Raw genomic sequence first — 121896 nt, forward strand, 5'->3', positions numbered from 1 at the left:
TAAAGCAAAGGACACGGTCAACAAGACAAAAGGACAACCTACAGAATGGGAAAAGATCTTCACTAACCCCACATCAGACAGAGGGCAAAATATACAAAGAACTCAAGAAATTGGTCATCAAAAGATCACATAATCCAATAAAAAAAATGGAGTACAGACCTAAACAGAGAACTCTCAACAGAGGACTAAAATGGCTGAAAGACACTTAAGGAAATGCCCAACATCCTTAGTCATCAGAGAAATGCAAATCAAAACAACTCTGAGATTCCATCTTACACCTGTAATGGCCAAGATCAAAAACACTGATGACAACTTATGCTGGAGAGGTTGTGGGGAAAAGGGAACACTTCTGCACTGCTGGCGGGAATGCAAGCTGGTACAGCCCCTTTGGATGTCAGTTTGGTGATTTCTCAGAAAATTAGGAAACAACCTTCCTCAAGACCCAGTAATACCACTTTTGGGTATATATCCAAAGGATGCTCAATCGTGCCACAAGGACATGTGCTCAACTATGTACATAGCAACTTTGTTTATCACAGCCAGAACCTGGAAACAACCTAAATGCCCCTCATTTGAAGAATGAATAAGGAAAATGTGGTACATTTACACAATGGAGTACTACACAGCAGAAAAAAAATAATGACATCTTGAATTTTGTAGGCAAATGGATGGAGCTAGAAAACATTATTTCGAGTGAGGTAACCCAGACATAGAAAGACAATTATCACACGTACTCACTCATAGGTGGTTTTTAAACATAAAGCAAAGAAAACCAGCCTACAAACCACAATCCTAGAGAACTTAGACAACAACGAGGACCCTAAGAGAGACTCACATAGATCTAATCTACATGGGAAGTAGAAAGTAGAAAAAGACAAGATCTCCTGAGTAAATTGGGAGCATGAGAACCTTGGGGAAGGGTTGAAGGGGAGGGGAGAGGCAGGGAGAGAAGCAGAGAAAAATGTAGAGCTCAATAAATATCAATAAAAAATGTATAACAAAAAGAAAAAAGAAAAAAAAACAAATCAATCAAACAAACAAAAAAACTAAAAAACACTTTTAAATCAGTTTCCAGTTCTGTTTCTCTTACCTGTGTTGATGTCTCTACAAAATGAGGTCGGCAGCCTGGGATGAAAAGCAGGCATGGCTCATGCTCTCACCCTCTTAGTTAGAACTAAAAAGGCAAGGGGGCAAAATCCAGGCCAGCCTCCTCCATGGATGAAGACATCCTGAGTCTCCGGGTGGTTGCGTGGCTTTTGAGAAGGATTTTGCTTTTAGTCCTGGTTCACTTAGAGGGATACAAAGCTTCCCACTTACAGATCACTAATGTTGACAGCCCAAAGAAGCTGGACCTAAATCTTTCACCAGGAGAACAAGAGCTCAGTCGAGTGCTGCTGTCCAAGGGAACATCTGCCGCCTGTCCATCTTCAGAGCTCGGAGACGAAGCTGGGTCATGAGCTGCACATCCTTAAATAAAGTAAGAAAATGAAGCCCACGTTTTTATTTGTGTTGCTTTTATTTTATGTGTATGGGTGCCCGCATGTATGAAGGTGTATCGTGCACTCGGTGGGCATGCCTGGTGTCCAGGGACATCAGAAGAGGGCGTTGGATTCCCTAGAACTGGTGATACAGAGGGTGGTAAGCTACAAAAGCCGGTGCTGGGAAGACAACACAGATTCTCCACCAGAAGCAGCATGTCCTCTTAAAGGCTGAACTACCACTCCAGCCTCAAACTTGTGGTTTTATTATAAACTTAGACAACACAATCATAGGACTGCCCCACCCCATACTAGGGATTGAGCCTAGGGCCTCTTGCATGCTAGCCAAGGGCTTTGCTGCCAAGCTAAATCCCCGCCAGCTGTGTGTTGAGCTCTTATTAGGAGACAGGCTTTCCCCCACTGGCCATCTTTACTTTTGTTTTGTTTTTGCTTTTGAGACAGGCTTCAAGCTGGCTGAAAGCAGAAGGTGGCCTGGCATGTCAGATTACCTGCATCTAACTCCTAAGTACCGAGCTTACAGGCGTATATACATCCCACTCAGTTTTATGTGATGCAGGAAGCGAAAGTTAGGATGCTTCAAATGCAAGACACGCCCTCTATCAACTGACTACATCCTCAGCTTCTGTCCGCCTCCAGTGGCACTGGAATTACAGGCCTGTGACAGCAGGACCGGCCCCCGTTTGCTGGTTTGTTTTAAGTTGTTAGGCAAGGACACCATTCCCACAGCCTCCCTGCGTCTACTCACCAGCCAGGTGGTCTGGGTGAAAGATTTGTCTCTCTGGCCTTCAGTAACAGCATCGACCTCCTAAAGTGGGTACAAGATTAAATACGCTATTATTTGTGGAAAAGCGATTTTGAACTGGAAAGAAAAAATAGCACCTTTGAAGTCATGGAGGTGCAGTTATGAGAACTGATAGCGTCGGGATGAGAAAAGTCCCCAGAGCTTGGTGGCTTGAAGGCTTGATTCCTAACCGCTTGTGCTGTTGAGAAGCGGTGGAGCCCAAGCTGGCGGACACATGGGCCTAGGAAAGCAGTCAGCGGGGTGTGCCTCTGAGGCCTGTATTTTGTCCGTCGCTCCTTCCTGTCTCATTCTATTGCTCTGGCTGCCATGAGCGGAGCAGTCTTGCTCCTTTACACCTTGTTCAACCATGATGTTTTCCGTCTTGCTTCAGGCCCAGAAGCAACGGAGCCAAAACGACCACAGCTGAAAAGTCTCCAATTGCCAGGCAGTGGTGGCGCACACCTTTAAAACCAGCACAGGCAGATCTCTGTGAGTTCAAGGCCAGTCTGGTCTACAGAGTGAGTTCCAGGACAGGCTCCAAAGCTACAGAGAAACCCTGTATTGAAAAACACACAAAGCCAGACAGTGGTGGCACATACATTTAATCCCAGCACTTGAAAAGCAGAGGCAGGAGGATCTCTGTGAGTTTGAGGCCAGGCTAGTCTACAAAAGCTAGTTCCAGGTCAGGCAACAAAGCTGCAAAGAAACCCTGTCTTGAAAAACAAACAAATCAACCCACTAAAAACCAAAAGCAATAATAAAATAGTCTCCAATTTTGCCTTTTTTCTGCTGATTTTCCTCAGTTTGTCCCAGCTTGGAAAACTCATTGATATAGTAACAATCGCCCACTAGATACAGAGAATGTACCAGACATTTGGTATATGGTCTCATGCATGTAGAAACATCATAATGCCTCCATCAATGATGAACTGCAGACACAGAGAGTTCTGGTAAGAAAATATAATGAGAGCTGAGCATGGTGGCCCAGGCCTGTAATTCCAGCATTCAAGGAGGCTAAGGCAAGAGGATTGCGAGTTCAAGACTAGCCGGATTTATGTAATTTCCTGGCCCTAAATAGATGAATAAACTCAGTATAATAGCGAAGCTCATGTTATTGGTAACACGTGAGACTTGGGAAGAAGGCTGACTTTTGACTCAGTTTTCGGACCTGTCTGTCTATGACTATTTGGTCTTCTTGCTTTAGGTCTGTGGGTACAGCACAGAGCAAAGCTGCCCATCTCATTTCAAGGACATAAAGGGAGAGTAAGGAGGGGCCCCGAGTCACCCAGTCACTCTCAAGGGCAAATCCACCCCCAAGGAATCCAAAGGCTTCCCACAAGGCCACTTCTCTTAAAGGTTCTGCCATTTACACTGCCATTCTGAGGCCCAAACCTTTAGCCACGTTCGGTGCGGGTGTTCAAAATACAAACTTCAGCCTAAGAAACCCTGGCCCTCCACCACGGGTAGCCATCCAGCTCAGCGCTCTTTGTATTACTCCCGACTTTGCGGGGACACGGGTGTCCACTGGCCCGCTGCACTGGCAACTGTGTGAGTGCATAGTGCTTTGTCATGATGGCAGACAACAGTCATCGGATTATGTCTTTACTGCACCATCTGCATTCCTGTCTCCCTTTTTAATGATTCATTGATTTATATTCATGCCTGGGTCTGTTTGCATGAATGTGTGTTCCACGTGCATGTAAGGTGCCTGAGGCGGCCAGAGGGTGTCCTCCCCTGGATTTGGAGTTGCAGGTAGTGAGCCATCTGATGTGGGTGCTAGGAACTGAACCCGAGTCCTCCCCACAAGAACTTTAAGTGCTCTTAACCGCTGAGCCATCTCTCTAGCCTCTCTGCTTTTCATAGCTACTTTAGAGCAGACTGTTTCTGCTTATGAAGTTAACTGTAAATAATTATGCCATGTGGGGCCATAGATTAATTTCACCTCAAGTTCTGCTGTTCATTGTGGCCCTAGGGGTAAGAGTCTATCATGCATACACACACATACAGACAGACAGATACATATACAACGTTTGTGAATTCCCCAAGATTCCTTCTGTTACTAGACGTCATAGAAACGTGGCTAGAACCACTACCTGGAGTTGACTGTAATCTTCTTGGGTGTGTGAAGGCTTGTTTTCTGCTCCAACACTGGATCTGTAGCTGAGAATGTTTGATACCTGCTAGAGCAGAACATCTACTCTACGGCTGGGATGGAAAATTCCATCTGGTCCGAAGTGAACTTTGAATCCAGCACTCCCTCACACGTGTTCTGTCTGAATGATCTAACCACCTTGGAAGTGAAATGCTGACATCACCTACTCTGTTTGTCCTGCATATTTCTATGATGCTTCTTCATGTCCTTCATTTGTTTCACATGGTTGGGCGCTCCAGTTTAGGCTCATACGGTTTGTAAGGGTTATATCACACTGATCAACTGGATCCTTATGGCTAGGTAATGACAAGCCTTTGTTGCTAGTAAGTTTTTTAATCTACAAGTTTCTATTTATATTTATTCTCTCTCTTTCTCTCTCTCTCTCTCTCTCTCTCTCTCTCTCTCTCTCTCTCTCTCTGTGTGTATGTGTTAGTGTGTCATGGCATGCATGTGAAGATCAAAGTACAACTTGCAGGAGTTGGTTCAATTTTGTTGCCAGGCTCGGCAGCAAGTGCCTTTATTCACACGACCACCTCACCAACCCTTTGATTTGAAGTTCATTTTATCTCATAGAAAGACAAACACTGGCCCCAGTCACTGAGCCGCCGCCGAGGACTCAGCTGCCTCCCCCTCGAGTCCCCTCGCTTCCCGACGCTCCGTCCCCCCCCCCCCCGCCCGCCTTCTCCCGCAGCCGCCTTCTGCAGGCCGTTTCCACCGAGGAAAAGGAATCGTATCGTATGTCCGCTATTCAGAACCTCCACTCTTTCGACCCCTTTGCTGATGCAAGTAAGGGTGATGACCTGCTTCCTGCTGGCACTGAGGATTATATCCATATAAGAATTCAACAGAGAAACGGCAGGAAGACCCTTACCACTGTCCAAGGGATCGCTGATGATTACGATAAAAAGAAACTAGTGAAGGCGTTTAAGAAGAAATTTGCCTGCAATGGTACTGTAATTGAGCATCCAGAATATGGAGAAGTAATTCAGCTACAGGGTGACCAGCGCAAGAACATATGCCAGTTCCTAATAGAGATTGGACTGGCTAAGGACGATCAGCTGAAGGTTCATGGGTTTTAAGTGCTTGTGACTCTGAAGCTTAAGTGAGGATTTCTTGCAATGAGTAGAATTTCCCTCCTGTCCCTTGTCACAAGTTTAAAAACCTCACAGCTTGTATAATGTAACCATTTGGGGTCCGCTTTTAACTTGGACTAGTGTAACTCCTTCATGCAATAAACTGAAAAGAGCCATGCTGTCTAGTCTGGACGTCCCTCATTTAAACAGGTCAAGCAGTAGCCCCGGCAGTGAGTGTCCAGCCTGAAACAAAGCAATAACTATGTTTCAGCCAAGCCCAGAGCCCCAAGTTCATAGGCCATGTCTGCCCAGAAGCTCCTTGGCTCTCCCGCTACAGAATCCCCTGCCCTAGGAGAATGTCACCACTTGAGCAGCCCAGGTGAACAAGAGAATGGGTAACACCACAGTAGCTGTGCCACTAGAGGGAGTCTCTAGCAAGAGCCCCTGTGTCCAGCCAAGTAGGCTGAATTTAGAAATGGCCATCTTTCCCCAGGTGTCATGGGCATGTGGCTTGCCACCAGGGTAATGTTTTTAGCCAGGCATATCACAAGGGATGTTGGAAGAACTGAAGGGTGGGGCCAGCCTCATATCAATTAAACTTATGACAAGGGAACAAATACCAAACTGATGCCATCGGTCATGTGGCTAGCTGTATGTTTCAACTCAATGGTAGAGCTACGCAGTGCCATGTGAAGGAACAAACTGGTTTTTTTGGTTTTCTTTTCCCTTACAGTTTTAATGTTATGTAATGTATTTAAACCCTTATTTAAATAAAACTTGTTTTCAGAAAAAAAAAAAAAAAAAAAAAAGACAACCACCTATCTTCTCTTTTAAAACTGGAGCATCAGGCCAAGTGGTGGTGGTGCATGCCTTTAATCCCAGCGCTCAGGAAGCAGAGGCGGGCAGATCTCTGTGCGTTCGAGGCCAGCCTGTCTACAAGAGCTAGTTCCAGGACAGGCTCCAAAGCCACAGAGAAACCCTGTCTCGAAAAACAAAAACAAAACAAAACAAAACAAAAAACTGGAGCATCTTTTGTCTTTCACATTCTTATTTATATGGTGCACATGTGCCAAAGTGTACATGCAGATGTCAAGTGACAGCTTCAGGAGTTGGTTGTCTCCTTTGTCCGTGGGCTCCTTGGGAGCAATCTCAGATCATTGGGGCTGGCAACAGTTACCTTTACCTCCTGAGCCATTTTGGTGACCTCTATCCTTCACTTTCAATCTACTGCATGTTCTTTTTTTTTTTTTTTTTTTTTTTTGAGACAGGGTTCCTCCGTCCTGGAACTAGCTCTTGTAGACCAGGCAGGCCTCGAACTCACAAAGATCCGCCTGCCTCTGCCTCCCGAGTGCTGCATGTTCTTAACACCAAACTGGGTCTTTTGTATACAGTATATATAGTTGGAGTTTGTGGCCCATTATAAAATTCTTTAAATCTAATCTCCCCCCAATGTGTGTGTGTGTGTGTGTGTGAGAGAGAGAGAGAGAGAGAGAGAGAGAGAGAGAGAGAGAGAGAGAGAGACTACTGTTACACTCTCAAATCTTCCTTTGAGATGGGGTCTCTGGGTCTTCAGCCAGGCAGGTAGACAGCAAACCACAGCAATTCTTTTGTGTCTACACCCCATAGTACTGGGGATATAGGCAGGCATGCACACACACACACTATGGAATTTTATATGGATGCTTGCATCAGAACTCAGGTCCTGACATATGCTTAGCAAGTTCTCTTACCCTTTGAGCCATTTCCCCTGCCCATCCCATCCAATTTCAAACTTCAACTGTTTTTCATAATTTATTTATTTTTATTTATATGCATTGGTGTTTTGCTTGTGTGTATGTCTGTGTGAGGGTGTCGGGTCCCCTAGAACTGGAGTTATAGACAATTATGAGCTGCCATGTGGATGCTGGGAATCGAACCCGGGTTCTCTGGAAGAGCAGCCAGTGCTCTTACCCACTGAGCCATCTCTCCAGCCCCCATACTGCAACTATTTAACACATGATGCTTTTGGCTATTTTTTTTTTTTTTTTGGTTTTTCAAGACAGGGTTTCTCTGTAGCTTTGGAGCCTGTCCTGGAACTCCCTTTGTAGACCAGGCTGGCCTCGAACTCACAGAGATCCGCCTGCCTCTGCCTCCCGAGTGCTGGGATTAAAGGTGTGCGCCACCACCGCCCGGCCCTTGGCTAATTTTTATGGTACCTACCTTTACATGTGAGTATAGCTTTACATATCTGTTTGCATTCCCTTTTCCATAAAACATTTTTCTATTTCCTCGGTCCCCTCTAAAATCAATAAGGAAGCGTATTGATATGACTGTCAGGGTTTAGATAAGGAGAGGGTTGGGGTTCAGCCCCCAGCAGGTGGTTCTCTAGTGGGTAGTCAGGAGGCAGGGCCCAACTGATACAAGTAGTTCACTGGGGGCAGATTCTTGGGTACCTTGTCCTGGGCACCTTGCTATCCCTTTCTTCCTGTTGTCCTCTGAGGTGTGAAGAAGCTTCTCCACCACATGCTCCCACAGCCACTTTGCACAGGCACATGGGACCAAGCAGCCATAGACTGAACCCTTGACCATGAGACAAAAGGAATCTTTCTACCTGTTTAGCTGTTTACGCTAGGGATTCTGTCGAAGAATTGTGAAAGCAAACTCATTCAGTTGTATCTCTGACAGAACAGGAGTATGGAAATTAGGGTTCTGTCTCATTGAGAGGTTACGATGCCAATTATTAGCTAGCCTGAGCACTGGACACCAGGGCATGATGCTCCTATTTTATCTGCACAGCAGCTACACTGTAAAGCTTGTGCCACTGTCATTCCCAGTGTGTGTGTGTGTGTGTGTCATCTACATATGTTTTTGTTGTTGCGTTTTTGTTTTTCTAAGACAGACCCTCTGTAGCTCAAGTTGATCTTAAATCTGCTGGGTATAGAGGAATGACCTTGAACTTCTGATCCTCTTGCCTCTATCTTCTTTGTACTGGGATTATAGGCCTGCACCACCACCCCTGGTTTGATGCAGGGTTGGGTATCAACCCCTAGTATAGGGCCTATGGGTTTACCCCTGCTCCTGGGGTTCATTTTGAGGACAGTTTCTGGCCAGCCGGCATTTCCTGTTTGTTCCTGTACTCCCTCTGCCCTGCCTGGTGATTAGCTATAGGGCATTGTTGACTCCACCTTGTGCATGGTATTTCCCACCTGCCTGGGGGGTATTCCATTGTGCAGCAGCTAGGTATTTAAGGTTTTTCCTAAATTTGAATAAACGGCATTTGGTTAATCTCCTTTCGAATGACCCAGGTCTCTTTTTTTTTTTTTTTTTTTTTTGGATTTTTCGAGACAGGGTTTCTCTGTGGTTTTGGAGCCTGTCCTGGAACTAGCTCTTGTAGACCAGGCTGGTCTCAAACTCACAGAGATCCGCCTGTCTCTGCCTCCCGAGTGCTGGGATTAAAGGCGTGCGCCACCACCGCCCGGCCGACCCAGGTCTCTTGTGTGTTCTTTCCATCTCCAGGCCCTTGCCTGGCTTGCATACCGTACGGTGGTGTGGGAATTGTACCAAGAGTAACGCAGGTGTAGGCGTTACAGTTGGAGATACTCCTGGGATCAAGCATTACAGTCGGAGGCCCCAGCGAGATCAGGAAGTAGGGGACCCCTGAGAGATCGCCCTCAGATGCTGGCCAGCATGTAAAAACTTGATTGGTGAGGGTGAATTGAAAATGGGTGCAAGTAATTCTGTTCCAGTGTTAACGGGCCGATTAACAGGCCAATTGTTAGTTCTCTTAGAGAAACAAGGCACCAGTATTAAAACTGAGACAGCACAAGAGATCATTAAGACAGTTTTATAGTTTAGTCTCTGGTTGGGGGCTTTAATATTTCTGATTGGGAGCAGCTAAAGGCTGACCTTCAAAAAGCATTGAAAGCGAGAGGGCGAGGAGAATTTCCCATAGCGATATTTTCTCTATGGCGCTTAGTCAGAGATGCTCTTCTCAGTGATGACGTAAGAGTGAAAGAGCAATTAGAGGATTTGAACAGAACCCTTGAGGAGATTCAGGATGTAGAATCTGTGAGCTCTATGAAGAGCTTTGAGGAGGGAGAAGTTAAACGTACTAAAAGGAATATAGAAGAGGAAGAAGAAATTTTAGAAAAGGAGATTGCACTGATAAAAAAGAAGTTAGGAAAAGAAGAAAGGAAGGGAGCAAACAGAGATGTCTCCACGAGACCTCCACTGCAAAATCCATTCCTTGCCACTTCAAATCCTTGTTCTGTTGCTTCCGCTCCTATAGACTGAAATCTGAGAGATCCAAAATAGGCTAAATAATCTAAGTAGAGAAAGGCAAACTTATCCTGTTGTGGAAGTTATTGATCCGCAAGGACAGAGGATCAGGCAGCATAACCCCCTGGCCTTTAAGGACATTAAGCAACTAAAAGAAGCAGTTACGGCCTCTGGAGCTCATACCCCCTTCACTGTGGCTTTAATGGAATCCTTTACGGAACTCAACCTTACACCAGTGACTGGATGCAGCTTTGCAGGGCTTGTCTTTCGGGAGATTATTTGTTATGAAGAGGCAAAATGCAGGAAGATTGCAAAAAATACTACACTGCCTAACACCACTGTGGGTTTCCTCCAGCATAACCTTGACATGTTAACTGGTGCAGGACAGTATGCTGGCTTAGCAGCACAGATTGCTTATGGCGCTGCTGTTTATGTTCAGATAGCTGCTGCAGCCGTTAAAGCGTGGAAAGCTTTACCTAATAAAGGAGCAGGAGAACAACTGTCTAAGGTTCTTCAAGGATCCTCACAACCTTCTTTCGAGTTTGTTGACCACCAGTTACAGCTGGGAAGTCACATTTTGGGGGATGTGGACTCAGCTATGCCTGTCATAAAGCAATTGGCCTATGAAAATGCTAACAAATACAGTCAAGAGGCTATATGCCCCCATAGAAATAGTTTAAATGACTTTATCGGGTTATGCAGGGACATTGATGGCACTTATGTCATGGGCCAGGTAATTGTTTCTGCCCTTAGCCAGAGACAAAGGCAAGCTCAAGTCAATGTCGCCACTTGGCAAGTTCTCTTAGCTATTGACCCGGAGAATCTTTCAGTGCAAATCTGGCTGAACTCAGTGATGGGTGAGCCAATGACGGGAAAGGTTTTTGGGGGGCTGCCCCAACCTAAGACAGGACGTATGTTTTGACCTGGATACTTTCCCATGACAGGTAAGAGGTATTGCCTGATGTCCAATCCCACCTAAGAGAGGAATTCCTTGTGCAGTAGCTAGGTATATAAGGATTTCCCCAAGGTTGAATAAACAGCATTTGGCTGATCTCCTTTCGAATGACTCAGGTCTCTTGTGTGTTCTTTCATCCTTTAGGCCCTGGCCTGGCTCGCATACAGTTAAAGTTGGAGTTACACCCTAGGCTGTATAGATGCTAGGTGTATTAGTTACTTTCCTGTTGCTATGAGAAAATGCTACGGCCAATGCTTATGGAAGAAAGAGTTTATTTTATCTGACAGTTGCAGAGGGGTGAGACCACCATGCTGGGAGGTGTGGCAGCAAGAAGTAGGCACAGTGACTGGAACAGCAAGCTAACAGCTTGCATTGTCAAATATATGCATGAAGCAGAGAGAGTGAACTGGAAGTGGGGTGAAGTTTTCAATCTCCAAGCCTGCCCCTAGTGACATACTTCCTTTAGTAAGGCAGCACCTCCTAAACCTACCCCAAAACAGCGCCACCATCATGCGACCAAGTCTTCAAATGTCTGAGACTATAGGGGATGTTTTTCATTCAAACCCACCTTACTGGGTAACCAGTATGTTAGTAGTAACTGAACTACATCCCCAGCCTTATAACTAAGTAATGGAGCTGGTACTTTATAGAGCAACATTTATCTGGGCATGGTGGCACACAGCTGCAAGGTCACCATCTGGAAGGCTGAGGCAGGAGGATTGAGAGTTTGAGGTCAGTCTGAAGCTATCTTGCTTCAACTGAAACAACAAAAAGGGAACAGAGGAAAGAAATGAGGTTGTGTGGGGCGGGGAGGGGAGGGCGGGAATAGAAACTTTAAATAGCTCACAAAGTTCAAGTCCACGCAGCCCCTCTGTTTTGAATGTGCTGGAGAAACAGAAGTGGAAACAGCTGGCTTGAAGCGAGGGTTAGGCGTGGGAGGTAGGTTCATTTTGCTAACCCCATTTTGGGAAATGAAGTCACTCCACATAGCCAACACTAATCCCCTCCTTAATGGTGCCCCCACAATCTAACCCCCAACAGGCCTTTACTCTTACAGGCTCCCTCACTGCTCAACACCACCACCCTGAGCATTAAGTTTCTAACACGTAGATAGACCTTGGGTACACTTTCGAAACATATCAAACAAATGGGCTCGAGAGATGGCCTGAGATAACAAATCAGGATTGGAAGCTTGACCTGAGCAGGAAGTAAACTGGACAACATCCTTAACATTTTCAAACTTGTTTTCTCACCTACTAAAGGGAAACCAAAAGGCTTATCTTGGGGCTCAAGAACAGAGGACACTTGATGCTCTTGCAAAGGATCCAGGTTTGGTTTCCAGACACAATGTAGCGGAGCAGCTCACAAGCATCCATAACTCTGATTCCAACACCCTCTTCTGATCTCCATGGACACCGGGACAGCCAGTATGCACATGCATGAAAAGTGTTCAAACACATAAAATAAATCTTTAAAAATGGTCACTGTCACGACGTTGTTATAAAAAGCTTTAAACAATATGTTTAAAGTCGATGTATAAGGTATATTGTATGAGACACATAAAGGATAATATTTATTGTTTCTGTTAACATGTATTTTCTCTATCTACTGATTATCTCATGTGAGACCCCGCTTTAGGCTTTCTCTCATTCATTTGTTGGGAGGATACAAATTTCTTATTCATTTACAGATACTTTCCATTTATTTAAGACATCTACTTCTCAGCCATGTGTGTTAAAATGTCTTACTTGCTAGCAAAGTTTTTGTGGCATCTAATAAGCCTGTTGGTAGCTATCACAGACCCAGAGTTAAATCAGATGTAAAAACTGAGACTTTTCCCAGCCCTACACAGATGATAAAAGAGACCCTCTTAGCCAGGCAAGGAGGCAGGGGCAGGCAGAACTCTGAGTTCTAGGCCTGATCTATAAAGTGAGTTCCAGGATAGCCAGAACTACACAAAGAAACCCTGTCTTGAAAAACAAATAAAAAAAGAAAGAAAGAAAGAAAGAAAGGAAGGAAGGAAGGAAGGAAGGAAGGAAGGAAGGAAGGAAGGAAGGAAGGAAGGAAGGAAGGAAAGGAAGAAAAAAGGAAGGAAGGAAGGAAGGAAGGAAGGAAGGAAGGAAGGAAGGAAGGAAGGAAGGAAGAAAAAAGAGACCGTCCCTCCCAAAATATCCCCTTTAGAAATGTCTGGTTTGCCAATGGTCCCTGAGACAACAGGAATTGGAAAGAAACATGGGTAGACTATATTCAGTGGTCTAAAGTTAGGATAGTCGCCTCTTTGGGGTTCAACATGCACATTCTCTGAACAGGGAAAAGAAGAGGGGAGTCATGCACAAGGGAGCATCTAACTTTACAACTAAAGAGTTGGGAGGTCTTGGGAATGCTTGGCTTCCATGCCTCACCTACTGGAAGGATCCTGGAACCGTTTGTAAGCAGAAATCACACAAGAAGAAGGCCACTGGGCAGCGATGCCTGTGTACTGGGTGGTGTAGTCTGACTGGGACCTCAGAAGGTGGCCTCATATAGAAGAAGGGTCTCTGCAGAGGTGTTTCTGTAGGACTGGTTTTTAAGAGAAAAAGCAGAAGTGTGTGCTAGAGAGAGTTGGTAAGTCTTGACTGAATCTATTAGTCAGTGTAGCCAAATAACACACTTTGATAGCTGGACCTTTGTGTTTTGTTCATTGGACCCTGGAGTTTTAGACAGGTATAAGGAAGAGGCCAAATAAGGGAATGGACCTTGGGGGCTAGCATTAGGAATGTGATCTGTTTAGCAAGGGAGAGGGCAAGATCTGCCGGTGCCATGTTTGCCATGCCTGGGCCTCTTCGAGAGCCCTTCATTCACAGATTCTCACCACAACCCCCTCTCTTGCAGGCTCTACTTAGATCCACATTAAATTAAATATTAAAATTATCTTTGGCAACCTTCTCTCTGCTGTTGTTTAGCTCAGCCATAGAAAACGATAATGGCATTCTTAGAAAACACCCCAACAGTACTCAAGAAAACAGATAATGCCCTATGTGGGACAGGTGAGCTAAGAGCTATGACAGTTGAGCTTGGCCAAGAAGAGCTATGCCCACAAAGGTTTCAAGAGTTTAGGAGACAAAAGAAAGAACAGAAAAGACTTCAAGTAGAGTGTACCACAAAGGAACCCACAAAGTGTACTGAATTTACAGGCAGAAATGGGAGAGAGAGTTGGGAGGGAAGAGGGATTCCCAGTAGAGGCAGCCAGGGAAGAAAAATGAAGGAGGCAAAGCTTATGATTCTCAGAGATGTCAAGTGGTTTAAAGAAAACAGTCTAAAAAAAAAATTAAGTCATTGCTAGAGGTTTTCAGAAACAATATATGTACATTAAAATGCATTTGTATGCTAGATAAATCCCAAGCTAGCATCAACACCATCCATCTAAGAATCTAGGATCTGTTGTTTTATATCAAGAATGGGGATTAAAGACTTTATTTAGGGAACTAATGTCAGAGAGGTGGATCTGTAACAGGGACGAGACTAAACTCTAAATCCTTTGTGTAACAGTCGTGTGTGTGTGTGTGTGTGTGTGTGCGTGTGTATGTGTGTGAATCTATCTTTCAGAACGAGCCCATGGGCTGTCGAGATGGCTCAGTGGGTAAAGACAATCAATACTGAAGTCTGACCACCCAAGATCAGTTCCTGGAACCCAAGTAAAAGTGGAAGGAAAGAACTGAATTCACGAAGTTGTCCTTTGACCTCCACACACCCACCATGGCTCAGCTGCTGCCCACACACCCACCATGGCACAGCTGTTGCTCACACTCACAAACCATGAACATCCGCTAACAAAAAATAGCAAAGTTTAGGATTTTTTAATTTTTATTTATTTATTTTTTTCGAGACAAGGTTTCTCTGTGTAGGCTTAGCTGTTCTGGAACTCACTCAGCAGACCAGTCTGGCCTTGAACTCTGAGACCTGCCTGCCTCTGCTTCCCACTGGGATTAAAGGCACATGCTACCAGGCCCAGCTCATTATGCAAATTTTTTAAGTAGAAAAGTGACTCATTATTTTCTCTTCTGTCCAACTAGTTTCTGCTGGATTTTCTTTTAAAATGAAGTACACGTACATAGGACAACTCAAGTATCTGAAAAGAAGACCCCCAAATTTGCCAAGTGTGGCCATACATGCCTGTAATCTTACTTATCACTGGGGAGTTGGAGACAGGAGGATCAGAAGTTCAAGGCAGTCTCAATTGCTATCTAGTGAGCTTGAGGTCAGCCCGGGCTACGTGAAACTCTGCCCAACTCAAAACAAATAAAATTCACAATGATTTATTGATGTTGTACGTGTATAGTGCAGATGAGGAAACACACAATGTTTCCTATGTACATGTATTTTGGGGTCTTCTTTTCAGAAAAAAAAAAGTATACAGTAGGCTCTCCTGCTTCCTTCTCTCTTTGTTTCCAGACAGGCTCTTCCTGTGTTGTCCAAGCTGCAAGCTGTAATGCAATCTGCCTGTGTAGCCCAGGCTTGCCTTGAATATTTGATTCTCTCATCTTATTCTCTGTATCGCTGGGGTTATCATCACTCCCCTGCAACTCACACATGGCCTGCGTCCCCTCATCCTCTTCCTTAAATGTGAATTAGCAGCTAAGGCCCAATGGGACATACCAGTGACCTCAGCTACTTCTATACGAAGGCAGGAAGACCAGAGGTATTTTTGTTTGTTTGTTTGTTTGTTTGTTTGTTTTTCAAGGCAGAGTTTCTCTATGTAGCCCTGGCTGGCCTGGAACTCCCTTTGTAGACAAAGATGGCCTCGAAGATGCATGTCATCATAATTTCACTTGAATTATACCATGTCTAAAAATAAAAATTAAAACAATACCAGATCATTCATTTTAATGTGTGTTAAATGCCACTCTTCACCCCTATACCGCAGTAAGAATGAGATCTCAATATCTTAGCTTATTTAGATCCCAAGTGGGGCTTCCCCAATGCTCTGGTCGTATTTTCTATACTAAAGTCCTTGTTGACAGCCTGAAATTTTGATATTCTCTCATCTTCAATCCCGCAAAAATTTTAGGTCCCCTTTCTTTCTTCTTCTTTTTTTTTTTTTTTTGAAATAGGGTTTTTCCTGGAATTAGCTCTTTTTTTAAAAAAAAAAAAAACTATTTATTTGTTATGTATACAGTATTCTTGGTATTCTGCCTGCATGTAACCCTGCAGGCCAGAAGAGGGCACCAGATCTCATTACAGATGGTTGTGAGCCACCATATGGTTGCTGGGAACGGAACTCAGGACCTTCAGAAGAGCAGGCAGTGCTCTTAACCACTGAGCCACCTCGCCAGCCCGGGAACTAGCTCTCGCAGACCAGACTGGCATTGAACTCACAGAGCTCCGTCTGCCTCTGCTCACCACCGCCCTGCCCGCTTTGTTTTTCACACAGACTAGAAACTGCTTTGCGTGGACTCTTTTTACTTCAGGGCTTTTGCACTGTATCTCTGAGAGACTGTAATAGGCGGGCAGCTCTATGTTAGTGAAGTCTCAACTCCAAGTTCTTTTCTCAGCGAGGCCTTCTGGGTTGATGAGGGCACTCCTGGTTCTGTACAGTAGGCTGTCTAATTTTAATCATTGTATTTCGCTCGAGAAAATCGAAACGGCAGCAGGCAGCCGCTGGAAGTCGAGAGCTCAAGCCCAAAGCAAAGCAAACTCGCGAATGGCCCAGAATCTTTAAACTCTCAGAGCAGGCCTCCAGACACACATGTCCCCAACAAAGTCACACCTCCTAAAGTCCTCCAAACAGCATCACCAACTGGGGGCCATGCGAAGATTCAAATGGCCAAACTTATGGGGACATGCTTATTTAAACCACTATAGTATGCAAGCCTGGCTGGTTTGACAGTACTCCGTACGGACCAAGCTGGCCTCCAACTAGCAGTGATCTTCTTGCCTGATTGTAGGTAGGTGAGCACTGCCAAATTTGGCTATCATCACTTTTTCTGCTCTTCTGGTCTTATCACTTAATCAATCAGACCTCCACTTCACTAACTTGCCTCATGGCACACAGATCCAGGCATTATGCTAAAGTTTTTGTTTCATCAGCCACACACCCACCTGTAAGCCTAATGTTGCCAAGTGTTTTGGCTTGGGCCTTACCTTCAGTGTCACTTGAACTGACCTGTCACATCACCCTGGAAGGACAATCCCTACCCAAAGGGATACGCAAAATCTTTACATGGAATCTTTCTATGTCGTCATACATATTATTGCTAATCACCAACTAATCTAGCCCTGTGATTGATGTAATGAATAATACCCTTACTGGATTTCAACTCTTATTTATTTATTTAGCTTTGTGTGTGTGTGTGTGTGTGAGAGAGAGAGAGAGAGAGAGAGAGAGAGAGAGAAGGGTAGGGTTAATGTGGCCCCAAACAGCCTGGAGTTTGCTTCTTAGTTGTTTGGGTCAAGGCTTCACCCCAGTCCCTGGCATCCATGCATCCAAAGAATCTGGAAAGTTTGACTGGAAGTTCCATCCCAAGCCCCCTCCCCTGGGAGTTGCCTCAGTCCAGACTCCACCTTCCAGAAAGCCCGCCAAATGATGACCCCTCCCCAGAGATGCTCAAGACTACGCCCACAGGGTATTTAAACTGCCGCCCTGCCCCACCCCACCGCCCCACCCCACCCCGAGAAAAACACGTGGCTTTTCAGTCTTCTTTTGTTGTGAGGAGCGGCAGGCCCACCACCCGGCTAGCTTTATACCCGAAAATAATTACACAAAAACTGTATTCTTTTGAAAACTGCCTGGCCCATTAGCTCTAGCCTCTTATTAGCTAATTTTCTCATCTTGCTTTAACCCACGAGCTGGTGGCTTACCAGGGAGATTCTTAACCTGCGTCTGCCTCGGAGAGGAGAATCATGGCGACTACCTGACTCGGCTTCTTTCTCCCAGCATTCTGTTCTGTCTACTCCACCTACCTAATTTTCTGTCCTATCAAAGGCCAAGCAGTTTCTTTTTTAACCAATGAAAGAACAGATAGAAAGATGACCCTCCTCCATCATTTTTTCCCCATTTCCTCTGTGGGGCTGGAAGGCCACCCGGGAGCACTGGCATCCATTAAACCTGGGCTTTTTCTAACTTGGTTTGATTTGGTCTGATTTGGATTATTGCATCGGTGGAGAGGCTTATTGGGGCACAAAAACTTTTCATTAGCCCAAAATTACCTCAAACTCCTATTCTGCTTTCCAAATGTTGGAATTATAGGCATGGGTTACCATGTAGCTGTTATTTAATTTTTTTAACTAAAAAAACGTGTTTGTGTGTGCGCGCGCACATATGCATGTGGGGTTTCATTTCTGATCAGGTAAGTGAGCAGGTTCATGTGGAGGCCAGAGGTTGAGTTAAGGATGTCATTCCTCAAGACTTTCATCTTCCTTTAGAGACAGGATCTCTTACGATCTTGAAGCTCCCATTTTAGGCTTGACTGGCTGGTCAGCCAGCACCAGGATCTTCCTGTCTCAGCCTCCAGGCACAAGCGACCCTGGCCAGCTTTTTGTAGGTTCTGGGAATCTGAATTCAGGTCCTCCTGCTGAGACATTTTCCCAACCCTGTCTTGCAGCCTGGGGTAGATGTGTCACTGTGAGGCACAGACTGATTTTGAATTTCTGGTAGTTTTACATACTAGCACCAATACATGCTAGCACCAATCTTCTTGCCTTAGCCTCCAATGGAGGCTGGGATTACAGGCAAGGAAAACCCAACTCTGTGTTACAGCTCTGGCTGTTCTGGAACTCACAGAGATCCACCTGCCTCTGCCTCCCGGGTGCTGGGATTAAAGGCGAGCGCCACCACCACCCGGCTTCCATCTTTACACTAAAAGGTTGGTAGCTGGGTCATAGCGGCACATGCCTTTAATCCTAGAACTCCCCAGTCACAGGCGGGTGGATTTCTGAGTTCGAGGCCAGTCTGGACTACAGGGCAAGTTCCAGAACAGCAGGGCCACACTGAGAAATCCTGTCTTGAAAACCAAAAACATTTAAACTAATAGGTCTTTCGTCGTTCCCTTTTGTTTATGGCTGGATCCAAATAGATTATTAGGTATCTCATTGTCTCTCACTTCTTCACCCTCTTAGGAATTGAAACTACGATCCCCCAGGGAAACGAGAGGGTAAGGTTAAAACGATGCTGAGTGTTCAGATGCACGCTGAGTGTTCAGAGGGATGGACATGACATTCACCCCTCTCCCACATTAATCTGTTCTTCCTAATTGCACAAGGATAAGAAGAACTGGAGCAAAGCATAGAGATAAAAAGTTTTGGCTTTAGACCAGTAGGCCTAATTCTGTCTGCGGAATGCCTTCCCCCCTTTGTTCGCTACTTTTCCCCTCCAGGTACCTAAACCCTTCATTGCCTTCCACTCAAACTCTTCTTTGCCCTTCCACTGCCGCCTCCTAGTCACCCTTGACTCCCCAGGTCCTCATCTTTAGCATCCTGTCTGCTTGTGATCCAAGGGCTCCGCGAGCCACATGGCCCCGCGGTAAACCTGAGTCCACGCCCAACTTGCCCCGTGGAGGTGGTCTTTTGAGACCCTTTTGGGGTACTGCGGAGTCTGGGAGGCGCACTCGCCCGAAGTGATCCTCACGTTCATTTGCCAGGAGTTCTCATACGAGAGACCTGGCAAGTCTTACTATTTCCCAATTGTTTACTCGCCAAGCTTTCGGGTCCACGCGCCTCCCAGCTGCGCCTCGCACGCTGAACTTCATTCAAAGGCCAGGCAGGGCGGTCCACGAGGTTGCGAATGGGCTAGTGGATGACCTCCAGGCTACTTCCTCCCTCTCGGCGCCCTTCCCCCACTCCTCCTACCACCTTCTGGTAAACAAAACTGTCCCCCAGGGCGAGGGGAGGTCTTGCTCTTCCGCGCCCTCTCGCGCAAAGGGTTAATTTTCCTGATCGCACGAGGGGGAGGAGATTTCCCTGTAGACGAGTAAAAAGCGTGATGGACAAACGTGCGGGCACTAAGACCGCAAGGCATTCATTTCCTCCTACCGTGGTTGCGGACGCTGGGAGGAGAACCCCTGAGCCAGGAGCTGGAAGCCGAAGCGCAGGCAATGCTCAACCCTGGCTGTAGCTGAGAGACTGGGAGAGAGATCGGCCGAGGAGACTGACAGCGGGGCCATACCCAGGGGGGGGTGGGTGGGGGAAGCAGACAGGAGAGCACTCAAAATAAAAGGCTCTTTACAGATTTTTTTATTTTGTATAGAGAACACGTAGAGACTCCGAAGATCAGCCCCAATGAACATGTCAGTGTTGACTTTACAAGAATATGAATTCGAAAAGCAGTTCAACGGGAATGAAGCCATCCAATGGATGCAGGAAAACTGGTAGGTGATGCTTTTCGCGTGGTACTGTTCCCGGGAGTGCATTAATGTCGGTATTCCCGGTCAGAGCGTGAGCGAAGCGGCGAATTGCTGGCAGCAAGCAGATCGAGGAGTTCTCGAGTCTAATGTCTGGTCTGCAGGAGTCTGAGGCTGCATGAAGCGTGCGGTTTGGGGGTGCCCTGTCTGAGCCGCGGCCACGCGGGCATCTTTGTGTAGATTATATAACGTAGACCATATAATATGTGTGCCTAGAATGATATTCGGGAGACAAGGGAGACAGACGCGTACTACAATCCAGATACCCCACCTGTGCTGTCTCCCGGCTTTCGCCTAGATTTGGGGGTTTTGCTTGGCCTCCGGCAACTGGAGCGTGCGAGGCAGTGGAGGGAGGACCCGGTCTCCGCTCCCTTTAACCCTCTCCAACCCACTTCTCCCTGAGCCTCTCCCTCTCCCGGTCCCTCGTGCCCTTCCTTTCTCCTTGTAGTTCTCACACTTCACTGCCCTCCCCTGACTGCCGCCCCCAGCCGTAGATGCCTGAGGCCCAGGACCCTTTCCCCACTCTGATTACTCTCCGGTTTCTTAAAGACGTCGGGGGAAGAGGGGGACAATGAAAACTGCTATAGAAATGAATGAACCCGAGCAAGTAGAGCCACGCCATTATTAAGTTTCTGTGTAAAGGAAACGCCTTTTGGACACACTTCTCAGTGCGGAGCGGCAGGAGTTTGGGCACTAGAAAGCTCTTGCCGAGCAGAGTCTTGGGGGTCCTTCCCCAGAACTTCGAATCTGGGAAAACATCTTGTTTCCTGTGTTCCCTCCGTCCGTCTTTTGAAAAATCCCTGAGTGGGAGGCGATCCAGTGTCACCTTGCAATACTTAACAAGGGAGGTCCCTCCTTCCCCGTAGACGGTGCTATGGTGGAAACGTTTCCCTCCGGTTTAGTGCGAGCCCTGTGATCTCCCCCGGCGCAGCGGCTGGCCCTCGGGGGGCTTCCCGGCTCGGGGAGGTTCCGCTGCCGCGTGCGAGGGCGCTCGCTACCTGCCTTCCCTCCCTCCATTCATCAATGGGAAACCGGAGACGCTGCCGCGCCCGGGGCTGGCGCGGGTGGTGGCAGCAGGCAGTGGTGCAGGCGGCGGAGGCCAGGAGATCGACTTCCTCTGCCCGGCCCAGGGTTTGTGGCTCCCGCCCCTTGGCGCCCACCCTTGGCCTTCAGCATGCGAGTTGGGCCCTTGGGCGATTTACGGCGGCCACCGGGCGGGCGGAGCCTGACTCCCGGGCGCGCGAGTTGGGCTGCGGCACGGTGGCTGCCCGCGTGAGGCCCGAGCCCCAGAGCTAGCTTGGTGTTGTCGCTGGTGAAGCCTCCGAGGGCGCGGGCCTGTGTCTGGAGGGTGGTTACACCCGGGGAGTTTGGATCGCCCCGTAAGGGGGCGGTCATTCGGAGGCCAGGGCGCTGCAGGAAGCCCAGCCTCCTCGGGCTGGCTTTCAAGGGTCCTAGAGGTGCACCTCCTCCTCCTGCTGCAAGGGGCTTGGGGGTGCGGTAGCCTGAGAACAGCCTTCTAGCCTGGGACTTCTAGAATTTTTTTGATACCATTTGTCACCGTCCCTTGCCGCACCTACTCTAGCCTGCCTTTCTCCTTCAGTAACCCGCTGCTTGCCTTAACAAACGTGCTTTAGCACTGCTTGCTGTATCCTGGTTGGGCCTGCCTTTTGGGAGTAGGCTTTCCCAGCCTCTGCAGGAGCATGGCCCTCACTATCCGACCTTCGCTTAGCTGCACCACCCTGGTGAATACTGTCTCTGTTTGTTGCCCTCCTTACCCCCAAAACTACTTTCTGTTCCTGCCCCAGGACCATTTCCCGCCTCTTTCTGCAGACACTCAAATAAGTGACAACCAGACAGGTCCTTAGCCCTCACGAGACTGAAAATAACCCAAATCACCAATTTCTTCTCTCTTGTTCATCTCTGGCCAATACTTCTTCTTAGCTCTTAAACAGTCTCTTTTTTTCCTGGTAGTGCCTTTTCCTGTCTCTATGTTTTGTAAGAGGTAGATGCTTACATATGTGCCTGTGCTTCCTAGAATATCATGGGCTGATTAAGGGCAAGGTTTTGCACACCCTCCCCCTTGATTCTACAAAGCACTTAGCATGCCTTTTATTCATGGCAGATGGTTGCAAAGTCCAGTAATGAAAATGCTCACTTTGCCGCCAATAGTACTTGCCCATATCCATACTACCACGAGTTGAGCGTGCTTGACTTTTTGCGTTTTGCCCTTTCCTTCCGTCTGATTTTAGAGTGCTCCCACCTGCCCTCTCAAGATAACCCCCAACAGCCAAAATGTGTTGAACAAAATGAAGGGTTTTTTTTTTCTCATGTTGTCATTAGAAGAGAATGCCATCATAAAAGCTCACAGACCCTCTGGAGAGGAGTGTGGATGGCTTGAAAATCACGGAGGCTCATCTTAACTTGGTCTGGTCACTCAGAATACTTTGAAATAGCCTCTGGAGGAAAAACATGTAGTAGAGAAGCTTCTTCCGTGGCCTTTGAGGACTTGTTCGTAAAAGTTCTTTAAAATCTCTTAGACCTAGTCTAAGCGTATCTCCACAGAGCGAGCTGCAGGGGCAGCTGAAGACTGGTGGGGGGAGCAGGTGTGGTGCCTTGCATTGTAGTAGTGTGAATGGACTAACTAGCATCGTGTAGGAGGACTCAAAATAAGGGGTGGGTGACACTGACCCTATGATGTTTACCTTAACCACCTCAGCATCCATTCGAATGGGGCCCCAGGTTTTGGGTAAACTCCTGAGGGCCGGACTGAGACAAGCTCATGAAGTTTATTGCCGCTTTGAATGTTTAACCCGATACTATTTGGCCTAGAGATGAAATATTGTCGACTTTATTTTTGTAGCAAATAGTTTTTTATACAGAATAAGCTGGGATAATTTCAGTGAGAAGTAGTGTCGTATCTTGAAACTGCTTCCCCGTTAAAAAATACCCTGGGTAATATTTTTCCGGTGCCGTTTCTAACACGAGGCACAGGAAAACGCCTGCTTTTTGGTTCCAAATAACATTTTTTGAGTTGCAGGCTTAGAGTGAAAGGCCAAGTTAACCGCGTGGACATAGGGACATTTTGTTCCTTTAGGAGATGCCCTGCCTTTACCTGCTGTGCTCAGTAATAGCAGACTCGGTCAGTAAGTGCTGCTGGCTACGGAGCAGGAACCCAGCCGTCTTCGGGAAGGGTTGGAAAGGAGACATAAACTTCATTGAGAAGGAAAGCAAGCTGTGCCTTCTCTGCTTCTGCAGCCTGCCAGGTTTGTGCTAACCACCGCGGATGCTAGTTGCTCCGGTTGTAATTGCCTGGCCAATGATGATTATCTTCTGATGTCGGCTGACACGGTGTTCACCAATAGGAAGGCAGGAGGCCTGTGCTGACTGCTGTAACATTATGTATGTGGGGTGATGTCATCAAAGGGCTTGCCTGGAACCTCATGAAACCCTCCCCCCTCTCCTGGCATCCTCCACACATCCAGCTTTGAGTGCTTCGTATGTTTTTCTGACTTTCTCCTCGCCTGTGATTTCTAGAAGGCTTTTATTGTTGTTGACATTTTCTGTCTGTATTCTAGGGTTATGAGACAAGGTTTTAGAACGAAATACTATCCTGCAAAGGAAACATTTTTATTTTTACTGAAGGGGAAACACTGACTTTGCATGTCTCTGTATTCTTCTGTATATGAAGCTTTACAAAGTAATGTGATGTGGCATGTCAGGGTTCTAGAACATTATAAACCCGTGCTAGCTGTTTACGTCTTTTCAAATGGAGAGATCTGGACTGTTTTTCCAGGAGGGAGAACTGCTTTGAATTGTTCTGGAATTTTCCCCTCTTCCCCCGCTAACTTGCTGTATGCATCTGAGGAAAGTGCCGGGAATCCGTGGGCATGGAACAGAACAGGCCAGACTTTCACTGGGGGATCATTAACAATACAGGAAATGTGATCAGGGTTGCTGTCCAGGAAAATCTTGTGTCCATATTGAAATATGTGTGTCATTCCACTTACTTGGAGAACCATAGCTCATGCTAACGTCACGACTGGGAGTCTAAGGAACCCTTCCAGTGAACTTGAGTGCACAGGGGCATAGGTGTCATATACGTTAAGAGGGTCAAGGCTCTCACTTTTATAGAGAAGAGAATCATCATTTGAGTAACACAGGAAGTAATAAAAGGCTGTGTGGGAACTTTGACCTGAACTTCCAAGTAGTCAGGTCTCTTTCCTTGTTCAGGGTTCCAGGGATGAAAGCCAGCTCAACGTAGATTACTTGGTTATTCTGCTTTCTACCTATATGTTTGTGCTAATATATGGGGATGAAGGGGTATTTGTTTGTTTGCTTTTTGTTATTTGTCTTTGCAAAAAACCTCTTGCTTAATTGGTCATTTCTTTATTTCTGGAAAATTGCCGGTTGCCTTTACATCGCTGATTCTAAAGGTGTCATGGGACACAGTAGAATTTAACCCTAAAGTCCCCCTACTTTATATCCAACAGATGCTTTATATATTCGCTTGAAAGAAGACTCACCCCAAGACAGTGGAAAAACTCCAAGAGGAAGGGAGGCCTTCAAACACTTTGGAAAAAAATAACCCACCCAGTTAGTTATTAGCCAGCAAGTAGAATGAAGATGATCTATGTCCGTGATCTGGAATATGTTTGGTCCATGTACTTTTTGAAATTATGAAATTAGTTTTGAAATAACTTTCCTTGGTCATTTATTTAATCTTTGACATATGGATGGGTCAGCTGTGTTGATCTTTATTAATAGTCAGACACCAGTCTGTCAAGCTTGCCCTGGCGCTTCCTTTGCTTGTCCCTGCATTCAGATCTGCCAGTTTCCCCTTGGTTCCTAGAGTCTTTGTTAGGTGAGCTCAGACGTGTAATTAAAAAAGTTATCATACTCAAGACCCCCCCCTCCCCACTCCACCCCGATGGTTTCTTTGTGTAGTCCTGGCTGTCTTGGAACTCTCTGTAGACCAGGCTGATATATATATGTACATATATATATATATATATAATATATATATATATATTATATATATATCAGAGCCAGGAGAAAGACATCTTTAATTCTTACTTAGAGTAAACGCTGCTCTTTCTATACATTGCCTTCAGTTCTCTTTCCGGGGCTTTTCTCCCCACTAAGGCATGATTTATGTGTTAGGCGTTGCATTGGGTAGTGGCCGTTTTCATATTTCCTCCTCACACCTTTCTGTATTGCTGTTGTTATCTTTACATAATAGATTTGTGTATGTGTGTGTGTGTTACCAACACTTTAATATTAGTGACTGCTTAGTATTTCGTTGACTGGGTCTCTTTGTCCAGCTCTGGCTGTCCTGAAACTCACTCTGTAGACCAGGCTGGGCTTGAACTCAGAAACTCACCTGCCTCTGCCTCCTGAGTGCCGGGATCAAAGGGCGTGCACCACAACCACCCAGCTTGGGTAGACATTCTTAATACATAAATGTTATATTTCTTATATTTTGTAACTAAGAATAATTCCCTGAACATCTTTAGATTTATTTCTAATCTTAGGAGTGTTTGCATGCATGTGTGTGTACCACATGCATGCCTGGCACCCTCAAAAGTCAGAAGAGGGTGTCAGCTCTCTGGGACTAGAGCTGCAGGTGCTTGTGGACTGCCACGTAGGTGCTGGGAACTCAACTTCAGTTGACTACAAGAGTGGTAAGTGCTTTTGACCTCCGAGCCATTGCTCCACCCCCAAGGTGATGATGAGCATCTTTATATGTTTATCCGTTTATTCAGTGATTTCTTTTGGAGGAATGTGAGTTCCAATTTAAGAGATTATGATGTTTACAGTAGAGCTGCTGTCTGGGGAGCTGGGTCAGTTTATACTCTGGCAAGGATGGGCACTATTTAGACTTGTAACAGTAAAGATGATTTCATGTGAGACATCTTGAATAAGTTGGTAAGGACAGAATGATAACCCATTGTTTTAATTTCTACTTTATGGTGTCTGGAGAGATTCGGCCTCTGTTTTCCTTTTGTCCTCGCAAATTATTACTCCGGTCTTTGTCCACCCAGCTAGTTGCATACCTTACGATGCTTTAGGGAGATTAGCGATTTTTGTCTAGCTTGACTTCATACTTTCCTCTCTGGGAGGATTAGTATGACCTCTACTGTACTAATTACGTAGTCGAGCAGATTAGAAACCAGTTTTGTGGCTGGATAGTGGCACACGCCTTTAATCCCAGCACTTGGTGGTGGCCGAGACTGGCAGAGAGAGTTAGCTCTGAGTTCAAGGCCAGACTAGTTTATATAGTGAGTTGTGGGAAAGTCAGAGTTCCATAGGAAGACCCTGTCTTGAGAAAAGAAGAGAAAAGCAAAGAAAGACCCTAAGAGAGACATATATGGATCTAATCTACATGGGATGAAGAAAAAGACAAGATGTCCTGAGTAAATTAGGAGCATGGGGACCATGGGAGAGAGAAGAAGGGGAGGGAGAGGAAAAGAAGGGAGCAGAGAAAAATACATAGCTCAATAAAGACAAATTTTTCACTGTAAAAATTATATGTTTACTAAAATAGTTCAAATGAGAAAAAAGGAAAAAAGATCAGTGTGTACAGTAGCCCACGGGTCAGCTGCCTCAGGAAGAAGGGCCTCGAATTCATCTTAATACAGACAGATTAAGCATTTCTTTGGCTTCCTGTCAATTCGGGTTTTCATGGGTGTGGCATCAAGCGCTTGCTAGGGCAAGGTAGTGTAGTGGTGAGTGCAGAGATGCGGATTTAGGGTGGCTGGGTTCGGGTTTTCAATCTACCAGGTAGAAACTGGGTGGTTCCTGCTTTGGTTCTCTCCTCTGCAAGCTGGAGATGTTCTTGCTGCTCCCTTTTGGCTTCTGGTTGGGCAAGGTGATGGAATGAAGTCAGCTGTCCGCAGGCTGTGAGAATTCAATGAGGGCCAAGTGTGTCCGGTCTCCAGTGCTGTACCCAGCACATACATTATTATTACACTATTACAGTCCCCTTCACCACTGATTCTGAGTTCAGGAGAGAGGAGGGAGTCTGTGGAATCATAACGTAGTTTCTGAGGTAACTCCAGATGGCTCCGTGTCAGCCCTGCAAACTGACAGGTGCCCCTGGGTGGGTCCCGAGGAATAGGAGGGAGTGACTTTAGCTCCACCTGGGAAACATCTATAATCCACTTGAAAGATCTTGGCAAGAGAATACACTGATAACACAAATGTGGCTTTAGCCGACACCTTTGCTATACCCATTTGGCAACATTTTGAGAAGCTAGGCTTTTTCTGCAACCACACATACTGATGAACAGTAGGAAGGACAGACAGCCTAGCAATAGACACTGATTGCTAATATATTTTCTACAGAGGACCTCTCTACGTGGTACACCGATAATAAGATTGCTCTGCCGGTCAATGAAATGATGGTGACCGAACATCTGGGAACTTGAAAATGCTTTCATGAAGTACTTGGTGATTGTTTAAAGAATCTCTTATTTTTAGGTGGCAGAGGTCTGGCTCTTTTATTAATGGACTTAAAATTCGACAATATCCCATGTTAGTTTATTTTACTTTTGAGCCAGGGTAACGGGACAAGGGTGTTTTTTTCTGTCTACTTGTTCAGGCAGGGCCTTGCTAGGTGGATTGCAGTGGAGGCTTCTGGCTTGCCTTGCAGCTAAGGTGAAGCCTGCATTATCTCACGTTATCAGTGGCTTGTTCCTGTGGGCAGCTACGTGGAGATTTCTTCCTCAGATTTAGTGTTTTAAATCCTTGGGATTTATGATCTTAATATGCAGGGAAGCAATTCTTGGTTCTTTATATGCATGCACACGTGCACTTGCACACACACACACCCTGTATCAAACTCATGGATGCCAGGCCAGTGCTCTGCCCCTAAATTTCATCCTTGGCAATGCTTTATTCTTGACTTGGTGGTCCAAGTTCAGAAACTGAGAACTTCCTGAAGTTGCTTTCAGTCTGCCCCTCTCCAGTGGCTCTCATTGCCTGAGGTTCTTTGTGACTAAGGTTTCTTCTATCTATTGATCTAAAAGCTACCAGTCAGTTTTTCATGGTTTTGGCTCTGACTGTACTTTACTCTTTCTCAAGGCCATCAGTACATCTTTTAAAATGCCCATTGAACCCTCTCCAGGCCTTTCTAATGCATTCCTCAAATGCTGTTTGTGGCCCCCTGGTGATCTGCATAGACGCTGTTGGAAATAAACGAGCATCTTTGGATTTGAACAATTACATATTTTTTTTATTAGGATACTAAGAAATTTATTGACGCTTATGAAAATTTGGCACATTCAAATGAGGCAGCGAGGAAGGGATGGAGACCTGAAATTCTAGAAGATGTAAGCATCCTGCCACCAGCAAACCACCGGGGTTGAGTTTGGTTGTAGTTGATGTCTTTTTGTGTGTTTGTTCTTACCTTGTGGCTTGCTCTCATTTGTTTCATAAAAAGATTACTGTTTTCTTTCCTACTAAGTCTGTGTCAGCCATAGGATTTATCAATAGTTAAATATTTGTGTATCAACTAGAAGAATGGATATATACATTAATGCCCAAGTCCAAATATATCTGATTGGCATCTGATACATCTTTTATTTCCTTAGTGAGTTGTGGAAGACTGTTCAGTATCTTGAAAATGCATATCTTAATTGTGTCAGCTGGTCTCCTTTTTAAGAGGAGAAGGCATCAGTTTGACATGACTAACTTTTAAGGAACATTTGCTAATTTGGGGAACGATTCGTTCTTTTCGAGGCACTCAAAACTATCCACTCCTCTGAGAAAGAAATGACTTTTAAAGAAGGGGCTGGAGGGATGACTCAGAGGTTAAGAGCTCTGGCTGCTCTTCTAGAGGTCCTGAGTTCAATCCCCAGCAACCCTATGGCGGCTCGTAACCATCTGCAGTGAGGTTTAATGCCTACTTCTGGTGTGCAGGCATACATGCAGATAGAGCCCTCCTATATGTAAAATAAATAAATAAATCTTAAAAGAGTCCCCTGAAATTGAAAATGGATTGGTAGAATCGAATATGCAGGGGAAAAGGTAGGTAGAGGGACCGGAAGAAAATGGAACAGTACTCAAATGTAATTGTATAAAGATGGCGGGTGTCAGTTAATATTTCTCTCTGCTGTTATTATTTCCTGGAGTCTATATTATATTCTAGGTAGGTATGAGTCCTGAGGTCTTATCTTTATTGTTGTGCTCTGTGTTTTTGTAAAGAAAGATTCAGATTATAAGACGTTTCCATGAATAAGTGTGTATAAAATCTAGTGTCAGGTGACAACATGTTTTTAAGTGAATACGTTTTAGGATGAGAATTAAGGCCAGCAAAGAGGTGAGCGGAGAAATAGTTTGAAAGGACGATGAATTGCAGTCTTAACCCAACTGAACGTGCTTTCTCGGGTTAGGGTTAGAGGTTAGGGGTTAGGGGCTAGGGTTAGTATAGTTTCCTTTTATAGTCAAGATTTTCTCCAGTAATAAATGATGTGGTCATTTTATTTATTTGCTTCTTTTAGTAGGAAAGGACCATATTCTTTAAGAGAGAAGGTTAAAAGACAATTAATTAACCTTAATATTTTTATGCACAGGATCTAGTGGGGCTCGGGCTCCCTACGGATGGAGTTATCTAATCTAGTAGAGAATAAGGATTCTACATAAACTTCTCCCTGGAGGGAAAGAATGAATAGTGTAATTGCCTGAGGGATCTTGTGGCACCTGGAAACACGCTGCACACATCCCTGGAATACCTCATTAGCAAAGATGCCTCACATTGAAGGACACTTAGGTGATATTTAGGAAGACTCAGGATCTTGTTGCTGAAATTAGGGCTGTTACCAGCCAGTGTGTCCCAGGGTATGGGTCCAGGGAGCTGGTACACACGATGTGGGTGGGACAGTGTGGTGAGCTTCCTCACAGGGCTGTGTGGTGCAGCAAATTGTTCTAGGCATCGTTTATGGCATCTAGCTGCTTCTAGAAGCCCCCCTTCCCTTTGGGAGAGACGGAGGGTCACTTCTGAGTGTACAACAAGTTTTTTTTTTGTTTTGTTCTTTTGTGCTTGTTTTGTTTTTTTTTTGAGACAGGGTTTCTCCGTGTAGCTTGGAACCTGTCCTAGAACTCACTCTGTAGATCAGGCTGGCCTCAAACTCCCAAACTCACAAAGATCTGCCTGCTTCTGCCCCCTGAGTGCTGGGATTAAAGATGTGTGCCATCAAGGTATTAAGGTGTTTTTTTTTGTTTTGTTTTGTTTTGTTTTTAAAAAGTTGTTCTTGCTTTGTTCTCTACCTTTATGTAGTTGGCAAGTTAGCCAGGGTCTAGGAAGTTACTCTAAGTCCAGGGTTCACCTGTCAATCATAGTCTTTCCTGTCTACCGACCATGCCAAGAAACAAGATGGAGGGGGAGAGACATTCTGGAACGCTGTTTTGAGTTGTCTGGGTACCGTTTTTTAAAAACCCTCTGTAAAGAAGTTGGTGATCCTCGGGGTTCTTCTTTTTCTAAATTTAGATGAAATACCATTATTAAATTATAGACTGAGTTAAGTACTTCTGAATACAAAAAACAAACTAGTAGAGAAATATAATGCTGTTTCAGTATAGATTTGTTGTCAGCTAAATGCTGTGGAGAATCAGCATTACCGCCAATTAGTAAGCTAATGATTCATGCGCTAGTTGAATTAAGATGATTAATGTTTTTGGCATATTAGACTTGGCTTTTTTAGAACAACATGCGAACACTCTTTCCTCACAAAGATAGTTTATCCTGCAGTCCTTTAATCACTTAATCTGCTCAACATTGTGACATTTGTGTTAGGGAAAAAGACAGGATTCTCTTTCAAGTAATTTCTTATTGTAGAAAGAAAAAAAAATGTCTTTTTTGTTTTCTTGTTTTCAGAGACAGAATTTTCCTGTGTAACCCTGGCTGTCCTCTGTCAACCAGGCTGGCCTTGAACTCAGATCCTCCTGCCTCTGCCTCTCTAGTGCTGGGATTAAAGGTGTGAGCCACAACCTCCTGGCAGAAGTTCATTAACAATTAGTTACCCCCAGAATAAATCATACATACTTATTCAACGCTTCATATTCTGTGGCCACCTCTTTTTACACTCGTTAGTATTATAACTCCCACTTATTAAACATAAAGTGTTCTGGCTAGAATTTCTGAGCATGTCGACATGGGCTTCCAGTTGAAAAGAAAGGCCACATGCCCTGCCCCCAACTCTTCCTTCTACGTTTTTACCTTCTACAAAGCCTTCTGTCTGCGTTGTTTTTGTTTTCTGAGACAGGGTTTCTCTGTGTAGCCCTAGTTGTCCTAGAACTCTCTCTGTAGAGCAGGCTGGCCTCCTCCATGCTTTCTTTAAAATTCATGACCATTTTTTTCATTGTTTACATGTATATATCTGTGTGTGAGAGTGTGTGTGTGTTGCTAAATAGGTAGAGACAACCCGTTCAGTCGGTAGACTGTTACTTGTGTGTTTTCAGTGCTGACCCTTCTGTATCGGGGAACCAGTTGGCTTGCTCTTCCCCAGGGAAGACATTTCTCCCGCTCTGCGCATCTCTTCAGTTGCCTGTCTGTCCTTCCTTGTGGAAAATTGAGTCTCCTGGGCTTTTACAAGCTCCATATGCTAAGGTGAAGCTTATTTCTTTTTAAAAATAAACCTTGATATTAATGCTGGGTATGATGAGTATTGTAATTAAAAATAAACTTCACTACCGATGCGGCTTATTCCAAATCCAGCAGGTGAGGACAAGCGCCTCCCATTTGGCTGTGCGAGTGTAGACGAGCTCCACATGGGATCCTATGGTCTGGGCTTAGAGTTCAGTGTTGTTTCCTACGGCAAGCCTAGGGTTTTGTTTTGTTTTTTAATTTGCATTTAGAAGGATGAAATAGCATACCCAGGATGGAAAGCTACACAGATCAAACAAAGGTCTCCATGTTGTTTGGAATTACTTTGAATAAGGAATAGAAAGCTCAGGCTCAGACCTATGACTGAAGCTTTTGTGGAGAGTATATTCTCCACAAGGGACCAGGCATACATAAGCACCTTTTGCCCAAGCCCTGCTGAGAGTACAAGGACCAGGGACTTGAAAGCTGTGGGATTCAGTGTATTTTACTGTGTCTCAGTGAGTACACTTTATACCGAGGCTGGTCCTGCCTCACGACTGAGTTTACGCAGTGGAAGGAGCTAGGCCTCTTCTGCGCCGAGTTTATTATGTCTGGGCATGCTGGAACAGATCTTGTGTTTTCTTTAGGTAGTTAACAGTGTAACAGCTCCATATGTCTTGTTGATGTGCAATGACTGACTGGGACATTTGGAGTGCAGCCGTTTTCTGAAACGGCATCGTAAGTTACGTTTTTCTTGGTCTCTGGCCAGACCATTAGATGCTTGCCAGTTGTCCTCCATAGTTACCTGACATCACTGTTTTTTCCCTTCCTGTGAGGATGACGGGCATTACTTACATTTTCTGGGGAGTTCATATGGACCTAACCACTCAATACATACACCCAACCTTCTGAAATAAAAACTTCCAAATTTATATTTGTGTAGACATTGCTTTACTTTGTCAATTTATCTTTCATGAGAACTAGAATTATGAAGCTGGGCACAGCATTTTTTTCTGTTTTAGTGTGTGTGTGTGGCGGGGTACTAGGTTTTAAATTGGTAGAACAAAGATGTGTGTTGTCTCAGAAAAAAAATTACATTATTTTATGTGTTTGGGTGTTTTGCTTGTGCATCGTGTGTGCATGATGCCCCTTGGGCTTAAAAATTACTGATGATTGCTTGTGAGCCACCATGTTGGTTCTGGGAATGAAGATCTGGTCCTCTGCAAGAGCAGCCAGGAATCTTAACCACTGAGCCATCTCGCCGGGCCAAGTTTAAAAGGAATGAATTATCATTTAATGCTTTGTGCTTATTCTGAATAAGCCTGAAACAAGAAATTTAACACACTGGGAAAATAGAATTAAACAAAAAAAGAAAAAAGTGTTACCTGCACCAAAATAGTGTTTACATTTTAACATTTAAAAACGTTTAATCCTTTTGTAATTCAGTAGAATTATTGCTTTCTTAGTCTGAACAGAGTCTTGGGTTCAGTCCCTGGGACTGAACATAAATCAAGCTGGTAGAGGTAGGTGGAGCAAAAGTTTATCTTCAGCTACCATCAACTTCAAGGCTGGTCTGCTGTGTGAGATCAAACAATACCCCCACCTCATCCCCACTTTTTTTCTTTTTTTTAAAACTGATCACTGGAGCACATTTTGTCAACAGCGAGAGCTGATCACAGGTTCTTGCTGCTGCTGGTGTCAGCTTGGGGAGTTTTCTTTCACGACCTCTACTCAGGTGAAGCCAGGATTCTTGACCTTGACACAAAAAAGACCTTACATTTCAGAGTCATCCTTTCTTTTTGTTTTGAGTCTCACTGTGTAACCTTGGCTCGTCTGGTACTCAGATGTCTCCGCCTCTGCCTCCCGTGATGGTTTAAAGGCATGCACCACCATGCCCAGTGTATTTCAGTGTCTTTTTGGTGTGTGTGTGTGTGGGGGGCACTTTTTGAGGCCAGGTTTCTCTGTCGCCCTGGCTGTTCTGGAATTTGCTCCCTACACCAGGCTGGCCTTGAACTCACTCAGATCCACCTGCCTCTTTCTCCTGAGTGCTGGGATTAAAGGCTTGTGCCACCACCTCAGTGTCTGAATAATATCTATGCATATAATTTTGGTGGCTTCTGAAATTACATTGTTCAAAGTGTTTTTAAGGGAAAGTATGTGTGTGCATGTGTTGAGTGTGTTGTGTGTTGCCATCTTGCCTCCCCTTTTTAAGTAAATGAGATCCGAGGCTGGTTTTTGAGGTGCTCTGGATGGGACTACAGTTTGAGAAGATAATAAAGATGAAAACAGCCAAAGAAGTTCTTACTATAAGTCACAAGGAAGTTAAGAAACATTTCAACTATAAACAAAGTTCCCAGTCTGAGATTTTTCAGGAATTTCTAGTTTATAGCTAGGGAAGGAGTAAGGTTCGCGTTTGTATATTCTGAGGCCTTAAACGTGTATGATTCATGGTTACTTTGACATTTTTATTTGAAATATCATTTTATAAAAACAGGAGTATTATCTCTATGTAGAAACGTTCCTGAGAGTTTTCTTAGCTGTCAAGATTTGTGACTCTTGGCTGTCTTAGAAACTTTAACCAGACACCAGGCATGAGGGGCTCCTTTTCCTCGCCGAGTCCTCTTAATTCTCCTTGTCCTTTTGACCTCCTTCATCTTTGTATTTTTTTTTCCTGTACCATGTCCTCCGTGGTGATTATTCTTCATTTTCCTGTGCAGAGTGTGTTTGCCAATCAACGACTCTAGAGCTGTTTAAGGCTCAGAACGTAAAGGTTAATCATTCTACAGAATCATAACCTAATTATTCGCTGGATTATCGTGTCAAGTTCTAGGTTCTATCTGAATTGCTGCTGCTGCTCTGTGAACTTTAACCTACAGGCAGTAGGTTCTGTGTAGTTACAAGGCAGCTGCTAACGTATTGCCAAGCTTCCTAAACAGAAGGAGTGAGAAAGTGGTCATTTTTAGTTCTCTCCCCTCGCAAGGGGGAACTTCAGTCTGGCATTTTTTTTTTGACATATTTATTTTTGGGTGTGTATGTATGCATGCACAGCATACATGTGGAGGTCAGAGGGCAACTTGTGGGTCCTGGTGCCCATACTTAGATGCATGTCGCCAGCCTCCTAACACGTGCATGTTCATTTATACAAGTCTTCACTCAGAATTGTCATTCCTGCCAAACCTAGGCCCCAGATCTCCCTTGTAGACCCAGCACTGGCAAAGAGCCTGGGGTTTCTTTGCTCACTCCTAACAAAGACCTTTATACCAGTAATGTCTTTGTGTTAGCAAGGGAGGCACGTGGAAGATGAACTTTGCCCATGCTAACTAGAGCAACCACTCTGAGAAGAGAAAAAAAAGCTTTTAAGACTCAAAGAAATCCTATTCATCTTGCGCTTCTTGCAGAATGCGCTTAAGAATGTGGAAGCATTGCGTTATTAATGATGTTAAATGTGAATTACTCTTTAGCCTCTAAAAATAGAGCTTCCTAATGGAAGTGGGAGAAAAATGCGTAACTACTGTGTGAGAAGTCAACCCTTCCGTATTGCTGGAGCAGGAACCATTTCTGCATTCCGAAAGATACCACATGGGTTCCTTTGAGGAAGCGACTGTAAAGCTGGACTTCGCTTTTAACTCCATTGACCATTGGTGCAGTAGGAAAGATATGTGAAATTGAACCACTTAGAAAAAGCAATTGAAGTTTTTTTAAACCTGGGTCGAGGATTTTGTAACCTGGAATTCCTCTCCCTTTTGTTTACAGCTATGTCGGATATTTCTATTTATTTATTCGAATAAATAAATAGAATTTATTTATTGAATGTGTGAATTATATCAGTACATGACATCGTGACGTTTGAAAAGTGAAGTGTAAGCAAATGACTACTGTCAAGTCTGAGATGGGGGCTCAGGGGACACTGAGGCGGATTTGTGGGGATGGAGTTTATCAGAAGAGGACATGCTGTCTCTTCTGGACCGATAGACAGCAGCAGCACGGCGGGGACTGTGAGGAGAGAGAGTTCAGGTCTTATCATCATAGGGTGTGTCGGGGTCTTGGAAGAGGAAATCCCAGCCCACATTGCAGAAGTGAGGTCTCTTGTTTATACCTTTCAGAAGGAGGGGATGGATGGCTTTACAGCGCAGAGCCTGCCACCTGGCCATGACTCTCAGGCAGGAGGCTGAGAAGGGGATGGGAGGCAGGATATATGGCCACCTGTACCCCTTTTGATGTAAACTCACTGGCCTTATGATAGACCCCGGCATGCCAGGAAGTCTGGTCCCTAGGGACTCACAGACACTCTCAGTAGGGTGCTTATCTGTACCTGTGAAGGCAGAGGCCCGCTGTAGAACGGCTGCTCTATGTGCCATGCGCTACGGTATGGTTCGTGAGTCAGGCAAGGGGCTGGAGATTGAAATGCACACACACACACACACACACACGCATACACATACACACAGAACGCCAAGCGCCCCTTTGTTGTGTTCCAGAGCAGCTTATATAGGGTCTCCTTGACTAATGGCCACACCCTAATTTTCAGCTGCAAGCCCACCAGAAACCACTCCCCTGCCATCAGGAACTCCCCGAGGGTCTCATGCTCAGAGCAGCTGCAAAACAAGTTGTTTACTCCGTTAGGCAGGGGGTCACAGGAAATTTAGGGTCTGGGGGTCCACAGTCCCCAACAGCCCTCTCTAACATTATGAAAGTTTCACATGTCACATGGGCTGAAATGGGAGCCTTAAAACCCAACATCGCCAAGGCATCAGGACCACAGACATCAGAATGAATCTGAGCATTTTTGTTCCGTACTTGAAGATCTTACTCTGCTTTCCAAACCAGTGTTGTGTTGATAGTGTGTTTGACATCACAGACCACAGAAAGAGTGCCCTTCTGGGATACACCGTGTGGTTTCTGACCCTTAGCCAGACACGATTAGCTCTCAGGTGGAAGGTCATGGCTTCTCTGAACCTCTGTGTCCTCCTTCATATCTGAAATGAAGTTGCGTTGACCCAGTAGGCGTGCACAGGTACTGGGCGTTGATGTGTGTAAAGCATTGTGTAATGCTACATGCAAGCTGTAATTATGCTAACACGGAGTTTTAAATGTTCCAGTATTTAAAGTTTTACCCAGTAGCTTCACATTCTCTTGAGTTCCCTGTTGCAGCCATGCAGAGTTGTTGGAACTTTGACGCTGGCTTCGCGGGGAGCAACATTTCATATCCTGGTGTTTTCCCTCCCTCTCTCCCTTCCTCCTTCTTCCCAACCCACCGTGTCCTCCCTCCTTCCCTCCCTCTCCCTTCCTCCCTCTTTCCCTCTCCCTCCCTCTCCCTCCCTCCCTCCCTCCCTCCCTCTCCCTTCCTCCCTCCCTCCTTCTCTTCCCTCCTTTCTTTTGACTGTACTGAGGATCCAACCCAGGACCCTTGTGAATGCTAATCAAACTCTCAACCACTGACCTTCAGCCTTTAACTTCTTGGTTTATGCTTCAGTGGGCTTGTGTTGGATGGATGTCCATACATGTGTAGGTTATAGATGTCACTTCCTAGAAACTGTCCGATTTGTTTTTCTTTTAAGATTTATTTTTATTTACCTCTACGTGTATCTATGTGAATGTATGACACCTGTTTGCAGGTGCCCCCACCAAGGCCAGAACATCGTCAGCTCCTCTGGAGCTAGAGTTGGAGGTGGCGGCGGTGAGCTGCCCATTCCGGGTGCTGAGAACAACACTCTGGCCTTTGGAAGAGCGGCAAGGTCTCCTAACTGCTGACCCATCTCTCCAATCCCCACCTTGTTTTTTAAACAAGGCCTCTCTTTGACCTGGAACTTGCTGATTAGGTAGGCTGGACTGAGTCACTAGCAAGTCCCGGGGCACTACCACTTGTCTCTGCCTCCCAGAGCTGGGATTACAAGTAAATGCTTGTCCTTGTTCTGTGTGGGTTCTGGAGGTTAAACTCTGATCTTCATATTTGCCTGGTAAACACTTCCCTGACTTGAGCCATCTCTCCGCCCCTTTCCTTTTAGTTTTCTAATTATAAACTTTATTTATATATAAGCCAGAATTACATTTAGAATTTTTATTCTTCTATCACATGGCCCATGTCAGTCTCATAGAGAAAGGAATATTTAACAATGTTTTAGCAGTCATTGGACTAGGTGAGAATAACATAGTTCACGGTGTCACATTGTGGGTGTGGGTTTAAATGCTAGCTTGGTAACAACAGTGGCATAGTGTGGCAGCTTCCTGGGCACTGGTTTATCCAGTACCTGTGCATTTCCCTTCCGTGTCTGATGAACTGATGGAAAAACATCCATATATCAAGTCTGTGTTGCTGGTTTCTAAGGTTTCTAAGTTTCATGCATCAGGGAATCTAAGGCCAATGGGAAGGTTGACAAGTCAGGTTTATTTCAGTAGGACAGCAGACAAAACTCAGTGAAGGAGACTTCTCTTATTTGATTCATGATCAGATGTAGAATTCATTATGAAAATACACATTTAAAATGGTGGAATGACTTTACATCCCTTTAAGTCTTCTTAAAAATTACATTGGTAATGATAGTTTATTTTTATGTATTTAGTTGTTTCACATTTTGGTACAGAGTCTCCCCATGTAGTCCAGGCTGGTCTCCAACTTGTGTCTTCCTACTTTAACCTCCAAAGATGCAAGGATTCCAGGATTGTGCCATCACATCCAACTCTTGATTCTCCAGCCCCCAGCCTCCAAGCATACCAGTTAAGAAAGATTTGTTTCTTTTGCTTTTTTCATAGTTGAGGAGTTTTGGCAGGAGGCAGTCAGGGCTGAATGACATGGGCTGTTATATTTATCCGTGCCTGCTGTATATCATGAAATCAGGTCAGGAATTATTCTCCTCCCCAGGTTGAACAAAGTTTTCCGTGACAGTCTTTCAGGGTCTACCAAACTAAATGTCTTAGGATAAAAGAGTGACTAGTCATGGGTGTTGTGTTGTTGAGGATGCTAGCTGTGGGTGTGGGCAGGGGCATCCACAGGACTTGGGGCAGTTGTTCCTACCCTGAGACTTGTGCTCACAGAAAGTTGGTCTGCAGATATCACATGGCCTGGTTTCCTTTTACTGCCTGTCTCTCGCCTTCACACCCTGTAGTCTGTTCTGTCTAGGTGGAAAAGCAGGCCAGAGATGTTATTTTGGTACATAGGTATGCAGGTGGACCTTGAGCCCAAACCTGTGTGTTTGCTCAGTGCAGGAGACAACCAAAATGTCGCTCAACACACGCACATGTGAGAAGTGCTGTGCTCTAAGGTCTACCCTTCCTGTAAAAACCCAAAGACAGACTAAATTTTGCGGGGACTTGGAGATTATAGTTGAATTTTTTAACTTGAGCATGAGCCTCACAGGTTCCTGCATTTCAGATGTATTTTATGTCTGCATGCCAGACAAGGGCATCAGATCTCATTGTTGTGTTGGAACTGAGCTCAGGACCTCTGGCAGAGCAGCCAGTGCTCTTAACCACTTATAGTTGGGCCTCATGAGGCCCAGTGTAACTTCATAAGTCTAACTTGAGTTTGGTGAGGCCTAGTTCAAGTTTGGAGACCTGTCTCTGCTACATGACCTAGGCCCACCTCTGCCCAGCCCCACCGCTAATGTGGCAGAATATTATTGGCCCTTGTTCCTTGCTCCACCTCAACCCAACCAGGCTTCCCACCCCCTGTCTCAGCCTATATAAGTTTCTGCCTGATGCAATTAAACAAGATCCTGCTTTGACAGACTGCCAGTTCAGTGGATGTGTTTCTTCCTGATGGCCATGGGGGAGGTCTGGGTTGCCAGACACTCACTATCCCGCTCAGCCCCAGGAAAAGTCCAGCAGGTCCTGCTCTGCCCCCGCCCTTTCTGCCAGAGAACCCGACGTGTACCCATAACTCCCGCCTAATTCAAAACTCTTTGAAGTGTCCAGTGTCACAGAAAGAACCTCGCATTTTTAAATCCTTGAGGCTAATGTGCACTTACTTATTTTACGCCAGACACACTCAGGTTGCACTTCTCAAGAAACAACCCATACCAAACGCATGCTAAATGTCTCCAGGCCCTGCCTGCTGTTGGCCTCAGGTGGGTAAATCATCATTTGCTTTGGAGCCTTAAACACACCTGTAGGAGGTCTAGACTCAGAGATACCATGGGCTGAAGCAATGCTGGGAACACATGGTGCATATTGAACTACTGTTCCCAGGGGAGATTCTAAGGTAGGGTTCTGGAAGTCTCCAGTGAAAGTACTTCAGACTAACTGTTCAAATGTAACATTATTTTATGGGTGCTTCTGGATGAAGTTGCCTACCGTACATGCGTCAACAGTTGGCCGCCATGAATTCCTAGACTACTGCACAGCCCCTCAGGTTGCAAAGCAGCTCATTGAACACATTATTTCTTTGCAAGGTGTGGACAGCCTTGTGTGTAGAGTATTATACAGCATTTTAGTCTTAGGGTTCTTTTAAATGTAAATGTTGTGACTAAGGAAACTGAGGAAAAGGTACTTGTTTAACATAGTGTGAGCTTCAAAGAAGGCAGACCACCATCTTACTAGACTTCAGTGGGTATGTGCCATCAAGTCTCAGAATAGCTCCTCCTTTGAGGATGACTCAGGTGACTGTGAGCACACGCAGGCAAAAGAGTTTGTTTTTAAAAGACAATGAAGCCAGGCGGTGGTGGCACAAGCCTTTAATCCCAGCATTTGGGAGGCAGAGGCAGGCGAATCTCTGAGTTCAAGGCCAGCCTGGTCTACAAGAGCTAGTTCCAAGACAGGCTCCAAAGCTACAGTAGAACAGAGAAACTCTGTCTTGAGAAACAAAAACAACAAAAAAAGAATATGAGTTTTTAAAAGACTATCTTTTATTTATCCTTTGATAACTTTTCATGGATGCAATGTATCTTGATCATACCCACCTAGAGCAATGAAATTGTAAATCAACTTTCTTGGAAGGTGGCATTCTCAATAGCGAGGCTTGGCGACACTTGTGGAAGGCTCCTAGACAGGGTTGTTCTGTGGGACTGGGAACGGATGGGCTTGGCGATAGAACTCTTGCCTACCATGCTCAAGGCCCTGAGAAAAACCAAAGCACAACACCAAGTTCATATCTCCCTTCTGCCCTGGGTAATGGCAGTTTTCACCTAAAATACTTTCCCACAGGACACCATGAAGACAAGTCCTTGTCTCCTGTCACAATTGCGCCACCAAAAGCTCCTGAAGGAGGAAACTCGATAATTTAATTAGAGGAGCTCAGAATGAGAGCGAAAGAGTTCTGTTTTCTCGGAATCCAGAGAGAAAGGTAGCTCACTCTGGATACACAGTGCGTCCTTTTGTGTCCTTCTGTGAAGATGGAAGGAGCGTTTCTGCTCGAGATGCTTAGTTGGGGTTTATGTTGAGCATTCACCGAGGATATCACTTAATTACGGAGAGCTTAGCCTGTGCCTACTGAGGTCTTTGTGGTGGACAGTGTGCTGCCTTGTGTCGTCTGAAGTTGGTCCCTGTGATGGAGTCCTGCAGACGGGATGGCCACAGAGTTCACTAACCTGCAGGATGTTGTGCATTTGCCAGCCGGTGAGCCAGGTTTTAAACCCAATCTGGTGGGGTCCCTAAGGAGCTATGACCTACCTCTTCTCCTTCGGCTTCCTCCTCAGAACATTGTGGAAACCGTCTCTTGAGAGGGGGAGGTGGGCGTGTTTCATTAAAGAAGGCTTAGCTTAGTTACACAGGATACCAATTTCTGAAAAATACCCGCAGCATCATTTACCTGGACCAGTAGTCTGCTAATTCATAGCAGCGGAACACACAGGGCAAAGATAGAGCCAAAAATGCTGACTCATTCTTGAAGAATGCTAGTATTTTTCTTTGAATAATTCTTTTTGTGTTGCTTAAATTCTAGTTGTACTCATGAAGCAACATGAAAGAAAAGTTTCTACTGAAACATTAATCATAAATAACAACCACTCTCTAACTAGCCTTTCCAAGCACTAAGTCTAAAATATCATCCCTAAAACACAAGGAAAACCTTCCTTCAATGGTCAGATGCTTAAAGGCCTCAAGGAGTTTTATGCAAACCATCAGGAAACATTAAATAGAGACATTGGTTCTTTTCTGTAGCGCAGTGCCTGCCCTTTGCACCATGTGCTACGGTACAGTTTGTGAGTCGGGCAAGGGGCTGGAGATTGAAACACACAGACACGGGTAACCCCAAGCATGCTCACTTTATTGTGTTGCAGGGCAGCCTATGTAGGGTCTCCTTGACTAATGGCCACGCCCTAACCCTTAGCTGTTTAAGCCCACCAGAAACTGCTCCCCTGCCATCTGGAACTCCTGAGGGTCTCGTGCTCAGAGCAGTGGCAAGCATAGGAAAACAAGTTGTTTACTCTGGCAGGCAGGGGGTCACAGGAAATTCAGGGTCTGGGGTTCACAATCCCCAACACTTTTCCCTCTATTAAAAAAAAAAGAGCGAGACTCCTACATGCCTTAAAAAAAGTCATTGGAGCTATTTTGCATGTTCTTGACAAAGAGCGATAGATCGATAGTAAAGTGGAATTTTTCTCAGTCCCCAGTCCTTCAGTAAGTAGATAGACCCTTATGTCACCATTAAAATCTTGCTATTGAAGAATATATTTTGACAGGAAATGTACACATTATTGAAAAAAAGTCTACAGCGAGTGTAATACAAGGTCAACTCATAGAGCGCACACATGCGTACCATATAAAAATATAAGTAAAGGTTTAGAATTTATACACTGTCTACGAGTATCATAATCTGATTGTCTTATGAGGAGAGGATGACATTTATATGTTGTTAGGAAACTAAAAGTCAATCCCCAGTGCACCAGATACTTTGGCTAGCTCAGAGCTTCGGCCCATAGCAGCTGTGTGCAGGGAGGCTGTGCAAGCTGCCCTTTGGTTGGGCAGCTAGTGGCTGGATGATTGGAGTCGCCTGTTGTTATTATGGGAGACAGGCAAGATAGCCTCAACTGTTTCAACTATTGAGGGGCTGTCTACCCTGGAGGGGAAAATGTGCATGCAAAATGCAGGCCAGAAGTTGTAAAGCAGTAAGTAGATCTTCAGCTGCTGACCGGCCACTCCGAGAAGAAAATGACTGGGTCTTGGGCAATGCAGATGGCTAAGAGGCAGGGCCCTGAGTTGATAGCTGGGCTAACAAAGGGGATGTTGCTGGTGGAGGTACTTTCTCGATGGTAACAGTGGAAAACTGCCTTGTGCTAACAGCGGGAGGGCTAACCACACTGAGGCCGGCTGGCCGTGTGCAAAAATAGGAACACGGGGTTTAAGAGTGTTCTGATTATCTCCAAAGAGAAGTTATGTCTAATGACTGTTGGGGAGGGGGAGCGTATGCTCTTACAGGCGGTAGTCAAGGATAAACCACCGAATTAAGACAGACTCGGGGGCAAGTTAGAGATGAAAATGTCAAAGAACATACAGTCCAGGGGGCTAAATTAATATGGGCTTGAGCAACCTTCGGAATTTTCAGCTGATGGCAGCTTAGAAGTTGAAGTGCCTGAGGAACAGGCTGTGCTTGCAGAATCTGCTCTAAGATCAGCCCTGGGCTAGGCTTTTTTTTTTTTTTTTTTTTTTAAATTTTGCTGAGCCATTGAAGGAGTTGCTGTAGCTGTTTATTGGGAATCTAGAGAAGCCCACATCAGTCATATTACTTGGAGAAGCTAACCCTGCCTTCCCACATATCCCTGGTAGACCAGAGGGTTCAAGCAGCGGGTGTGGTGTTGTCTTCGGGAATTGTTCTTAGATTTTTCTGGGACAAATATTCTGTTTTTCAAAGCAGGTGTTAAACCTGATGGTTTCCACATCACCTTTTATTCATAAGTCCTGATAATCCTGGCAGGAATGCATTATCATTGTTAACCTATAATCCAGCAGCCATGATTAGCTTACCCCAGCCCTACTTGGGGTGTGTGCCTGAGATCAGAGCTGCCCAACTCCCAAGACCAGGGCCTATGCTTCTCCCGCCCACGCAGCATTACCACGTGTGTGGGAGAGAGCGCAGCCCAGGTCCCACCTTCTCACGCCTTTGTGAGCTGGAGGAGCTCACTCGGGATCGTTCTGATTTTTGCAGCATCATTGAAATGCTATTTTGATAAGCATCGGCAGCTGAGAGATCCAGCTGGACATGACTGAGTGGTTATTGGGGCGAATAAAGTTGGGTACCTGAGTGAGTGTAGGACCAGCAGCATAAGGACCTGGAAAAAAGAGAGCAGACAGGAAGGGACCAGGAACAGGATGGCCGAAGTGCCTTCGTTGTCTTTAGACCTTGATAGTATTGAGGATGAGCTATACAAAATTACTCGTTTGAACCTATGAACTGGCGTGGCTCCACCGAACCAGGTTTCCTGGCATTGCCTTCTTTCCACGTTTGCTTTCGTGTGAAGGGTAGTGCAGAGGCTGTCCTGGCTGCCCGCTGTTTGCCAGTGTCGGGGAACACAGGCAGTTTGGCTTGTCCAACTAGTTGAAGCCAATTCTCTTTTTGCAAAATAGAGGTCAAACAAAACCTGCCTCACAGGCTTGTGTGTTGGCACACTTTGGGTGGGTGTTATAAAGACTAAGAACACAAAACAGCCACACAGCAACGGCATCGTTGTGTTTACGCAGACAATCCTGCCGCACTGCTTGCTTTCTCTGAGTCTTTCCAGCACTTACAGTTGGCTTGGGAAGCCTGAGTTACGCGAAAGTGTTCGGTTGACCACCCTGCTCAGAATTCTCCAGCCATACCTGCAGCTTGCCTTTCTCAGGTGGCCATGGCCTCCTCTTCCCTTATCCTGAATGTCTTACCAGTGAGTTAAAAGTGAGGGGGCTTATGGGTTCTTATGCAAATCTACGCATGCTTTTCCGCTGAGCAGGCTCTTGCCTTTCTAAAGGTGAAAATGGAATTACCAAAGGGGACTGCGGTAAGAATTATACGATGACTTACATAGCATCAGACACGTTATGACCCCTCTGTAAACAACAGCGCTGCCGATAGGAATGTCAGAAACCCCAGGAGCCCCGCCTTGCATTCAGCACAGCAGCAGGGTTCCCACCAGCAGTGCTTTTAACTTCTTAGGGTGCAGGAACCGCACCACCACCCTGCCTACAACTCTCACTGCTGCCAAAGACCTATCCGTGGTGATTCCGGTTTGTCATCCTGGTAGGAAAGACTCCTTGTGTTTTGCCCCCAGCTCATCAATCATTTCAGCCTTGAAAAGGCAATGCTTTCCTCCCAATGTATAGCTTAGGACTCTGGCCAGCTGCCGTGCCAGCATGCCACCTGGAATGTCACTCATGTCTTTGAAGGCTCTCTGGTAGTGTCTGAACTCCTTCCTCATCCTTCAGTTCATGCTCCTTGCTAGACACTGGTAGCTTATCTCATAATCACTTATGATTAGTACTCTATAGGCTATAGCTGTTGCTATACTCCTATATTAGTACTCTATAGGCTATAACTAGATGGGTATAGCTGTTGCTATACTCCTGAGAAGACTTGGCCATCATCTCTCTAGCTGCAGACTCAATATGACAGGTGTTTCTGGAGGCATCGTATTTGCCAGATGCTGTTCTAGGCCCAAGACCCCTGTTGTCATAGGTAAGCATGCCGTGGTGTCAAATAGGCAGATCATGAGCACTATGTAACAGTCCAGGAGCAGCCGCCAAAGACTCGCCGTCATTGAGAAAAACCATGGCAGTGCTCAGGCCGTGGGAGAGGAGGATTCAGACGGGACCAGGCAGGTCAGAAGCTTCCTCTCCCTCTGAGCCAGCCTGTTCAGTTTTGTAGCAGCGCAGAAGTCAGATTTGGAGTTTGTATTCTCAGTATTGGTCAGAGCTGTTGTTAACTAGATGATGGGCTGTTCTCCCAGGATGCTGCTTTTCCCTTGCATGTTCTTAGACACAGAACATTTAGTTCAAGGCCCTTGTTTTTCATTTATTATCTGGATGTAAGTTACACACACACACACACACACACACACACACACCCTCAGATTTCTGTCTTGAATAAGAATCCTAATGACTACTTGGTGGGGTTCTGAGACTCATGAAGTGATGGATAGCAAGTGCCTGGCATGTGATAGACACTCAAAATACAGTAAAATTCCCTATGCATTGTGCATTTATATACTGCTGTAGCTTGGTGTACAAGGATTTCCAAAAAGTCCTCACGGTAAAGCCTGGGTCTCCAGCAAGGTACTACTGAGAGGTAGTGGGAACTGTATTTTAATGGGCTATCCACTTCGTCTCATTCTGAGGATGTGGGCTGGCATCTGACTTCAGCACTTCGAGAATTGCTCCTTGGTGTGGATAACATTTTTGTTGTAGCTGTTTGTCTTTTCACTCCTTAAAATGAGATCTGGGCATGCACATAAAACTTAAAGTCTGCACAGCAGCCTGCATGAGTAGGTGCTCAGTATGAAGGAGAACACACCCCTTCCTGAGCCGCCTGGCTCCCAACCCCTGAGGATTGCCAATGGAACTTTCTAGAGACAAAGCGAATTACCACTGCATTCTGTGATCACTCCAAATGGGTTTGGAGGGCCTCTGGGAACAATGTTTCTTTGTAAATTTATTTTTATGTATTGTGGATGCTTTACTTACACATAAGTCTGTGCACCATGTAGATCCCTGCTGCTGTCAGATCAGGTGAAGTTGGCTCCCCCAATACTGGAGTTAGGGGTGCTTGTGAGTCATCATGTGGGTGCTGGGAAACAAGCCCTAATTAAAGGGTTCCTAACTGCGGAGCTATCTCTCCAATTCCTGGGCACAACATTTGACAAGTGATTGCTACATAGCCTTGCTTGCTTTTTGTGTTTTGTTTAAAAAACACTATTTCACAGGTACTGTTGACTCACTAACGTAGAGTTTTCGTGCCTGGGAAGGCTAATTTCCTACACATTTTCTCTATGAGACACACCACAGCCTTCTTGTGCTAAGGTGCCACAGAACTGCCCTAAACACAGGGGCATTTGAAGTCATAAATACAAAAATGAGGCCGGGCGGTGGTGGCGCACGCCTTTAATCCCAGCACTTGGGAGGCAGAGGCAGGCGGATCTCTGAGAGTTCGAGACCAGCCTGGTCTACAAGAGCTAGTTCCAGGACAGGCTCCAAAAACCACAGAGAAACCCTGTCTCGAAAAAAAAGAAAAAAAAAACCAGTTAAAACCTCAGGTGCGTCAGTGAGGGGCTTGATGTCCTCTCTCTGCTCACCCGTGCGAAGCCTTTATCCACCATTGATGATGCTCGCTCCCTCGACAGCAGCTTGCCATTTCCTTTCCTAAACTTTCTTTAGAAAAATGGTGTGAGTCCAAAATTGGTGCACGTTTGTCCAAAATTGGTGCACGTTTGAGCAACACACCTGAAAATCCATTGTTTCTGGTATTGCTACTGTAGCCGGGAGGATGGCTCCAAGGCTGGCTACAGAAGCTTTAGGACTATGAGGGTGATATTAGCAGAGATTGGAAAATGGTCAAGCCCCGCAAATTCCTGATCTTTGGTTTCATGGAGCATTTGTTCAATAGCAAGAGGTAGACCAGGAGTATGAAATATGATGTCGTGATTTGTTGTTTGTCTAGTGACAAGGGATTCGGATGGTAGGAGCAGGTGAGTGACAGAATCGCGGGACCAGTTCAGCACTTGGACTGGTCTTACGCTTAATTAATATCAGTGTGTGGGGAGTGTGGGGCACCAGGCAGTCATATGTTGTCAGACAGGCAGCTGATGGCTGCAGTCTTCTTGGGGAACTTCCGATATTATCTGCCCAACTATGCCCTCCCTTACCTATATGTCTAGAAAGACACAGATGTGAGCTAGTTCTTTACACGATCATCGTGTATTACAGGTAAATGATTGAAAAAGAAACTAAGTGGGTCAGATAGTGGTGGTGCACACCTTTAACCCCAGCACTTGGGAAATAGAGGCAGGTGGATCTCAGTGAGTTCGAGGCCAGCCTGGTCTACAAGAGCTAGTTCCAGGACAGACTCCAAAACTACAGCGAAACCCTGTCTTGAAAAACCTAAAAAGAAGAAAGGGGAAAAAAAAGAGAAAGGTCTAGGCACTTCCTGTGATTGCATGTGTCCATCTTTTGTGTGTTTGCATGAGTGTGCACACGTGTGTGCAGTGATCAAATCATCCTTAGATACTTTTTAATGACGTCACACTTTGTTTTTCTCTAAGTGTACCTATAATATTAGGAGGTTTTACAGATCCATAAGAAAAAGATAAGTAACTTGGTAATGAAGGCTTGAGAAGGAAGATCACATACAGGAGAATGTTAGTCATTTTTTTTCCAACAGAGATAGAAAAAAGCGCTCAACTACACTCAGAACCGAAGAGATAAAATTGCAGTTATTTTAGGATTTTAGACACTGGAAGTTTTGAGCAGTCTCGGTGTTTGAGGAAGATGCTGCGTGTGGAACTGTGAACTCCTTCACTCTTTCCAGTGCTTTTGGGTTTTCTACTTGTTAAACATACCAATCTCAAGTGCTGTGAAGAAAGACTTCAGAAGGGCGTCCGGGTATGGGATATGCCAGATTCACAGTGATTGATTGTGGTTTGCATCTGAACGTCTGTCTATTCATATACACAAGTCATGCGCAAAACTGGGGCTGTGGCATTGAGACTAAAGTATGAAAGTGAGACTGAGCTTTGTTGACTGCTCATCCCCTTGGATTATCAGTACTTGTGTCAAGCTCTTTACCAGCTTCAGCCGTCTCCCCAGCGGCATGGGAATAGGCTGTCCATCATCCCAACATTCCTACGGTGCTTGTCATACACGTGAGAACTTTAAATTTTACAACTGAAAGCGAGGAGGTACTCGATAGATCTCCCCAAGTATTTCAAAAGGTTATCCAAGTAGGCTAAGAAAAATTTTTTTTGATTTTTCAAGACAGGGTTTCTCCGTAGCTTTTGGTTCCTGTCCTGGAACTAGCTCTTGTAGACCAGGCTGGCCTCGAACTCACAGAGATCCCCCTGCCTCTGCCTCCCGAGTGCTGGGATTAAAGGTGTGCGGTTAGTATTGAAACAGGCTAGACTTGTGATTCATGGTGAGCTGTTTGGCCGGTGGATTACCTAGCTTCCTCATTCCTTTTGAAGGTAGTTGTGACAGTTCCCCTGGTTCTGGACCTTGATAAGGATGGAACTTTTCTCTGCCAAAGACATATTCCTATCTCAGTTAACTAGAATGTTTGTAGCAAAATGTAGCTTGATTCTACACTGACAAAAATACTTTTGAGTCATGCTTACTTATTTTGTGTGTGATATTCAAAAGCGCTTGATGACCCACAGTGTAGCCCTGTGGTCTGTCTGTGTGACTGTGCTGATGTCAGTGCGTGTTAGTCCATGACAATGAGTGTGTGGTACGACTGACTTTTGTAAATAACATGTATTCTGAGTGCTCTCAGTTGAATCCAAGTGCAAGAAAATTAGCATTTTTTGTTTGTTTGTTTGTGTCTGTTTTTGTTTTTTTAAGATAGGGCTTCTCTGAGTAGCCCTGACTGTCCTCTCCTGAAACTCAATTTGTAGGCCAGACTGGCCTTGAACTTGGAGATCCACCTGCATCTGCCTCCCTAGTTCTGAGTTGAAAGGTGTGCATTATCACTGCCCGGCAAATTAGCAGTTTTTTAAGTGAGTCACTTAACTATTTAGACCTAGCTAAGTCACTGGATACTGTTTGTTTTTTTTTTCTTTCCAGTGTACTTGATGAAAAACCGTAATCAACACAACTTAGAAAAGATAGCATTTAATTTGAGCTCACTGCTGCAGAAAGTTTATCTTTGTGTTTGGTATTAAGTAACTGCACATGTGTAACTTTTTTCTTTTGGGCCTTCAGCCACCAAATACTGACACGGAGGCTTATTACTAATTATGAGAGCTTGTCTTTTTGCTTAGGTTTGTTCTCAGCTAGTTCTTAGAAATTAAATTGTTTCTATTAATTGACATTTTGGCATGTAGCTTTTTACCTCTCCCTCATTTTATATGTTGGGTCCTCTTCAGGTCTTGCTGGCACCTCTCTGGTGCATCTAGAGTCCCTTCCTCTGCCGGAAGGGCCACCAAAGCTCTCCTGCCTTTCTATTGGCCATTCAGCTTTTATTTAACCAATCAGAATAATACAGTGAGACATTTTTCACACAGTGTGATCACTATCATCCCACAACAACATTCAGTTATCATTTCAATGTATCTTCTTGATCCTATTTCTGGGAAAGGATTTTCTCCAGCACACTTTGAACTTCAGAAGTTTTTTGTTTCCTAGTTACCATTCTTGTAACAATTTAGTATATAATGAAACAAAGTATTTCATCTGTTTCAACTGGAATAATTCCCTCAGGCCTTTGCGGTCTGCTGCCGGGACTCTGATTCCCTCGGATGGTTGGTGCTCAATGGCTCTTCAATGGCTCTTGTTTGCTGCTGCTGGGTTTGCTTTATTTTTGCCTTAAAGCAGGGATTGGAACCTGTGGGTTGGGACCCCTTCGGGCGTTGCATATCAAATATTCTGCATATCAGATATTTACATTATGATTCATAATAGTAGCAAAATTACATTTTGAACCACTGCCTTAATTTAAGGGAAGATAAATATTTCAGGGTATTCAGTAGTTTCTTTTGCTTCTCTCCAGTTATTGTGATATCATTTAGCACGTGCTCCTCAAAATAGAATAGTGCTAAGAATTCTTGCGTCACAGTCTACGTATTGAGTTCATTTCTCAGATGCCTGCTGACTCTTCCTACTTTAAGCAGTAGTTGTTGAAGAGACTTGCATTGCAGCCTGAGGTTTTTTTTAAAGTGGGTTCGAGTCTTGGCTTGCCTCCTTCACATCTGGCCTCTGATAGGTTTTGGCCTCCCTGAGTGTAGTGCATTAAGTAAAAATTCTGCAGGTCTCCAGCAGTAGCAGTGCGCAGTGGGTCCCTAGAGCAGCCAGTCCCAGGCAAGGATGGCTCAGTTCTCCAAGTGACTGCAGCGGCCACCAGTCCCAGGCAGAGAGCCCTGTGGTGGGTGAGAGATCTTGATAGGGCAGCCAGTCCCACGAGGAGAGACAGACAGATGGGCACACTGCAAGACCATGCCACAGGTCTTCAAAGGTGGTTGGTCCTGGGCAGGGAGCCACCTGGCAAGCGAGGAACAGAGACATGGATTGGCACGCCATGCAGAGTGAGGTTGGATATCTATGGAAGGGAAGGGGAGAGGGGGTAAGGGGGAAAAGGGGAAGAGCAGAGAGAAACAGAGAGAGAGAGAGAGAGATAGACAGACAGATGGGGAGGGGGGAGAAGTAGGGGAGAATGGTGTGAGGCAGAAAAAGAAGGGACTCAGGCTGGAAGCTGAAGATCAGCTGTGGATGTGAGGGAGTGGGCGTGGCTTGTCTCTTAAAGGGACAGAGCAGACCATTACACTGAGAACCTCAAAGTATAAGCTGACCTGTCAGTGCAAATCTGTCAGAAGTGCATCAGTGGTTGGGGAGATGGCTGGGTCAGTAAAGCACTGCACATGCTTCCATTGTGAGTACTGAGTTCTGATCCCAGCAGCCGTGTAACAGCCGAGTGTAGAGCCATGTGCCACCGATACCAGTAGATTCACTGGCCAGCTGGACAAGCCAGTGATTGAATCCCAAGTTCACTGTCTCAAAAAATAAGGAAGACCAACATAACATCTCAAGATAGGTTTACAGAATAAAAGTCTGTGGGTAACTCTTGTATGAGAAGCCCATTCCCATGTCTGGGGTTGTTGTCTTTCTTCTCTTTTCTCTTAACGTTTGTGCTTTACATATCTATTAGAATTTCTCAGGAAATTCAATCTCTGCTTTGTCTTGGCTCATCCTGAAATTCTTTTCTATACCAACGTAGAGAATCCTGAGTTTGCCTGAGTCTGAAATCACCTGGCTGCTGCAGGTGACGGATAGTGGGAGCTGTGTCCTTGCTGCAGTTGAGACTGTGATGGAAATTCTATTCCATAGGAAGAGCTTCCCCTCCCAGAACCCTAGTGTACGTGTGGAAGTGGAGCCAAGTGTAGAAGTGACCTGAGTCCCGGTCAGGAAAATATATGCTGTTCTTGGATGTCCTTGCTCTGGGCAAAGGGACTCAGGTGCTTCACCCCTTCAGGGATGCAGAGCTACAGTATTTGGGGCTATTCCATCCCCATTCGTATGTACACGCATGCCTGTCTGCGTGCATGCATCCCCAGCTCCCCCACCACCACGCCGCCTGGATGGAAGATATAGGTGAATCTGATGGCTCAGGAGGCCCTTGTGGAGTTAGCTGAGACACTCAAGTCTGAGTCATAGCGCAACTTCTGCTCAGTCCTGCTATGACGGAATCAAGCTTGGGGAAAAAGGCGTCCAGGTTAACATATGACAGAAGTCAGGTGATAGAAAGGCTGGAAACCCCGTCCTTGTGTGGGAGTGGAGAGGGAGGGAGGCAGGCATTGTGGCAGGAACTTTGGAGTTTCAGGCCTGTCCTGGCCCTCTATCTCACTTCTGTTCTCAGAAATACTTTTCTCTTTTCAGCTGTGTTTCTATTTCTCTTACTTTAAATCAAAACAAAACAAAAAAACCAGAAAAATGTGATATTTTGTCGTGTGACAGAAATTGATCAATCAAATGATTTACTTTAAAGAAAAAAACTTTCCCCTAAAATGTAACCTGCTAAGTCCTATAAAAGAACATTTGTCCCCTTGCCAGCAAGCCCTATTTTTCTGTTACGTGGCTCTGGCCATGGATGAGGTGGCAGATGAGAGTCTGTTGACGGTCAAGCGTGGACATATCCTCAAGAAAGCCCTTAGCTGCTCGGTATAATGCAGACCTTTCGGGAGAACCAAATTCTGATTGTAGGTCATGTGTTATCTAATCCTTAGCTTCCAAACCTCCCATCCAGAAGATATTTTAACTTCATGAATGTTTAGATCTTCCTAACCCTGGTAGGGTCATTCCAACTGTCAAGGCCTTGTTTGGTCAAGGTGGCCATTCCCAAACCTTGCTATCCCTTAACTTTTGGTTTTTTTCCCCCCACCCCTGCCTTTTGTTTATGTTTTTAAAGAGACAGGCTTGCTGTGTAGCCCTCGTTAACCTGGAATTTAGGGCCTCCGATCTCTGATTCTCTTTTTATTCTGTCTTTCTTGCCTTTGAATAGGCATTCAAAGCAAGGTAGTCATATTTTGAGTTCTGCCTGCTAAGGCACTATTTTAAGAAGTGTTTGTATGACAGCTTTTTGAAAATTCATGCACACTCATGCTCTCATGTATGTGTGGAAGCCAGAGGACACTTTGCTGGAGTCACTTCTCTTTTTCCATCTTAGGGACTGAACTTAGGTCCTCAGCACCTTTACTCTCTGAGCCGTCTTCCCAGCTCTACAACACTCCAATGCTGTGCACTTTATTATTCCTGTGCTTTTGGCAGCGACCATCAGTTAGGCTAGTGGTTCTTCACATCACCTGTGCTTCTTACCTGGAATCCTGGGAAGGTTTCCCAGCCACCAAGACCATCTTGAATTCTCTGCATGTGAAGCTTCTAGGGTTTGATGAGAACCAGTTATTAAAGTAAATAGTGGAAAGAAAGGCTCCGGTTATCCACACAGACATTTAAGTGATTGCTTTAAATGCCCTCGTAGTGTGTCCTGTTCTGTCTTGCCATATTGAGTTCTCTGTGGATCAGGCTATGGGGATATGAGCCCCACGTAGTTTGGGACTCTAATTCCCGGAGAGAACAGAATTATTTTAGAGGAAAAGTAAGTGTTGCAACAAAAGTCAGTAGTAACCTAATTAAACCCTGACATTTGTGGCACAAATTGCAAAACTGTTTGGAGTCTGTCCTGGAATTAGCTCTTGTAGACCAGGCTGGCCTCAAACTCACAGAGATCCGCCTGCCTCTGCCTCCTGAGTGCTGGATTAAAGGTGTGCGCCACCACCATCGGGCTCTAAAACTTTTAATCTTGTAGAATATTCACTTTGCAGTAGGATGTAGTTGCATTTTGGTAGACTGGGGAAAAAAAGAAACGTTTCTGACTTAGACATGATACAGTATTTGGCTGTAGATTGGGTGAGTTACCATGTTCCCAGTCTCTAGCACTGTTCACAATGGCACATATAACTGGTAAACACAACTCTGCGATCAAATGAGAGAGGTTTGTTTAAAGTCCTGGTTTGTGATTTCATTCTAGAAAAACCAACATGAAAGGTCTAAGTGAAAGGGAGGGTTGTGTTTGTTTTTTTTCTGTGTAAGCATGGTCACCATATGCTTCAAACATATATTTTCATGGAATTTTAACAAAGATATTACCAGTTGTACCCCATATTTGCTAAAAAAAATATTATATTGGCGCTAAGCAAGACTATGCCAGGTACTTAACATATGCTTCAGATATGCTAATATAATAAGTTCACAGTATGGTTCAAGAAAGGGATGGATTCGTGGAAAGTGGGGGCCTTAGTTGCAGGGTAAATCATTGTCATGGGTCTTGTTTGAACTCAGCTAGAAGGTTCTTGTTATGCTTTTTGTTGCTTCCATGTTTTTGTGTGGCTTTACAGCCAGTGTAGCATTTCTTCTCCGTGAATATATACGTGAGACATGGCGTCTATGGCAAAGATTGATGCACACTACCTGTGTGTCCTGGTGTAAGAGTTAACATTTCTCATTGCTGTGATCAAACATCCATCAAGAAGCCACATAGCTGGGCAGTGGCTCACGCCTTTAATTCCAGCACTCAGGAGGCAGAGGCAGGCAGATCTCTGTGAGTTCGAGACCAACCTGGTCTACAAGAGCTAGTTCCAGGACAAGCTCCATAGCTACAGAGAAACCCTGTCTCGAAAAACAAAGTAAACAACAAACAACAACAAAGTAAGCAACATAAAGGAGGAGGCGAGTACTTTAGCTTACAGTCAAAAGAGGGAGCCTATCCATCCAGTGAAAAGCGTGGTGACAAGATCATCAGAGAGCTGGTCATGTTGCATTTGCGGTCCAAAAGCAGACAGTGAGCAAGAAGTGGGGCAGCCCAGGCTAAGAAGCTTCAAGGCTCATGCCCAGCAGTCCACTTCCTGTAGTGAGGCCTCCTTCAGCCTTGTCCAAACAGCATTACCAGCTGGAGCCTGTGGGGGTCTCCCACACATTCAGTCCCTTTGATGGGGTACCAGGCTTTCTTCTCAGCCTAGGTGGGACCCTGTGAGAGGAGTTGGCACAGTTTGAATTTGATGAAAGGTATTTAAAAACTAACAGGGACAAAAGTTAAAAGGGCATTAAGAAATTACTAGTGATTAGCCACAGGCTGGCGCTTTTGGAATTCCCTGACGCCGCAAACTGGAAGAGGATTTGGGTTTGATTGGTCAGCCTCACTGTGTAGCCCAGGCTGTCCTCTCCCATCATCCTCCTGCCTCAGCTTCCCAAGGGCTGGGATTGCAGGAGTTATTTTTATTAGACAAGGCCTACACTTCGGGGGAAAAGTGTGGAGAAAACTCCCATTTCTTTCCCTTGTGGATAAGGTCAGGAATGCTGTTAGGTCAGCGAGGCGAGCTGAGCCTCTGAAAGCCGCTTACGTTTGCAATGAGAAGTTCCACAGTAAGAAAAGCCTGTTACTTATGCCATCTGAGAGCTATTTCGGGAATGACAGTGGAAGGGGCTTGGGGAGCCTTGCTTTAAACAAAGACCTGTAAACCTTGCTGAACTCTGTGAACCCAGATTTAAATTCTCAAACTTTTAAGATCATAACACTTTAAATAATACTAAGTTAAAACTTAAACTTTTAAAAGATTATAATAATAAAATTCCTGATTTCTATGGGAGCATGAAGTTTTAATTTTCAAGATGCCTTTTTGAAAACTACTTTAAGAATGTGATTTACATGAATATATATATATATATATATATATGCCAGTATATATGTAATTTTTTTTTCAAGATAGCGTTTCTCTGTGTAGGCCTGGAACTCAGAGATAGCTTCTAACCTCCCTACTAAAGGCGTGTGCCTACACACCTGACTATAGTTTATAAATCTTAGGAGAGTATTTACTTACTTATTTGAGACAGGTGTTTTAGGATATAGCCCAGGCTGATCTGGAATTCTGCATAACCTCCCATAGATTTTCCTGCCTCAGGAGTGCTGGGATTACAAGCCTGGGTCAAGCTGGCTTAAAGGAACATTTATTTCACTTTCCTTTTTATTTTACACGGCATATCTGACCATCAGTGAGTGAATTTCTCATCCTCTGTAACCCACGAGTTCTTCAGTTGCCCCTCTGTCAATGGAGGCTTCCCCCCACACTTTATAGTTAGCTGTTAAACATTCATGCTATCAAAGTTGAAAGCTCTCTTCAAAAGAGCTGGGTGTGGTGGTACATGCCCTGGGTCCCAGCATTTGAGAGGAAGAAACAGGGTAGTCGCTTCAAATTGAGTCTAGCCTCCTGTTCACTGCATTCTGGGGCAGCCTGGGCTAGATAGGAACAAGACTCCCTGTCTCAAAACACCAAAACCCAAAACAATCAAAAGAACTAGGTCGAGTAAATGCTGGCGCTGTAAATACTTTGAGCGGGAAATGAAGTCAGCTCTAAGACGTCCCAAGAGATGCTAGCTGTAGTCTCTGGACGTTTATCGGATGCTGTGCTTGCCGTGGTCTCACTATAATTGCAATTCCTTTCTCGTCCGTTTTATTATGGAACTTGAAAAGCTTTGCCATGACGCCAGCAAGCTGCCCTGACCTGAATTCTGGCTGAAGTTGTGTCTGTCGGTTGCCACTGCTTTCTAGCCTGCAGCACGGGTCAAGCTGCCTACGCAGAACACGAGGCTGTGCACTTTTTTTCTGAACACACGGCCTTCAAACAGGAGGTTGACCAAGGGTCATACATCCTTTTTTTGAGAGGAAAAAGGAGATTGATTTTGGAGAGTTCCACCTGTAAAGTTTTGGGGAGAGTCAGACGTTCCTTTTGAAAGAATGTTGGTAGGAGAGAACAGAGGGACCCTTTCCCTTTAGTCGTCTAAAGCCCTCTGAAATATTTTTAGCTGCCCACCATATGAGCAAAGGTGTGCCGGAGTGGGTGTTTCCGTGCGTGCACACAGAGCCACACCGAGGTGGTCCGGTTACCCCAGCCTTCCTCACTGTGGACTGTGGAGAAGCCCCATGTATGTGCAGTGGCAGGCTGCAGAACCTGCAGGATCTCAGGCAGGACCTAGCCCAACCTACCGCCTTTGACTTCTCACATCAACAATGCACGCTGGACTCCTCAGGGGGCACAGCCTGTTGGGAGCACGAGGCATGGCTTCCCATTGCTTTCCTTGACTGTTCTCTTTTCCTGCCCGAGAGAACCCATACTCTTTTTGAAATAAGAGAAACAGGTGTCAGGGAAGTAAGGTGCAGATAGAATATAATGACTGATGGTTGTCTCTCAGAAGTGCTCTCACTGTTAATACATTCTGGGAATTCTCGGGGTGGGGGGGGATAATAAGGTGGTGATGGGGGAGGGTTGTGAGGTAGGAGGCAAACTCCTTACAGGTGTTCAGGGAACTGTCCCAGTGTTCCCGGCTGCCTTGAATGGAAGATCTCTGACTCATCCTCCTGCATGCTAAGATGTCAGGCCCATGGACCGATGCTCAATGGGAAATTGTTCCTTACAGGCTAACCCAGCAAGTATTAGCCTTTGAAAAGACTTGGAGGGTAGAGAGAGCCCAGTGTCAAGGTAGTGGCGGCCACCATTCATAGACGGACACTTCTCATGGGAGTCTTCCTCCCTGTGACAGGTACATCTCCGTTTTGTCATCAAGAAGTAAACATTTAGAAGTTAAAAAAAAATAAAATAAAAGTTCTCTTGCTCCATAAAATAAATCCAAAATTGGCTCAGGAGGAGAAAGCTTACTTCCTTAGAAATAACATCCATGCTCTGATGACACCAGATACCATCCAAGCTGCCCTTGTGGCTGATGGCATCGACTCTTCGTGACTAAGCGAATAAAACCTTCCCATTACTGCACTAATTAGTCACAGTCCTTTTGTAATAATTACACACAGGCTCAACACACCCACACAACATGTATCTATCCCATTGGTCACACCCCAGTGCTGATCTTATTGGTAGCCTATTAATGAATCCGTGAGACTAGAGTACTTGACAGGCTCCAGTCCTTGGGAATGTAGGCCTTAAAGAGATGCGGACATTCAGGACTGGGGAGGTAGCTTGGTAGGTAAACTTGCTTTGCCAGCACGAGGACCCGAGTTTGATTCCGAAATCCTACATAAAAGAAGCCAGGAACAGTGGTACAGGCTTGTAATCTCAGTACTAGAGAAGAGACGGGGGTTTCTGGAACTCTTGGACTTACTAGAGCTTAAATAGGGAGCAACAGACCAGTGAGAAACTGTCAAGAAACAAAGTAGACAGCTCTTAAGGAATGACATCTAAGGCTGTCCTTTGACCTCCACACACATGAACATAAATTTAGACTTACACACACACACACACACACACACACACACGAGACAGAAAGACACAGAGAGAGAATAGGACAGAAATAACCATTCATTTCAGAGTTTGCAAGTTTAAATTTAAAGCCATATTATTTTAAAACATCACCTAATAATACTGCAAAGATTGTTTAACTCAAAAAGGATCCAAAATCATTTAAACAATGTCAAAATTTTAAATAGTCTGTTTTCAAATTTGGTGCGGGGCGGGGGGGAGCTGGAGAGCTGGCTTTGGTTAGGAGCACTGTCTGCTCTTCTGGAGGACCCGGGTTCAATTCCCAGCTCTCACATGACAGCTCACACTGCCTTTAACTCCAGTTCTAGGGGACTGGATGCTATCTTCTGGTCTCCTTGGGCACCAGGTACACACATGCCACACAGACACACATGGACACTGACAGCCCATACACATAAAATAATATTAAGAACCTTTCGTTTTACAAATATAAACCAGAGGATTAATTTTTCTTCTGTTTCTGAGTTGTTGATAAAGTCATCATTTCAGGAAGTGTCTGATAGAGGAGCCATGTAAGTTTTAGACTCCTGTTGCAGTGCCCAGGAATTGTGTTGACAGGGTCAATTAGGTATGGCCAGTGTACTCAGACATCCATCCATCCATCCATCTGTCCATCCATCCATCCATCCATCCATCCATCCATCCATCGGATCGAAAACCACGTCAAACAAGTCCACATTGATTAATGCAAAGACTCTTCAACTTGCAAGACTTATCCCTTGCAGCCTTGTCTGTTCAAGTTTGACTGACCAGGCCAGGCAATGGGAAGGATGCATGAATCGGATGGGAACACATCTGTGAAGGGAGCTTTATCTATGCATCTGCAGAGTTATTTCAAAATATCTGAAGTACGGTGCCAAAATGGAAGAATAGCTTCTGTCTAGAATTCTGTCCGTCCCTCCTGATGGACTTGCTTTTAAGGAAAATGAAAAAGGCTTTAGGTAAGCAAGCTCTTTAAGCCTGTAGGATTTGGTCTTTGACAAAGAATCTGTTCACATGTGTATCAGTGATTTCTCGCGTGCTTATGTCATCCACATAGGCAGTAAACACGTCTTAGGAAGAGAAGCGGCAGGAAAAACATAGTAGCCACTCAGAATATTTTAAGAGAAATGGGAATGTTAGGGAACCTTTTTTTTTTTTTTTATCACTCTTCCCCTTTTGATTTCTTTGCATCATGTAACTTTTACATATTTGAGCTACTGCTTTGTCTTAGAGATGAAGAAATGGACAGATCCTTCCAGGCCAGTGATAGAATGAGGCCTTGATAGAATTCAAACCCACACCTGCTTCCTTCCTAAAAAACCACATCCTGTGTTTAATAAGAACATTGTGCCGTTCCATCTCTGTGCTGATTTGCTGTCACTTGGATGTGAATAGGTTGGCCTACAATTCTTCAAGGGCCAAATTGGAAGCCAAACAGCTCATTCTGGGGGCTGGTCTCAGAAAAGCTGTTCTTCGCCATTTCCTGCGGGGAGGGCTACTGACCGGCAGCCTCCTCCCTGGGTTGAAAGATAGTGTGGCTGCCAAGGATTGCCTCAGGAGGCTTGCTGGGCAGGTCCTTCATTTCTGCCAGTCCTGTTAGCCAGAAACTGAGTCCTAGATCACACAGCCCTTGCCCCATGCTTGAGTCTGCTCACCACCATCAGACAGACCATTGCCCTCCACGCTGGACCATCTACACCCTCCCTGCCACCCCTACTACCATGGCTGTGGCTACATTGCAGCATGCTGAGTACCAGCCTTCTTGAGCCCTGTTGGTACCATTATACATCTCCTCAAGCATGTAGGCTGTTTAAACCAGTGCAGAAGGAGAGGGTGGCTTGCTTGATGACCAGACAAGAGAGCCTTCCAGCAGTCCGTGGCTACTGTCATTTAAATGAAATCTCAAGTGCGGGGACACTCCTCCATCTTTAACCGCGTGTCTTCTGGCAGACTGCCTCTTCACAGTGCTAGAATTGTTCCATTTGGAATTAGTTCAGCTTGTCAAAGCAGGCATAGTCTGTTGAAACATTGACGATTTGATGAGTGTGGTATTCTTTTGCTGTGATAAACACCTTCATCAGAAAACAGGTGGGTGAGAAAGCGATCATTTGGCTTACACTCTCTGATCTCAGTCCATCAGGAGGAGAAACCAGGGCAGGGACTCCAGGCACTAACCTGGAGGCAGGAACGAAAGCGGAGACCGTGGAGGAACACTGCTTATTTATTGGCTTACTCCAGCTGACTCGATGAACCTGCTTTCTGACACAGTCTAGGACCACCTGCCCAGAGGTGGTACCGCCCACCTTCGACCAGGGCCAGCCAGTCATCATTAGCCAAGAAATTACCCCGGATACTTGTCTGAAGGCCAAGTGGATGCAGGCACGCTTCTCCATTGAAGTGTCTTCTCAGATGTCTCTAGCTTGTGTTCATTGTCTCTTCCATTACATTCAGGCTACATACAGTAGCACTGGAAGGCAGGAGCATCACTGAGGTAGAGCTTCGTGAGTAGCCAGCACACTGGTGGCTAGCCACGCCCATTTCCCTAAAATGTTCATACTCGTCAAAGAATGGGAAAAGGAGGCAGACAAACTTGATCTTTAGATCACTATAGTTTCCTATATACGTATGCTATTAAATGAGCCAGGCGCTTGATTTACAATAGGAGAGAGCTGTTCTGTACACAGAGTATCCATAGCTACTCCCAGCGGATCTCCACACCTTTTCAGAGACTACCTAAAGTGGAATCAACGTGCAGGCATTTGCCTATGTGAGGGCGACTCCCGCAGAAAGAGACATCGACATGAATTGCTCTTTATCTGGTAGAAAATGTCCTGCGTGGCAGAATCAGCATTCTGTCGTTCAGATTGCTTTATTCCTCGGATTAAATTTTTTCAAGATTCTTACATTATGATCCTGTGAAAGTGACTCGTCTTATATTCTTGTTACTGAATTTTATTTATTTATTTTTTTTTTGGTTTTTTCGAGACAGGGTTTCTCTGTGACTTTGGAGCCTGTCCTGGAACTAGCTCTGTAGACCAGGCTGGTCTCGAACTCACAGAGATCCGCCTGCCTCTGCCTCCCGAGTGCTGGGATTAAAGGCGTGCGCCACCACCGCCCGGCCTGAATTTTATTTTTTAAGATGGAAAACAAATCCTCTAGTGCAGTAGTGATCAGATTTTAGTATGCATCTAAATATCCTCAGGGAATCCCACAAAGGGTAGGTTTTTAGATAGCAACACAGATTCTTTTTTTTTTTTTTTTTTTTAAAGATTTATTTTTTATTATGTATACAGCATCTGTCTGGGTATTTGCCTACAGGCCAGAAGAGGGAGCCAGATCTCATTATAGATGGTTGTAAGCCATCATGTGGTTGCTGGGAATTGAACTCAGGACCTCTGGAAGAGCAGCTTGTACCCTTAACCACTGAGCCATCTCTCCAGCCCAGCAACACAGATTCTTACCTTAGATAATGTTAATGGAGCTACTATCATTTGTTTTTCTTTTTTTGAATAAAAAAAAACAAAACATTTTTAGGATGGGTATTTTCTATATAAACTAGATTTTCTTAAAGCCATTCCATGAATGCAAATGTATTTAAAACTGAACTGACAAAATAAAAGATCTGTAATATACATTAAAAACCTTCAGAGGCAGGCTGGGGCAGGAGTTGGTAGAGTACTAGGTACTAGCCCAGAATACATGAAGCCCTGAGTTGGACAAACTGTGTGTACTTGTTGTGTATATCCTATCCTATCATCCTAGCGCTCAGGACGTGGAGACAGGAGTAATCAGTTCAAAGTCAGGAGAATCAGGAGTTCTTCAGCTATATAGTGAGTTTGAGGCCAAGCTGGGCAACAAGAGACTCGGTCCCACACAGTGAAGGAGGAAGAAATCTTCAAAAGAGTTGGGAAACATACTTTGGGTATCTTTGTGATCACATTTATTGCAGTGTTGGAGAGAACTTAAAGTGCCATTTGCTTAAGAAGTTGTATGTTGGTAATCAGCTCACTTCCACAGTGGAATACTCCTCAGATCATTTCTTAGCACCAAAATGCCTTCATTTCAAGAGCCAACTAGCTGTGCAGTTTTGCTTTCCACACAGGGTAGCTTTCCTGTTTCACACGTCTCTTGGAGAGGCAACTGGTCTACCACCAACCTCTTAGATGGAAGCTGCATAGTTGTGAGGCTTTGGGCAGTCAGGAAACACATAGCATGTTTGAAATCCCCACTATGCCTTGGCAAAATGTTAGATAGAGCTTGGAAGATAGCCCAGCAGCTTCCCAAATATAGAGGTTTTCATATATATATATATATATATATGTATTGAGCAATTTCTGTAGTGATGGCAGTTTCTTCCTTATTTCCCAATATTTTTTTTAACAACAACCTGGCTATCCTGGAACCTCTGTAGACTATGCTGGCCGAACTCCACCTGCCTCTGCCTTCTGAAAGTGTGTGCCACCACCACCGAGCTTTAATATCAATTTTAAATGTTGCGCATAAGTATGTAATCTGCATCCGTGCATCCAAGACAAAAACATAAGGTTTTGTACCCAAGCTGGTGCTCACTAGACCCAAGGGCTTCTAATGTCAGTCTGTGGCTTATCTGTGTTTTATGAAACATGTTTCCAGCCCTGCACTGTTTCCTGTTCTCTAGAGAACAAGAACATCTCAAAGAAACAGAGCACCGAAGTGTGAAACAAACATAGTTTTTAGGAAAGAGTTTATTGTAAAGATAAACACAAGACCCTGGGGCAAGGGCATTTGCTGTTCTGTCCTAAGACCTGAGAGTTCAGTTCCCAGCACATGCATGACCATCACAACTATCTAGCTTCATTTCTTGGGACCTGAAGTCCTCCCTCTTCTGACTTCCACAGGAGGCAGACAAACACATGAGGTGTATATACATACGTGTAGGCAAAACACTCATGCTCGTAAAATAAGATAAATCTAAAAATAAAACTGTGTTGAAAAAGACGTGGTGGAGGAACATGCTCTGTATAAAGGTCTTCTGGGTATGGAGCTGAGGGACACTAATAGCACCCAGCAATGTGGAAGAGGCAGTATTTGGTCTTGTAGCGACGATTCCTGGTCAAATCCTGATATTCTCCCTGTGCTTGTCCAAAATTGAACACCTGTGGTCATTCCAGCCCTCCTCATTTCCTACACTGGAGAGAGGTGTTGGGTGTTTGATTTTAAAGATTTTATTTTTCACATTTATGTGTTGTGTGTGTGTATACATGTGAGTACATACGTGTGTGCTTGTGAATACAGGCCAGAGGCATTGAATCTCCCTAGGGCTGGAATCACAGTCGTTTTTACGATGTACACACTTTTAACTGTCCCATCTCTCCAGTGTTATTGGCTTATAATATTAGACTCAAGGGTCTAAGGAACCTGGAAAGAGATGAGTCATTTTGCATGTTCTGAAGGAAGTAGGTGGGAGTCGATATGGGAGTTAGAAAACCAATAATTCAGTGAGATTTTTGTTTGGAATAATTAATAACTTTTTGAAAAGGTACGCCCATAATTAAAAGATGGGAAAAAAATCAATAGGCTATAGCTTGCTTGATAAGTTTGGGGGGAAGATGGTGACTAGCCAATAAATCTCCCAGCCATAGGGCATTAAATGGTAGAAAAAAATTAGCCTGGAGTCGGTAATTATATCATCTCGTTACTCATTATGAGTGGACACATGCCATGATCTGTCCCAAGGAGGAAGAACCAATTCAATTATCAAGAGAACAAGAGTTCATTTCAACCAGTTCAACATTAATTAATTCTTCCAACTGTATTATCAAAAGTGCCTTAGGTGGACTAGCTGGGGAGATTGACATCATCAGCGGTGAGAGAATTTAGAATGGAAACAAAGCTAGTTCTGCTATTTTTTTTTTTTTTTAGTTTTTGAGATTTATTTCTTTAAAATGTATTGTTTTTTTATGCACATGAGGGTTTTGTCTGCATGTATGCCTGTGCACCACCTGCGTGTTCAGTGCCTATACAGGCCTGGGAATCAAACCCCGGTCCTTTGAAAGAAAGCCAGTGCCCCTAAGCACTGAGCCTGTTGATAACTTCTTTTCAAGCAGTGGTTCTCAACCCGTGGGGTGTGACCCCTTTGGGTCAAATAACCCGTTCACGGGGCTTGCCTAAAACCATCAAAAAATACAGATATTTACATTATGACTCAGAACAGTAGCAAAATTACAGTGATAAAGTAGCAGTGAAAATAATTTTATGGTTGGCGGTCACCACAACATGAACTGTATTAAAGGGTCACACGCAGCATTCGGAAGGTCGAACCAAGCTTAAAGAGCCTGGGAAAATTTCCTGTGATCCTGTGAATATTACCAAATGATAGTTAAGGGCAGGACATCCAGGATGAAGTTCACTGCACCTCAGAAACCCAAGAAATAGATGGCGGTTGAAAAGGCCAAGATCAACTTTGCAGTAATACAATCACACCACTTCCTCCTCTGCTCAGAAATAGAAATGCCAGCCGTGCCACCAAATGGGCAGCACAGTCAGTGAATGTCATCAGTAGTCACTTGCTGAGTAATTCGAATGGCATTGATCTTTATCCAAAGAACTTTGACCTAAAAAAAAAAAATTTTGTTTTTTTAATTCCACAGTCCAAAATAAAAATATGATAGTCTCAGAGAATACATGTCTTAATCAATTCCTTTTGGGTTTTGAAGCCCAGTCCAGTGTCACTAGTAAACGCAGAGTAGGGTAAATGGTATGTGTGGTGCCCTGCCTAGTTCTCACACCCTCACCTGTAGTTTCTGTGGCCAGAAGCCACAGCCTGTTTGGAACCAGAGAGTGTGGAGTTTTACAGCCTGCCAAATGAAGAGAAAGCTCCTCGTTGAGAAGTGATGTCTGAAAAATACGATATATGTGAACTTGGAGCTCTGATGGTCTCAGTCTGGACGGTTTGTGTACCACAAAGGATTGTTTCCCGGAAGGATGAAATTCTTTGGAGTTCAGAGATCGTGTTCCCTAGGTGGGAGCTGGTCTTTGGGGTGAAGGAAAGTGAGTAGCGCCCACTCGGGAGGGCTGCAGGAGCAGAAAAGGGTGCCTCTGGGGGACGTGAGGAAAATAACATTTCAAAACCTGTTCGTATTAGAGAGCAATAGCATTTGGAGGGATTCAATCAGGAAACGTCCTATTTAGAGAGGAGAGCTACTCATTTTAGAATCAATAATTTCATTCTATCAGAGTGCAGCAGGAGACATTCCACCCATGAGGAAATGAGATAGGAAGCAAAGTGCTTCTATAATCTTATCAAGTTTCCTTTTGGGTTGTCAGATTGCCAACCCCACTGGGCTGTGACACAGAGGGCATTAGCATTTGATCAGCACTCCCCAGAGACTGCAGCTGCGCCACCGGTCAAAAGTGGACCGGCAGGCTCAGGGACGGTTTTGGTTTATTAAGGGCCCTGCTCCAGACTCCCACCCAGTGTTGCTTGACATTTGAGTGACCACTGAGGGAGTGGGGCTTTGAACCTTGTGCACAGAATCAGAAAACTAGAACCTGGAACCTGCTCCTGGAAAAGTGAAGAAAGGGCAATGCGGGGGCATTGTAAAGCTTTTCTTCGTTATTCTGTTTGTGTGAAAAACAGTTTGAGGCAAACGGAAAGGTGCCAGCTCCGGCCTTCGAACAGGCGACCCTGAGACCAAGGAACTGGCAGCTAATTAGGGAAGGTGCACATGCCTCAGTACAGCAGCGGTGCCGGAAGGGCGGGCCAAGCATGGGCCCCAGATGATGGCTGCATGGCAACCTTGTAATGCCAAGTGGACAGGAGGCAGCCAGCCCTGAAGGTGCAATGAGCAGCCTAGGAGGTGGGTTATGTAAGGTTCCCTGCCAGAGAAGGGTGCTCACAGGACACAGTTTCAAGCCAAGTAGGGAAATGAGACCGTTTGCGGGGAGGCGATCCCAGGTCTGTCACCCATTGAAAATATTTAAAGTGGACTGGGGAAGGTGAGCAGAGCTAGGCTATGGTCTGATGGGGCAGGAGAAATCTCAGTTCTGCTTAATAACTGTAAACCAAGGGCCTGGAAAGATGATTATCAATAAATTTCCCGTCATACATCAGAACCTGAATTTGGAACGCCCTCCCTGAGGGAAAAAGGAGACAGGAGGATCCAGGGCCATGGAGGCTAGTCAGTCGAGCCCAACCAAGCTCCAGGTTTTGAGTGAGAGACCCTGTCCCCCCAAATAAGGTAGAAAGTGATTGAGGAAGACATGGAATATTGGCCTCTGACCTCAGAATATACATGTACCCGCATGAATCTGCACCCATGCACAGTTCTAAAATCAAAAAAAAAAAAATGGCATTTCTTACATAGCGGGTTTTTTCTTTGCTTGCAAACGTATTACCAAAGGAAAGAGAAAAGAATAGACCAAGGAGGGAGAAAGTCTATGTCTGGCAGAACATGGAAACAAATTTCTGATGTGCGTGGTTGGTCTCTCAAAAAGTATCCCCAAGCCTTAACAACAACAACAAATCAGCTGAACAGGCAGAAGTGCAGCTTTAGGGATGAGAAGGGATGCTGCTCAGGTGGCCATGGCTCTCAGCATGTGTCTACCTGTTTCTGAGGAGTGAAATATTGACAGATGAGATCTCCGAATGGGCAGAAACGCTTCTAGGTCTCAAATAAAAATATATTGGGCTCCATGCCAGTGAATATTCTTGGATTTGATTTTCCTCATTGCCTAATTTTAGCAGCCCATGTGGAAGATAATTTAAGTGTGAAAATTGCTTTGTGGTGAAACGTAGGAACCCCAGTTTCTTCCTGAGAGAGATGTGCCTGAACTCTGGTGTGTCTGTATCAGTAGCTGTGTTTATGTCACTAATTCATGGTGACCTTTGTGTAAGGGATGGCGGTTCTGACATTTCAGAAGGCTTCTATGTTTAGTCTGTGATAGCTCACAGTGTGGCTGCTCTGGCTGTGGTCCTTGGGTCACAGCGTTAGGAAGCAGGAGTGTGGCGCCCAGACACTGTGTGTGGGCTGTCCTCATCCCAGCCAAGTAGCGGTGGTTTGTTATCAGCTCCTGATAATGACAGATTCTGGTTTTCGGGCTTCTGAGACACATTCCCTTCTTTGTGGACCCTCTTTCTTCCATCCAGGCTCTCTTTTGTGACATCCGTGTGTTTGCTATTTTTTAGGGAAACATTCCTGCTCTTTCTATAAAGCCCTCCCACATACATACATTGTGTCTTTCAGAACCCTCTGTACTTTGTGGAGTGATTTATTGTGGGCTACTTTATTTGTTCATTGCATAACATCTGTCTCTCCTCTTGCCATCAGAACAGGCTCTGTGGGGCTCATGTTAGCGAATGCCTTGGTCAGCACTGTGTCCACAGCACCCAAATAGGGCCTATTTGTAGAATAAGAAGGTGAACAGAACTTCATTTGTACAAACCCATGATGTCATGAAGCGGGGCGGTGGGGGGATGTCGTTTGAGTAGTGTTTCATAGGTAAGTTTCCAAATTAAAAGTTACAAGTAGATCTTTGGTGAAATGACATCACAGGTAACTGATAGGACATGTAGTCATTGCTTCATAGGTTTTCTAGGCAACGTGAATACACCTGTCCTCATCCCTGAGCTAGGGCACCAAGTAAAAGGTTGCGCTCAAGTCCTTGTCAGTAAATCAGTGAGTTCGATTGGAGTTATTTCCAGGAACATGGGTTGGGGGTTACTTGAGGTCTATGGGGCTGCTATACCATGGAAGACAAGAACCACCTACCAATTCCCACAGCACCCAGCAACCCTGGGAGTCAAGCTGCTGGCGCTACTGTCTCATGAACCGTTTGTTCCTTGCGTGTCACCTCATGTACCCCGTGAGCCCCTCCCTTTCCTCGGTAAGGAAGAGTTAGTGGCCCCGATCTTGGGGACCTCCCAGTTGCTCTGTTATCAAGGAAGTCCATGTCGTGCCTGGAAGATTCACAGGTTCCAGAAGCTCTGTCGCTGAACCTGAGCAGTAAATGTATGCGTTCCCGTAAAAATTCAAGCAGAAGCTGTGGGGAGAAAAAGCACTAGTCTGGCTTTGAACCCAGATCTGTAATGTATTAGTCATCAATGAGTTCTTTTGTGAATCGTGCTCTTATCTGTAAAAGGCAATAAGTTTGTCTCATAAGAATAATGTGACACCTAGGCTTCCATTAAATCCCGACACCGTGTAAGCTGCTGCTCAGTCTTCTCATTCGTGAAGACAACTGTCTAGGAGTTCGGGGAAGTTCTGCAAGCATAACACCAAAACTTACCCTTGGCGTGGAATGTGTGTGTTGTCAAGGAAATTTAGTTAGTGAATGCATTTTGTGAATTATGAAAGTCCATGCAGATTTATGTTCACTGTAACTATTGGTAAATGCTTAAAAATTTTTACAGGCTTTATCAATCAGTAAGAGGAATCCGCTAATACTGACTATTGGCTCTCTTGAAAACGGTTACCTTTTTAGATAGATTTATTGAGAGCATAAATTCAGCCTGGATGTGAGATGTGCAATAAAGCTAAATGCTTTTATAAAGCCAGGGTTGCTGACCGGCGAGAGTGAGTGTCCTCACTAGGTGAAAGGTCAGTTGGCTCCATTTCTGGCTGACTTTGACCTTGACATCTCAGCCTTGCCCTGGAGGATGTTAGTCAGGATAATGTTTCCTCTATGAGGAAACAGTCTCATAGAGGAAGATTATTTTCTAAGAACAAAACGCCCTTGTCAAGAAACCTTGTGTGATATTAGCGAAAGGGTTTTGTGAACTATGAAGCACTGTGTGGTGTCCCAGGCTCTTATGTATACAGAACATGCAAATAAATGTTCTATTACTGTTGCTATAGGGTTTCAAACTCCCATCGACTAGCTAGTAATCCAGGTCATTGCTCATTAGGACGGCTGCTTTAATCGTGGCTCCAAGTCAGAATCCTTGGTTTCTAGTTCTTTCTTGAATTCATGGCTGTTCTTAAGAATCCTAATGTCTTCAGCTCTCTTGACAGCTGGTCTTCTAAGGAAATTTAAAAAAAATGTTGACAGATATCTGTATATGTAGAGGTATATATTTAAAATTTCCGGAGTTAGTAATTTCCTTTCCCAGCTTTGATGTGTGATGTTTAATGTCATGGTGCCCTTTGCCTTCCAGCAAGAGAGCGGGTGGGAGGTAATTCTGCAGTTATGGGATTCTGCAGCTCTTAGTTGACAGTCCCAGACAACACTGGGAGACTCCTGTATTCAGGTTTCTTTTCAGGCCTCCATGTCTCTTGCAGTACCCCCCTGCCTTCTAGACTCAATATTGTGTCACAATGGGGAACATGGTATGGTTGACAGTGACTGCTGATTTTGTTGAACAAAGAACAGTTTTAAGAAGGAACATGCATTTGAGGACGTAGAAACACGAAGGTGATATGAATTCAGAAAACCTTGGCTGGTCCTGAGCCAGCCGTCCCAAGGGTCATGCTCCACGTGGTCATGGGGTACAGCCAGAATAATTACGGGGTGACAGTCTGTAGAAAGCTGTTCAGGGTAAACCCAATCAATACTCATTAATCTAGGGTGTCTGTGTCTCTAGTTTACTTCACCTTTTATGGAAGTGCGTAGGTCATTGTATGTGTTGGTAGTCCTGCCTTGGTTAGAAGAAGAGATATTTCCTTTATTACTCCTTATGTGCTTCTAAAACTTTAAGTGAGATAATCAAAAAGGAATGAACTTTTTAAAGACAATCCTAAAATTGTATGAATTCTACTCAGAAGTAGTATTGGCGTGGTCTTCTGCACTGTAGGAATGACTGAGTGTGAAAGTCAAAAGCATGTTGCTTTGTCCTTCTCGCATAGAGTGAAGGAACATCAGACACTTGTCACAAAAGAAATGAAACTTTATTGAGAAAACTGAGACTGAATTTACATCTAGAATTTCAAGTATCCAGAACCAGAAGAAAAAAAAAAGCAAAGAATACATAGAACTTAACCTTTTTGTTTTGTGTTTGTGTGTGTATGTGTTTGAGTTTGAGAGAAGGTCTCACTATGATGTACCTCTGTCTTCAAACATCTATGTAAGCCAGGTTGGCTTTGAACTCACAGAGATCCACCTGCCTCTGCCTCCTGAGTGCTGGGGATGAAGGCATGTGTCACCACATCTGGCAAGTTAATCTTCTGAACAGAAACATCCCACTCTGTGTGTGTGTGTGTAAGTGTACTTCAGTGTATTATGTGCATATACATGCAGGAACCTCCAGAAGTCACAAGAGGGCATTGGTTGGACAACCCCCCACCACTTCCCCCAGAATTGGCTTTAAAGATGGTTGTGAGCCCCCATTTGGGTTCTGGGAATTGAACCCAAGCTCTCTGCCAAAGTAGTGAGTGCTCTTAATTGCTGAGCCACCTCTCTAGCCCTGGATGTTTTGAAATTATATGTTGAGACTTTTTTTAAGAAAATCATTTAGCTAGTACTTCATAAAGTAACTAGACGCTGAGTTGGGTTTGTTAACGATATCAGAGCCTACAAACATGTTGATTTAACTTGGCAAACATGTTGATTTAACTTGGTGAACTGATTTTTTTTTCTTTACCCTCTTAATTTTCTTTTGAGGCCATGATAGAATATATTGGGAAATAATGACACGCTTAGCCTCTTTATAATTCTCTTAATCAGGTCTAGGGAGAGTCCTGAGGTCAAGCTGTTGCTTGCCTGCCCTCTGTCCTCAGCGGCAACCGTCACCCTCCCCCTTGTCCCTGTTTGTCCAAGTGACAACAGCAATACTCTACCTTACAAATTCATTTCTGTCAGCTTAACACACACAAAAGAAGCCACTGCTCATATTGGCAAGGAAGCATAGGACTTATTTGCTGTGCTTTCAGGCTTTGCATCGGGACTTGACTTCCTTGGACTGGATTACTGTTCTTGATTCCCCTGAAGCCCTTTGACTTCTCTGTACCTCCTGGCTGAATCTTTGCACACTCGTGGTTTCCTTTTTCCTTTCCACTTGGCTGGTGCTACTACCGCCTGCTGACCCACCAAGCACGAGGGGCTGAAGGTCAGAGTGCAACTGGGAATCTTTGTAGGCTCTCTGGATACAAATACATACCGACTGCCTTCTAAATTCCTGTTTGGCTCTTCTCATTAGACCAAAAGCAGCTTGTGACCTTTGTCCCCACCCTCTGAAAGAGCATAAACCATTTTCCCCTACAGTGGGCCTCTGTGGGTCCTCCACAAGATGTCAGAATTTCTTGGGCCTCTCCCCAACCCCACAGCACTTAGAGCTGTGTGATTCTTAACCTTTCTAATGCTGTGACCCTTTAATACATACAGTTCCTCATGCTATGGTGACCCCACCCTACCATAAAATTATTTTTGCTGCTACTTCATAATTTTGCTATTGTTATTAATCTTTATGTACATATTTTTGGAGATGGAGGTTTTCCAAAGGGATCATGACCCACAGGTTGAGAACTTTTGATAAAGACAGTCAAAATTGGTGTATTTGTTTACAGTAGAACCCCACAGGTTGTTTGTTTGTTTGTTTGTTTTTTCTGGGTTTTTGAGAGAGCATTTCTCCGTGTAGCTTTAGAGGCTCTCCTGGACCTCGCTCTGTAGATCAGGTTGGCCTCGAACTCACAGAGATCCACAGCCTCTACCTCCAGTCTTTTGTGCCAGGGTTACAGGTATGTGCTGTATGTACTTGGAAGAGCATACTTGTCTTCCAAGGCAACTCCTACTAAATGGGTCTATAATAAATATGTTAGAATAAATAAGTAAATCTGCTGAATCCATTTACTATAATGTCTTCCCATACACTGCGGTAATTTAGATTTATTGCTGATAATTCTAAAAATACACATCATGTTTATAAAACAGCGGTTCTCAGAGAAAAGATTGCTTATCTGTCCTAAAGTGAAGTGGGGATTTAGAAATCCCATGGCGGGTTTTGATCAATGTAAACAAACAATTTGAATAGTTCCGGTTAAAAATAATCCACACGAGAACTCCTCTGCTGTCTCACAGTGCGGAAACTCATCTTCTCTCCACACACATCAGATTCAGTGCAAGGCTCGGAACAGCCCCCGGGAACGGCAGCAATGTTGTGGCAGACATTTCATAAGTGTTTTGGTATTTTCTCCTTGTTGTCCAAGTCCAAGGTGCAGGCGTTAAATATTAATAAATTCGGAAGCTCCTATTATATTGAGGAAAAACAATAAAAGAAAACCACAGCCAGAGCTTCCGTCCAGAAGTGGGAGTTCCTTTGCTAATGATCTTCATCGAAGCCTACACAGGGTCACTTCAAACGGAAACGCGGAAACGCATACTTCCCCCGCGTTCACATGCACACAGCTCATGCACAGATGCAAACCTGCTGCCTTTGATAGCTTCAAGTGATTGCATGTGTTGCTCACAGAAGCCAATCTAAGAGTTCTGGAGCCTGCCAAGCAGGTTATGTCTCCGAGTAAATACATGCAGTGGTTGCTGCCTGCAGCCCACGTGACACGTTTTATTTCAGGTGCACTATCCAGTAGCTGCCAGGGTGGATGGTGGCTGAACTGCTGGCTGAGTCGAAGATTGCTTAATGCTGTGTTCCTTAAATTTCCCTAAGGATTTTCATGGAACCTTTTGTCTTCTCCTTTTTTACCTGGGAAGCCGCTTTGTGGTGGTGGTGGAAGGGGAACAACTTAGCATCCTGAACTTTTCTTAGCTAAATGAGATTATTTAAGGGCAAGATGCCCAGGAAGTATGTGGAGAGTTTTGAGTTCTGTTTTCTGGCTCTTTCCCGTAGGTTAGATCAGATCAGCGTCCTTATAGGAGACTACGATATAATTGCTACCTTGCATTGGTGTGTTTGTAAGCATTTGTTTTGTGTGTGTGCGCGTGTGTGTGTGTGTGTGTGTGAGAGAGAGAGAGAGAGAGAGAGAGAGAGAGAGAGCATGTGTTGTGTGTGTGAGCAAGCATGTGTTGTGTATGTGAGCATGTGTTCTCTGTGTGTGTATGACTACGACAGAACTTTAGATTGTTCACAGCAGCAGGATTTCGTATGATACACTTGAGTTTGAACAGAGTATTAAGGCTGTGTTGTGCCAGGTCTAATGCACAGTCCACAGTCCAGGCCTTGATGCGAAAGTGGGGAGTATTTGTTTCACTCACAAGTCCAAAGAATCTGATGTGGAGCCTAAAAGTGTCTCCTCGTCGGTGGTATCAGGAAAGCTCATTGGTCTTCCACTCCATCCTTCTCATGTGTGACTCACGGTGCAAGGTGATTGTCAGGCAAAGGTGGTAGCGCAGAGGCCTGAAGCTCAAAGCTGTGTCCCCGTATGGACTCAGGGTCTCTCAGAGGCGTGCCCCTTAGATCCATTCGCCTATGTGGTCAGCGCTCCAGCTTCACCAGTTGACTGTTTCCGTTGTCACTGAGAGGAAAAGCAAAGGGGAAACCTCCCGTGGCCGGAACTTGAGTCAACCTGGAGAGGCGCACTGGGAGCCTGCCCAGGAACACTTGGTTCCCCTCGGAAGACATCTTGTGGGTTGTGTCAAGAAATATATTGTCCATCCTGGTGTTGTAGGATCCGAGATTCAAGGGCTTGTGGACACTCTCTAGCTGTCACGGGGGAGAGACTCCTCGCAGTTGGGCATCCCTTAGAAAATACAGAACACGGTACTAGTGTTGATATTCACAAATAATTCCTTTTCTCCTCAGAGAGAAAAGCTCCCTCAGTAATTTCAAAATACAACTCAGCTGCAGAAGAGACAGTTGCAATCCTTTCCTTGGAGTAATTCTGCCGTGTAGTGGAAGACTACAGCTCTGTTTTTATGTGTGAGGCCCCAAGTGGCTTATCTTGCTCATAATCTCATATTTACCTATTTTCATCAGTCCAGCCTTTCTTGAAGCTTCTAGAACACATTGCCAGGTTGCTGAGGGCTTTCTGTCTTGTTGTTTGGGAACATGGGTGGCAGTTTTCTTAGTCCTGAAACTGACACCCTTTGACACGGGGTGGAGATGTCAGACCCAGGAGTAGACACCAAGACAAAGGAGGAAGTGTTAGGCTCGCCTGTGTACCCAGCGCTCGCAAGTCAATATGGAAAGAACTTGTTTGCAGAAACCACATGCTGAACCTTATATACACGAATATCTGTGGAACATTTGACCCATTACCCTGACATGATTCCCAGCTAGGGCATGCTGACTGCGAATGTAACCTAACTACACATGGTGCCTGCCTTCTCTGTCTCCAGCTTCGGACCCTGCTCTCACATCTAGGCCACTCCTGTAAGACTCATTCAGGCATTTGCTTCTTGCCCAAGTCCAACCCCCTGTGAGTTCCTGCCGCTCAGACTTAAGTTTGTTTGGTCCACTGGAGCTGTCTTCAGGGTTTTTTTTTAAAGTTATTTTAATTTACTTGTATGTGTGTATCTGAGTGTATGTATATGTGTAACCTGTGTGCAGAAGCTCATGGAGGTCAGAAGAGATCATTGGATCCCCTGAAACTAGCGTTGTGGTTGGTTGTGAGCCACCATGTGGGTACTGGGAATGGAACCCAGGTCCTCTGTAAGAGTAGCAAGTGCTCTTAGAAGAAAAGCTTTTAACTAGAGCTGACTTAAAGTTCAGAGGTATCGGTCCATTTACTGTCATGGCGGGAGGAAGGCAGCATGTGGGCAACCATGATGCTGGAGAAGGAGTTTAGATTTCTACATCCGGATGCTCAGGCAGCAGGAAGAGAGAGTGATGCTGGGCCTGGCTTATGTATTTGAAAGCTCAAAACCCATCCCCAGTGACACATTCCCTCCAACCCATACCTACAACCACAAAAGCCCCACCTCCTAATAGTGCGACCCTCTTGGAGCCTATGGGGGCCATTATCATTCAAAGTACCACTGAAGCCCTACTACACTGGGGCCTTTGTCTTTCACCCTTATCTCTCTGGGATTGGACGGTGAGCACTGTTCAGTGTTTTACAGTTCCTGGGATGTGCTCGCTCTTTGGCCAGGCAGAGACTGTTCTGTTCTACAGCAAGCCTTCTTGAACTCAGTACTCTAGATTGCAGAGGCTCCTGTTTCCTAATTGTCCCTTATCTCAATTTGCCACTTACTTTTCTGTTTTCCTCCCAAAGCCATTGAAAGCCCTGAGGTCAGGGAATGGTCTGTTTTGTTAACTGTTCTGCCTACCCAGGACACTGAAATATTTATTGTTTAACCCTTGGGGTGTTTGTTGAGCTCTGTAAGAAACAACGGGTGAACCGCTGCCCTCCCGCTCTGTGGTAAGAGCTACCGATTCTGAAGGATTGTGTGCCAAAACCCAAGTCTTTGTGAAATTTGAAGTTGCAAATAAATAAATCCCCTGGCACTGTGTCTTTAGACTAAATTGTCATCCTCAAAGCCATTCCTGGAGAGCAGTGTATTTCATCCAATATAGCTGATTACTCATGAAAAGATGTTACTCTTAGCTTCAGTTTTCTTAAGCAGAAGACAAAATAGTAAGGACTCGGTGTTATGATGATTTAGTGGTTTGAGCTAAAGGCAATGCCTCTCCTGAGATTCCTGTTTCACCGCAGATTCCTCCTTTAACTAAAATATGGTTGCATTATTTCCTTCTCTCCCCACACCCCGCCTCGTCTTCCTCCCTCCCAAATTTCTGGCTTCCTCTTTAACCATGGCATGAATGAACAGATAAGTTTAGTCTGCTGAGTCTGTTCAGCATTTGTGTGTTTCTAGGGTTGACCACTTCAGGGAAGTCCCAATCACCCTCTGCTGAGGGTTAATTGTTAATTGCCTATAGCTCTTCATCTAAGGGGACCACCCTCCCCTGTCCCCCATGAGATTTCTCCCATGTCAAGCTGTTAGAATTTAGGAGCCCGTGGGTGTAGCTTTCCCGTTACAGCTAGAAGGCATGGTCTCAAGGCAGACTGCCTCCTCCTCTGCCTCTGAGATGTTTCTGAGTCTCGGGTACCCGAGACTTGTTATAGATGTGTCAGCTGGGGCTAGGCCATTATCCCATGCTCTGTTGTTTTCTAACACTGACTAGTTGTGGCCTAAGTGTAGATTTTTATAGTTTCCTGGGTTCACAATTCCCGGGAGGGGGAAATCGGTGTTATTGACCTAGGGAGGTTCTTTTTGTGGGTAGGCAGGAGGCCATTTTAAGAAGACACCTAGAAAGGCTGAGCATGTTGGAGAGACAGCTCAGTTGGCAAGTGTGGACGTGAGTTATATCCCCAGCACCCATGTAAAAGGCCAGAGGTGATCATGTGTGTTTGTGATTATAAGCACTATACACATGGAGACAGACAGATGCTGTGTACCTGGGGCTAGTAGCTAGTTGCCATCAGGCAGGCCGTAGGACCAGTGAGAGCCTGTTTTCTTCACAAAGGCCTTCAGCTTTTCTTTCAGATGAAAAGTTCTGTTCTGTTGTGTTTCCCTCAATGGCTCCTTCCCGTGATTTCACTTCTGCAGTGTCATTGAGGCTGGGCTTCTGGACACGCTCTAGAGCAGGGTGCACTGTCCAGTCACCCATGGGGACTCTGCTCCCTGCTGACTCACGAAGAAAATTGAAAATCCATTTCCCATCCTTGTCAAGAACGGCTCTTTCTTAAATCTTGGACCTAAAAGCAGCTTGCTAGTGAGGCAAAATCAAGGTACCTGTATTCACGCTCTTATCGAATGAAGACATTATCTCAGCTGCTTTCTTAAAGAGCCGGCCCCTGTTGGGAGGTGCGGGGGACCCTGTGTGTACATGCCTGCGTGTAGATGCCAGGCGTTGACTTGGGTATCTTCCTCAATTGCTCTCTACTGGATTGACTGAGGCAGACTCTCACTGAATCTGGAGCTCAGCTAGCTTAGCTGGCCAAGCCCTGTGCACTGGGGTGATAGGCATGATGCCATGCCCACCTGGCTTTTTTATGTGGGAGCTGGAGACTGAACTCCGGTCTGCATGCTCGTATGCTTTGTCCACAGAGCCGTCATCCCAGCTGTGGCCTGCACTCTCTTATGTTCAGGTTTGAGTTCGAGTTTGCAGGACAAACCCAAGTGGCAAGAACAATATACACTTTCTTTGCTAGGGAAGGTTAAGTAAATCTCTTTAGTGCGAGGCTGCTTTAAATGTTTTAACTCAAGGCTCTATTGCAGTGCTTGATTTAGTCACTGTTTCTTTCTTTAAAGATAGGGTCACAGCTTACTCTTCAGCCCATGTTCCCTCCAACTGCCCACTCTGTCTCAGCCTCAGGAATTTAATTTTTTTTTTTTATTTTTTTTGGGGGGTTTTTCGAGACAGGGTTTCTCTGTGGTTTTGGAGCCTGTCCTGGAACTAGCTCTTGTAGAGCAGGCTGGTCTCAAACTCACAGAGATCCGCCTGCCTCTGCCTCCCGAGTGCTGGGATTAAAGGCGTGCGCCACCACCGCCCGGCAACCTCAGGAATTTTATTCAGCACTGTGTACAGCTATCTCTCGCTACATGCCATGTTGATGAAAGAAGCAGAATTATTGCTCAATTACAAACTTAGAGCTACTTGCTCAAATGGCATATCGGGGTGTTCATCTTTCCATTGCTGTGGGGGGGGGGAAACCCTGAGATAACTTAAAGGAAAACTTAACTTGGCTCATGTTTTCAGAAATTTCTGCCCATAGTCACATCTCCATCCTTTAAGAAGATCATACATCATGGTGGCCAAAACCGGAGAGCAGACATGTTTGAAATATACTGTATACATGTATGAAACTGCCAAGGAATAGATTTAACAGATTAAACATAGAAAAAAAAAGAATCAAGATGTTTTCTTGTCATTTAGATCAAAACTCTACTAGTTTTATTATTACTCACAGTTACGGATAAGAACTCATGACCACAAGCCCGTCGTCAGGGTGCCTTTGCAATGCTAGCCTTGTCCAAGCCAAATGTCACCAGCAGTTTTATAGGCGGTCACACCTCTGGATGGATCTTGCCAAGAGTTAATGATAAAGGAAAACCGAACTGAAAATGGAGAGAGCTGGGGTTGTAGCGGCAGAGCACAGCACCAAAAATAGAAAAATAAAACACATCAATTAACCTTTTGCCACTTCCAAGAAAAAGAAAACCTACTTATTTATTTAGTGTGTGTGGAGGTACCTGGATGTTTGTCACTGCACAGTTGCCAGAAGACATCTTATTTAGGGGGTCAATCCTCCACGCCATGGGGTTCCCTCGGATCAAGATCAGGTCTTCAGACTTGGAGGCAAATGCCTTTACCTGTTGAGCTATGTTGCCAGGCTAACAGGGCATTCTGGGTAAAAAGCTCTCCCTCGTAAGCACACGCCCTGCTCTCTGCCCCGTGGCTGGTAGGCTCATGAAGGCTGGCAGAGGGGAAACACTGGGTTGCCATTGTTCATTAATTCTTTGCCTTTGCCAGGCCTTTTCATAACTTCGCAGTTCCCTTGGATTGTGACCCGGGTTATCTTGGAAGTTTTATAGACACCACCACCCTGCTGTCTCTTTCCATATCAGGATCTATGGGAGTTAATGGGCAAAGGGCAGATGTTCAAAACCTAAGAGCATGAGTTACTAATGGCCAAAAAGCTCAAAAAGCTGGTATTTGCTGAGGGTCGGTGGGGTTCACCCCACAACAGGTTTGTAGAATTAAGGGCAGGCAAATTCTTGACCAGTGGTCCCTCTGGGCCATCTGGTGGTGCCAGGCCCGCATTCCTCCATCTTGATACCCTTTACACTCAACATATGATAACAAACAGGCAGAGACCGGTGTAAGCCACCTATGTTAGCCTTGTGATAAGTCCTGCATTTGTCACTTGTCAACGCATGGCAGGACAATGACGTTTATAACACTTACGGGTTACAACATAACGCTCAGCTCATGTGGCTGACTGGCCAGTCCCAGCTCAGCCGGTACTCACCGACTCGAAAGGGATCAACAATTCTTCTGATTGGTTGTGGAAAGCATGAGCAGTTTGCTGTCTAGGTTTTGTGACTGCAGATAATGCGTCGATAATTACCAGCACATCATGGGACTTTGAGCTCTTGCTCACATCAGCCACATGGGATACATCGACTCTCGTCCTTGCTGCCTCTCAGTAACTGATGAAATGAGTGTACAGGAGCCTGGTTTTCCTTCCACAATGAATAGGTCGGGAAGGAAAAAGCTAATCCTTTCTTTTTCATCATCTCTCAGAAACACCTGTAGAAGGCTAGTAAGAGCCCCTTTATCTCATCCTGTCCTCAGTGGTCATGCTTTCAAGTGGCCCCGTACCTTCAGCTCAGCTCAAGATCGTCCCTTGTTTGGTGGCTGAACGGGAGGAGCCAACTAGCAGGAGGAAAGGCTGATACATGTATAGCACCAGTCAGTGGCCATTATTCCTGCCCACCCTGCCTTTGACTTTAACAGGCACACCAAGAAAATAGTAGGTGGTGCTGGGCCAACCAGGAGTGGGTATTTAGATGCTGTATCCCTGCCTTGCACGGCAGGACCCAGGACAGCTGCTGAAGGAGCAGTCGCCTGGGAGAACACACCAAGCTTTCCATAGATGTTGGGGAAAAAAGCCAATAGGCTTACAGTCCCTTGCAGGGAACTGTCTAGACTTAGACTTATTGAGTTTGAAGTACAGACTCATAGCTAACTTTCACATAAATTATTCCTCTTAGTCTCTTCCTAATATATTTTCTTTTTCTTTAAAATACGTCCCAATGCAAGATTTTATTTTAGAATCGGGGTCTCACGGTGTAGCAGTTCTGAGACTGCCTGATGAAAACAGTGCCCTCAGAACTGGAGTTTTGAAGATCTTTTCTTTTGAAGCCATGCCGGAGAATCCCGACTGTACCTCAGTCATTTCCCAAGCATCACCTGACTTACTAATGAAGAGATTACACGGCTGTCTCGTAAACTAACAGTAATCAGAAACTTGAGGATGAACAAAGTCTTTCATTGTCCAAAGAAACGGAGACAGTGAGCTTTCTATGCGTATTTTCTGAGTGATCTTGACATTTGTTCCCGTTAGGAATTTTCCCCCAAGAGGCCTTTGTATCCTGTTCCCCCCTTGGCTTTGAAGTTATAAATAAAGAAGGAGGGGCACTAAAGTCTTTGTGGGAAATGATGTGGATAGATATAAAGATAAAAGTCATCCAAACTATGAAGATATATAACAGGCTCCTGAACGGGCTGGGACGCTGTCTGGCAGGGTTCGCTCTGGTTTCCTTGTGGAAACTGATGACCAGCGTATAAAGAACAGCCGTGGATAGAACTTACTTAGCCATTTGTATCATCAGTCTGCCTCCAACATTGCAGAAATAGAGAGGAGTAAAAGTCCCGAGGAGCTATAAATGGGGTGAATGATTGCCCCCCCCCGCCAACTGAAAGACCTTAAACCTGTTCATCACAACCAACACCTAGCTCCTTCGTAATCCCAGCACTTAAAGATGGAGCGATTCCCACTCTCTAATGAACATTTATGTCATAGAAACCTCTTTATCAGATTCTTTCGTCATGAACACTAGCTCACTCCCATGCTGACGGCGCAGAAACAAGGGGCAGAGCGGCAGGGCCGCAGCTCCCTCCTGGGTTGAAATTGGCTTTTGTGCAATTATCTCGTGGAGATCAAGCTAATGAGAAGATGAAAGCAGTGGCAGTAATAACTGGAACTGTGCTGCAAGAACTTGGCCTCTTGTGTGGGTTGGGAGAGGGGATGTCTTCTTGGCAGTGGCGTCTCTTTCTAGTCCACCTAACCTCTTCTTCCCGCCTACAGATCCCTTTTCAGACATAGTTACAGGTGACCTTCAGGGCGGGCAGAAGCCTTGCGGCGCTCTGGCAGTTGGCACAATTGCATCTAGCAGCCTGTCTAGATAGCTGGACCACTGTTCCATGGGAATGAGACTGACGAAGTGGTCTCAAAGAAGAGAGAAATGTGGGGCCCAAGTTGGCTGTTTGGTCACATTTTCTCTGTATACCCTTGGCTGTCCTGGAGCTAGCTCTGTAGACCAGACTGGCCTTGAACTCACAGAGATCCGCCTGCCTCTGTCTCCCAAGTGCTGGGATTAAGAGTGTGTGCCACCACCATCTGGCTTTGATCACTTTGGCAGTTTTAAGTGGGACTGCTGAGTAGGGCCCTGCCGGATGTACCCTGCTTGGAATCTGGTAGAAGCGATGTAGGTTGAGCTCATTTGAGCATAAGCTACACTATCCCATAATACTAACGTATTCGTGAAGCTGTATCCTATTTTAACAACATGACTTTGAGTTCTCTGACTTCTCTTAATATCTTTCTTGAGTTTTGCTTGCCCAGGCTTCCCTGGTCTCGGCACCATTGAGACATTGTGTTAGGTCATGTTTTGAGGTAGATGGCTGGAACTGGAGCGTCCTGTGTGTCCACAAGCTAGGAGCTAGGTACCACCTCCCCATCAGTTGGAAAATGCAAAAGATACCATTATATACCTTCCTGGGGACAAAAGGTATCACCTCCTAGTGTGCCCAGTGTTTGTGGGGAAGTAGGCTGAGCTCTGGGTCTTTGGTAAACTGCTAAGAGACCCTCAGCTGTGTGCGTGTGATGCTCCTTCGTCCTGTGAATGATTTACCGGAGACTCTGCGGTTGTGCCTAGATTAGGGGATTTGAGCCGGGAAGATTATTTCAGAATAAGGAGGGCCAGTTAAACCTTGGGGGTCCTTGAGATTGGAGGATCTTTCTAGCCTGTGGTCCTGGATGAATTCATAGCCCATAGGAACTGCAAGAACTTAGAAAGGGGACAGGAAGACAAGAGTCAGGGAAGTTGACATGACCATGCCAGCAGGCCTTGGGGACAGTGTTTGGAGATGAGGCAGTGAACGCCCAGGACCTCTCTGTTGTGAAGGGCAGGAAAACAGGTCCTGCCTGGAGCCACCAGGAGGAAGCAGCTACCTTGACATCCTTGATTTTAGGCACCAGAGACTTAGTTCTAATGATCTCCGCCGCAAAGTATAAGGGGCTTTTGTGATTACAAACCACCAATTTTCTTTGAAGCAAATACAATCCAGCCTTGTCATTGGTGAGTGCTCATGCAGGTTTCATTTGCTTTCCCTGTAAAGGACTTTTAATTAGTATTGGAAGAGCGAGGACACATGACGTTAAGAGTATTTTCTTTACATGTTTTGTTTGTGTTAATTGCACTCAATAATGGATTTCACCGTGACGATGAGCATTCGGATTTGAAAGGAACAATATTAATATCTGGTTAAAAAAAAAATTGCCATTATTCTCCAAAGGAATAGATCCATAGCCCCTTCCTCAGTAATGGGGTAGGTGACCTCCATTGGGAACAATGTGTGGGCCACTTTTCAGTTTGGTAGCTCGGGTTGTGCTTCTTCCCGACACTGCCACGTTTGACTGAATGTCCATTTTCACATTGCTGTGGGGCCCTTGCCTCTCTGCCCTAGAAATAGCATTCTGTGTATTGTTTTTTCATGGGCGAACCCCACTTTCCTACTGGATTTTTATGTCATTGAAAAAGTTAGTGAGGAGTGTGGTGTATTCACTCATCCAGTGGTTACCGTGGAAGCCTGTTTTCCTGCCTTAACTTTATTTCCTAGCTTGTTTTATTTCCTAGCCGTCTGGAAGGCAATAAGTAAACCCTGTATGAAAACAAGGTGGTAATAGTGACAACACACAGGCCATCTTTCAATACACGGCCCTTGAGGATAGACGTACTCACCAGCCATGAATGGGTTTATGCCTGTTTACCTAGCTATCTGTGCGGTTATCGTTTGTTTCTGTCTGGATTTAAATCTAGGAAAATTCTGTCCAAATTGAGTTAATCCTGTAAATCAGTTTTTGTTAAATCTTGGGTCCGTTATCCATATCATATCCTTTTAATACATTCATTTCCAACTGTGGTCTCTAGCTCTTAAATAAATCTAGTATTTTTTTTAGATTGCTTTGTGTGTATTTTTGTATGTCTGCACACTTTTATGTGCCCTAATAATGTGCAGCTACCCAAGGATGTCAGTGTCAGATCCACTAAAACTGGAGTTACAGGTGGTTATAAGGCATGCTGGAGACTGAGCCAGGTCTTCCGGAAGAGCAGTAAGCTCTCTTAACTGCTGAGCCATTTCTCTGGTCGCAAATCTGTTGTCTTTATGTCTTGAAAATCCCGGTGGCTTCTTCATCTGAAGACAAAAAAAGCAAGCAGATTTTTGTGTCTTACTTTAAAATAGTTTCTGGAAGCTTGTTGTTAATCCACGGAGGAAAGATGAGTGGTGTCGGATTTGGGGTCTTTATGTGGTTTGTTTTGGGGAGGTGCACAGATGTGTGCAGACTCACATGCATGCATACCCGTGGGACTCAGAGATCAGCCTCGGGCATCATTGCGCAGTAGCTTTCCACCTTGGTTCTTGAGTCTTGGTCTTGTTTGCTTGTCTGGAGCTTACCCTGTAGGCTAGTCTGGCTGACCAGAGAGCTCTGGGTGCCAGGAGGTGCCACCATAACTGGCTGTTGGTCTACATGGTTGCTGGGACTCTAACCTCATGCTTAGATAATTTCTGGTGTGGGGTTGTTAAAGTTTGAGAGCATCCTCTTCCCGCTCTAATCCTGTTTTCAGTTAGAACAAGGCCCCACATGGTTTTCAAAGGTGGCGAGCATGACATATTGTCCACTGAGATGATGGTGGATGAGGTACAATACCAGGTTTGTTCCTAAGAGGGCTGGACCTTGATGGGAAGGTGCATGCGCTGTTCTTTCCGGTTCGCTAAATGTCATTATACTTTGGCCTACTTCAAGATAGAAAAACTGAAGTACAGAACCATGGTTTTCTCACCTTTAAAAAATCCATAAGGAAAGCCTGTGACCTCTAGATTAGCACTTGAGAGAGAAGTGAGTGGGGTGGAGGTGTTTGGAAGTCACATGTTATTTAGGTTCTTGGGACGGAAGACACCAGATGAGAATACCCGCCTTCTCGGTAGTAGCTTTGCCATTTCCGAGCCTCACAAACATAATTTTCAGGATCTTGAGGAATGTGTTTCGTTTCTGCATGTTAAAACACTTAGCAAAACTAGTGCCGAAATTCTGATTGCTTTCATGGGGCGGGGGCGGGATGTTTGTTTGAAGTTGTAGAATTCTCAAAAATGTGGTAGAATTCAGTCCTCACTGGAACATCAGGAATACAACCCCAGGGCCTTTCTCAAGAAAATTTGTTTTTTGTCCTCAAATCAAACCAGAAACGGCGTAGACACCCAAAGCAGGGTCACCTCCTTTAGTCTTTGGAGCCCCGGCTTTCCAGAAACTACTTTCTAAACCATATCAAAGCTTGAATCAGCATCTGAACTAGAGAATTCTTGGATTCCCTTGAAGTGTAAACTCTATTTTACTTTTTTTTCTTTTCTTTCCTTATTTTTCTCTTTGAGACAGGGTCCTGGCTGTGCTGTAACTCCCTATGTAGACCAGGCTGACTTTGAACTCACAGAGACCCTCCTGTCTCTCCCTCTCAAGCACTGGATTAAATGCACGCACCACCACCATGGCCAGCTACATAAACCCTTTTCATGCGCTAAGTAATACCAACTGAACTGGGAGGTATACAGATCTCTTCTTTTTTTTTTTTTATTCCCCTCTGGAAGGTTGGTTTTCATTTTCACAGATTTGTGCGTGTCTGTGTGTCTGTGCGCACGCCTTGGACACACATGGACAGCTATAAACAAGGTTATTTAGACACAACGTGAAATACTGAGGAAGGAACTCAGACCATCTTTGCAAGGTGCTCATTAGGAGTTAGCCTGTGTCGAAATACCACCCACGTGAAAGTTCTCCTAGAAATCAGCCTGCTTGACTCTTGGAGGAGGCCCAGTCACTGTCAGATTTCAATGGGAAACTAAGGAGGTACAAGCTAAGTACTGGTTTCAGAGGCATCCCACAAGTTTAAAAAAAAAAAAACACATTTGAATTTATACAAGGTGTTCATTTATTCCAGTGAGAATAAAGGCCCACCGCGGGGAGTGATTCAGGGATAAAGTAGTATCCTAGAGAAATCCAGAGCTCTAAGAATATAACTTAACTGGTTTTTCTTAGTTATAAACTAATTTCCATTATTATCTGCTCTTATTATTGATGACATAAATGTAAAAGACAAAGTTTCTGCTTGTTCAAAAAGAAGTCCAAGAGCAAGGGAACAATACACATTAGTTGTGTGTATGTTGTATGCATACATGAGTGTGCAAGTGTGTGTACCCATGTCCCTGCTGCAAAAGCTGAAGGAGGTGTTGTGTGTCATCCTCCACCTTTTGGGGTTTTTTTGGGGGTTTTTTTTTTTTTTTTTTTGGTTTTTTTTGAGACAGGTTTTCTCACTGGACCTGAAGCTCACAGTAAGTGTCCCAGGAGACTGTCTAGCCGGGGAACTCTTAAGACCTACTTGGCTCCGCTCAGCAACAATGGTGAGACAGGTACGCAAGGCCGTGTGCTGTCAAGTCCTCTCTTTCCTTTTGACCTGTTTCCTGCTTGGTTCAGTGCCTCCGAATCAGCTGCAGTTTCGCCACCCTGCAAGGACTTGTCTAGTTCCCGAGAGGAAGGCTTGTACCATGTGATAGACATTAAGATTCATTAAGCAATGTAACTCCATGCTACCTAGTGGTTACTAATTACCTGATACGAAAAAACATTGTAGTGGCCACCTTATTCCCATCCCTGGATGCCTACAGGAAAATGGAGAATTACTGGATTACTGTTGAAGCATCAGGGCACTCACTAAACACTGAGTAGGCCAGTAACCAGTCATTGCTCAACCTGAGAGTTACTGGTAGGGAAGCCAAGTCTCAATCACTGAGACTGCCCAATTTGCCAAGCCTTCCAAACAATGGAAAAGGAATTAGACTTTTTGAAGCAGGAGTTAATGCTTCAGTAGATGAGTTTCTTACTGAGGGAGTCCTAAGCTTTTGACTCCATATTTTTATATGAGTATGTAATGTACTTTGAATCACATCTATTCCATACCCCTTTGTCTTCCTCCTGCCACCCCTCCCTTTTCTAAATGGTCCACCTTCTACTTTGGCTTTGCAGCCTGTCCTCTTCTTCATTCCTCTGCTTCTCTCTTTCACCTGACTTTCATATGTGCGAGAAAGCAGCATCTACTTGTCCTTCTGAATTGGCTTCTCTCCCTTGTTATTAAGACACCCAGTTTTGCCCATTTGCCCTGCAAGTGTTGGAACTTAGTTGTTAATGGACGAACCCGGTTTAACTCTATAAACTCACTGAAAACATTGTTTGGACTTCACTACAGTGGATGTCTGTAGTGTTGTTCCCATTGTACTTAAGCCAATGTCATTCTCATCACTAACTGTCCGGGACTCACAGAGCTCAGAGCAGTCCATTTCTGCCTCCAAGCTCTCTTGGTATTGATTAACCACAAGCCTTTTAGCTGGTCTTGACCAGTGTGTGCAGTGACCGTGAGCAACTAATGCCATCAGCCTCCTTATCCCCTCTCTTGTAGGATGAGGGACTTGACCTCTCCCTGGACTTTGCCCCTCAGGTTCCTAGTGGTATAATTCTCAAGTTCTGGGCCACTGTTTACCTTGGTTGTCCTAGCTGTTGAACAGATGATTTTCTCAGAGATGGTCTCATGTAGCTCGGCTAGCCTAGAACTTGTTAAGCAGATGAAGCTGGTTTTGAATTCTAGATCCTCCTGTCTCTACTAGATGTTAGGGTTGCTTGTATGTGCCACCATGTCTTGAGTTTTAGAAGTTTTGTTGTTGTGGTTGTGGTTGTTGTCCTGGCTGTCTGGGAACTCATTTTGTAGGCTGGCCTGGAACTCACTGAGATCTACCTTCCAAATGCTGGGATTGAAGGCATGAATCACCACTGCCTGACTGAGTAGTGGAAGATATTTTTAAAGAAACATGTAAAAAAGACAATTGGCCTTGCAGGGACATTAGCAGCAACTTAGAACGAATCCTCACTCAAGAAGTGGGGGAAATTACAGCGAAAAACCAAAACAAGAAAGAGGGACATTTTATTCTTCCTTGATTCTTGAGGCACATTTCCTTCTGGATGTCTAGAATGATACAACTATATAAAAACATCATTTAATTTGGTTGGCACAAGTAATTCGGTTAATGCATCCAAAACCAGGACCTAAATTATGTTACATGACTAAGAAATAATGGTAAGAGATGAGAGTGATGCCTCAGTGGCTAAGAGCACTTGTTCTTACACAAGGACCAAGTTCATTTCTCTCCTCCCACGTGGCTGCTCACAACTCTCTGTAACTCCAGTTCATGGGGATCTAACGCCCTCTTCTGGTCTCCTGCAGACACCAGGTGTGCACAAGGTGCGCATACATATATGCAGACAAACAAGCCTACATCTAAAATGAAAAGAAATTGTTTTAAAAATGAGAAGCCATCTTCAGGGACATTTTCTTTGAGAATGTTCTCAGCGTTCTCTAAGAAACAAGGAGAGAAGTGAATGAATGCTTCACAGACCTGGGAAGTTCAACCCTTGGAGCTGGATGGTGTGGGGTGGGTTCCTTGGGCTTTTCAGGGTAAAGATCTTTTCTGCTTAGTTATCTTTGCAGAGGTCACCAAAGAAAGCCTTACAGGCTAGGACCAACCTCCCTTTCTTCTGAAAATTTACTGAATAGAAGCCTAAGGGCTACTTCACCTCTAAGCCCTTTTCTGTTTGTTTCTCTAAAATGGAAGTGATTCTTAAACCACAAGGTGAGGTGATTAGGGGATTAAGTGACCTTTCCTGCTTTTCAGCAGGATGTCCGCCCAGGGGAATCACTGAATAAATAAGCACCTTGTAGTCCCAGTCCCAGTTACCTTTATAATTAAGAAAATAAGAATTATACTGTTTGACACTACCACTACCTGCTTTAACACTACCTGCTTTAACAGTAGGTTTTGATTTCCTTTCTTTCTTTCTTTCTTTCTTTCTTTCTTTCTTTCTTTCTTTCTTTCTTTCTCTTTCTTTCTTTCTCTTTCTTTCTCTTTCTTTCTTTCTTTCTTTCTTTTTAAGCAAGTCATTGCTCAAGTCTGGGCTCTGTGTTTTCTATTTCGTAACTTCATATGAATATAGAAAGAGTGGTTCTCATTCTGTATGTTCTAACACCATACCCTGGGCAGACACCAGAGCAAAAATACACGCGCATGTGTGTGTTTATGGGTAAAAGTATCTCTTGAAAGATTGACTAGTTATATTGTTTTCATAAAATTATCTTTTTGTGGGGGCGGGCTTTGCTTTTGAGGCAAAAAAAAAAAAAAAAGTTTGCCGGAGGAGGAAACCATGCCATAACCTATACGATTTTTTTCAGTGTCCCCAAATGCCCGTTCCTGCAGTTCTGGCTGAGGACCCATAGTGTTCTCTTCGCTTCAAACACTTGGAAAGCATGAAGTCATTCATTCAGTACACATGCACGCTGAACCTGCTTTGTGCCTGGACTGTGCGTCCTAACAAGCACTTGCCATGGTGGCACGGTTGTGTTAGAACTAGTATGTGGTGTTTATTTATGGGTCAACTCCTGGGATCATAGCTTTATCAGGTGGGATTTGGTGTGCGTGTAAGCACCACTGTTTCTTGGCTCCATGCTAATGCTCCAGCGGTCAGGGAAATAATCGATGGAGTGTCTTGCGTGCTGAGTCCTTCAACATACTTTGATTTTCATGCTGTCTTTCCGCTTTATATCTTCAACTATTTCGCTGCTGCTCCACTCGCGGGCGGACACCCATACTAAGAGACAGGTTTCTATCTCTGGAAGTATGCTTAAATGTTGAATGTTTCTACAAGGACTATGTAGTCTCCACCCCACCCCACCCCTCCCTTCTCTCATTCTTTCTCTTTCTGTGTGCTTTGTCATGATTAAACTGTGTACAGTAACATAGCAGCCATGGGCGGGACTTGGGGTGTCCTGTATTATCTTGCTGATGTATTTCTAACAGCAGCCGCCTCTCTGTGAGTAAGACCACAGTAGCTCCAACAGGGGCCACCCTCTCATACTGTCCAAATGCAGGTTCCTTTGGAAAATACTTTAAAATGGTAAATGTTTGCCGTTTTTCAGTGTATGAAGGGTTTATCCGTGTTTGCGGGAGAGGGAGGATGATGAGCCCCTATCCCCCTCATCCCTTTTGTCCCCCGTTGTCCTTTCCCTACTTGTTTACTTCTGTTGTTTCCTGGGGTGTTTGAAACAAATCTAGGACACCCTATTTAGAAATATATCTTAGTGTGAATCCGTATAAACAAATAGCTTTAAAATTATTCCTACACCTGCTTTTTTACACTACTTTGTTTAGATAAGAACCTTTTTTTTTTCTTTTACATACTTGCATGGTGCTGTGTCCCTCAAGATGGTGTTAATTTGGTCAACACCAGATTTTCAGCCAGTACAGTCACCTGAAGGGACATGTTTAGTTGCCTTGCAGATGGTTATATCAGAGACATGTAAATTCAGTTTGTATGTATGTATCTCACAGTTTAGCTATTTTTATATATATATTAATATTGAATGTTAATGCTTACGTTCTACCAAAACCACGGTTCTGTTTTAAATTCATTTCACTAAAAAGGATAAAGTTAATTCCTCTGGTGAAAAGATCACTCTTGTACCTTGGAACCACTATGTTGAAATTTTTGATCCTGGGGCCTGAAAAGAGCATCTGTCTACACTGAATGGTGCTCACTGTCAGGCTGGCAGCCGCAGGATGATGCTGCCAACAGAACACTTCTAGTGGATTAATGTTTCACCAAAGTGGGCCATCTACTCCAGAAAATGTCTCTAGCTCAGCTGTTGTGAAAAGGGGCTTCAGGTTGCCTGTCTCACAAGGCTTGATCCATTTCTTTCTTCACAGGAAGAAATCTTTCCTGTTTTCTGCGCTGTATGCTGCCTTTATATTTGGTGGTCGGCATCTGATGAACAAGAGAGCAAAGTTCGAACTGCGGAAGCCACTCGTGCTCTGGTCACTGACTCTTGCAGTCTTCAGGTAGGTTGTGTTCTTTCCTTAAGCCACCGTTTCATGGGAGGAAGGAAGCCTTGCATCTTACTTTATGTCTGACACTTAGATTTCTTTTTTTTTAATTCACCATGAAGATAAAGTTGTATAAGAGAAATGCCCTGTTTCAGTTACATTGGCCCTGATGCGCTCAGTCTTCTATTGGGTGAGGTCCAGGACTTTCTCTTTTCCTCATTCAGTAATCCCGGTCCTCGGTAGGCACCATACACCAACTGTGATTCTTGTTACATAAATATAAGAAGAGGGAGAAATGCAAAGACACACAAATAAGTTGTTAAGTCCACTGGAGAGCAGAACTGGGTGTCGTGGTTGTGCTGTTGTTAGTACTTAATCTAAAGATGACACTGAAACATATGACCAAGCCCTGTGCATGAGTCTGCGGCAGCATCACTAGAGCGGAGAGCATTGTTGCTCTGCATCCTCCAAAGTCCCCTCCACTTTATCCTCTGCACTTCTAGGCACGTGTTAGTGCAGCCGGTTCTTGTGTGCCTGGCAGAACTCACACCGAGGCTATGGAAATGGTCCCCAGTGCCTCCAGAGACGCCGCCAGTCAGTCTGCAAGTAGGCACAATCCTTCAGAAGCTTTAAGAAGCATTTCCAGTTTTTAATATTTGTTGGCGCGGGCCATCCCAAGGCTGTGTGGCACGGCTGGAGTTCAGGCAGGTGCCAGGATTCACCTCCAGCAGTCACGAAGTCACTTGATCTGTTTGTGGTTTGCTTTTCAAATCCAGCAAAGTCTGTGACTGGGTTTAGGAGAGGAGTTGACTGGGGCAGGACAGAGGGGATGCAAGACAAAATATACCATCTTACGACTATCCCTTTATAGTTTTTTTGAATGATACACTAGCATTGCTAGCACTAAGGAGAGACGGATGGTCTCATTAAAAGCCTCATTAGACCCCTAAAGCTTTATTAAGGATCACTCACGAAGGAGAGATTTCCCGTGGAGTTCCAGGGGTTGCACATTTCATTCCACTGACTGCCTGTATGTGAAACCCTCATTACCACGGGCTCTACTTTTTATCTCACTGGACTGGTGGGAGGGGAGGGAGGGGATTTGAAGAACTTGGGCTTAGGTCTGTCACTGAAGACTTCTAGTCCCTTTCCTGCTAACGTGTGAGTCTCTAAAAGGAAGCCTCGCTTTCTTTCCCCTTTGTACCTCCACTGCCGGATCACTGTCCATGCCCAACCTGAAGATTTTTTTTTTATAATGGCAGGAGGGCATCATATCCATATTCTAAAGAGGATTTTTAGAAAAGTCGGGTTTTCAATATTTCCCCAAACCTTTCCCCTTTGCTATTCTGTAAGCCATATCTGATTTTGATATCTTTAATCTGATTCCTAACCTTCTCCCCTCCTTTCTTTTCCTCTTAAGGAAACCCTATCTTGTCCTCCATAGAATTCTCCCTAGACTGGGTTTTGTTGACTTTACTCTTTCAAACTCTGCATGCCTTATAAGTTGGTAGTTCTAACTCAAAGGTTGATTAGATTCATATTAATATTTCACAGAACTTTCTCTAAGAATTTTACCTTCACAGTGTCTTAGGTTTCTATTGCTGTAAAAGAGATACCACGACCACAGCAGTTCTTACAAAGGAAAACATTTAATTGGGGCTGACTCAGGGGTTTAGTCTCTTCATTGTCAAGGCAGGAAGCATGACAGGGAGCCCACAGGCAGGCGTGGTGCTGGAGGGGTAACTGACAGTTCTCCATCCAGATGGGCAGGGAGAAAGAAGAGAGAGTGAACCGCTGGGTCGGGCTTGACCATCTGAAACCTCAAAGCCCACACCCCCAGTGACACGCTTCCTCCAACAAGGCCACACTTCCTAATAGTGCCACTCCTTGTGGGCCTATGAGTCCAGTTCATTCAAACCACCATAACCAGTAACCTGAAGTGCATGCATTTTCCTGTATCTTGATATGGTATGGTTCTAAAAGCAAAACAAGCTGCCGTGAGGTATGTTTAAAAAAAAATGTTGCTGAATAATGTACATACAAAGTTTCTTCATTGACAATAACATCTGTATATCATTCATTAATACATTTAAATATTTATAAAACTGTTTGAAGAGATACTAGAAGAAACTTACATCTCGGGGAGGACAAATGAGAGCCCAGTTTTAGCAAATCTGGTGATTTAGAAATTTAAACTTTTTTTTTTCCTGTGATGCATTATCAAATTCAGAACAAAGCAAATTTTGCCCCCCCCTTTTTTTTTCTTCTTTTGGTGACTGAATGTATAAAAGTTTCCTTTGTAGAATCAGATTTTTTTTATCACGCTCCATTCCTGAAGCACGGAACAGAGAGGATGAGAGAGAGCAGCCTAACCTGACACACGTGGGCTGTTTCAGAGGTTGAGTCACAGACTGATACCCAACCTCTGCTCTAAGATAAATAGGAAATATTTATGTTTCATAAATAGCAAAATAAATGATGGAGTATAAAAACCCGGTGCATCCTAAGAGCCAAAAAGCCCACTGTCCTTGAAAAATAATCCTCTGTTTATCTAGCCAGCCCAGTTCTTCTGGCTCTCAGCCTGCAGGAAGGACACCTGCTGGTGTTTTCATAACGAAGACAACAACATCGTGTCTGAAGAATAACTCGCTTTGTTTACTTTGAGCCCAAGTAGGTGTTTAATATCCCTTTTCTAAAATTAGTCAAGGAAATTAAGGAAGGCGATACACTAACAACTGCTTCACGTCTCTTTATAAAAGGGACAAGACATGCCGAGTCTAGAAACAAAGGCGTTTTGAGTGTTTCCAAGAAAGTAGTTATTAGATTAATTAAGTAAATTCACAGTGTGTTCTTGTGGTAGATTATGTGATTTGATTTTAGTTTTTAAAAAGCCCTAGAATGGGAGAGATTTCCCAGCTGCTATAGGAGGTGTTTTCTGAAGAGAATTCAGGAAGGTGTCACCTGCTCTGCCAATGGCATACGGTCTCTGATTAGTGTGGATGGTCGTCGCCTTGTATGGGCACTGACCTGCAGGTCACTCTCCTGTTGAGGACCCTGATGCACACAAACTCGGCCAAGCTGCAGGTCTGTGTCTTCATAAAAAATAGCCTCTCTCTCCCAGAAATTACAGGCTTCCAATCTTTGCTGCCCTATCACCGAGAACGCTAGCCAGTAGTAGTCGTTGTTGTTGTTAATTAGTTATCTGGTAGCTTTTTAAAATTTAATTTCTAGTTTTACAAGTACTTTCCATTCATGGAAACAGAAAATAACAAAAACAAAAAGAAGGCAAAGACATACAAAGCCTTTACCCACAGATACTTACTCTTAATATTTTGATGAATGCTCTTCCAAATATTGGACATTATGCTTGAGATTTTTTTTGGTCACAGCTTAAAGTCTCTGTGACAGAATATTTGAATTTGGACAGCGGCGTGACTTCCACACTGATATAAGACAACGTGACTCTCCAGGTGCCTCCCATCTCACCGAGAGGTTCAGATGTGAGTCACTAATACCTCAGGGCTTCTCAGGCTGAACTGAAGAGTAGCATGCTTTTTCAAAAGGAGATTATGTGGTAGTGGAGTATGGATTTACAGCTGCATCATTTGTTAGCGATTGTTTCAGAATTAAGATTAAGCACAGGATTATGGTGCCTGTAAATTTTCTGTGTTAGCTCAAATCTGTAAAGGATCCTGTTGGCGAGGGTTTTGCATGGTGTGTGTGTGTGTGTGTGTGTGAAGAATTTGGATTTCTTCTGAAGCCCATCACTCCGAAGGTGTGAATTTTTGTGAAACTGAATAATTCCATAATCTGAAATGTACCAGATGAGATAGACATCCATTACTAATCTGAAGCAACTGCCGTTATCTGTCGATTGGCAGAAGAAAAGCATGGGCGTATGCTAGATACTCCTACTGAGATTCCTCTTAGCAGACCGAGAAGCAGCAGCAGCGGCTCTGAGAGACGAGCCTCCTTCTTCCAGTAGCCCATGCGTCCTCAGGGTATGGACGCACATAGACCATAAGTGGAATCCACAGTGTAGGAACATTGCTGGTTCACACTGCTTCTCCTGTTACGTCACAAAAAATCCTCCTCCTGGACACAGTCCCTTTCCTGTCTGAGATGATATTTGCGGGCCACTGAGCCTGTCCTTAACAGCTCTTTCCTGAAAGCTTTCAGCCTGTTTTCTCTGCATTTCCAAATAGTCAGTGCTTGACTGGGGTGACGCTGTGGTATTGATAGGTTCAGTGCTTGACTGGGGTGACGCTGTGGTATTGATAGGTTCAGTGCCTGGCTGGGGTGACGTTGTGATATTGATAGGTTCAGTGTTTTACTGGGGTGTCGCTGTAGTACTGATAGGTTCAGTGCTTGACTGAGGCGATGCTTTGGTATTGATAAGTTCCTGGGTCTCGCTTGTCTTGATTCTGATCTAGGAAGCATGAAGTTATTTTCCCCTTGCGACTAGCTGTTCTTTCTGTCAGTACTACCATCAGATGGATTTGCTTAGTTAATAGTGAGCTCTCTTAGGAATTCATCGCCTACCCTTTGCAGAAAATTCACAAGTGGAAATGGGTGCAGGTTCTCACTTATGACTGAATTATTACACTTGCCTAAGGCTGTGATATCCAAAAAAATCCCCACTGATTCATTGCCATTTCAGATAGTTCTCATAGTTTTTAGGGTCCTGGATTCAGACTTAGCTGTGTGTAATGAAAGTGATTGAATTTTCTGAGACTCTTTCACTTGCCTGCACAAAGCAAGTTCCTACTATAATAAAGCATCATTTATAGTGATGCAGTGGTGTACAGAGAAGTTTTCTCCTTCTCCTCACCCACATCTTGCAGAGGTGAAAGCGTGTGTCTGCAACAGAGGGCCTGCTCTGGTGACTGAAGTAGGCAGGAGAGGTTGTGCATTGATGCCAAGTGTTTGTAGTAACATAGGTTTAGAGGAGAAATTGTCGGCTCATCCTGATAGAACCACTAATGATTTGAAGACATTAGAATCATAAGGCATTCAGAGTCATCTCATGTAAGATGCCGTGTTGGGGTTCTCTGAAAGCATGTAGCTTCAGATTAATCCTTACACTGGCTTGATTAGTATTGAGAGCAGTGCTTGAGAACACGAGCGAGATGAACTAAGAAGATCCATCCAACAGGCCGGCCCTTTCCCACGCCAGGATGACTCTTGAGTTTCCATTGACCTTCTGGTTCTTGCCACCTCACACATACTTTATGAGACCAAACTCATTTTTCATCACACCCTGGAGTAAAGGAATCGCGCTTGAGTGTTTTCTAAGCTTCCCGTTGACACCCAGAGTGGAAATATGAATAGAAGATGCCCTGCTTTTGAAAATGTTCTAGTACTCCATACAGCCTAACCCCACACACACACACGCACATGCACGCGCACGCGTGCGCACACACACACACACACACACACTTACCCTTATTATTTTTTGTCAGTGGGAAAACCTGATCTCAAGAGGTTCAGAAAATTTAACAGTAAAATCTAATCCAACATTCTGTCACATGAGTCAGTGGTTCTGTCTAACTGGTTTCGTTACCGGCTGCAGACTGTGGTCCACTATGTCTTCTTCTTTGGTTTTTGTGGCAGGGTCTTGTATTTGTTGCCCAGGCTGGCCTGCTCAGCCGCCTGGTTACTGAGATTATGGATGAGAGCTACTGTCATCATTTTTGGCACTGTAACATTTTTGGAAGACAACAGATCAAGCTGAGGAACTTGATCTTCAAATACCATGAATGTTCGGTTACTGTTAGCCCCATTACATTGGGCCAGCAATCATAGATTGAGGACTAGGAGGATTTGCCATATTCATGATCTTGAATTGCAAGCAAGCCTCTCCCAGTAATATCTATAACTCGCTTGCTCTGCCAATGACAGTTGGTCCGTCTGCTCAAAAGCTCTCACTCTCCAAGGATCTGGGTCAGCAGACATTAATTAGCAGCTTTAGTCTTGGTTCTCTGCTCAGATCTCCCGAAAGGCACAGGCTCTTGGGTCAGTTTCAACTCAGAAGTTGAACATCAGCCTCCCATTTCTGAGAGCGGCTGTAACGTGAAATGCCTGTGTTCCCATCCTCCCGTCTCGGGGTCAATCATTAAACTGCCTGAGCTTGTTTTCACCGCTGACTTTTCCTCTTTAACCATTTTGTCCTAAATTGAGGATATAAAGTAACTACCGATGGACGTTTGCTAGAAAAGAGAAGAAAGTGACTAGCAATAAAAAAAAAAAAAAACTAGCATGGGTATTTCCACAGCGGAGGGGGCGGGGCGGCGGCATTGGCCAAAGTTCTAACTCATAAACTGCGTTGTATCTCTGCAAGAAATTCCTCATGCTTTCTCGCAGTCATTGCAGTCTGCTTGTTGATTAATTTTGACTCCCAGAAAGTCCATAAGCTGCTGCATCCAAAGGAACACCCCGTGTTGGCTTCCGATTAAGGAAATTCCATCCCCAGTTCCATTGGCCCCTCTGATAGAAAACACTTTAAGGACCTCAGAGTTTCCAAATGGAAAATGGCAAAGGGTCATCTCAGCCTGGCATGTATCCCCCTTTGCCCCAAAGGTCAGAGACCTGAGAGCAACCAAATGGCTTCTAATTACTGACCAAACATAAAATGAGCAACCCTTAGCGGCTGGAAAGCTGACTCAGCAGTTCAGAGCACTTGCTTTGCAGAGGACCCAGGTTCAATTCCCGCACCGACATTCCGCAGCTCTGTCATCCTCTTCTGCCTCCTCAGTGGGCACTGCATGCATGTGCTGCGCATATATCCACACACATGTATGCAAATACGCATAGCTAAGATGTTTTTAAAACTGTCTTTTGAGAAAGCAAAGCCACCAGAAATTTCATTCTATTAGAAGCATTTTGTAGTGGAAAAGCCACATGAAAAGCTTTTCAAAAATTATTTCTTCCTGCACATCCACGGCCGTGAGCCATGCCTGTCCATCCAATGACGGGCAGACAGGCAGGGGAACGGAGAGTTCTAGGTCACCTTGGGCAACACAGGGGTACCCTGTCTCAAAAAATAATAAAATTAAATAAAAATAGATGTGGTTAAGTAACTGTACGAACACAGTGAGTGTCCTTGCTGTGGCATTAGTGACAGGTGCACATTAAGAAACCCATTCAGATAATTTCTGCAGAATCGGGAGTGTTGTCAGCAGCTGGCTTGAGAATGTTCCCAGAGTCCTTTATTGTTTCCTGTTTTGGATCACATCCAACCGTGAAAAAAATCAGTTTGGCACTGCCACGTTTTCAGGCTGTTTGGATGACTCTAATCTTCCAGTGAAGGGTTTGGGGAGGACGTGGATCTGAGTCAAGGTGCACGCAAGGTGAGCACATTTTACGTAGCGTTTCTGCGGGAACCTTTCCCCTGTCTGGGTCAGTGCATTGCTGTGATTGGGAGATGCAGTGCAGCTGCTGCTGAGAGCCCGCCATCATGGCGGCGCAGGAGCTGAGGGCGGGGGATGCCCCCCACCCCCATATCGAATGGGAAGTGTTTGCTGTTACACCCTCCTGAAAGCGAACAGCGTTCCTCTCTTGAAAACAGAAGAATTAACAGGTTTTCCTCAAAGTCTCTAACAACTGATTTTTTTTTTTTTTTAACAATGCCTGACAAGTTCTTAATCCGCACCAGCCTACAAAGAGTATACTAGATTTGTAATCTCTAGTTACGGCAGGCAAGTTCTTTCAATACACCAGAACAGTCAAGCATTTCTGAACTCTGACAGCTCCAGATTAATTTCCCCGTAGGAATAAAAATCAAACAGGGTTCATCGGAACACATAGATCTATGTCCATTTAACTCTGGGTTTGAAAGCATGATTTTAAATGCAGCAAATCTATACGAACAGTAATTTTCCATCTTAGAGGGGCTCTTTATTTGAAAGTGTGGCCCTGATGGTGACATGGGTAGCATTGCTGTGGCTCACCAGCTGCGATTGTTGCAGGGGGCCAGTAGTGGGTAGCACAGTAACGTACCGTCGTGCGGGGGCTTGAGAGCTGGTGGCGGGAGGCTTGCAGATTTGAGGACAGCCTGAGCTAAACACCAAGCAAGGCAGGCTGGCAGTGTGACTCTGGTCATTAGCACACCTGCATAGCCCATCCCCAGCCCTGTTCCCACCCAGTCTGCACTGAATACTTGTGACTTGCCTCATCAACAGAATTTCTAAGGTGACAATGGAAGACAGAGAGAAACATTTGGTGTTGCTCCTTACGACACTGTTATAAGCTCAGTCTGGACAATTGTCTCTTGAGTATAGTTTATGTATAGGGCCACATTTCATCAAATTTTATGCATGAGCCACAGCACATTATGGGAATACTTCAGAGCGTTGGGATTCACGTCCCTATGGAAGAACTGACAGGATGGGAAGAAATGTCCCCATGGACATGCACACAGACAGCATGGTTTGACTTGAAAGAGCCATTTGCTCAGTTCCACGTTCTTTACATAATTGGATGGCCAGAGTTTGAAAAAGGCCTAAACCCTAGAGACTAACTGAGTTACAGAGGACTATTGAGCCGGGATATAGCTCACTGGTAGAGTGCTGTGGAGAGAAAATGAGTGCAGAAGACAATGGAGAGATGGTTTCTCAAGCCCTGGCTTAGGAGCCATGCTAATTAAAAAATTAAAAGTTTTCTGGGTCCTCCCCTCAAGCTGTGCCTTGGAGCCTCTGGAGGCAGAGCCTAAAAATCTGCATTTATTATAACCAGCATGGTTTATTGTAAGTCACAATTTCATGCAATTGTAGGGGCTAACATGACCCATTCCTCACCCTCGACGTCTCCTTTCCACAGCAAGGGGTTGCAAGACACGTGGAGCCAAGAGGCCCCGTGTGGACCTGCTGCTCTAGAAAAATCTGGCCAGGACTCTGCCCCACTTGGCATGCTTATCTGTATTTATAAGCCTGCTAGTCATGGGCTGACCTCTGTTCCGCCATTTCCCCCACCTCTGTGGACTGTGAGCTGGATGCTTTCACCTGAGATAAACTTTCACCTAGGGAGTGGCTCTTCGTCAGTCCGCCTCCCAGTTGGCCCAGTGCCATCTTGGCAAAGCCAGGAGAGAGGGAAAACCCTGGAGCATGTTTGTTCCCTCGGGTGTCTTCCTGAGAGGCAATAATATCTGAGTCTGGCTCCTCCCAGCCTCCAAAAAAAAAAAAAGAAGAAGAAGAAGAAGTTATGTGTGATCTGATGAGTCCTCTGGGTCCCTGCTTCCTATCAGCCCATGTTTTCTTTCACTGGTAGTTTGTTTGTCTTGCCTGAAACTCATTGCTTTAAAGAGCTTTGGGGGAAAAAAAAAAAACCTGTTTTTAGTCGGCTAACAAGTTCTCCCTATGATTAATCGGTAGCAAGTAAATTAGTAATTAAGTTGGTTCCTCTTTATCTCAGTAGTACATCGTGGTCCACAATGTTGCTGAGGCCATGGCTTTCACCTCTTCCTCACTGCATCAGACCCTTGACAGTGTTCCCGAGCTTTCTTCCATGTCTGTCGTTGCCGTTGCCGTTTCAGCTCCCAGCATCCCTTTGGGAAGGAGAGTGCTAGCCTTTTCTAAATGCTCTTACTTACCCTGTTATGTAATAGCAAGAAGAAAGGTTCTTTACTCAAAACGCACAGTTGTATATGGTAATAATGTGGAGGTTATTCTATCCCATATTGAGGTCTTTCTCCATGTGATAGCCTAAAGTATAAAGCATATCATATTCCTGTCCTGCTTAAAGCCAGTCAGTGCCTCGACAGTGCTAGCGAGTAAATGACTTTTATTGTTGCTAATGATCGGGTCTTACAAAATCCACAAATCTCTGCAAGCTATGGCCATCCCAGGATCTCATTCCCACCCCAGCACAACCAGCCTTCCTAGCCTTGGACTGGAATGCCCAGCTGCTATGATCCTTGTCTGTCCAGTGTGTTCGTATCGAGGCTGTGGCAGGACAGGCTGCTGCTCCGTGAATTCAGTATCAGCTCACCTGTCACCTCTTTGGTTTCCCATCTCAGTAGGTTATCCCCCCCTCCCCCCACTAATCACCTTCAGTACTAAGATACTTAAGTACGACTTGAAATCATTGAATCACTTCTGTGTGCTAGATGGCCCAGCAGAATATAGACTTGATAAAACAGATTTCTTGTCTTTCTCTGTTTCTTTAATCAAAGAACACTAAAGAGAACCTAGCATATAGTAAGTGTCGAGGGAGTTTTTCATAAGAATCAACGCAGATAGAAACAATCTAACTAATTAAACCAGTTTTCAAGGTGGTTATCTGTGCTGTTAGCTTGGTTCGAATGGGGCACTAAGTCTCGTGTGAGCATTTAGTTAAGATTAACTAGTTACAGTATTTACATATAACTGTCTGGAAAGAGGAAGCTTCATTAATTTGAGATTTTCATTGTTGTTGAAGGGCTTGTGGGTGATGGCGGAGTATGTTCATCCCGCAAACTTGATGTAGCTTTCATAACAATCATAGAGACAGTTCTATCCTTAACCATTCTCACCCCATGACATCCGTCCGCACCAGTGTTTCTCTTCATCAGCCCATCTTGAATTCTTCACATTTGCCCATAAAAATCTGATCTGAATTGTAGATTGAAGTGCACAGTCATTATCTGGGAATTTCTTCCAAGATCCCCATTCAGGAGTCCGGCTACGACATGGTCTCGGTTTCTCTAATCTACTTGGCTGTGTGCTGTCGATCTCCCTGACTTTTGGCCCTTGCAGGAGGCAGGCTGTGACATGGTACTCAGTTTCTCTGATTTAAAGGCCCTTTTCCAGAGCGACTGCTTTTTGGGGGGGGTGGGGAGGAGGGACTGTTCTCTCAACCATTTTTTTAATGTGTATCAAGTGTGTTTGGATTGCTGTGCAACCAGATGTAGGGCTTTTTTTATCTTGCAAAATTGAAACTGCCAATTAAAAGATAACTGTTCATTCCCCCCTACACACACACACCAGCTCTCACCATCTTCTTCTGTCTGTTGTACATGTTTGACTTACGCTGAGTCATCCCGAATTTGTCTTTTTGTCGTGGGCTTATTTCACTCTACACGGGATCCCTCACTGTTCGTCCATGCCGTAGTTGATGACGGTATTTCCTTCTGAGGCTCACTGGTCCATCATTTGAACATGCCACGTTTACCCATTCAGCCACTGACAGACACTTGGGTTGCTCCCACCTCTTGTCTGTTATGAATATTGTTGCTGGAACACGTGTGTGAAAATAAGTTACGGTTTTATTTTTAGTTCTTGTGGATAAACTCCGTGCCATGGGGGTAAGACTGATGAATTGTGTGGTCATGTGTTTTCAACTTTTAGGGGAACTGCCATATTATCTTCTTAGTGTAGCCTGAGGCTGCTTGTTTGTCCCCGGCTACCCAGACCATGAAATAACTTAGCTTCTCCTTCCATTTTACGTCCCATCTGTCAGCACCCAAGGGGTCTCGGCTCCCTTCCTTCTTTGCAGCACTGCTAGCTCTCTGATAGCAACCACACTAATCATCAAAAACGAGATGCCTCTGAGATGAGGTGGGTAAAATGCTGGGCCAGGCTGCAGTCCGAGGTACCAACTGTCGGGCCCCAGTAGGCCTCCCCTCACTAAAGAGGTAAAGTGCCCACTGATACCTCCAGGAAAGGTACCCAGGTTGCTACTCCCTTGTGTCTAGACCCTGGCAGTAGCTATGGAGGAGTTACTCCATGACAGGAAAAGACACATTGCTATTTAGGTTCACAAGTGAATGAATATTTCACATATCATGCACCTAGTAAAAAATAATGATAGTGTAATATAAAAATAATTATTATAATCTGGGAGAAAGCAGAACTGAACTCTTCTTAATAAAGAGTACCGCCTACCACCCAGAGAGCATTTATGCTGAATATTTGTGGAATAATACGGTCATCTGTTAACTTCACCTTCCTTGATAGGCCTGGTGACACTAATGATTCAGTTATGTGACAATTCAGACAGTGACAATTTCTGAAGGAATTAATGTACTGTTTTAAAGGGTGATCAAGATCTGATGGATGTGCCCACAGGAAGAAACTGGATATGGGAGGGAGCAGAATCTTACTGCTCTGTGATTTCTTCCCTTCCTCGGAGCTGTACTGTGAGCTCCTGGAAGACGGCATCCCCAGCCCATTCGTTTAAGGCTGTGAGAAGCTGAGGACCACGGTGACCTTCCTTCACTCCCTTCTCCTCCTCCTCCTGGAGTAGCTGAATTAGGCTGCACACATGATGTCCTGTAGCTTCAGGAACTCTTCCCCCACAAGGTTGTCATTAATTATCCCTTGGATGAGGTCGGGCTACTCCCACAACTGTGTAAGCCAGCAAAGCCTCTAAAGTCCTGCCGATGGAGCAAGGCTATTAGTCTTGGCACTGGAATTAATTAGTGTTCTCATAATCTGCTCATATTCCAAACATGATGAGTTTTCCTGAGGAGCTAAGTTTTCTGGAGAAACAAGATGACTCGCCGTTTTTGTAGTGAGGTATTTTTGGCTTCAGCGTTCCTCTCCCTGGCAGCCTCATTCATTTCGGGTGCTCTCTAGTTCCTGTGAGTCTTGGGGGTTTTCTAGCATCCAGTCACTAAGGTTCTAGGTTTTGTTGTTCTCATTGTGAAAGTCCAGACACCTGTATATTGTTCTTCCCATATGAAATCGAAAATCTCCTTAGGCCTGGGCGAGCCTTCTCAGGAATGTATTTATGAGGTGGCAGTGCATTAGTGGTTGAGTGAAGAGCATAACTCAGAAAGAAAACACACCCACCATGAGAGCGGCCTTGTCTTCAAAGTCAAGGAGGGTTCTTACCTGGATATCTGTGGGTCATAGGTGGGTGGGTAGTTCCTTCCATTGGTTGCCGATGTATCTTCATGCACAGATTCATGGGGCCAGGAGGATAGGCAAGGTGGTATCTTGAACTTGGAATATCTAGAGCATCCTCTTAGCCTAGAGCTCAGACTAGTAGTCACTTCCAAGACTACGGGTTCAACTCCTTGGTGTAACTTGTGTCCCAGGCATTGAAACCATTTTAGGGTGTGCAGAAGATTTTCTTTTTAGACATACTGAAAGTCACTCCCCTCACGACAGTCTGGTGAGTTTTCAGAAGAAGCTGCAGGCTAAGCTGTAGACTAGAGTATCTGCTGCTTGGGAACTTTCCGGAAGTCCTGAGGCTAGCCCCAAACCCTCTTGCTGCCTTTGTCCGTGCCTACAAAATGGAGATGGGCATGCCTCAGGAAGCTAGGGGATTGCATCACCCAGGGGCTCAGTGAAGATCCTCAAATGGGAGACATCCTGAGGTGTTTGCAGAATCATGTTTGAGCTAGCCAGACCTGAAGCTGGCACTGTGAGGTCTGAGGGTGAGGCTGGCACAGGCACTGTCCTTATTGGTCCCGAGGGAACCGAAGCCACCCACCACTTGTGCTAGGCTGATGTGCTGGGCAGATAGGAATCCATGTGACTCGCAGTGAAGTGTAAAACAGTAACTCCAGTAGTGGAAGATCCTGCTGCATCACGAAAACCTAAGTGAAGGTGTCAGCTCCTACAGCCATACGTCCTGTTCCCCATGACAGCTGCTAATGGAGAGCCATTGTGGTGCTGGTGCACTAGGAATTATTTTAAGTTCTCCTTCCTTGCCTCTTCCCTTCCCCACTCGACAAAAGCTGTTTTTGTTTTTTATTACGTTAGTCATGCATACTTGGCCCTGGAGTGTCAGTACCTTGCCAGGCAGGTTCTTGGAACAAGTGGGTCATTTCCAAGTTGTTCGCTCCAGAGTAAGGACCACGCTCAGCTCTGTTTAACATGGCAGGTCACTGGGAGTCATTTAAGCAACGTTCAGCCCTTTAAGGCTTTCTTTTTACTTGGAAAAAAAAAATTGCTTATATTTACAAGTTAAGGGAACTGAGCTGATTGATCAGAAGACGGATCGGAGTGAGCCCGTCCTATCAAAGATAATCAGAACAACTGTGCGAGGCAGGAGCTCCTTGGCTTATCAAAGGGGTATTGTGAGTGGAGACGGCAGCTGTGCACTGCACACCCACCATAGTGCGTGCCTCCCGGGGCACACTGTGAGTGAGCTGTCTACTTACAAAGCCTCTCTGTACTCTTACACTTCCCCGACCAGCTGTGTCCTGAAGGACGCCTTCAGGACTAGCGGCCTCCATACTTCTGCGAGTATCGTTTACTTAGCCTGGTATTACCTCGTCATCTGCGCACAGCGGTCACTTTGCGTTGTCATTACAAATGAAAATCAACTAGAAGCTGCCTCGTGAGTCCAGTGTTACATGTTCACTTTTCCTCCTTATTTTAAACCGGGCTCACGTTTTACACCCAATATTCTTCTCCTTATCATCTGTCTTCAGTTCTAATTATTCATTTCCATTGTTTCGTGTGATTGTTGCTCTTTGGGAAGGCAGTAGTGTCTGAGTAGCAGAACTTCAAAGGTAAAATCCCAAGAATTAAATTATGAAGCAGGTATTAGAAATGAGAGTTTAAAAAAAAAAAAGAAATGAGAGTTTAATCATACAGAAATCTATTGCTTTGTATGTTACTTAAAAATAACAAAAATGGGTTTTAAATTAGAATAAAAAGTGTTAAGGTTAGTTTTCTAGTAACTTCTGGGAGAAGAGGGTTCTGTGGATGTACTGCTACTGGGGTCACTGAGTCCAAATACATGGGTCGTGTCAATTAATGCTTCACATAACGGACAGTTTTAGCCTCTTGAGCCACCGTATTTGGGAAGAGTTTCCAAGTTTACAGAAGTGTCTGGTATATTATTTTCAAAGTAAAAATAAATGAGTCAAAAGACTGGAGAGACAGCTCAGTGGTGACAGTCACTGTCTCATCCACAGGACCCAGGTTGGATTCCCAGCCTCCACATGGTGGTTCACAACCATCTTTAACTCCACTCCCAGGGGAACTCAACAGCCTCTTCTGGCCTCCATGGGCACTGCAGGCCAATAGCACACAAGCTAAACATTCACCCATATAAAATAATACATCATACTAAACACTCATTCATATAAAATAATAGGAAAAATACAAATTAAAACATAAAACCTATAGAAATACTTCTCAGTAGTGAAAGCTAAAGAGAAATTATGTAATTCTACGCTTTGCAAAGCGGAGGGACAGAGTAAGTGACCAGATAGCTCAGATTAGCTGCTGGCCGGATGGACAAAGGCAGTCTGTCCTGTGGCCTGCTGTGTTGCTGCTGAGAAATGGTTTCGCCAAGGCTAACGTATGACATTCTCTACTGGGTGTGCAGACTTTGAGCTGCATGTCATCAGTAGAGACGTTAGGGGCATGGATGCCCTGATTCTGTACCACGTGTGGAGCCTGCATCCTGTCCTAGGTGTGAATGCATTGCAACGGATGCTGGGTGCTGCTGGCTGCTTTGTGGGTTTGTTTTTGTTTGTTTCATTTGTTTTATCCTGTTCTGGGATCATTGGGTGTGTTTGCCCTACTCTGGAGATTGTCTCAGTCCAAGAACAATGTCAGCTCAGATTTCATTATCAGAAGTTTTTCTGTCAGTGGCCTCTCCTGAGTTTCTAAAGGGCTGCAGTTGCTGGCTCAGCCGTTGCAATGTTGTAACTATGGACAAAATCCCAGACACTGATGTTGCGATAGAGGTATCATAAAACAATTTCATTGCCCAATCGTGGAAGTGATTGTACCTTTGGTGCAGATTTGGGGGTATTTGGTAGTTCACTAAGAGCCTTAGGGACCGTGTTAGAATTTTGATAGTATATGGCTATGCCAAGACCAATAAGGAAATGCTGTGAAGGAGGCTTTCAGAAATGAATTAACTGAATGTACTCGTTACGCAAGACCCTTCCTAAGGTAGAGTTCTGAAATTCTTAATTAGTACTCAGATATTCTGTTTAGATATTTAGGTGATAATAGAATTTAGAGATAAGAATAGCACCTTAGTCAGTATTAAGTAGGTAGATGACAAGGGCTTGCGTGAGTTAGCGGCCATTATTAGCATTGTCTGTTATACATCTTCTTTTTTTGAATAAATTAAAATTTATTCTGAACCAGTTCTATGAGTGTATTTCTTGAAACATTGTATACAGCAGGTCACGACTGTGGGATAAAAGCCAGCGGTAAACCCGAAAACAATGTGCAAATGACAGTGTTTTCTGATTTACCCCACTGCATGGATCCCCAATAGCACTTTTGTTCAAAATCATGAGATAGCTCCCTCTGCTTACTTTGAGTATATTGAAAAGGAAACTAATCGGACCATCTTTGTCTACTTAAACAAAAGGCTGCACTTATACTTCTTTTTCAAGGATCCTAATACTTAGATCTTCAAGCTAACACAAGCTAAAGGCAAGTTTTTTCTAAGTTTAAGTGTTCTGCCATCTGAAGAAGAGTCCTGGCCATATACACGCTCATTCCATCCTACCTTTTCTGGTGTTTGGTGTGTGTGTAGTGTGTGTGTGTGTGTACGTGTGTACATGTGTCTGCGTACGTGACTTAGGGTCTCTGTAGCCTACCGAATGTTACAGAGGTTCTCTGCCCTCCCCACCAGCCCTGCAGTATCTGACACTTGGTGTTAGTTAAATGGTTGTTGGTTCAGTGAATGAATCAGGGTTTTCTCCAACAGTCCTAGTGCCGGTTTTTGATGTTGTTTGTGTTTATTTTGGGTTTTTTTTTTTTTGCTTTTTTTAAAAAATATTTATTTATTTATTATGTATACAATATTCAGTCTGTGGGTGTGCCTGAAGGCCAGATGAGGGTACCAGACCTCATTACAGATGATTGTGAGCCACCATGTGGTTGTTGGGAATTGAACTCAGGACCTTTGGAAGAGCAGGCAATGCTCTTAACCACTGAGCTGTCTCTCCAGCCCCCTTATTTTTGTTTTTATTCTTACACCCTGACTGTGCGGGTTCCCCCCTTTCCTCCCAGACCCCCCATGCCAGTTTGTGCTTAAATCACAAGGTGATTGCTATCCTACCTCACCTTCAGGCTGGGCAGTCAGTCACAAGCCTAGTTGCTGCTGGCACCTCTGCTTTGGTTTATTCGGTGATCAGTGGCCGCCAGCTATCTATTTAAGTGGAGTTTTTTTAAACGTTAATATATGCATATTGAAAATAAGCAATACTGAATGTATATGCTTGGGGTACAAAGAACACGGTCCTCTCGTTAACCCTTGGACTGTTCTCTTCTCAATTTAGTGCCCAGTAGCTATTCCTGGCATCTGCTGGGGAAATTCACAACCCCCTTCCTTACAAAGTGGCCAGAGGTAAGGAGTGCCTCAGCCAATTGGGGCACTTCACTGACCTCCTTGTTGCGTGGGGGGGGGCAAAGACGTTGACTCCCCCCCCTCCTTCCCAGGCACTGTTGAAACAAAGCTAAGCTCTGTGGGAGACAGCATGTGCCCTCAGAACAAATGAGTGACTAAGTGTGGGAGTGGGAGCGGAAAAGGAATTCCTGTGGTGATCGCCTGCTCACACTGTCGCCCAGACTCTCTGCTCACCTGCCCCTCGGAATAGCCTTTGTCAGCTGACTAAAGATACCACGCAGCGGAATTAGTTGCTTTTCCATGCCAGCTGCCTCCCTTGCCAGATGTTCGTCGGAGTTAGGAACTTGCTAGCTGACTTGGATGGCGGGCTTTGCAATCTGAATAAGAGAGCAGGGAGCCTGCGCCGACTAGGGATAGAGTGTCCTCCAGTTGTGTATCGGCATCCCCTCCTTGCGTCCATCTTACCCCACCCCCACCCCCATCAGGGGCTCCTTGGCATCATGCCTTCAACAGCGAGCTGCAGGCTACAGGAACCTCCGTAGGGAGGGCTCAAAGAGAATGATGACTCCCAACTGTCCTGTGGGTTCAGAAGATTTGAACTTCAGCTGTGGGGGTGGCTAGAATGTTTCTTTATAGAAAGGACTAGTCATGTGTCCCAGAGAGGGAAAGGCCTGGCCAAGCCTACCAGAGAATAGTGGTCACAGAACCGGAACTGCTCTTTCATGGCTGAGTCACACCATCTAGAAGCAACGCAACTTATGGACAAAAGAGGTCTCACCTTACAGGATGTTTTAGTCCTATGTCACCGCATGCTGTTGTTGTAAGAGCCGCCTAATCCAGAACACACACGGCTGAGCTGTGGTAGAGGCAGAGCTAGTGGGTTCCCTCAGAGGACCTGTTGGGTTGGAGCGTTGTCATAGCCCAACAATGCGGCTTTGCTTGTGAACACATGGGCCCAGTGACTGGCACTGACATGGTCCCTCAGAAATGCCTCTGTCCTCAGTTCTGAGTCAACCTTACTGTTCGGAGCTCAAGGAGTGAGTCTTACGTCCAGACACAAGACAGTGTGTCGTATGTATTTGTCGATGGTATTGTGGGTCATCGTGATGTAAGAAGTTCTCTGCAGTGGTTTTCCCAGGGTCTAACACTCAACCCTGTGAATAACTATTTGCCCCCAGCTAAAACGCCGGCAGACAGTACAGACTAAGAGCAGCGAAACCATTCCCAGCCCACAGGAACACTCAGCACCTTGACTAGAGATAGTCACATGACCGCCATATCTTGGGGCCACATGGGCATATATGATGGGCTGGATATGATGGCAAGATTATGCTTTATAAAATATTTTACAGAAAAGTCCAATCTCTGCCAGGAAAACCAGCATGCTAAAACTGGGGTAGACACTCACGATTGCTCCTAAACTGCAGATGAGACGTTTGATTTATTCTTAGAATAAGCTATTTGGAACATCCCGAACAAAGGACTCTTAATATGGAGGAGGGAGGTTCTTGACTCTTCATCAGACAGCCCACCCTTGGATCACACGTCCATGCTTCCTTTACCTTCCGTAACAGCAGAGTGTCTAAGAAATAAGCCTTGATTTGGAGAAGTTGGAACCTTTCCTATTGAAAGTTCAGCCTGCATCTAGTGAAGCAGGAGGGAAGGCTGAAGGGAATCCAGTTAAGAATGAAAGGCTCCATTATCCAACTTGGACTGATGAGATGCAAAACACTGCCTCTCAATTAGGGCTATTTTATTGACTGTAAATATGGAGGCATCCCCATCAGGAGATGATGCCTCTTTGGAATTTGAGAAGAACAAGGAACCAGCCTTGGGGTGGATGCAGACAAGCTCCCAGGAAGAGGAAGTACCTAGAGGGTCCTGAGGAGAGAACAGGTAGTGGTATCCAGCAGTAGTACTCAGTGGTGCTGGCTAGAACACCAGTAGGTGGATGAGCAATCAAGAAGCCCTGCAGAGCCACGTGATTCCTGGAGAGGAGGGGCTTCTGGGTGCAGAGAGGAACTGAAGGAGTAAACTGGATCCATAATCAAAGAATGAAAATATGTATTGCAATTAGGGACGCTACACTTGAAGATGCTGCTTACAGTCACAACTTAGATGGGCACTAACTTGAGGAATTCACTCACCGTGGAATCCCCTTGCTCCAGTTGCCAAGTCCTGTCACGTTTTCAGTTACAGTATTGAGTCAGCATGTCCCAAAGTACTCCTGTTTCCTTAGCAGCTCCAAGTTTTGTTTGTTTTGTGTTTATATTGTCAAAAAAACCTTTCCCCCTTTGACATCTCTGTGGACCGTCTATGAGTGTGTGTTGAAGAACAGTGTTGGTAGTTTGTGTGCACAGTTGGGTGGATACTTAGCTCTTCTGTGGTGGGCGGAACTCACAGAAGGGTTGGGAGTAGAGGTGAGCCTAGAGGGCACTCCTGATACGATGAGCAAGATGACCACAGAGCAGAAGGAGGTGGCTAGGACCAGCGGCTTAGATCCTCCTTCAGGAACCAAGGCATCTGATCCAGATGTGGAAGGCGAGTTAGCTTAAAGACACTAACAGACTTTCAGGGCTGAGAGCCAACGGGACTTGGAAAATGACTAAATACAGATCGAGCTGAGGTAGTGCCAAGGACAGGCAGCTGTCCTGTCTCCTGTCCTTGAAGTGGTTCTCAAGCAGAAACCCATTCCTAGGAGATTCTTAGGAAGATGCTGGTGTGGACTGAGTCTTCTATTCCATGACCTCATTCTGGAACACTGATGAGGAGCAAATGGTCTTCAAAACAGAGGACCAGGGGTTGTGTTAGCTCCTTTACAGGGTGCTTGAAAAGGTACCCAGGGCACTGAGTACGGGAGCCTTCTCAGCCTGCTTTGACCAGTAGCCGACCGATCTAAGCTTGTTCACATCTGTGACTTCTCATTGCTGTGGGAAGGAGGAACAAGGGAGGATGGGTTTATTTTGGTGTGCACCCTAAGGAAGGATGCAGTCCATCATTGGAGGAGGGGAGTATGGCAAGAAGAACATTAGGTAGCTGGTACCATTTCCACACAGTCAGGTCGCTGGGAGACAACAGGAAGTATGGCCAGGCTGTACAACTTCAAGGCTACCTCCAATGCCATAGTAAAAGGCTTTACCTCCTAAAGGTTCCAGGACCTTCCAAAACAGGCCACCAGCTGGGGACCGGGTATTCAAACAAAAGAGCCTTCGGGGGCCATTTCACACTTACACCATAACAGATTAATGTGTCATAAGTGAAATTGTTTCCCTAATTGTTGTTTCTTTTCTTTGTTTTGAATTTCTCTAATGGAAGTATATTCGGTGCTCTTCGAACTGGTGCTTACATGGTGTACATTTTGATGACCAAAGGCCTCAAGCAGTCAGTTTGTGACCAGAGTTTTTACAATGGACCTGTCAGCAAATTCTGGGCTTACGCGTTTGTGCTCAGCAAAGCACCTGAACTAGGTGAGTGTCCCCGTCCTCCCCAGTCCCCCACCCCCATGGCGGCTTCACACGCGCAGAACTTACTAAGACTGAAACACTCAATGTGTACACCTGTCTTCGTTGATTGCTGAAGAGCTAGAACCTGTGGACTTGAGGATTTTGACGGGCTGTCCCATCCCTTTGCTCACTCCTTTTTAAATACGTCATGTATATTGACAAAAAAAAAAGCGAGGTTTCAAATGCCAATTTCCCAGCACTACTAGAAATAAGTCACTTTCAGGGATTTATAAAACAACACACTGTCTCCTCTCTAAGCTCCATTAACAGCTGAGCTAACGTTAAAATGGGGGGAGGGCGAGCAACATGGTAATTTCCAAGTCACGTAGATAAGCGAATGTTCATCTCTGGAGCTCGGGTTCAGATTGAGAAATTAAACTTCGCTTCTGGGGTTCGTATTTTCATTAACAAATGCTAACTGTTGAGTTCTGCCATTTGGTACCCCCTGCCCCAAGTCTGGCCCTGGGGAAAGTGGATGTAGGGCAGCTGCCAGAAATCAGTGGAAATTCTTGCTCAGCTTATATGTTCTCTTCGCTCTTTTTGGTGGTCCTGAAAGTAAGGGAGGCATAGGTTTGCAGGAGCATTGACAACTGACAAGTGGTGTGTGTGCTTGAGGAAGACAGGTCACCTTCTCTCTGAGATTCCTAATATTTCTAACCTGGGATTAATCATATGGCTTTAGTTCAAATATCTGAATTGTGGAGTTAAAAGGCACGTGTTCATTGTTTTATCTCCCTTAAAAAAAGAGGTGACAGAGCCTAGTGGTGGTGTCGCACGCCTTTAATCCCAGCACACGGGAGGCAGAGGCAGGTCGATCTCTCTGAGTTCGGGGCCATTCTGGTCTACAGAGTGAGTTCCAGGACAGTCAGCACGGCTACACAGAGAAACCGTGTCTTGAAAGAAAAGAAAAGAAGAAAAGAAAAGGATGACAGGTTGTGGGTTCATCACAAGACTTCTCCAGTCTGCGCTGTGGTTGGTAACCTTCTCACAGTTCATGGTCACATGCTCAAGAGTTCTCCCCCGTGTGATGGATAGCAGCTAAGCCACTTGCCACAGCTTGCTGTGAAGTCTGCTGCCTGTCGGAGGCTGGCGGTTAGATTGATGGTTGTCTTCCAAGGTCAAAGAATAACAAAGAGTAGCCAAACACTCTAAAACCTTTCCTGTGAGGATCAGAATGCAGACACAGGATTCTACATGATCCAGAGTGAATGCTGTGTGTCCCTGCACATAGCACAATGAACACAAACTCAGAATAAACGTGTTAATATAGATTCAGTTAGTCAGTCGATGAATTTATGTAAGCACCTATGATTAGAATGCAAAGCTACTTGACATAGATTTTTACAATTTGAAGACTACAGACCAGGCCCCAGGAAATTCTCTGTGCCTGTGTGTGTGTGCACATTTGGGTGTGCAAGTGCAGGTATATGCATGCTCTGATGTGCATTTGGAGGTTGGAGGACAACCTTGGGTGTTGAGCTCTTCCCATTTGAGAGAGGGTCTCTGTTGTTCCTCTAGTGTGTACACCATGCTAACTGCACCCCAATTCTGTCTCCGCTTCTTTCTTTAGATGCTTACTTAACACATGGCAGTTCTTTTATGACTTCTAAGGGTTTGGACTTAGGTCCGCACACTTCTTGTTGAATTTGCTCTTTCCTAATGAAGACTGCCAGTTCTCTAATGGTGATACATTCTTCATACAGCCCCAGATCCTTCATAGAAGTATATTAAGATCTGACAACACTTTCCTAAATTAAAAATATGGAACAGTGGCCTCCATATACTCTAGAGCTTGTGTAACAGTGTCTTGTCGGGGGTCAGCTGCTGAGTGTCACAGGTCTAAAAATCTAAACAGGTGTCCCCCAAATCAGCCTTGACCCTTAGAGTGTGTTTGCCTGTGTGTGTTGAGGGTTAAATTAACTCCTGGTTTTCTGCAATTAGGAAGTCTTGTCAATATCATCTGATTAAGAAAGATTTATCCATTAGAATTATTTAGAATTTCTCTTTAGGTCCTAAGTTCTACCTTTCTGTAGTCTGTGATTTATGGACTCCTTTACAAATACCAGAGAAAGATCATGCGGGAATGCACGCGTGCGCACACCACACTGGTAGTACGTCACCGAAACTATCTGCAATCCCCAAAAGCATACACCTGGAGTTTTCACCATTCTCTTCTCCCCGGGGACTAAACAGGCATAGTATTCACATTGTGGTGTAGCCATCACACCGTCCATTTTTGGAACTTTCCTACCTCCCCCAGCTGAAGCTGTACTCACTCACCACTGACTCCGCTCCACTAACCTCTGAAGGATGGCAATAAGGGCTCTCTCTGTCTCAGCGGAAGTGATGGACCCAGTGGGTTTAAAGGACTCCCCTTTACTCGCACAAGTGAGAGCAAGAGAGCCGCCCCGCTACTGCGTGTGCCAAATTGCCAGTGCCCACGGCTTGAATTCTATTAAAACCTGCTGAGATTTGCTTTTGTTAAGACTTGGAAACATCTGCTCTGTGTCTAGGCCCTCGCGCAGCTGAGCTTGTCATTGTTGGGGAGCTCTGACTCAGCTGCTTTGCAGCTAACTCTGCGAAGAGGAGCTCAGTCATCTGTGACAAGCCACACGCAGAGTTGGCTCAACATGTCTTTAGTGGCCGTGTTTGCCCCCAAAAGAGCAGGCTGCTTGACATCTCCTTAGGCACACAGAGATCTTGGGTACCAGAGATCCCAATGTCTTATCTGCTAGCTGTCTCTCGGTTGAAAATAGCTGGGCCGAGGGTTTTAGGGATGACCGTAAAGAGGAACGTGAGTCAAAGTGTAACAAAATAATGGCAAAGCAGACACCTTCAAGAGCTCAAAGTCCTTACGTTTATACTCAACTAGCACCAGCTTCATAAATGCCAAGGGATATTTGCGCCAGAAGATTGACTAGCCAACACTGGTCCCATCAAAGTCCTTAGGGTAGCATATATCTCTTAGTTCCTCTATTGCTTCTGCCACACCTACAAATTTCACGATTTGGCAGAACTTAGAAAATGGAGAATACTATGATGATGATGATGAACAGAGCTAGATTTGCATCAGAAAACATGGTTATGCAATCATAGCCATGATTGCAATCATAGCAAAGGCCATGGAGGATGAGGCTGGCCCTTCTGGAACCCAGCCATAGTCAGAACCATCGCCCTCATCTTCCCGACTTCTACCATCCTGAACATGCGCTCTGAAAAGGACTTGGTGTAAATTCAGGTGGATTTTGTTTTCGAGATTTCATGACAGATTGATCTCCCTCCCTCGCCTTCCTCCAAAAGTAGCTAGGCCTACTGAGACAGTCAAACATCCCCCTTCCCCCGACTCCAGACAGAGGAAAGCACGGCGTACTTCAGTACCACAGATCCTGCTTCCATTCCCGCACTGTTTTGTTAGACAAGATGTTCTTCCTGTAAGAGGGCTGACAGAGTGAGAGTTAGCTAGGATGAGATGCTTATTTTATGACCAATTGCTATCATTCCATTTGGGTATTGAATCAGGTTGATATTATTTTTATGAATGTTAAGGAGATTAATTAAAACATCTCGATTAGGACTGACTAAATTTGTTTAGAACGTGAAATTCCCTAGACTTCCCCCTTCTTTCCATTCCTAGCAAAGGTAGGCAAGAATTATATCTACATTATAGTCCAAAGAAGGAAGGAAGGAAGGCACAGAACAGGCATTGCACAGAAATGATGACTCTGACAGGCATGCTGAAACAGCATAGTTTAATACAAAGTAGAATTTGGCCCTTCAGTCTACACGAGCATGACCGTTGCCATCTGTCATTTCGGTCTTCCTGGCATTTATAGGTACAATGAGAAGCAGTGTCTCACGAGAGAGCAGAGGATTTCAATGGAAATTTCATCATCGGTCTAGAAATGTAGCCACTGGCAACTTTGCTTTCTTTTCTAAACAAATAAGAAGTAATTATGTTTAATAATTCAGTAGGGAAATAAAGAAATAGCTCCTAGTAAATGTAACAGGACACTGCCCGTAGTAGTGTGACCGCAGCCATGGGAACGTTGGCTTGCCAGGCCCAGCATTCCTTGGCCTTGTCTAGACCAGGAACTCTAGGCCATCCACCAAGTACGAGACGGGTAAGACTAGGGTGTGTACTTGCTTCATTTGTCTGTAATGAAACCTCAGAGTAGAACAAATTTCCAGTTCTTTAGAGGTATTAAAAAAATATATTTGTGAAAGACGTTTTACACATGTTGTACATGTGCACATTCACGTTGCTGTATGTGTGTGTGCAGAGGCACGTCCGTGTATATGTGACAGCCTGAAGTCAACTTCAGGTGTCTTTCTCAGCCCCCACTCCCCCACTTGTGTTTTGAGGCAGAGTCTCCTGCTGAACCCAGAGCTCACTGATTCCTTGAGGCCAGTCAGTGAGCTCCAGAAATCAGCCTTTCTCCTCTTTCCCAGCTGGGATAACAGGTACCTACCTACCAAGAAACCCAGCCTTTTACAAGGGTGTGAGGGGTCCGAACTCAAGTCCTCTGGCTTGTACAGCACACAGTTTATCAAGCCAGCCATTTCCTTTGTCCTGAAGCTGACTTGGCATGACTGAGCACCACAGAGATTGGGCAGTGGCTGCACCATTTAACTGTGTGGATCTGTTACAGCCCACTGTTTATCCAGTTTCCCCCCTAAATAGTCCATACAGTACGTTTCTCAAAAATCACGGAAGGGGATTTGTGACAGCAAGCAGCTACATGCCCGAGCATAGCTCTAGCATTCATATAAAGTCCTACTTCAAACCAATTCTTTTCTTCTTCATAGCATGGAGAGGGAAAAATTGACATTCTTAGAGAATTTTTAATAGTCTTTTCATAAAATTTAAGTCTTAGATGCTGTCATTTGTTTCCATCTTTCTCTGCCCTTGTCTCCTGTTTAATTTGGGTTTTCTTCTGGTTTCTGTTTTGTTTTGACTTCTTGGTGGGACTGGAGGTCACACCCAGGGCCTTGCCAATGTTGGGCCAGCCCTCTGCCCTCACAGAGCTACATCTCCCATCCTGAGTCGCGTTTTTCTTATTTACAAGGACACAGAGCTCACAAGATACGTGTTTGAGGGCTCTATCTATCTAGATCTAGATATAGTCTATCTAAGGGTAATTATGGCTTTATTATCAAGAGATGCCTAAGAGCATTTTGTTGGGCATCTGAGTCTGTCTCCTGGTCATTCTTATTCTGAGACTAGTCACCCGTCCTCTTCTGGTCACGTTTCTGCCTATGTATGATTGAGTCTGGTTGATAATGTCCATTTCAGATCAGAAATAAGTAAGGTTTCCTGTTGAGTGTCTAGAAAAGTAGCCTGCCTTGCTTGTTGAAGATTTCTACCCCGACTCCCTCCGGAGCACGCTGTGGGCCTCACATCCCTTTCTTTCCCCTCTTTGTGTTCCAGGAGATACGATATTCATCATCCTGAGGAAACAGAAACTCATCTTCCTACACTGGTACCACCACATCACTGTGCTGCTGTACTCTTGGTACTCCTACAAAGACATGGTGGCCGGGGGCGGTTGGTTCATGACGATGAACTATAGCGTGCATGCCATCATGTACTCTTACTACGCCCTGCGGGCCGCGGGTTTCCGCATCTCCCGGAAGTTCGCCATGTTCATCACCCTCTCCCAGATCACTCAGATGCTGATGGGCTGTGTCATTAACTACCTGGTCTTCACCTGGATGCAGCACGACAACGACCAGTGTCATTCCCACTTCCAGAACATCTTCTGGTCCTCCCTCATGTACCTCAGCTACCTTGTGCTCTTCTGCCATTTCTTCTTCGAGGCCTACATCGGCAAAATGAAGAAAACAGCGAAGGCTGAATAGTTTCCGGACTGAGGAGGAAGACATAGCTCAGGGTCATCACGAAAAATACTAGACAAAAGATAAATGGCACAAGGAATCACACATGGTGCAGCTAAAAACAAAACATACGTATGAGCAGACACAAAACCCGAGGCAGCTTGGGAGTAAATGATTAGCTTGACTTAACGCAGTAAGTTTATGATCCTTTTTGGGTGAGGACTCACTGAGTGCATCTCCATCTCAGTACTGCTGCTGAGGGACCCTTTCCCTCTCTCCTGTCAACTCTAGAACACACTTGATCCAAAGGGAGCCACAGGCGGAGGGATTAGTGGAAAGCAAGCAAAACACTATAGGAAGAGGGGAAAAATCGAGTTCAGAGTTATTTTTCTCTAAGGACAAAGAAGTTCCCCCTTCCAAACTATGTGAGCACACACACACACAGACACAATTCCTTTCCATCTTTTCTACACGAAACCAGAGCTGGTAGAAACGATAAACATGGAAGAGACACAGGGTTTATATCTAGAACAGCAATGCTTTTGCAAAAATCAAGGCCTTTTAAAGGAAGGTTAGCTCGTAGCCCCTGACAAAAGATGTCTTAATTATTTTTACTGCAGCTGAAATTAAGAAGATAGATATGTTTCCCTTCACTGCACAGCCTCAGGCTACTGAGTTTGCTACAACCAAACAGAAGTCAATACTTCCTCACGATACTGTATTTCTGGGAGGATGGAAACCACGCAGCCCACATCCCAAGAAGGTGGTCCCACAGCAGACCCTGCGGTTGAAGCGTCGCCTTGACAACCGTTACTTCTGCTCTTCGGCAAGATATGAAGCATCCTTGGTTCAGTCGCTCCAGACTTTAGGATAGAAGAGTAAATGCAGAATTGAAAAGATAGAAACTCAGCCAGTTGACTTGAAAATGGGGTTTTGTACTATCTGCAACAAAACTCAGCCAGTCGCCACTGAGCCGGGAAAGGGGAAAGGACAATGGGAAGAGAGCGGAGCTGAAGATCACCCAGGAGACGGACAGTATGTTTGCTTCTCCTCCTTTTTGGCTTCATGCATACTCCTGGCTTTCCACATGAGGCTCCGTGACACAGTCCATGTTTTCTATCTTTTTGTGACTTTCAGAAACAGATCTTGGGACTCTGCCTGATTTGGGGTAAACACTGTGTTTCTGCATCCTCTGCCTTTGCTCCCTAAGCAGCGCGGAGGCGTGTGGAGTGCCCTCTGCTGGCCGAGTGGGAAACTCCAACAAACACACTTAATGCAGGCTGAAATAACAGGCAGACCACAAAGGGCCTGCGAAGATGAATCCCTAAGTTTTAAATGCTGTCAAATGCTCGCCACCCATTTGACCAAATCAGAACAGAGCCTCACTGCTTCAAGTAAGCGCCACTAAATTCTAAAGTGACTTTCACTTGGGAACTCGGAAAGTAAATGTATTAAGAGCCATATTCTTGAAAGAAAGAAAGCTAGACAATGTTATCTGTAATATTTCAGTCCTCTACAAGCCAAATAAATGTGTCGGTGTTCCTAATATTTCAAAGACGCAATTATGTAAAGTTGTTCAATGTGGTATAATAGTATTCTAACCGGTTAAGTAGCTTAATGATTAGGCAAACTAGAGGAAACCATTAGAGGCTGCCACACTTTGTAGATTATGTACTCCTAACCACTTACGCACAGAAGTGTGAGGTACACACTGAGCTGCAAAGCCCAAATGAACAGGAACACAATTTTTTACTTGAGAGTGTACAGGAAAAGGGATTTTTTTCAAATTATTTTTATATTATTTTAGCTTTAATTGTGCTGTCATTCATACAACAGCTGCGCAGCCTTTCTGTGAGATGGCAAGGCTGTTTTCGGCAGCTTGTTGATGTGTGGAATTAGAAAAGAATAAAGCTTGATTCCATTCTGTGTGGATGGGTTGAAGAGTAAACAAAGAATCCATGCAGGTCAAGACCTGACTGAAAGACCGGGAACCAAACTGGACTGGGGGGCAGCTGTCGCATCCATGTTAGCACTGGGTGGTGGCTTCATGTTGGCTGGCAGAGGAGATGTGATTGGAAGGAAGTGGTGTTATCAGGACAGAAGTTGACTCGAGCTGAGAGTATAGAGCCACGACGTCAAATAGAGTCTTAGGGTGTCGTTGTTTGTTTGACCTTTGTAAAGGTGCAGTCCTGTACGGTAATAAGCCTTTCCCTTGCCTTTTAGAAGAAAGCGAGCAAAATAATGAAAATGAAGAAAAGGTCACCTGTCAGCTGACTTGAATCTAATCAGGGCCAGCCCGAGGTTCACCTGGCCGATTCAGTTAAATTCAGCTATTTATCGTAGAATACAGGCTACAGTATGGAAATAAACGTAAACTTTAAGAAGACTAAGCTATGCTTCCAAAGCACTTTAATCCTGATCTTCGCTTCATGCTGTGTTCATGTGTAGAAAAACTTAGACTCCTCGTTTGTGGGATGAATATCTAATAAATAGTTTCTAAACCAGCTAAATATATCTAAAGGCATTTCCGGTGTTCATTGTGGGGGAAAAAAGGCCACATGTTTTTTAAAAAACAGAATTCTGATATAGGCTCAGCACACTGTTGTTGGTTTTTAATATATCAGCTTAGCTATATCTCTAATTATATCAAGATATGAGGCTGGACCACTGGCCTATGACACATCTGAAACCTGCCAGAGAATTGACTGCCACCTAGACAATACTGCTCTCAGTTCACATTCCGGGCCAGCGAGTTTGTTAGCTGCCCCACTATGCTGCAATAGATCATCTTCCTGTTGACGTCCCTACTGCATTCCGATCCCAGTGCCGTCAGCACATTGCTCCTAGGTTAAATGGAAACAGATCCTTGGTTTCGTAGAAACGCAGCTTCATTCACTAGGTCTGAGCATTGACTCAAAAGTGTGAGTTTGCAATGAAATTCTAGTGAGAAACCCTTCACACAGTAGGAGGTTTTGTCTGGACTCTCTAGTGTCACTGATGAGGAAACAACAACTATTGCTATTATTTTATCATATTTATGTCCAATGCCAGGCCAAAGTATTGACTTAAAATCACAGTTCTCGAGGATATTGTTTCAGGCAGTCCTGTGTCATCTCCCCGCCCCCCATTTTTCTAATCTTACTTTATTATAGACACTTGAGACTGGAGGGAAAAATACATGTGCATTGCTTCAGGAGGAAAGCAGCTTTGTTATGTCTCCGGCAGTATTTATGATGATCCGCTAGCTCATGGAAAAGCCTCGTGGGTGGAAAGCCTCCAGGAGCCTAGGAGAACTCTTCCAGGAAGGACACCCACGGTTGTTGTTCGTTTGTCTTGAGTCAGTTATATCTTCCCGACGAGATAAATCCTGTCACCATAGAGTGGGAAGCACCATTCCACTAGAGTAGAATGTTCCAGAAGTCTTATTACATTCCCAAACTGCTCGGTTACTGTCTTACTCTGATAGAAGGAGCTCTTCCTCCGAGCCTGCCAGACCCAGACACGAGTCCTGGCACCTGCCGAGAGCCTTTTCCAAGCAGATGGCTGTGGTCCTTGAACTACCGCAGAAGTGTCAAGGGAGTTCCTAGGAGAATGGAGCAGACAAAATTAGACTCCGCCCCTGGAGTTGCAAGCTTCGGGCCTGTGCAGGATCCTTGTGTAGGCACATTTCCCTGGGAACATGTCAGTCCCAGAGAGCAACAATTGTGTGAGAATATCCTGATGCTAGCCCAGAGCTTTTTCGCCTTCAAACACGTCTTTTCCCGGTCTTTTTGGATAATAAATATTTTGCTCTCAGTTTGGGACAGTTGTAGAGCCTGTGGTCCTGTGAGTCATTGTCTTTTGCAGCTTAGTGTTATTCTGTCCCTGTTCTTCCGTATGCCCATTTCTTGGTCCCTGTGCTCCCTGCCATCAGAAAGTGATTTGGGTGAAAATTCACAAGGTGTGATCTGTCACTTGTGCACGTGAGAGTGACATCTGGTGAAGCGAGGATGACCTGTTTTGTTCGAACACTCGATGTGAAGCTTTGCATCCTAGTTGGCCTCTGAGCCAGCATCTTCTGTACCGGATAGCAACGCAAAATAGATGTTGGTGCCTGTTCAGAATTCTCAGTGCCTGTTGTGACAGCACTTAGACACATGTATGAGCGATAGGTGAACCCACAGCTGAGAAGGCCAGCTAAAATAGACCCAGTCGGAGTGCCGCAGAACACCCAGAAGCCTCTTGTGTAACCCAGTGCTCCTCATCCCCAGATACTCTGTGGAGTCGGGGTTCTCGGATACCCAGGCTTCCGTGTTTCCTGCCGACATTTGCTAAAGTTGTGATGGGTGCAGCAGGGGCCATCTGGGTGTTTGGAGCAGGGCTGGTCTTGGAAACCACTTTGATTGCAGGTCAAACAAAGCCAAACTCAGACGTTTGTGTGTCACTCGCCAGATGTCCACAATCATCATCACCACCAACAACACAAATGCACTGTAGTCAAGTTCTGCTGGCGTAGCTTGCTGATCAAGATACGGGCATCATCGCTACCCAGCTGAGACACATCAGAACAGGTCTTACTCTCACTGGCATCTAAACAGTATCTTCCCAATGCTTGGTGGCACTTGAGAAGATCAAGATGTAGCTTGACAGTGCCTCCTACTAGTGTGGACGTGTTGTTTTAGTTAAGTATGGGTCTCAGTGTGATTGGGCTGGATTTCGCTTCCTGCTATCCCGAAATAGGCTGGCTTTCTGCTTCCTAGGCCCTAAACTCCTATTCAGAGGGAAACTCACTATCAAGCCTCACAGCAAATCACAGCAATGTCAGAATTCTTATTTTCAAGTGCTTATTTCACAACATTTAAAAGATATTTTTGGTGTATTAAGATTTAAAATAAAGTCATCATAACTTTTGATTTAAAACTGTTTCTAGTTTTTGTTGTTTTTAATCTCTGGTCTGGAGCAGTTCAAAGAGGACATCTAAGACACTATGGGCTCACCGGAATTCTCTGTAAAGTCATTCCTATATCCATGTGCTGATAGAATACCAAAACGGCTGAGATTTCCCTGTGTTCCCTGACAAGACCAGCCATGACATGCAAGGGCTATGCATCCATGGGGGTCAATTCTACAAGGTGCCCAGCTCTGCTGGAAGCCTTTAGTGGTTACATCCTACAGGTGACCTGGTTCCCACCCCTCTTGGCTCTATGGAGTCTTAGGGAGACAGAGACAGGAAATGGGCTCCCAGAACCACTGTGGCGGAGGTGGGAATGAAGTTCTAGTCCCCTTAAACACTTCAGTTTTGCTATAGCCATTCATTCATTTGAAAAGAACTCCAACGTAAACGAGTAAAAAATCCCCGTATTCTACGCTGAGATTAGTCACATTGCAAGGCAAAGTGAT

At 44.9% G+C, this 121896-nt stretch overlaps 2 protein-coding genes across 2 annotated transcripts; both read left to right on the plus strand.

Annotated features, from left to right (window-relative positions):
• Positions 1–5078: 5078 nt before the first annotated feature.
• Positions 5079–6280, plus strand: LOC130889704 (eukaryotic translation initiation factor 1). Its single transcript, XM_057793601.1, has one exon. It carries the CDS (start codon positions 5170–5172, stop codon positions 5509–5511), a length of 342 nt encoding a protein of 113 aa, XP_057649584.1. The 5' UTR covers positions 5079–5169; the 3' UTR covers positions 5512–6280.
• A 13608-nt stretch (positions 6281–19888) lies between these two features.
• Positions 19889–121402, plus strand: Elovl6 (ELOVL fatty acid elongase 6). Its single transcript, XM_057793764.1, has 4 exons — positions 19889–20058; positions 89810–89941; positions 110495–110646; positions 116111–121402. Exons 1-4 carry the CDS (start codon positions 19970–19972, stop codon positions 116539–116541), a joined length of 804 nt encoding a protein of 267 aa, XP_057649747.1. The 5' UTR covers positions 19889–19969; the 3' UTR covers positions 116542–121402.
• Positions 121403–121896: the final 494 nt, after the last annotated feature.

The sequence above is a fragment of the Chionomys nivalis genome, chromosome 18 (assembly GCF_950005125.1).
Source record: "Chionomys nivalis chromosome 18, mChiNiv1.1, whole genome shotgun sequence".
Classification (NCBI taxonomy): Eukaryota; Metazoa; Chordata; class Mammalia; order Rodentia; family Cricetidae; genus Chionomys; species Chionomys nivalis.

What these genes read in the sequence shown, in the direction of transcription:
- LOC130889704 (XM_057793601.1), top strand. Translation starts at nt 5,170, where the DNA reads ATGTCCGCTATTCAGAACCTCCACTCTTTCGACCCCTTTGCTGATGCA.
- Elovl6 (XM_057793764.1), top strand. Translation starts at nt 19,970, where the DNA reads ATGAACATGTCAGTGTTGACTTTACAAGAATATGAATTCGAAAAGCAG. An exon ending in CTGACTCTTGCAGTCTTCAG is followed by an intron (nt 89,942 to 110,494) that starts GTAGGTTGTGTT and finishes CTCTAATGGAAG; the next exon opens with TATATTCGGTGCTCTTCGAA. An exon ending in CAGCAAAGCACCTGAACTAG is followed by an intron (nt 110,647 to 116,110) that starts GTGAGTGTCCCC and finishes TTTGTGTTCCAG; the next exon opens with GAGATACGATATTCATCATC.